Raw genomic sequence first — 124,240 nt, 5'->3', positions numbered from 1 at the left:
TGACTTGAATTATTTTTCAAAATGTAACTTTTTTTTTTTTTGACATTCTGGGAAAAAATCCCAGAATGTGGCCTTTCTTTTTAAATCATTTTGTGACATTCTCACTGAAGAGACTTGCAATTATTTGCCCCAGACTTCTGCTTTCAGACATAGTTAATTATGAAGTTATTACCCTATCTGATAATAATCCAATGCAGAGGCAATAATGTAATATAATACATTATTTTATATATATATTTATAGAATGTATTTTTATATAGTCTTAAAGTTACAACCGGCCCTTTGAGTGCAGCCCTAATGCTGATGTGGCCCGCGATTAAATTGAGTTTGACACCTGTCAATAGATGCTTCATGTTTCCCCTGTTAAGCCCGAGCCTGTTTTCCAGGTCTCAGGCTCGAAAATGACATTCCCAGAACAAATTACCATAACTGCACTTCTAAATGGAGAACATTAATAATATTTTTTCTCAAAGCAATGATAAACCTGTGAGTTGGATGTAGAAGAGTCAGAATCAATATAGATTTATTTTTATTTTAAAGTAAATTCAGATTAAATATAGTAAAAAAAATTAAATTAGTGTGTCCGTCCAAAAAAAACATATTACTTATAGTGAAAACCACCCTTGAAAATGAAGGGATGGAGCTTTAGGAATCCAAACTATAACATAATAAGTACCCTGTATCAAGATTGATGCAAAACAAGTTAAATGTGACCTTTAAAGAGAGATTTAGCACAAAAAACCCCACTTCTGGGGTCATTTGGGTGGATTTGACCTATCTCTGGCCCCCCTTGGTCGATTTTGATGATTGACATCTTTTTTAACCGCTAGAGCCAATGGAATCGAGGGAAAGTTCCACATACACACACGTTACGGAGTGAGAGTGACGCGTAGCAAAACCGGAAGTTGCGCTAACCTCTGGTGGCTACCATTAACAGCTAATATTTATTCTCCGATTTTTGCATAAAAATTGAATTATCAATAATTTTTTCAAAGTGACAGACACATTGGATTAACCTATGGATTAACCTTCAGCCGCGTTTCTTCGCGTTTTAATGCCATTGAACACAACTTTTGATCAGAATAACAGCTAAGGTGAGCATATCTCTGTGTTTTGCTACCTAAAGCTACGTTGTGTCTTTTCTGTATTTGCTTCCCCTGTCACGAGTTCTGATCGCTCAGTGATGATATTTATATTTCTATAATCTGTGGAATCTCAGGATGTTATCTAAGCTTGTTTGTGCAGATCCAATTAGTATATTGATCGGTATAGCTAGAGTTCTGTGCTCTGCGTTAGCATGTTTTCGCTCAGGGCTCATTTAGACCCTACTTGTGAGACTTGTGTTTTTGTTTCGGTAAAAATAGTTTGTATCATCAGTTAGCTGAGTTTCTTGCCGTTAGGAGGGTATGCCACATTCATATTAAGAAGCCCTGAGACACAGTGTCGTGAAAAAACTAAAAAAAGACCCGCTGAAGGGGTCTTTGGGGCTTATTAAAAACATTTGCGTTTCATAAAGCCCACTTCATTGATTAACCATTGCAGATCACATCTCTTCATCATTTGAGTCTTCACTCAGGTCGTTTCAAATTCATCTGACTGATTACAAAACTTCTCCGGCTTTTTAGTCTTAAGGACAGAATCTGCAAATATAATTACTGCTGCAAGAAAAGCAGCCAGAGATAGCGGAGAGAAGCTGTCATCTGCTATTGTTTTCCACTCGGTGTCCTCCAACTGAACTTCGCCGACCGACAGTTTAATTGGTTTCAGGGAATCGGGTGTGAAGAGGAGTCATGACCTTGATCTTTCTCCCTGATAAATGTTATTTTTTAACCAGTTATACATGCAAATATGCAAAGTGTGTGTGTATGTGTGTAAGAGAGTTGAGAGGGAGGTAAACAGATACAGATTGTTTCATTTTATTGTGTGTTTAGTGGCTGATTAGAGGCCTAATTAAATACAGTGTTAGTGAGTTCAGAGGCAAACAGAGGAGACGCTGACCCTGCGACTTCTAATGCACCCCGGGGATCATCTGAACAAAGTGAGTAGATGCAAACAGCCTGATAGAGTACATGCATTCAGAGACTTTGAACAAACAAGCACCATCCGACCTTTATCACTACAGCCTGTCCTTAATTCACTCTTCCCGTTGCATGATACATATTAATAGGAGTACAGGGCGGAAATTAAGCAAAACTAAACATCAACTTATAATGAAGTTGGCTTAAGATCAGGCCTAAAGGGGGGAAAAGCAAAGCATTGCAAAAAAATAATTAGATACGTATATTACCGCAAGTGGAAAAAGTCACAGTGTAACCAAATGTCCAAGACTAACTGTGATTGATGTTGAAACTACAATCTAAAAGCTAAGCCATTTTTTCTTGCAAAACGTCTGCAAATATACTGTATGTTTCTCGTGATTTGTCCATCTAAAATATGCCATTTTAGATTCAAAATGTTCGCAAGACATGTAGCTTGTAAATAAAATGGGTCCAATATTTACTTTGGTGACCATGGTTTATCATAATCGGTGCTTACAGATGCTTTGATTGACCACAAAAGGAAAGGAATCCTTCCAATGAAAAGGTCACTTTGTTAAGCAACTTAAATAGCGACTAAAATAGTCTGCTTTTTAGTTATTCTGTAAACAGTTAGATTGTGGCAATCCTACATGCAATCACTGATATGTCCAAATGTCCTCTTTGATCATCTTTAAATGGTTATGAAAATACCAGTCCCAGGTGTTGTTACCCATTTCACAGTTGCCTGAGGGTGTCTTTGCAGAGTTAAATCGAGAAGAGGATGCAGCAAACAAATATGGCAGAACATATTAACATTATGATATATAGTTATATATCAGTGTAAAGAGGTTTAATTAGAAATATGGAGATGCAACTTTGAGAAAAGTGGTGTTTTAGGGTTATTAAAAAATTAATTTAGGAATTAAGAAGCACAGTGTTTATTACATTGACTTATATCAAATATATGTTTGAACTTAAAACAAATTGTAATCAATGACACAGGATGTTAAAACAACATATTGCAGCTTAATGTTAACAAGTATTTGGTATGACAAAACCAGAAAACATACTTGCGTATGTCAGTGTCATTATGATCTAAACCAAAGGAAGACAATTGTTAAAAATGAAAATTCCTTGCAGTGTCCAAGCCTTTGATTTCCATTTAGCTCTTGTTCCTCCTCGGGCTTGAGAAGGCTATTTTACATGCAAGCCCCCTCTACCCACAACCCCACCTTTTTATTCCCCCAACCCTCTCATCCCCTCTCCACCCCATTTGCGCCAACAATACCCCTCTCACCGCACCGCCCCACTCTCAACAGGCTTCTGTGGAATTTATTCAAATATTTTGACATTTCGCCTCCCCTCACTTCCCGAGCAGAAATGATTTGTGACAGCTGGAGATGGGCTCGGTCGGAGGAGCATCCTCCAACACCCTGCCTTCTTTTTTCTCCTGTCCTAAAGGCTGATTTTGATCTTTCGACTCTTTCCCCCCCCCCCCCCCCCTCTTTTATTCACCGCTGCTCCTCCTGTCAGTTGGTGTAGGCCTTGATAGCTCTTCTCCTAGTTTGTATTTTTTTCATGTGACTCCACAGCGTGATAGACAAACTGGGTGATATTTCTCTATTTGTTGACATTTTGTTTTGGCTGCTTTTTTTTTGTGCCTTTTTGCTCAGTGCCCACCTACTGTCTGATCCCGCGCTGACATCATGTATCGGCAGCACAGAGGGTAATCCTCCTATGAAACCGCTTTCATCCGAATCCTCTGGCGATACGGAGCAACAAAAGATCTCCTTTGGTCGTTGATATGAGAATGGTAATATCATACAGTATGATCACCTGAAATCTGCACAAACCAACTGTTTCAGGGTGTCTTATTTCCACACATGCATTTCAAAAGGAGATAGAACATCAAAATGAGGAAGCGGTGCATGAGGCGACAGCAGTGTGCGGACTACAGCGCAGTGCACTGACAACAAAGACCCCATTTGAATAATGCTGCTCATTAGTTGGGGGACAGGGCCTTTTTCTGTTGGCGCTTGTCCCTGGTCACTTTGCACCGCTGCGATAGACAAACACACACACTCAACGCCAAGGTTGTCATCCATCACCGGACTGAGAGAAAGGTACGAGCTGGCCAAGACAAATGCGTCGTTCTGTTTTTTATTTCCTTCTGCAATGATTAGACATTTTCTCTGGTGGAGGATCACAGCATCCACACAAAGAGAATAAAGTGACGCCAGCTCTCTCTCTGATACTGTACGTGGTGCCATCTGAAAAGAGCTATTGAAGAAAGATCTGAAAATCCAGCTGCTGGAAATCCTTCATCAACTCTGGTATCAGCACACTGAACAATAATGAACCTCCTGGCTCAGCAGACACAAAAGCCTCAGTACAATCCAAACAACATTGTTCTAATATTCCTTTGAGTTAGTCAGATAATCTGTTTAGATCTATTCTGCCATAAGAATGGTTTCAACATTTTTGGGGAATCTACTTTTTGGCTTTCTTGCCGAAAGTTACATAAGAAGATTGATAGCACTGTGTAATCTACCGTGATCTCGACCCTACTGTTCATATTTCTACTCGGGCCGAATATCCTGGCCTTTATGTGTCATATATGTTTTGCGGAAGGTTTGTATAGTTAATATTGTTGAACGATGGTTAACATTGTGAAAAGGTTGTGGTAAAGTTTAGTGAGCGAAACTGCTTTTTAGGGTTTGAATAAGATCATGGTTTGGCTGAAAATAAGTAGTTTTCGTTAAGCTACGGACGTTATTTCACGTGGCGCGCGCAATGTTACTCAGTCAGATGGAGTTTACTGACTTATTGCCTCTGAGGGGAAAGTCCTGTGTTTGTTTGACCAAGGCTTCACCCCACCCACCAGTGGACTCCCATTCTCTTAATACTTTGTATTTAGCTCTGAATCCAATTATTGGTTTATGTTGAAGTTACTACAAAGCTCGATGCATTTCATACAGATGCTACAGGGTGCCTTGTACATTTTAATCACAAATCGACGGCCACTACGCAAGCATTATTATTTGAGACCAGCTTGTAAACCTGTGTTATTTTCAAAACTGAACATTAACAAATACAGGCTTAGCTGTTTAATTCAAAACAGACCTACTAAGTACTAAAGTAAGCACAAGCGCAAGCTGGACAATAACAAAACGTAGCAGCACCAAATGTCCAGCAAAAGAGAGAGGGAGAGCCATTCTGGATCGGGGCTTTTAACCCCGGGTGCACATCGACCAGGTGCTCGCAATCAGTGTTACCTTCAATGACATAAGGAAGCATCGTTAAAGGTAACTACAGGGAGGAGTAAAGCAGGGGTCGTCACACTATTTCTTTAATAAACAAAATAAATGTGTTTTGTCGTTACCCGTTAGACTATCTGAGACTGGGATTTGCAAATAAATACTCGTCATCCAAACTATTTAAAATAATTTTTAAACTTTGTCTTTTGTGAGGATTAAACAACAAACATATTACCTGTTCATTAGGTCAGATAGCTGGTCAGCAAATGTGTTTCTTTTGGACAGAACCAGGTTAGCTGATTCTCTGTTTCCAGTCCTTGTGCTAAGCTAAGCTAACGTCTGCTGGTGGTCTTTTTATACCAATATGGTTTATTTACTTCAAGTGAGCAAATGTCCCAATATTTTGAACTTCTGTTTTAAACGTTGTACCAGTGGGGATGTAAAGGTATACAACCCATATAAGCAACAACTGTCAGTATCAGGAAAATCCTTCTGTAAGAACGTGCATAAGCACATCTCTAAAATAATTGAATTAAACCACAGCTAATTCTTTATGCAAATGGGAATCCTGAAAACGAAATCATTTCATTTAAAAAAAGAATACAAGGACATTGTGACTGTTTGAACAGACCTGAGGAAAATCCAACTGTAGCTCTATAAAAGGAAAGGATCAGTCATCTGCCAAGGACAGCCGGAGCTAATAAGTGTGTAACATGATAGAAAAGAAAATTAGTTCATAGCTGTCATCTTCTTGATGAAGAGGCAATCAGAATCAAAGTGAATCATTCCGTGAGGAGGATTGTGTTTTGGAATTCAAACGGGCAATGCTTCAATATGACAAATCAGCCAGTGTGGTGCATGTTGATTGATTCCATCCATGAAAACCTAATAGATTTAGCCCTCTGTGAGTTTGGCTCTCATTAACCTCGCAGCGTTTTCATATGAGAATGTATTGGAGCCATTTTATCCACCACTCAAAGGCAATTCACTGGGTGATAAATCCTTTGGCTTATCTGGCTGCAGGTGACAGCACAGCAGAGTACGGAAGCTGACTGGGGCACAAACACACCAGAACACACACAACAATGCATGCACACACATATTCACAGCCCACATAAACACGTTCTGCAGCTCACGTTTTCTTGAAGGGGTCGCCATGGTGACCTGTGAGCTGGAAAACCTTGTGATCGCACCGGAACCGAAGACTTGCTCCTCGACCTGAGCGACCAGCCGCAACAGAAAACTCTTCCTCTTGGCTCCCCGACAAAGAAAAGGAAGAAGAAGAGGGGGAAAAAAACTGAATTCAATTACACAGTCGAAACCCACTCCTTGCCCTCCGGGAGTGATATCAGCACCATTTAAAAGTCTGATTACTCACAAAACCAATAACATTTTGACTCCCTGGTAATGGACCAGTAGATTAGAAAATTTAGATTACATTTAACTGCCTGTAGATTCTCATTAAAACGCCACCAACTAGTTAGAAACAATAGGTAATTAAGAGTGTAATGAAGCGCAGTAGCGTTAGCACGCGTTGGTTGCCTGCTACTCTTGTGGGACCCAGCCTTACTTTGCACTTATCCTGCAGCAAAGCCATACGCCGTCTCATTTGGGCAATACGACATATTTAATTAGATTAATGAATTTCGGTGGCGTCTCCACGGGGTTGGCTGTGCTCCTCGTGGTGACAGTGTAACAACAGATTAAATATTAGGGGAGGCCGCGAGCTGCAGGCAGGCCGGCCGGCTGCAGGTTGGTCCCTCGACAGAGGCGCGACAGTTTGGGTGGAACCTGTCTCAAGTTCACTCCTGCTAAATTGTCAAATGCAAATAATCGTGAGCAAATGTGCTGCACGGATAAACATAAACTCGTATTCAAAACTCCAGATTTGATTTAGCAAAGTGAGGCCTATTGAATTAAACATGATTGATTGTAACACGGGGAGAGCACAAACAGAGGCAAGAAAAGCTCAGGGTGATAAATGGGTTAGCGTCAGTGTTTGGCTTTAAGCTAGTCTCTGTGGCTCTGGCCGGACGCAAGTAAATGCTTCCACACAAAGTAAAGACTAAAGGAAACGGTGAATGAGTCCCTCAGGTGGAAACACAATGGTTTGAAATACTTAAATGTTGTGAAATATGGATGGGAAGACATTTTTGATTCACTTCATCTAGTGGGTAATTTCCGTACTGGCGCTAATGTCGTATCTATTGTGCTCTTAAGCGTTGGATTTTATCTTCTTGTGCTTTTAATAGGTATTAATATGCATTGTTTTATACTTACTGATATACTGTTTTATATGTATTAAATTATTACATTTATAAGTAAGAGTTTTTACTATTTTTGTCCTCAAAAAAGTTAAGGCGATCAACCATGTGGATATGGCAACAGAGATGTTAAATGGATTGATGTAAACGCTGGCCATCAGGGTTGTGTAATAGGTCACCATTGTCAGTATGTGTGTCTTTGGATATGTAATGTGTTAATATGTTAATGTTTTGTTTTTTTAAATGTATTGTGCACAATGTAGTAGTAGGTATAACTTTTATCTTCTGCGGCGTGCAGGACGGAGTACCTAATACATTTCCAAACGGGGACCATAAAGGATATTATTTATAAATGATATAATAGTACAAAACAAATAAAGTTTGGAATCTTTAAATCAGATTAGATTACACAGATTAATACAAAAATATTCTTCAAACGACATGAATGATGATTTGATGGTTTTGTTATGTCTGTTACATTGCAACCAGCTAGCTTAAGCTAACAGTTTCTATACAGTGAGTGAGACTACTTAGATAGCTTTCTCTAATAATGAATATTAGGAAACTTTTTGTAGAAATTCTGCTGCGTATTGGAGAAGGAAATATATTACGCTTTCATTTTATTTTTTGTTTAAGCAGTTTTGTGTTTGTGATTTAATATTAGATTAAGATGATAACTGTTCGATTTGACATGAATTTTACATAATAGTTACGTTTGAGCTTTAGAGTTAGCTTTTACTTTAATGTTCGAGTAGTGCAGCTAGAATTCAGCTCTTGCATTGTTTAACGTTAAGCTATGTAATCACATCTACATTTCATATGAAATGTACATTACACTTGTGGTTTATCTACATTTCTGTTCTTGTTTAGCTTGATTTAGAATTGAATAGAACATCATTTGGCTAAACATTGAAACCACACATGACATCTGACGAGCAACATTACTTGAATGTGTGTAGCCTCCTCAACCTAACATGAACCAACTTTCTTTAACTGCCTGCTACTATCTAAAGCTGACGTTCCCGTTCTCCATGTTCTCTTTAAAAACATGATGCATGGACATGGTGTCTTTTGTAGTATCACACTGCCCCCTATAGGGATGGATCCTAACTGCGCTTCCTTGATCCTTAACACAGAGATGTGTATTTCAGTGATATACCCTGCTCAGCTGTTTTCACACGCTCTACATTTTAAACACAGCTACAGTATAAGCTAAAAATGTTTCCTCTTTCCACTGTAAACATTGTGTTTTAATATAACTTTTGCACACGTTTTTTTGTGGCAGATGTTGCACTGCCAATGTGTATACACACAGCCTGAATCACAAGAGGAATATGTCTAGAAAACACACTCTGGCTGATTGATTTACACTTCAAGATTCAAAGAGCTGAATTCAAACACACCTTCTCTCCAAAATGAGTCATAGAGGAGGAGGAGGAGGAGGAGGAGGAGGAGGAGGAGGAAGAAGAGGAAGAGGAGGAGGAAGAGGAAGCGGAGGAGGAAGAGGGAGAAACAGAGCAGATGGCCCAGTGCAGATATTCTAGGAGACTGGGAGCGAGGAGTGTTCTCTGAAGGACGAGGTCTTGTATTGTTTTGGCTGCGAGGGCCGCTCTGTTATAGGCGTACCAGGGGTCCCTGAAGAGCCAGGGTCTTATGGTGTCAGTGTCCCCCCAGCCCTCATCCCCAGCCCCGGCCTATTGTCATTCCTGTTTTTTAATTTCTCAAACGCAATCAAGTGTGACACAAACTGTTTACCTAGCGTGTCTGCCACAACCAGGAAGAGAAAGGATCGGAGGGGGAAAACAGACACACAAGCCAGGATCTCAGCACAAAATAATCCTCCATAATACCAGAGAGTTTAAAGAGGCTTTGCCAATACCTCCCCCCCCCCCCCGACCTGCCCCTCCACGTCTCTTTGCTCTTATGAAAAAGGGACGGGGAGATCAAGAGGAAAAAAGAGGGTGGGGGGGTAACACATCAGAAGAAGGCTGTTAAATTCGCCCCTCAGTCTCGTTTGGGATTGCTAATTATTGTTTTTACAGTACAACAATTGGGGTATTAGGGCATACGCGGCTGGAGATAACATCCAAAAGAAGGCAAGGGGAGAAAGGGGAAGAGGAGCATGGGGGAGAAAGATAATGGGTTTACAGAAGGGGAGCGATGATAGGGTCTGGTACAGGGCGGTGTCTGTCTCTCTGCTACAACACACCACAGTATCAGGAGACTCGCTGTCTCACTCTGTCTCTAAGGGTCTGAAAGTGGAGAGGGAAAGTTTGGAATCTTCAACAATTTATGGATCGACAAAAATCTGAGAAAGTGAGAGAGAACTGAAGTTTTGGGAGACTTCAACTTCTCTTCACACTTTACTAGATTACAAAGAATACATAGGTCCTTCACAACTTACAGATCTCACATGAACACACACATATCCCAAAGGCAGAATCCCAAACATACAGGTCAAAAGGTGAATATACCAACACAATGTAAGTCAAGTTAAGAGCTACAACAAAAGAAGCTAATATTCAGAGGTGGAAGAATGACTCAGATCTTGTTGAAGTACAAGGACAAGAGTGTAGGAATACTCTGTTACTGTAAGTTAAACTCCTGCCATCAAAATGTTACTCAAGTCAAATTACTAAGTATTGGCAAAAAATATACAAAAAATATACAAAAAATATACTTCAAATACCGAAAGTAAAAATACTTATTATGCAGATTGGTCCATTTCAGTTAGGTATATATTATATGTTCTGATTATCATTATTGATCATTTAAGTGGTCTCAAAGCTGGTAAAGGTGCAGCTAATATTAATTACTTTGTATACTGCAGAGTAGCATGTGAATTAGGTATTAAACAAATGTAGTAAAATTAAAAGTACAATATTTACCTCTGAATTGTAGTGGGGTACAAAGTAAAACAAATGAATATATATATCAAATACTCAAGTAAAGTACAAGTCCCTCAAAAATGTACTTTTGCAGTATTTGAGTAAATGTACTTAGGTACTTTATCTTTACACCATTGTCATTATGTGTATAATTATCACATGACTCTTGTGAACCCATACAGATATTTCTCACATAGCTATGTAATGTTTCTCAGTCGAATATTTAACTAATTGAATTGTTTTCTGGGTTTGGCTTTTAAGTAATTTTATGCTAGCTTTTAAGCTTAGAACCTAAAACAGATACAATTAGCAAATAGCTAAAGACAGAAGAAGAAGAAGAGTTAATATCGGACTTACTGACGACAGGAAGCCCAGCTCCAAATGAATGCTAATGTTCTGTATATGCGTTTAAATGGGCAACTGTTTGCTCATGTTAAGTTAAAGCTGGTTACTTCTAAGCGTTAACAATAAACATGTGTTAACTGAATTAAAACTACTTTGTGGACGTAAAAATTACATAGCACGAGGTCAGTGCCATCAGAATAACTTGAGTCTACTTCAATGTACTTCTCCACAGTGGGACATCTGAACACTGACAACACACGTGACAACATTATCATATCACTCCGCCAACCTCAAATATTACTAAAATTATAGCCTGGGTTAGGGATGGGCAATTTGGATGGTGGTGGGGGGGCCACATAAGCGATGTACTGTCCATCAGGGGGCCGCAGATTCACTTGGAACACACACACACACACACACACGGGTGATTCTCTGAATCGGGTGCCCTTTGTGTCCCCCATGCTTACTTCAAAGATTTGATATGAAAGGAAACTACAAAAATATATGTTAAAGCACTGAATTAAAGGAACAGGGTGTTTTGCATTACAATGTAAAACTAAATATATATATTTTGTTTTTGTTTTATAATAATTAGTTGTCTTTGTAGTAGACAACACACATTTTTGCATGTCCTCACTGAGCATAATCACATATTCATTGAATATTAAACAAATAGCAATTGCCAATTATACCAATATTTTGATGCTAATATAATCATATGCTTGTGTACTTTAACTGAGAAAAAAAAAAATCTGAAAAAATACATGAATTATCTATGAAATTGCACTATTGACACACGTCCCCGAGTTTGGTTCAACCCCGTCACACTATACATTTTACCCCCCTATTAAAATAATGGATCAGTCCATGTGACATCTGCATGAGGGAGTGACATCACAGAAGTCTATTGAGGAAAAGGCGGCAAAGAAAGGCAAGTGTCAGTTTCTTCTCTTACCTATATTTCATTTTTTAATGTCAGATTGAGAATGTCAAGCTCAACATTTCAACTCTGTTGTATGAATTACTTATAGTAAACAGTTCTTTAGGAAAAATTAAACAATAGTTGTGCAAAATACTACCATTTTATGATGTCCTTAAATTCCATGTGGTGCTATGTCTTAGCTAAACAAGGTCTCATGGCTACTTTTTGTCAAGAACTTCAACCCCGTCACATTCAACCCTGTCACATTTCTTATTATAACAGGGTTGAACTGTTGTGACGGGGTTGAATGTTTGACATTTCTTATATGACTAAATGGTAATGTCTGTATCATTCTTAATGTTTTTTTAATGTTTAATATTTTCAGACATCACAATGGGAAAAACAGCAGCAGAGAGGCAAAGAGAGTACAGGGCAAGAAGGAATGCAGACCCAGATAGGAGGGAGAATTATCTCAGGAGTGAGCGCAAGAGGTGGAAAATGAATACTGAGGAGGGGAAAAAGAAAACTATCTGTGATCTGAGTGACAGAGCTAAACGACAGAAGCGTAAGATGTGGAGGAAAGCTAAAAGAAGACAGAAAGAAAGGGAAGCTTTCAGCAATATCAACACTCCTCCACAAAGTCCTAATATTCAGCATGCAGTGCAGCCCAGACCTGAGTCCTCAAGGTCAGGGAAATATGTTGTTAGGTGTAGGGGGGTGTGTGTGTGTGTGTGTGTGTGTGTGTGTGTGTGTGTGTGTGTGTGTGTGTGTGTGTGTGTGTGTGTGTGTGTGTGTGTGTGTGTGTGTGTGTGTGTGTGTGTGTGTGTGTGTGTGTGTGTGTGTGTGTGTGTGTGTGTGTGTGTGTGTGTGTGGTCAATGGAAGTGTTTATCATTTTGTTTAAAATATTATAGTTTATCCATGTTAGATGTTTATATGGGCTGGAGTTTTGCTAATTATGTATTGCTTGGTTTTGTTTTAGGCAACGTTTGGAGGGCAAAAAGCAATCCCGTAGATCAAGAAACAAACTGCGCGAAGAAATAGAACAACTCAAACATTCACTGAGAAAGGAGAAACAACTTAAAGAAAAGTACAAAAAGAGGTTCCAGCGATCAGCAACACATAATGAATCTCCAAGATCCAAAGTCCGTGAACTGGTCAAGAATTGTACTGTGAACAGCAGGGTCAGAAGAACGTTACTTCTCCATGAAGCCCTTGTTGCTGACATCAAAAGAAAATACCAAAAGAGCAGAAATGAAAGAGATAAGCAAATCATATCTAAGGTTACTGTGGGAAAGATTGTCAAAAAGTATAGGCTGCAGAGATGGTCAGAACAGGCACTGGGGATTTCAAAAAAACGCAGAAACCTTTTGAACACTAGTAGCCTAAGCAAATTTACCAGAAAGCCTGTGAACAGGTATGCAGATGCATCTATGGAGAACAATGTAAAGACCTTCTTGACAAGAGATGATGTCAGCAGGATAACTACAGGAAGAAAACAAACCATTACAAGAAACAAGGTAAAGATGCAAAAAAGGTTCCTTGTAGACACAATAAGAAACCTCCACAGAAGGTTTCTGGCAGAGAACAATGTGAGGATCTCATACCCTGCATTTTGCCGCCAACGTCCCTTTTGGGTTGTGCACCCGTCCCTGTCTGACCGTGACACGTGCATGTGCAAACTGCACGAGAATCTTAGCTTTCTGGCAGAAAAGCTTAGTCAGTTGAAGTTGATTGAGACCTCAAATCTTGAGGCACTCACTAAAATTGTGTGCTGTGATACTGCTATAAAGGACTGTATGTATGGGGAGTGTGAACACTGCAGAGACAAAACAGTTCCACTCTCAAGTACATATGACAGTGCAGAAAGGGTGTCCTATACTCAGTGGGGGACAGAAGATAAGGCAACAATGAATGACCAGGAGGGGCCAACAGTGAAGATAACTGTTAAACAGATTGTTGAGGGCACCCAGGAGCAACTTGCTGAGCAGTTCCAAACACTCCTGAGCAAGTTCAAGAAGCATTCCTTTAATATTAGGCAGCAGTATGCCTACTACCGTGAGCTAAGGAAGAGCATGGCCACTGATGAATGCCTAATTCACATAGATTTTTCTGAGAACTTTACCTGCAAGTACAGTTCGGAAATCCAAGCAGTGCACTTTGGAGCATCCCACCAGCAGGCAACACTGCATACAGGGGTTCTTTATGTAGGTGGCATCCAAGAACCAATCTGTTTCACCACAATATCCCCATCAAAACACAAAAGCCCAGCAGCTATATGGGAGCATCTAAACCCGGTACTGGATCATGTGCAGGCAACATACCCAGATGTTTCTGTGGTACACTTTTTTAGTGATGGTCCTTGTACCCAGTACAAGCAGAAGGGCAATTTTTTTCTTTTTAGCACTGAGCTGATGAAAAGAGGCCTTAATGCAGGGACTTGGAATTTCTTTGAGGCCAGCCATGGTAAGGGAGCACCAGATGGTGTTGGCGCAGCCTTGAAGAGGAATGCTGACATGCTAATAAGCCATGGGCAGGACATCAAAGATGCACGTGAGCTCTTCGATGCCCTTTTGGAGACCAATACATCCATTAAGTTGTTCTTTGTCAACAGTGAAACAGTTGAACAGGCACTCGAGAGGATGCCATCAAACCTAACAGCAGTGCCAGGAACCATGCGAATCCATCAGCTGGTAACTCTCGCTCCAGGAGAGATAATATCTCGTGATGTCAGCTGTATGTGCTCTACCCAAAAGCAGTTACGCTGTGAATGTTGGAATACACAGCATTTCAGCTTTCTCAAGAAGGTGCCAGTGGCAGTGTCACAGAGGTCAACGCAAATCCAATGGGAAGACACAGAGGTGCTGGGGCAATGGTGTGTGGTCACATACGATAAGGATTTGTATCCAGGAATAATCCTAATCGTGGATGAAACACAAGTTCAAGTCAAATGCATGCATCGTGTCGGACCAAACAGGTTCTTTTGGCCTGTTCGTGAGGATGTGCTGTGGTATGTGTTTGATGACGTGCTCGAGCTCATCCCACCCCCGAAGCCTGTGACATCACGACACATGGAAATTGAGAAAGAAGTGTGGGCCAGGCTTTCTGATTAAAGGATGAAGCAACACTTCACAAACAAATATTCAGAGTTCAACATTATGTACTGAATATTAGTAGCCAAATTAGCAATCAAAATTAGTTACATTTTACCATTATACATTTTATTAGGAATTGTGGTTAATGCTGACCATATGGACTTATTCATTCCATTCATGTTTTTGATGGATTTGTGCTTGATGTTTTTTAAATACTTCATGTTGTATCAAATGTTTTGATAGTTCAGCTGTAATTCAATTGAATTTCCATTTAATTGAATGCATAATCATTAATTGCTCAGCTAAATAAATCCATACCATATAGAAAAATGTGTTGTCCTTTCAACCCTGTTATCATATTCAACCCCGTCATGCTGAGTTCAACCCTGTTATTTAATAGGTTTGTATTAATATTTTAGTGATATGAACTTAATATGAACTTTGAAGTGTTGTATTGTGTTTACAGTGTACAAGATAATCAGACAAAATATGAAACCTAAACAAAATTCTAAGTTGAATGCATATTTTTGATAACATTTGAAGGCCGATGTTGGATAAAGTTCTAATGATCCCCTTTTGCAGCCAAATGGTCTACTAATGGTCTAGAAAAAATGTACTTAACATAGGTGATCCTAAACAAGGGACTTCTGATGATTAAGGTTCAACAATAATTAACTTGAATATCTTTTTGAATCATATTCACACAGACTCCAAGTTGTCTGTGACGGGGTTGAACTCCAAACAACTTTTTGTAAGAAGGAAACTCCTAGTAATTATTGGGATTGTATGCCTGAGGTGGGAAAATGTGTTTTCTCAAAGGTTTAAGTAGTCCTCTACCAGATGTTATGATAAAAAATGCAATATTTTAAGGTATTTTCTTAAAAAATGCGAAGACCCAAAAGGCACCCGATTCAGAGAATCACCCACACACACACACACACACACACACACACACACACACACACACACACACACAAATGCCATGTATTGTATGTAATTTTAACAAATATACTAAGTCTGACATCTTCATTGACATTTCACAATCTTTCAGGGAACATCCTCCCTCATTATTATAAGCTCAATAAACAAATATCAGTTCACAGAAATGTTATTTAATTTTTACAAGTGGCATGTTTGTATTGAACAGGTTATTTAACAGTGGAATAAAAGTATTTTAAACTATTGGAAAGCACGGAAAATGTTTGTGCATTGAGATTAACCATTAAGATGACATAAACATGAAGTCCTGAATAATAATATAATAATAATAATTGTACTTAAGTTAAGTCATGACTGTTTCCATTGCACTTTGTTGAATTTTGTCCATATCCTCCTTACACAGTTTTTTGCCTCAACCATGGTAAAGACGTTTTGCAATATTTGCAAAACTCAGATTTCTTTGGCACAGACGAGGTATGAGATGGGTATCATTCCATTTGCAGGACTTTATTCCTTGAGTCAGAGTGAAGATTTTGAAAGTCAGCTCTGGTTTGAATTGATTGCCAAAGCAAAAACACCAGGTGAGGTCCGTCCTCACCATTAAATTATGTAAGGACTACGGCAACTGCATTTTGGACCAAATAAAGTAGCTGTTGCTGTCGAAGGTAAGCCAGAAAAAACTGCAAATCATATCATAATCAGAGTATGAAATGCTCAGGGAGACCACCCAATAGTGCGCTGTTACATCCTCAAAGCTCCAAAGATTGAGACTGCTAGTATGTAGGCATTATTAAACACATACAGTATAAGCTAACATTATAACATTATTACTTTTGTTCCAGTACAATAAAACACTCACAGGAACACGTACTGCAAGGTTTAGTGTGAGTACTAAAAGGCAGGTGATGCTGTGCTCCATGGGAGAAGATAAAGCCTCATGGAGCCCACACACATCCACATTGGCTTCTATCCTATGAATGAGTAGGCCAGCCAAAGTCATTTGGAAGCTTCCACATGCCAATGAATAAATAAAGCTATAATTAGTAAAGAAAACAGCGCCACCTGTTGGTGTTCCACCTCTGTGAACCCAGACCATTATAGAGTGCTGTGGGAAACACCTGAGCTGGCAAAGGCTGTATGTTAAAGGGTTGGCACGGTGTGTGTGTGTGTGTGTGTGTGTGTGTGTGTGTGTGTGTGTGTGTGTGTGTGTGTGTGTGTGTGTGTGTGTGTGTGTGTGTGTGTGTGTGTGTGTGTGTGTGTGTGTGTGTGTGTGTGTGTGTGTGTGTGTGTGTGTGTGTGTGTGTGTGTGTGTGTGTGTGTGTGTGGAAGTTTTTTCCTGTGGGCCACCCGTGTAACCATGTGTGTTGTATGGCTTCCATTTGTAAAGAGGCTTACCGAGCATATGTGTTGGTATTGTGAGAGTGTGTGTGCTCCTCTGTGTACATGTGTGTGTACTTGAAGAGGTCCAACTGCATGTCCTGGGGCCCACCTGGCAGCCCTGTGCAGATTCTGGGGCCTGAGCAGCTGGCCTGGGGGCTGGTGAGGGTGTTCGGCGGGGGGAGGTCTGACAGGGGTGCGGGGGGTCTTCCATGGCCCCTGTCCCACCAGACCCAGACAGTAGGAGGCAGATGGACAGGCCAACGCTACTGCCAGAGGGGCCACAGGGCCGAGGGAGAGGGCCAGCCAACACCAACTGAGCTCACTCACACACAGACATTGCATTTATAATGTTTTTTAGATACAAACTATATACTTCAGATTTTCTTAATTTCTAAATGTTACACTGAGAGATATTTCGAGAATAGAGAACAGCACAAGAGAAGAACTAGTCCCGGTACTAGAATATGTCGTTGTGTTGTTCCACTAACCGTTAATATTAGTTTTCAAGTTGGAGTAGCAGGTCATTGCTGAGATCTGGAAACACAGCATCATTGCTAAAAAGGAGTTTGACCAGGAAAGAAACACAAGTTGTCGACAAACCACAAGCTTAGCCAAACTTTTTTTGGTAGAGAAAATCAAAGCTTAGAACAAATGATAACCCATACCTGACTTCCTGGTTCAGCTTCGATCGATGGTAGCTGCGGTTGTGTGTGCAGAGAGTTCTTATGCAGTAAGGCGTTGGAGACATTTTTGTAATACTCACACTTCCGTTTTCACTTCCAAACAAAGTAGCTCATTGGTTGGTTGGTTGATTGGTTGGTTCTCGGGTCGCCCTTGGTTGTCTTTTTTGTCTTTATTGTCCTGTTCACGTTCTTTTAACCCTCCTGTCGTGCTGGGGTCAAATCTGACCAATTTACCACCAATCATAAATAATGTGTTTAACATTTGATTGCTTCAATGCTTTATGATATCCTCCTCAGAAGGCATTTGAACAAATAACATTGCTGATCACCTCTTTCACTGACTTTTGAGTAGTCAACTTTCACTGCAGTTCTTCATGTAAACCGTTAGTCTGAGATTACAGTTTAAAAGGGTGTTAAATATAATCTGGTGATTAGTGGTTTTTGTGTTAATGTAAGAGCAGTTAAAACAGACAGGTCAAATTTAACCAGGAACACCAAAGTAACGGGGAGACATAAACACAACGGGAGGGTTAAGCATGCTTCAATGATTTGATGTGTACAATGTTATTATACATTGAAGAAAGATGTACAAATACATCCAAGCATCAAATTAGAATAATCTTTTAACACAACTCAAGCCAAGTCTCACAAGTCCTAAATCATAAACATTGAGTTTTGAGTCGTAAACCAATCATAAGTTACTCTTCGCACAAAACGACTGCCATTTTAAACCCACATGTTGCTCATAAACATAACCATTAAGCCTCTTGTAACCTTCAAACAGTGATTTTAAACATGCAATAGAACACCTTACCCAGAGCAACACCACATGGAGGACGAATGTGATAAGACAGTCACAGTGATTTGACAAGAATATACTAAAAGTGTTTAGGATTGACACAGTTTATTATGAACATGTACCTAGGTGGTGCTGGTGCTGGTGTGGGAGGTAGCCACCGGCTCCGGCAGTCCAGAGAGCCACAGATGCTCCACTGTTTGTGTGTTGACTCTGTAATTTGTTTGCTCTAATTTGTTTTGCAGTGCCAGGGGAGTTCCGGTTTTAATTTGGCTCTGTGTGTTTACCCCTCTTTGTGGATCGCTGATCTGTTAAGCATAGAGAGAGGCAGAGAGACAGTCAGAGTGGAGGGTGGGCTGTTCACAGAGCCAAATTAAAAAAGGAGCAGTGCAGATTGTTTTAAGCTCTGGCAGCCCCTTCAGCCCAAAGGCCTCGCTCGCAGCATGCACCTGCTCCGTCCCCCGGGAGCATGGTTCCTGATCCGTGGCCCTCGCTTCTCCTCCCCGGGCCCCCTAGCCCAACCGCCTCCTCCTCTCCTCCTCTAACTCCTATTTTCCTTGTTTGCTTTATCTCCTCCCCATCGACATCTCTCCTTCCCTTCTGCTGCCTCCTTTCTCCTCACGTCTCCCCTCCAAAGACTCATGGTGCTCCTTCTCTCCTCCCTGATGACTTCACTCACTCCTCAACTCTGGCCTCTTCACCCCTTCTCTCCTCTCCACCAGCTGCTCTTCCTCTTTATCCCTCCTTCTCCTCTTGCTCTTGTTTTGCCTCTTTACCCTGGCTCAAGTTCCTCCTATCCTTCCCTCATTTATTCTCCTGTAACTTTTCTTCATGCTGCTCCTCTCTCCTCCTGTTGTCTCGCCTCCAGCAGCTGGCAGAGTCTTAATCAGCAACCCTCCGCATCTCGATGATTGCAACGTGTTAGTCTGATTGAGAACACACACCCACACACACACACGCACACACACACACACACACACACACACACACACACACACACACACACACACACACACACACACACACACACACACACACACACACACACACACACACACACACACACACACACACACACACACACACACACACACACACACACACACACACATACACACATAAGACACAATATAACACGATCTGTGGGCTATCACGATTATTAAACTACAGTGCAGAGCTCAATAAAGCGGCGTCAAAGCTGACATCAACACATTTTATTAACCGGCCGAGACACATAATAAGAATGCAAATTAAACTCTTGTTTAAAATTGTCACAGCTATTCTTTATTGAAATCCCCCAGTCGCTCCGTCCTTTATGACTGCACAGCCATAGTTTGATCAGTCAGTCAGCTCTACACACAGTATGGTACACTTTGTCACACATACAATATGTACATTACCCCAGCAGTAATGCTATGACATGTTCCAATAACAAGACAGTTACTTTTAATATGGCTTGATTAAAGTGGTCAAACTGTATACGATGACCCAACTATGAGGCGAGTGGAAATCGCAGTCCGGAGGGGTGGGTCGACCCAATGGAAGAAGGTTGTCTCAGGAATGTAAGTATCAAACTCTGGCCTTCTGTCACTAACTCACCTATCTATACCAGGCTTTTCATTTGCAGTTCACCCAAACTGCTAAAATCTATCCCAAGTGGTATGTAGCCATGCAAAGTCTTATTTTGAAATTCACATGAAGAACTTGTTAGCAAACAGTTACATCAGAGCAATATTAGCATTCATTCGAATGTGTGTTTCTTGCCACCTGATGATATTGTATTATATACTTCTTTGCTATTGCTTTTTGCCCTCCGCCGGCTCCTGACGAGTCTCCCTTGTTTGCAGATAAATGATCCATTATGGTCACTAACTAGTCATCAGTAATGTAGGAAGTATTCAGATTTGATTAGTTTAAGTACAAAAACCACACAGAAATACTTCACTCAAAGTAAAAGTCCTCAATTGAAACTGTTACTAGTTAAGAGGGCCCTATTATTCTCATTTGCAGGTTCATATTTTGACGTGTTTCCATGCTTTAATGTTCAAAAAGGTATTTTCATCCTCGGTCTGAAACCAGAGCCCAGTCTGCTCTGATTGGTTAGCTGGCCGACTCAGTTGTGATTGGTCAACCCCTAAGAGATGTCCCGCCCCTAGGCAAATCACATGAAAAAAGCGCGAGAGGGGGGTGTGTGTGGGGGAGATACTCCCTCTGAACTTAGAGAGTTTAGCTTTTGCAGACTATTGACTTGCACACAAACCTATATACCACACACCAGGAAGGGAACGCCCCCCAAAAGCATAATAGGGCCTCTTTAATGTTAGTTCTATTTTATAAAATAATAAATAAATTAAATTGAGAATGAAATCCTCAAATTAGAAGCGCTGCAAGACTAACACAATAAATACAATAGTAATTAATCAACTAAATTGTACAGGCTGCACTTGTAAAAACTGTTGAGGCAGTAATCCTATAGACACATACAGTACATCTTAAAACGTGTAAAAATTAAAACAAAACTATCTGCATAGCATGGATGCTTAAAGTAAGGACGTTTTTCTTTATTTGGGTGAACTGACTCTTTTAAACATTAGTTGCATCTACTCTAACCGCACCACATTCTTTTTACAGCAATCATATTGCCATTACGAGCACTTACTTACAAAAGTAAATTCTTCCCGAGACATTTTGGTCCATTAAATACCCAGTTTTGCTCGTTTTTAGACAAGCAATGTTCCGTTGATTTGGTATTCTGACTGTCTCTGCGCAGACTTTATCACCTGACATTCACACACAGTAAATCTCACATACACAATCATGATCCAGACACCCAGCGTCCTGTACTGCTGATATACACATTTCCCATTCAATTGTCTTACACTGTCCTCTGCCTTCCTCCAGATTGCTCCCATTAAGGTGAAAATACATTTCTACTTGTGCAAAATAAAGTCTCTCTTTGAGAGCAATAGGAAAACAAAGTTTAACAAAAAATATATATATTTGTCACATTGGATCAGATAGAAATAATAAAGTGGCACTGATAATAAATTATATCACAAGAAAAAGCTGCTGCAGACTATATTCCCCCATTTCTTTAGTCTGAAAGAACTAAGGCTGATTTGTAAGTATGCATACATATTTAACCTGCAGGCTGACAAGTTATTATGAATGAAACATTAAAGTTTTGGACTGTAGGAGGAATTCCTGCTATGTTATTGGCAGGGTGGAATGACCTTGTTAAACACAGGCTGACTACTGACTCCATCTAGTGGCGTAATATACCAACTACAGCGTTTTGCTGAAATCAAGAAGATTTTAAAATCAATAATCGGATTTCCTCCAACAACAAAGTGCAAGCAAATAATAACTAAATCGGGAGAAATAAGGATAATACCCATTAAATCAAATAGGCACAAAACTGCTTCTTTTTCATTCTTGTTTCTATTCCATTGGACTACTACTAAGGTTGTGGTTTGATGGAGGTCATGTTTTCTTCCCACATACAGTAGCACAAAGGGAATGACACGAGGATCAATCTAAAGCACGGACTCATCTGTGTTTCCTCTCTCGCACACAGATGGTTAACAGCAGCTGTTCCTGTCAGTCACATGATCGATCTCCACCCGTTTCAGTGGGTTTGTGCGTTAGGACACGTGGCAGTGTGGTGATTAGTTGCATCGTTTCATAGCAAGTGAGGTGCCGCCTGTCATGAATACACCGCTCCTTGGTCGACGCCGCACTTTTCACTCGATGAGACATTTCTTCCGTGTTAACCTTTCGCACCAGCTTCTGCGTCTTAGGATGAGACAAATAAGGCAAGGAGGAACTGCCGCGGGGACAGTTCTGATGTTACAGGGAGGGGCAAAGCATACAGTATTAGTGTTATGGGGTTCAGTTTGTATGCACTACATATTAATACCCAGGGGGTCCATCAGGAAGGTTCATTATTTTGGGTATCAGAGGTTGAGGAGTCATTTCTTCAGCCGTGAGAGTCTGGCAACCTGTCCAGAGTTTTAAAACTAACTATGCATCGTCTCCTGTCAGCCAATCACGACCATCCTCAGGTCAAACCTCAAGGTCGGGAATTAACTCCTCCTTAAGCTGAATGTCATTTTCGGATCCCGTGCCCACGTCCGAGTCAAAGAGTGAGTGGTCAGATTTGGGCGAGCGCGTGTGTGAGTGTCCGCCTGAGTGGCTGCTGGCGTCGCTGTCGTCAAGAGTGTTAGTCCTGGAGAAGAGGCCAAAGTCCAGCAGGCCTGTAGGGGAGCCACTGCTCTCACTCTCTCCTTCAAAATAAAAATCTTCCACCTCCACAAACCACTCGGGCCAGAACCTCCTCCGCATCCGCTCGCAGAACATGGCCAGGTTGATCAACTCTCCTGTAAAGACAAAAGACACAGCAGGTTTACGAGAACAAGCTTTTACAGATACAGCTAAACCATCAGGAGGTATCACTGCATGGTGCTTACTGACATTTTGAGTCTGATAAAGAGGAAGACAATACATCTGGGATACTTCCAGAGACATAATTACGTGCTATCTTTTTATGATAAGTGCTTTCAGAAAGTATGTATCAAAGCAACAGCGAGGAACCCTCATTTGTGACATTACAAGCTCTGATTTTGCTCTCGGAAAAGATAAGAGACCCAAGTGTTCCCTCATCAGTGCAACAATCAAAGCCTATCAGCATCACTGCATTACAGTATAATATCACTGCCATCTACTGGCTGAACATACAAATACATCTATGACAAACCACTTAGGAAATATGCAAGTGACATGTTTATCTTGAAGTCAAGCTTATATACTGCAACACAGGGTAATAGTGAAGCTCAAACTAAAGCAACAATATCTCCAGTTAATATGCAGAGCACTCCACAGATCCACTGACCTTTGATGAGTTGTTCTGGTCGTGTCCCAGGAAGAGTCCACATAGCCTGGGCTAGATGCCCAAACACTGTAGCATCTAATGTGGACATCTTAGAGCCCATGAAGTATTTTTTATCTCCTGTGGGACAGAGACATTTGAAATGATGGAGCATAATAATTAGTAGTGTTTGAAATAAAAGAAACATTGCTTTAAACTTTTTGGATTCAAAATTTAAAAAATATATAAAAAAGTTAAAGGTGTTGATTGGCACCATCCGGTTAAGTAACAAAAAATACATTGTTGTTTTTCTAACAATTTAATTTCCTACTACTAGCTCTTGGAGTAGCAGAAGCTTGATCTTTCAACCATTTATCCATGACTTTTAGCTAACTCAACTATTTTTACTTTAACTAACTCAACCTTTTATCCATGACTTTGAGCTAATTCAACCATTTATCCTTTTAGCTTGCTATTTCTGTTTATCCATTTCTTTTTGGTATTTATATCAATGGTATGCAATACTGTTTAGCTTATAATTTCAACAGTTTACCCATTACTTTTTCGCTAGCCGTTTCTGTTCTGTTGCTGTTCTTTAGCTAGCTAGCAACTGTTGCTCAAGCATTATTTTTTGCTAGCTAACCAGCTTGTTCATCCATTTATTTGAGGTACATATTTCAGTAGGTGACATTATACATGTTTGCTAATTATTTAAAAAGATGATTCTCCCTTAGCTAACTATTAATCCTATCCATTACTTTTAGCTTGCTATTTTAACCTTTCTTCTAGCTAGCTAACTTAAATTAGCTAGGGTGTTACAACACAGTAGGTTAGTAGTAAGTAGCCTAAGCATAAACATTTAAGAAGGTTTTATCTTCATAGTAGTTCCTTCCTAAACACCAATATGCGGATTGTTCATTAAAATATAGCCTACTGTATAGAACTTCCTTTCTTTATATTAGTTGAGCTGCTTAACAATAGTTCTAAGTATGCAAATGTAAAAAGAGGGATATAATTAGGCTAACCCTGGTTGGGCATCACCTTCCAAGACATTAAAAAACACTGAAATATATCATACATTTTGTTAAAATAAACGTGTAAAGAATGTTAACAATACAGAGACAGAACAGTATGGCCAGTTATAGCCTACATATTTGATATTAAGTTTGTGTGGCCTTAGATACGGTTTATGCTAAATCTATTAGCTTCTCCTTCCCTGTTTGTTCAGCGAATACACACTTTAAAATAAACGAATTTCATCATGAAACTGGAAGAGCTACACGTTTGGCAGCAGCAAAACATTTGATCCTCACACTCATGAGTCAGGAAAGCAAAACAGAAGCTAAGTGTACTGATGCTTTCACAGAATAACAAGTGGTCTTCTGTTGAAATGGTAGAAACAGATCGATGTAAATCACTTTTCTTTCAAGCATCTGGCTCTTTGTTTCCATCTGAGCACTGATATCTTATCCCTGTGGCTGACATCCAGAACTTTCCTGTTTTCATTTATCTCTGCTATACCTCACTAAGTAGCCTACAAACACAGGGAAAGACAGAGATGTTCTGTTTAGATAAAGTGAAAATGATATTGGTATTTTGTCTACAAGGAAAGTAAATGCATTATTTCCAGGACATACAGCTCTGTAAACAAATTAAGTTTCTTAAATCTCAATCTCTACATGTATGGCAGCCATTCCCTACAGTATCTGTTTAATTCCAACACAGAGAAATGTAGTCAGTAGTTTACCAAACACATAGGCCTACCTATAAAAAGTAAAACCAGAGAAACTGATCATTTTGCAGTGGTCTCTCTTCCATAGCTGTATATGTTATTTAGTTATTCACATTATAAAATGTGCCTTTTCATTGTATAATATTTCATTGTGCATATATATTTGAAATAACTTGTGAGGGTCCATGAATCATCAATACTAATTCTACATTAGGCCACATTAGACTTAGATAATGATGCGACAATTTTCCTTTGGTCATGATGACTTGGCAATGCAGTAACACATTAGCTCGATATAGATGTTTACTTTACATACAACTTCCTGTGACTAAATTAGCTTTCCACTGTCACTTTTATTTAATTCTGATTACCTGAATGTAACATAACAATCACATAACAACTGTTCTGGAAAGGTTGACAAATTTCACAACAACTATCCAATGGACTGAGTTTCTGAATACATATGACCATCCAGTCCTATTATAAAGAGAACTGTACCAACGGCTACAGATGTGTACTGTACTATCATTCTGTTATCCCAGATTTAAAAAAAACAGCTGCTCTTTTATCAAATTACATAACAGAGTTGGGGTAAGCCCTTCTCATACAGTTGATGACGTAAGGGGTAAAAGCCATAGAGAATGCTAATCAAAACACACGGTCCTCTTCCTACCTAACAGTGTGGCCAGCGTCCTCATGTCCTTCTCCATCAGTGTGTAGACCTCCTCCTTCGAGAAGCGTCCGATGCCATGGCCGTACATCTCCCTGCGCACCATGCTGCCGTTCATGTGGCTCAGCAGCCACTTCAGGGTGTCGCTCAGTGGGCCGGTCATCGACAGAAGCTTCTGCGTTTCATCTACGTTGTCCACCCACTGACAGTAGGCTATCGTCCTGACAGAACACAAAGCACACAACATGGTGTTTACATCACATTGTGAACGGTGTCAGAAAATGGATGAGTCTAGCATCAAACTTCTTTATATCACAGATCATATATATATATAAAACCACCACAGAAATATTTAAAAACAAGAATCTTTTGTTTTTATGGAGATGTGATATGGATGTAGAGAGCAATCCATCCAACATTATTTGTAATAAAGTGGATGAGTTGCTATGTGATTCCTTTCCTCAATTATGCAAAAGAGGAAATTCCATTCTTTACGCCAAACACGTCCTAATAAATTGTGGCTCTGGAAAAAAGGAAGTGACGTATTTAGAGGTTTATCCCATGCCCTACAACCAACAAAGCTTTATGTCTATTGACAATAACCTCGTCCTAATCAATAAAGTACACTACCACTTCCTGTTTATCAGCTATATTGCTCACAGGAAGACAGCATCATACATCCAGCCCTTGAACTGTCAGGCTGCATGTAAGAGAGGAAACGGTGACTGTGAAAGCATCCCAGGAACTCCGTTACAGATTTGAACTGGAAAAACTCAAGCTGCATTGCTTTGTTGAGTCAGTCAGAGTCTGTTTCGCTTGTGTTCAAATAAAAAAAAAAGGAAACAGAAGGAAAATATTTGTCTCACAGCAGCCGACAGACAGATCCAGTCTCTGTGTGCAAACAAGCCCAACTCAAATCCTTAAAATCCCTCTTTAGCTCTGCTTTTCATTAACCACTTCGTCTCATTTGAGACCATTGAAAATGGTAACCTAGGAGACAGTTGTTTTATCTTAATTATACACATAAGCCTGTGAAGTGTATTCACCTACTTAAGTAAGGAAAATATATGTTTACAGTTTCTGCATTACTTTTGCACCATTCTCTTGTACTATGTTATGTCTTTAAGTAAATTGTATGATGTATTTATTGTTGGAGGAGCCTGAGACTTACTTACTACCTTTCCTGTAGTCCACCTTAGTATAAAGGTTTTTTCTTTGCATGTAAATGGTCCACAAAGGCTAAAATCCCTCCAGGGGGAGTTTCTCTCCCACACACTCCCCCCCCCCTGCATGAATTGGACTCCTTTGTTTAGTTCTGTAACATAGTGACATCACTATGTAACACTTGCGCTTCTATTGGCTAGCGCTCCAACACATTGGGTGTTTCTCAATGTCGAGAACGCTTGCTTGGTAGCACATGTCTTCCGAGTCACTTGCTTCAGAAGCGAGGCAAGAATCCTTCCTAGCCTCGGAAAACGAAGAATTGTGGAACAGGCTAACAGGTGTGCGTCATATGGGAGGCCCGCCTTAAAACTGGGCGGTGGTGGCGAAGTCTATAGGGACTTGGCTTGGCAACTGGAAGGTTACCAGTTCAAGTCCCGGCAAGACCAAGTGCTACCGAGGTGTCCCTGAGCAAGGCACCGTTCCCTACACTGCTCCCCGGGCGCTGTTCAAAATGGCTGCCCACTGCTCCTAACACTAGGATGGGTCAAATGCAGAGAAACAATTTCCCCACGGGGATTAATAAAGTATATCAATCAATCAATCAATCAATGGAGTGCGATTTCCACCAAAGATTTTGAAATTGGTCCGTGTGCAAAGCATTGTGGGGATTTTAAGACCGCAGAGTCTACACATGTGCAGCCTCGAAATTTCTCGTTACGAAGTACGCCGGCCTCGGTAGAATTCCAAGTATGCTGGACATTGGAACTGTCCTTCGGCGGGACTCGATGACGTAGTATGCTTGAAATAGTGGCTCTGGAGCAGCCTTCCTCGACATTGAGAAACACCCATTGTATGTGAAAGGCTCAGAGGCGGGACATCATCAGACAGAGGGTGAAAAGAGCTGCTGCAGCAGCAAATAAAGACCTTTTTGAACATTAAAGCATGGAAACATGTCAAAGTAAAGGAACACAATACAAATATGAAACCTGGAAATAAGCATAATAGGGCCCCTTTAAGCTTTTCATTGCCAAAACTACGCTGTAACAAATCATTTGAATGTTGAATCTACTGATAGTGCAAGTGTCTCTGATGTGTGGTACACATGTGTTGTTTTTCCAGCCGAGCTGCCTGTGCGTGTAGACACTAATAAGATTAAGATGCTATATCCTTACACACTCTCCCGTTACTTCGTAGGAAATACAGACTGATCTTCTCTCACAGATCGTCTGCACGCCTGGAAGCTTTATGTTGTTATTCTGCTGGCAGAGGCAGACGCTGCTCTGCAGTCGCCGTGATGCGACTGCAGAGCAGCGTCTGCCTCTGGCCTGCACTCTTCTCCATCACTCTGGTAGACAAGGCGCTCAATGCAAATTGAATTTAAGCATCTGACCTACATTACATCTGGGAGTGGTGACCGTCCAGGGGCCATACATTACTTCCTGTTCCATTATCTGATCTGTTGTCCCAAGAGGATATACAGTCCTTTGTTTCATGATTAGAAAAAAGCCCTTCTTAGCAGATTCAAATATATAATTAAGATGAGGTCAGTCATTTTTGAGGGGGAAGACAATGGAAGCATGACATCATTGTTTTGGCCTTTCTGCACTTTTCATTTCCAGTCAGTATGTTTCCCACTTAAGGTTGTGACTCACAAGTTGAGGATAAAGAGCATTAGTAGTATTCTTACTGTTATAACCATTTTTTCTCAAAGTCATAATCTGATTTTAAAGACAAGATGAATCATTTCACTGACTCATCAAAGTGCATTGCAGTCTTGCATTTTTTAGTGTTCAAATAATAAAAGGCTTGAACAAAGATAATTTATTGAAGTGTTGGGGATAGAAATGGTCCTATTTAATCCTCTGTTGAATTACATGACCATTTTGGCCACTGTAATAGTGGAAGCTGTAAAACTAGTACCTCATAATGTTGTTGATGAACATGTTAGCTAACATTTGCATGTTTATTTAAACATCCAGCAGAAACAACATGAAAATAAGCTGTATATTTGAAATATTTCTACCAATTTAAAGCCCCACCAGAATTCATTGACAAAAAACAGTGATTGTACCTTGCAGAGCTCAGAAGCTGCTGGACTCACACTGCCTCAAACAGAACATTTGTTTGTGTTATTGTGTGACCTCGGTTTTTTTAACTTACCGTTAGAAATACCAACATCACACAATAACACAAACAAACAAACTGATCGAGACAAGGGTAGACCAGCAGCTCCTTTGTTTTGTGAAGTAAAATGACTGTTTTTGTCAATGGAGTCTGGTGCCGTTGAAAAGAGCATAGATAATATCTCGAAAAGGGCTGTCTGACGGGGGTCAAGTGGTGAAAATATTCTAAAAATAGCATACATTTAACTGATATTGACTTTTTTTAGGCAGACTTTTTGCTGCCGATACCTCATATAAGCCCACTTAAAAAAAATCCATACCACCCTTTAGACAGCAAAGGTGGACAGAGTATAAAGCACAGAGGCTGCTTGTTCTTCAGTTTCCTGTTATCTTGTTTTTATAGCAGCATCGATCAGAAGTGCAGGAGGAAAACAGAGTGTGTACTGTATGACCTAACACTCGGTTAGTGCCTCTGGCCAGAAGCTAGCCCTTCAGAGAGCAACCAAGCTGCTAGATTGCCCTTTCCTGACATAAATAATCAATCAATAGGTCTATAAGTGGGTCTAAACATGGGCACACAGGGTGGGCGGAGGAGCAGAGAAAAGAACGAGGAGGCGACACAGAGAGGGAGGATGTATGCATGACCTCTAAAGCTTGGGAGAAAGAAATCGTTGTTTACATCACGCAAAAGTTGCAATGTCACATCTATAGGCTATTTTACACATTAGTGTCACAACCTCAATTCACACTCTGTCCTTACAGTTTACCGCAATATGAAACAGAGGCAAGTGGAACACATGACACCAGATAAAACCGTGAAGATCAGTGTGTGTGTGTGTGTGTGTGTGTGTGTGTGTGTGTGTGTGTGTGTGTGTGTGTGTGTGTGTGTGTGTGTGTGTGTGTGTGTGTGTGTGTGTGTGTGTGTGTGTGTGTGTGTGTGTGTGTGTGGCAAAGATGGATGGAGCTTTTAGGTAATGGAAAACAGAGCCTGTGTGGGGAAGGAGGGGTGGTGAATGATTTCCTAGCAGCAGCTTTTCACCCAGAGGCTCAGGAGTGACTCACCACGGCAGGCATGGCTGACAACACACTGCTGATGTTGAGGTAGAGACAGCTTGAGCTGTAAGGCTGCATGAATAATGACTAAAAAGTAAATAACACTGAATCTAAGCTTTAAATCTCCTTATATGCAATCTGAAGAGCTCCAGTCGTTAGGTTTGGTCACACCATGTTGAAGAGTATTTTCATATTGAAAACTAAAGTTATTTTTTTTTTAACATACTTTTCCTTATTTTTTTATATATTAATTTAGTTGTGTGTTCTTAATTTTTTTAATCCTATTCATTATTATTTACATATATATATGTATGTATGTATATATATGCTATATACAGCATTCCCACTAACTGTTATTCTACGCACGAAAACTTTATTATTATTATTCCGCAAACTTATTTTGGCCCTCTTCTCCTCCCGCATTGAACATCGCAGAAACTCCGTTCAAACATCAAAACGTTCAGCTCGGTCGGGAATCGATGGCTGTTACTTTTCTCATTCATAACAATCATAATTCCAGAGATACATCCCATAATACATCACATTTGAAGTCAATGGAGGAATCTTCAGACTTCAACAAATCTTCATGCGACTTCAATGAAGTAGGCTGTAAGTCCAATGGACACGGTCCAATGGACACGGTCCAATCGTCGCCCAATCTTCAATTGTATATCACCGGTCCATGCCTCAAGAGCTCTACGCCAAATCTGAGATCTCAACATATGCCGTTTCCATGGAAACGTATCCCTCGCCATAAAACATGATGTCGCTATAACTCCTATGAAAATGTTCAAAAAGTGCTCAAACTTCACATGTGTGCTAACAGTCCAGCCGTGAAGACATCTACGGGACAGTTTTGAGATTTCTTCAAATGCCGTTGCCATGGCAACACAATGCTCGCCATGAAACACGGCTTTCTCATAACTTCAGTGAAAATTCTCCAAATGCCTCAAAACTTCACAGGTTTGGTAACGATGCAGCCATCAACGCATCTAAGCGTATTATGGGGTGTCATCAAATGCCGTTGGCATGGCGACAGATCATTCGCCATCAAGTTAGTTCAGAAGTTTGCAGTTCGAATATTCTGCTGCTTTTCCAAGCCTTTTTACTTTCTTTTCTTCTCTCATCACACATTCAAGCCCCCAGTGTTCATGTATCATTTCAATCTAAATGATTCACTTTCTTCTTACACATTACATTTCAGCATAGCAGTTTAGCGTCAGCTTTTCAGCATAAAGCATTCCCACTAGCAATTTCTTCAGGAATTGCATTCTCTAGTTTATTTTTGCTCTTTTGTTTGTCAAACATAACATAGTTTTATTAGGGTTTGCCTCTGTAAAATTGAACACCAATAATTTAAATAATTATTCAAATGAATATATAAAAATAAATATTTTCTATTTATTTAAAAAATAATTGTAATTAAATTAAAAGCCAAACAATTATTTAAATCAATATTCCATTGTTCTTTTTCAGTGAGATATGTGTGGGTGGTTCCTGATACTGCTTAACATTGGGCTTAGGTGTTAAAATATGCATTCGATAACTAATATGTAAATATAAATATACAGGTTCAATTCAGCAAATGCATTAGTTGTGCCTTTAAGTAAAACTGTTGCATCAAATTACCGACATGTCCCCGTATTCCGAATTAGATGTCCCCTTTGAATCATATTTTATTAAACGTTTCCAAACACCCAGTTTTAACTTTAATGGCATAGTCCCCTACCAGTACAGGTGATCCTCCACCATGGTGGTGATAGCTCGGGACACAGCTCTCTCCTCAGGGGTGAGGTTTACGTTGAGGTTAACTCCCAGCATCTCCTCCAGGAAGTCCACGATGAACTCTGAGCCTGACGCCTGCTGGTGGTTGTACTCGATCCACGGCATCTTACCCTGAGGCGACAGCTTCCCATCAAAGTAGTTCTGCAGAGAGACACAGATTCAGATTAGAATATCAAAGATTTGACACAATTAGCTCGTTATTTATGGAAGTCATGAGAGACCAAAGAAAACTTGAAAACACATTATTTTACAATAACAAATGATTATCGTGGGGGAAAGGGTCACGGAGAAAAGTCGTTTGATTAGTTGGCGATCTCTGGGAAATGTCTCCCCCTTTTATAATGTATTCTGCTGAGCCTCACCTGGTAGGGCAGGTCCACCATGCGCAGGTACGTCTCCAGTTTGAGGCAGAAGGGTGAGAGGCTGGGCACGCCGTTCTTTGGCCTGGAGAACTGATGGAGGATGATGGCGTCTTTAGAGTCCAACTCCTGCTCCTTCCTACAGAAGACGAAAACAATACATTTCATATATAAACAGTCTATTTAAGATGATGTTCTCAGTTCAGATTGCAATGCCCACTGTATAAGAACACTTCATATCATTTTTTCTTGTAACCCCTGACATGAAGGTCATTTATCCAGGTCTGTCCAAAAGCATGATTGTTGAAAAAATACTGGCCCGATTTACATAACTAAATCGAAGGGTGAAGCACGGGCAAAAGAACAACCTATAATATTTTGGAGAGAATCCAAATCATGAGGAGCAAACATGAACTTGGAAGTGAACATTGTGAGATAGGACCTTTGTACTGGGAGGCGTGTGGCGCAGTGGGTTGTGCGTTGGTGTTCGGATCAGATGGTCACAGGTTCAAACCTCACTGCAGTCAGCATGTCGTTGTGTCCCTGAGCAAGACACTTCACCACAAATTGTTCCTGTGGGGATTGCCCACAGTACTACTGAGTATGTGAGTCGCTTTGGATAAAAGTGTCTAACAAGTGACATGTACTGCACTGTACTGCACTCGTGAGGTGTTGGAATAGTTGTGAAAATGTGTTTCCAAGCAGTAAAAACATTTCATGGCTCCTTGTTGTCCCAAAAATACTGGACAAACGTAATAAAAAAGCCCTACGACGCATCGTCTTTGAAGTGTCCATGCTGTTCTCACTTTCAACCCAAAGCTCTGCACTCGTGAGGTGTTGGAATAGTTGTGAAAATGTGTTTCCAAGCAGTAAAAACATTTCATGGCTCCTTGTTGTCCCAAAAATACTGGACAAACGTAATAAAAAAGCCCTACGACGCATCGTCTTTGAAGTGTCCATGCTGTTCTCACTTTCAACCCAAAGCTCTGCACTCGTGAGGTGTTGGAATAGTTGTGAAAATGTGTTTCCAAGCAGTAAAAACATTTCATGGCTCCTTGTTGTCCCAAAAATACTGGACAAACGTAATAAAAAAGCCCCACGACGCATCGTCTTTGAAGTGTCCATGCTGTTCTCACTTTCAACCCAAAGCTCTTGACCACAACACGACAGAAGAACGGCTTCCCCACTCAGGAAATGGGACCATCCAAAGACCATGTGAATGCCTCGGTCTATTTAATTTCACATCAACTGAAAAACCGTGTTGTCAAACCAATGAGGCAATACTATTTTAGAATGATTTGATTGACAGCAAGTATAATTCAAAAGCACTTCCCTCAGAAAGCTGTGGTTGATGCTCTGATGGATTTCCCCCCTGGTTCTGTTGTGTTTCCTGCTTTCATTGATTGTTCTTTGCAGGAAAGGCTGATGCTCCAGGGAGGAATACACTATCTGTTTGATATTGTAAACCCTGCTGCTGACTATGTGTAAACACCCAGAGGAACATGAGGAGTGATACAAACTTAAAAGCCAGTGGAAGTATCCTTTGATTCAAATGCTAACTTCTCAGAGCTGTCACTTCTAGATTAGATTACACTGAAATGAACTGTAGTGTATTTGTTCTGAGTACAGGTACCAATGAAATACAGTTTGCAACTTACCAGCCGTGCGTGTAGGTGCGTATAGGGAGGAGAGGAGGAGAGGGTCACCTCTGTAGTTTATTATAGCGTGATGACACAGCAGTAAGTCCCAGAGTCCCCGAGCAACCACCCGTCAACACCTTTCTTTATTTTCAGAGACTGCAGAGGCTTAACTTCATTCACTTTCAAACAGTAGCTTTGAGCAGCAGACCTACATTGTGTTGTCCTGGAGGAACATATATCGAATAAATCCAAAGTGCTCAGCCATTAGGATTTCAGCCAATGCTGCACATGTGTCCCTCAAATTGTCATCTAAATTGTTTCATGCTTATATTAATGTAACCAGACATTAAAGATATTATATTAACAAAAGTTGAGCTCCAAAGATTCACCAGTTAGTTGTTGAATTGAATGTAGGACATTAATTCAATGAATCTCCTACTATATTGATAACCTATTGATCGTGTGAGTGTGAGTCAACATTCTCTTAATCCAGCTCCTTAAATGCAAATATTTTCTGATTTCTGTACTGCTTTATGACAATAAGCTAAATATAATTGAGTTGTTGACAACATATGACATTGTTGTCAACAACTCGACCCACTTGTTGGGTTTTGGGTTCTGACCTTTTATAGTTCTATTTCGTCCCTACTGACCGCCAGAGGCGAAGTGACAGCTCTGAGAAGTTAGCATTTGAATCAAAGGATACTTCCACTGGCACTGGATATGTCCATCGCGCGCATGCGCAGCTCGAGTACCAATAACAACAAAGTCACCTGTGACCCACGTGACACCGGCTATATCAGCCGGTATTGTCAGAGGATCTGTTCCTTTTCATCTTCTCGCTGCGCGAGGGTACCGTGGCTACGTTTTCGTAGCCTACAGCGTTCATGTTTGAACGTTTGATCGGAGGGATTTCTCTGCAAACAGCTGGCCGCGTGAAGCTTCGCGACTGACAGTCGGAGCTACGGGTCGTTAGACGCGTCCTCCAGGAGCTGCGCCGGCTGTGCAGAGCCTCGACAGACAGGTTTGTGTCAGCTTGTTGCTAGTGATGGCTGTGTTTCCACACCCGCTCCCAGCCAAGTTGTCCTGATTACCGTCTTATTGTTTGTGGCTTAGACTTTCTGGTGACGACAGTGTTCCGCTTCCTCTCCCATAAAGTTGCCCTTATGCTCTTTTGAAAGTTCTGCTTGTGGCGTTGTGCCCGAGCTATCATTAGCATTTGAGTCCCAGCTTTGGCTGCGTCCCTCATTCGATTTAGTGATGGAAAGCCAAGAGTGTCATACTTTAAACCCGTTTTTCGTTTAGATGCAGAAAGTAAGGCAAGTACTTTCTATTTTCTAGAAGCTATTATCTGGTCTTAACATTTGTGTTCTGACTTGGTCGCTTGATTGTTAGCAGCTGTCAACACCTTGCTGTTGAGCTTAACTATTAACTCAGGGCAGTGCTCCCGCTCCCTGTAGCATAGGGTTTGATTGCAGTAGCACTAGTTCGTTGTATTACTGCTCCTAGTACTAGACTCCTAGCACTAGGATGATATGCAGAGAACATCTTCACGGCGGGTGCTGTGTGCTCGGCATGTGCGGTTACTACTGTAACCAGACACGGTTCTATGCGGGCTGTTCTCTTTCTTAGAAGCTAATTATCTGGTCTTAACATTGTGTTCTGACTTGGTTGCTTGATTGTTAGCAGCAGCCGCTTGGCTAACACCTTGCATGTACGGTTAAGCTTCATTATTTAACTCAGCCGGTGAGGGCAGTGCTCTCGCTGCTGCTCCCGGTAAACGCATGGTATGGTTGCAGTAGCGCTATATCGTGGTATTTACTGCTCCTAGTACTAGACTCCTAGCACTAGGACGATATGCAGAGAACAATCTTCACTGTGTGTGCTGTGTGCTCTGCATGTATGGCCATTAAGGAGGATTTCATCCTCCCAATATTATATTGTCTAGTGGGCAGCCGTTGGCTGACACTTTTAGGCACCGGCCACAGTTACTATTGTAACTAAGGTTCTAAGCCGTAAGTACTGGCCATAATTACTACTGTAACTACGGTTCCAAGCTGTGTAAGTACTGGCCATAGTTAATACTGTAACTACGGGGTTAAGCCGTAAGTACTGGCCATAGTTACTACTGTAACTACGGTTCCAAGCCGTGCACGTACTGCCATAGGCAATACCGTAACTACGGCTCTATGCCGTGTAAGTACTGGCCATAGTTACTACTAGCAGCAACGCTCTACTCTTTCCATTAAGCAGGTAGCTGGTGAAGGCGTGTTCCCGCACCCGCTCCCGGCTACGCTGCATCTGGCTACCTACAGAATGGTTCATTCATGTAGCGCCTGTAGGGTTTCTCTTGAGCCCGAGGACGGCCACGACCGCTGCCCCTCCTGCCTCGGCCGCTTCTGGCGGTCAGTGGGGACGAAATTCGAGCATCTGAGGGAGGTTCTCACGGTAAACGCCTGCAAACGCCTGCATAAGCTGTAGCTGCATGCCTCGGGTGCTCAGAGTACTCCTCCAGATCAATTCGGCCGTTCCCGGCGACTTGAGGGAGCGATGGCTTTGTGTGCTCCCCCCAATAGAAGGACTAGAAATAGGCTGTCCTCTAAAGTGGATCGGCTAGCTGCCGATAGGGGCATGATGAAGTCGCCTCTTGGCCCTTCAGCCTGGGCCCGGTGTAGGGGCTGCTAACCCCCCCCCCCCCCTCCTTCGGTTGGCGCCCCTCCTTCGGCTGACGCACCTCCTCCGGTTGACGGAGAGTCCTCCGTCGCGTACCAGTCGAGCCAGGGAGCTGTTTAGATCAGCTGCCCTCGGAGGCACTGGAGTGTGCCGCCCAAGCTAGGCAGACCAGGCAGCAGCACTCGGGTCCTCGCAGACCTGTGCCCACTCCCAGCAGGCCCAGGGGCCGCTCTAGCAGCCGCACTCAGCCGCTGGATTACAGGGGTGGTCTGCAGAGGTCTTAGCGGCCCACTCAACCGCCTCCCAATTACTTTCGTGCCCCATGTCGCCCGCCTTCCAGGCGGCCTCGTGCCCCAGAGCCTGACCGGAACCCCCCAAGAGGCTCCAGGGTCCGGGGGGCTGGGCTCTGAAATCCCGGGGGTGGTCGGCGGCTGCTTTCCCAGCAGCAGCTCAGTTTCTGGGCAGTCTGTACTTCCGTCCCTTGGGTGGTTTTCACCTTAACCCAGGGGTACGGACCGCAGCTCCGGCCCCTAGCCTTCGGCTGGGTCTGATTGACAGTCGTCAGCGATCCGGCAGGGGCCCTACCTCTGGGCCAAGAGTTGTCCGTCCTTTTGTCCAAGGACGCAATCAACCCAGTAAGACCCTCTGCTTAGCCAGGGGGTTCTACTCGGCATACTTTCTCGTGAGCAAGAAAGTCGGCGGATTTCGCCCGATCTTGGACCTCAGAGGAATCAACAGATTCCTGAAGGTGCTGCCATTCTATATGCTGACTACTGCATACGCACAGGTGGAGTGGTTCCCAACCGAGGGATGCCTACTTCCACGTGGGCCGGGCAAGAGGGTGCCTTAGTTCCTCCGGCCCTTGGGCAGACTGGCAGCTGCCTTGGCCGCTGGGCCCTTAGGCCCGCTGTCGTTGTGCCCCATGCAGATGTGGCTGAACAGCCTTCACTTGGACGCCAAGTGGCACAGGCACAGTGAAGTCAGGGTGTCGCAGCATTGCTCCACTCTCCGTCACGCTGGAGGGGCAGGGCCTATCTCTGGTAGGCGTGCCCATGGGCGCCATCCCATCCCGCCAGGAGACCATCACCATAGGTGCATGTCTCTCAGGGTGGGGTGCAGTGCGGCAGGGCAGGACCGTTCAGGGTCAGTGGTCTGCCCAGCAGAGTGCGCGCCGGGTCAACGTGCTAGAGCTTCGGGCCGTGCAGCTTGCACTCACGCACTTTCTACCCCAACTGGGGGGCAAGAATGTGCGTGTTCCTTGGGGACAGCATGTACATTGTTGCTTAGACAACAGTCCCTTCTAGATAGTGGACGTTCTCACTCCACTCTGAATTTATGTGGCTGCGATTCTGCCCAACATGTTCGGGTCGACGGCGCCACGGCGGGGTGCCACAGGTCAGTGTCCCTCTTTATGAGAGGGGCTTTACGGCAGCGTCCCCCTTGCACCCCGAGGGCTCCGGCTTGGGACCTGCCCTTGCTGCCGGATGCCCTATCACCTCCTCCCTTCGAGCCCCTGGCCCAGGTGGGGCTTAGGTGGCTGCCCACAAAGGCAGCATTTCTGCTTGCCATAGCCTCAGGGAAGTGAGTCGGGGAGTTGCATGTCCTCTCCATAAACAATACATGCCCGAGGTGGGACTCTCATGCGTTGCCCTTTGGGCAAATGTGGCATTCCCGCCCGGGGTCCTTCCACAAACTCACTTCAATCAGCCTGCCCAGCTGGCACGCTTTGACATTCAGGAGTACGGCACATCGAAGTTGCTGTGCCCGGGGGGTGCCCAAAGGGCGTATATCAAGGCTACTGCCTGTATACGGCAGGAGGAGCAACTCTTGAGTTTGCCCTGGCGGCACTAAAGGAGGTTAGGCCCTCTAACCAGTGGCTTCCCCACTGGGTTGTCGATACCATCTCACAGGCTTACGGGGCCAGTGGCCGCCCCCCTGCCACCAGGCTGAGATGCCACTCTACAAGGAGCATCTCAACATATTGGGCTGCCCTGAGAGGGGTGCCCCTGGAGACCATCTGCGCCGTGGCGTCGTGGGCGTCTTCTGGCACATTCTCCAGTTGTCATCAGGTCAATGTCGCCACTCCCCATTCTTTGGGCGTGGTCCTTTTGCCGAGCTCCGCTGCTTCCAGTGGTGAGCAAGGGCTTGGATTCTTCATGACATTGTTGGTATAAGTCATCCAGTGCTAAAGCACCGCCTCTGGCGGTCAGTAGGGACGAAATAGAACGATAGTTACGGCTGTAACTACGGTTCTATGAGTCCCGGATGACCGCCAGAGTTCCCTGTCACTCAGAATTCTTGTGTGCTCGCGAGAAGATTCGAGGAACAGATCCTCTGACAATACCGGCTGATATAGCCGGTGTCACGTGGGTCACAGGTGACTTTGTTGTTATTGGTACTCGAGCTGCGCATGCGCGCGATGGACATATCCAGTGCTAAAGCACCGCCTCTGGCGGTCATCCGGGACTCATAGACCGTAGTTACAGCCGTAACTATCGATCCCTCTTGCCTGCTGTTTGAACACAAACCATAATAAACTCGTCTGCTGATGTTCTTTGTTTCTCTCTGGCTGTGTTCCCTGTGGTCCCTGGAGCAACTGTGCCAACACGCACGTGGTTGTCACTGTATCCCTGTACTATTATCACCCAGCCAAAAATACATTTGCTAGGTGATGTTTGATCAAAAGGAAATTGTTTGTTTGATATAAAAAGATGATTTGATCAAAGATGAACAACTACACTGATCACGAACACGTTTTCCCTTTTCCTGTTTGTTGCATTTCATGTTTGTGTGTTGGAATTACCATCACGAGACATGAAAAGGGCCTGAGCACAACACGGACATGTATGTGTCTATTACCAATACTTTAACACTTAAATATGACCCGCCAAAGCTTTGTAAGCCGTTGAACATCATTAGGGGGAAAACAAGATTATATATATATATATATATATCATTTCCACCGTGTGGCTTCCTGTTGCTCTCCAGATGTTATGCAGCACAGAGGAAAGGGTAAAAGGAGACTTTACAGACATTAGCATCATTGTGCAGGCAGACAGAGCATGTCCGGTGTGTTTAGCATATCTTTTACCACTGGCCAAAGCTCTTCTTTGTGGGAGTTTTTTTTCTTTTCTTATAACTGTATAAAATAACTCCAATCTTTTATGGGATTTTATTGTATGAAAAATGCAGTCAGTTGCCAGCTTAAAGGTGGGGTATGTAATTTATTTCAGAAACACTTGTTGTATTGCATGGAATGCTCTTAACATCCCGATAGCAATGAATATATTAAATGCTTTGACCATAATCCATAACAAAAATTAATCTCTGGAAGCCGTAGTGCTGTAAAAAGCACCACCAATCATCTGAGCCGGCCCGGCTAAAGTAACTGGATGGCCTACCTGCCTGTCAGCCTTCCATCTGTGCACACACTTATCTCGTGCCCTCATTGGTCATGTGCGCGTTCGTGTGTGTTGGGGGAGGGGCTCTGTAAGGAAGTGGCAGATTTGTCCCGGCTGTGTATTTTCAAATTCTAGCGCACTCGAGCTGGTTTCTCAAAATTAAGTAAAAATCTAATAAAAAACAATAAAACGTGCTTTTCTGATAATTCAGAGGGTTAAACATATTTCTAATATTGAGACTACCATCAGTGAAACGGATTGGAAAACACACTAGAAATGTGACTCAGTATAGCAACACTCTAAACGACAGCCTCTAGAATGACCACAAAGTTCAATCCGTGCCTCTCTGAACTCTAACATGATAAACATCCAACTCAATGCTCCAAAGGCTTTTAAAAGATGAAAGTAAATCCATGGAAACACCAACTAACTGCCCCTTTACTGCTGTGCCCTATTCAACCCATCAAACATAATTACACTCATTGATGCTTTGAATAAAAAACGGATCCTGCAATGCTTACAATTTGTAGGTATTAACATAACAATATGAAACACGTGCCCCTTGATTCGGTTTGTATGGAGCAGATACCTTGACAACGTTATTTCTGACACTGTACAACACGATATATTTTCTCTTTGCTGTTATAACATTGCTTTATGGGAATTTCCATATTTGAGGGAAGGGTTACTAATAATTCTAGAGTTCATGTTGGTAGATAGCTTTACTTGTGATGCTGTGCAATTCTAAAGTGTTATACTTGCAGGTGTCCAAAACTTATATAAAACCGTTTTTAACTCAATCTGAACATTATAACATGTACTGCATTTCATTGAGTTACTTACTAAACTGGTAACTGAACACGTTATTAATACATGTTGCACAAGCTTTACACACAGTGCTGAAACTGATCAAAGTATTCAAAGTCGCTGTCTGCTGACACAAGGTGCTGAAACCATTCCAATCCACTCTACTATCACGCCTCATTCTAATCTTTTATTTGAATAGGGACAATGCACATTAATGAACACTTAAGACACATAATGCTTCAAGTGTAAACATGCCGGATTTTTAGCTTTGAGCTCATTTCCATCCGTAGTCCCTGACATACAACTATAAGAACATGACATTTATAAACATAGCACAAATAAATACATGATATGCAAAATGAGCAAGAGAGCAGCATATACAAGTATTTATGACATGGCAGTACAATGTAGCAGCAACGACAATAAAGTGCAAGAGATAATACAAAAGCTACATAAAGTGCAAGAGGAGATCTTCCAAGAGCTACATAAAGTGCAAGAGAAGATACTCCTGTGTTAGTGCATTTAGCGGTGATTACACGTCTGTGAGAGTGAAAGCAGAGACACAACCAGGCCACTGTGACAGACAGGATGTACTTACTCCCAAAGTAATCCCCCCATTGACAGGCAAGCATTCCCTGCACTATGAAAGGAGATAATCACTTTCTCCATCCCTCATATCATTATTATAAGGATGTAGGACCGGTGTTTGAAACAAATGTTTGCGTAAATCTCACGCAGAGTTCACGCTCAGGTGCTCGTGGCACATGAGCCGACGCGTGACTCATTTTTTATTTATTTGATTTGGTCTCTCTCCATCTAGTGTCGTGTCCTTGGGAGGAGGAAACAGGTCTGAAACCTCAGCAACCACCGCGAGATCTGCAGACTTGGCATCCTATGGAAGGATTCCCATAATATCCACTCAGAGTATAGGCCTATATCTAAACCCATTCCAATGACACCGATAAGTCACTGTGAGCAGGTTAAATAAAAGGAAGTGATGGCGGTGCTTACCTGATGGCGAGCAGCTCATGCAGTAGGTAGGCTGCAGCAGCCAACAGGGCCCCCCCGGTGATGTACAGGGTCTTCTTCCACCAGGAGTCCGACCCCAGAACCGACATAATGCCCCCGTAGTCCTGTAAAGGGAAGGCGATGATACAGCCATATAAAGACTGCTGCTGCTCGAAGCCGCACAGCCCGAGCGGCAGGCTGTGATTCCGCCCGAGTTCAACCACACACGGCCGGGAAGAGGCGAAGCCAGCAGCCCAGTACATCCTCCCCTCCCTCGGTTAGAGCCACCCCGCTTCCTCCCCGCTGTGGTCCCCGTTAGGCTTCATCCAAACGCCCGGCGGGTTTTCTACGGCATGGCGGCTGTGTGGTTAATATTTATCCGGAATATTAGGAGTAAACATATCGGTGTGCCCTCCCCTAGGTTAATGATCAGCACCCAGTTCGCTTTCCCTTGCAGGTTTGGGAGAACATTGTCAAGCTATGAGGTAATACAACACCTTGACTTCCGGTTACATCTTTCAAAAATAAACACTGCTGAACTACTGAAACTTCCTCCTTCACTTTTACAGAGATATTCTCTGGTGTAAGGACTGCGACTTATTATTGTTTTCAATTAATTTGCAATTGACTTGACTTGAATATTGAAGACTTGTTTTTTTTTTATCATTTAAGTGTTAATATGTTAAAAGCTGGTGTTCAACCAGTAAATGCTGTAGGCCTATATTCATCCTAAATACATCATCCTTTTTCAACAGCGTACATGTTTATATCATTATATTATATAAACTTGACATGCTCGATCATTCTGCAGGACTCTCAAACAGCTTTGTTTTATTTCAGCATTAAAGCTCATCCTTGACCATAGTAGTCATAGTAGTCATTTTGACGTAAATGAAAGAGATCTGATGAAAGTATTAGAAAGAGCTAATATGTGTAAGTGAAGCTAGACTACTTTTTAAGATAACATCAACGTAGCAACTAGCAAATGTCAACAAATTAGGATTAAACAGCCAGGGGCTTGTGGCCTGAGAAAAATAATTGCTGTGTAATATCCTAACACCTTTATTTTTTAGGTGAACTCTGGCAACATCCGGTGTTAGCATGCTAAACTCTGGCAGCTCGACGCAGCCGGCCTATTGTCTGCTCCGGAGGAGAGACACCGCGCCCTGACGAGCCCTGCGTCCCAGTGAAAGTGAAACCAGTGGCTACGGTGGCTACCCAGAGGAACACAGCGCTGGCCAGCACTTATGACAAGTAAATTATATTTGTATAATAAATTAAACTGTGTATGCGACAGCCTACTCAATTGACAATTAGTTTATTCACCATCAAAATATCGGCTGTTGATAGTTTGTTTACCTTTGAGGATAAAAACCGGCACAAAAAAAAACACTATACATGCACATATAGCCTATAGGTGAAACAATATCCATTCGTTACGTTTAATGTTAATGTAGTCTATTAAACAGCATTCGCATTTTCAAAAAGCATACACAACAACTGTAAAATACTTTTAATCGGAATTATATCAAAAATAAAAGTATACTCACTCTTGAATAACTTCGGAAGTGTAGGAAGATATTCATCTTGACGGAGAAATCCACCTGACGTTCTTTGAATCTGTTTGTGAAGCATTCCGAGAGGTGTTGGGGAAACACTTCCAGAAAAGACGATTTAGTAAAATATCCTGTAGGAGCTTACAACAGCTTAGGTGACAAAAGAACACCCTGGTGCCAAATGAAATCCCGTCTGCTCCCAGTCAACAGGTGACAGTGTGTCTAGGTCGAAACGGAATGAACTACCGTTGTGTATTAATGAATGGTGGTGCACTTTAAAACCTGTTTAAAACCCTCACTGCAGCCATGGCTACTGCAAGTTAGGTGCGCACTCCCGCGGATTCAGGGAGCGCGCATTAGAGCAGGAGAGTGTGTTATTGTAAACAGATGAATAGTGTGGGAACAAGAGTACACTGCAGGCACTAGCGGGGATGGAGGTACTCAGTTTACTTAGTTAAAGTACTAATACAACGTAATGTAAAAGGCGTTCATTAAAAATAAATACATCAAATTATCTAAGGTAATCAGTATAATGTACAATGTGACTGTGGTAGCATTATATGTCATACGATTACAATTGCCAACTGCATTCATGTACAAGCAGGATTATACTGTTGTACTTGGTGGAGGTGTGTCATATTAAATAAGTATTATCTTCATTATGTATTCATCTGATTATTTCTCTTATAATTCTCTAATCCTTTACAATGTTTTTTTTTCTTCTTCCATCAACAATCCAAACCTCAAAATTCTTCAAATAATTTGAAGAAACACCGGATAAAAAAAGATTATTGTTGTCTTTCTTTCAAACTCTTCTAGCTTTTTGTAATTTGCATGTTAATTATATACAAATCAATGCAGTAGCTTTTCGTGAAACATTTAATATCTCCTACACAGTCAAATAACACAAGTAACCATTCTTGAAAAAGACAACATCAACCTCACAGTCCGTTGGGTTTAGAAATCTCATCTTTGCACGCACTTTAAGAACACCATGCTAGCATGACTTACTCTCTGCTTCAGGCTTGATTTGACTTATGTAATACTTCCACATGAGACCCTTTATAATCCCACAGGATGCGATTGTCCTGTCCTCGTGTGTGGACACATGCTTTAGCATTGAAACAATTATTTCCAGTGTGCAGCAAAAACTAACAGGAAATCATATTTATTGTTAGCGGACAGAAACATATTAATTTGAATTAATACATTTTCCCTGCTGTACAGTATACTCAAATAATAAGTATAAACTCTGTTGAAAGCCACAATCAAAGGATGCACAATGGCCTTGAACAGCACATAAAACACTGTTTAAAGCGAAGCAAAGGCGGATGTTGCCATGTTATTTTGAGTGCAGCTACATCTCTAATTCAACCTCAAGGCTGTTTGTCCCTTTCCTTTAATAACCGCTGTCTCATTTGCTGCTTCACAGCTGGCCACAGGGTAGTTAGGACTTCACACAAACGTGAGTCTATTTTCTGATTGTTGTGTGTCTCAGCTGTGTGTGTCTGCGGTGCTCTCCTGCGCCTGCTCTGTGTGGGGGTCTTCTCTGGCTTTGACAGCGTGGAGGGCGTAGTTGATGGCCGTGCTGTTGGTCCAGCTCCAGGCTCCTGATACGGGGTTGTACAGCATCCCCTGGACAGACTGCACTGAGAAACCATCTGAGAGAGGATGGAAGGATGGGGGGGTGTTAGAGAGAGCCTGACAGCAGCACAAAGACATACGTTGCTTTTCTTTTTTCGCCCATTATATAACTCTGGCCTGGCAACCACATGTGATGTATCTGATATTAGTGGCTGGTTATGACATAAGCCTACAAACAGAAGCAAACTACTTTCTGATTGGGTCGTTTACAGCAGTGGTTCCCAACCTGGGGGGCGCAAACCCCTGGTTTACAGGATGGATTTTATTCTTACTGGTTATTAGCACTTCCCAATCTTTAGTTTATGGTTTAAAGAGGACTGTTAGAGCCAGTATTTTGTCTTTGATAAGAAAGGCCACCTCATTTTCACGTCTGTAGTCAACAGACTATAAAAGACTACAATTCCCACGGCGCCTCCTCTAAAGTGACAGTGATGGGCAACCTGCTAGAAAGACGCCGTTGAGGAACAGTTTTTAAATGTTAAACTACCCTTTAAGTTATTAAGTTATGTGCGCCTTATCAAAAAGAAAGAATACCCAAGTTGTTTGTTATTTTATTTGAGTTTTGCTTATTTGTTTTGAATATTGTAAAGGCCTCTTTTCTTTGTTGCACATGTCAAAATGTGTTTTATTTTTGAGCAAACGCATCGCTTAATACCATCCAAACCATCTGAGGCCAAGCAACTCTTCTAACTGGAAGTAATATCAAAGGAAGAAAACGAGTTAAAACATGTCTGTTTAAGGCGTCTAGTGGCTTGATAGATAAACAAACAAGGAAGGAAGCCACGACAAGGACACTACTTTAACCTGTGTGTGCTCTTATTTATGGAAATATGCAAACGGAGGGTCTTACTGGACTCCAGGAGGCGCTCCAGATCCACGGGGCTGATGAACTTCTCCCAGTCGTGCGTGCCGCTGGGAACGATGCGCAGCAGCTGCTCGGCGGCGACAATAGCCAGCGCGTAGGACAGGTTGGTTTTATTCAGAGTGGTGATGAAGAGGGAGCCGCCTGGCTGCACACACAGAGAGGAACTGTCTTAGTTTCAAAAGTATAAAATATGTACAGCTCTTATTGATGAAACTGCTTAAGAAAACATGTTTTACAATGACGTCACACCCTTACAAGTACTATGGACACAAGTTAGGTCCTACTTTGGTCCTTAAGGGTATTTATAGAATGGATTAGATACACAGAGTCCAGAAAGCAGCAGTGCCCAACCTCAAGGCTCAACTATCTCAAGATTAACTATTTCAACAGAAGGTGGGGTGGGGGGGAGAGTGGAAGAGGTAGAAAATAATGGTTCTTAATTAATAATTTTTCGTAAACAGGAAATGAATCCAAACAATACAAGAACTCGTGCTAAAGCATCCCAGCACAGGTGCCCTGAAGCAAGTTGGATGTGAATGTTTTTTAAAATAACAGAAGTGAAAGAGAGAAGAGAAAAGAGAGTTTTGGATTGCATCATTCTGGAAATATTCAAGGAGGATGGTAATTACCTATGGGAAGTCAAATAGAAATATGGTGGATATTTGTTCAGACTGTATGTAGTACCATAAGATAAGCAGACATTCTCTTGTATATTTTTGCAAGATACATTTATTACTTTCTTAATACATACAATGTGAAATGTGCAATGTGGGGAGTTATCTGCTGATTGATTAGCTAATGGGGGAAATAACTGATTAGCTGATAATCTGGGCTTCATGCAAATTAAGAGTTTAAAGAGGATTATATTGTAAAAAAAAATGTGTATAACATGCATGAATTAGTAGTAGTCATGTTCCTCAATTTCAATCCAATAGGACGCTATCTATCAATCACGTGACGTTGTGAGTGCTCTGCTGAATGCAATACATGATTACAGTTTAATTACATTTGATAAAAACTCATGCCATGACCAAATGTTGCTTTTTATAACTGTATTAACCTCAAAATAAGTTCACTATTGTTTGTCATTATTTTTATTGCAAACTTCCTTGAAAATTAACCCAAAATTAACTGACCCTTTTCAACTCTAGTCCATTCCCGTCTCAACTGAATACAGAGGCCTCTAGTGAACATTAGGCTTTTTTCCTCGGCAGTCCACTGATGACAATCATCTGCTCTCTCAGTAATATCTTTTTTTTCTCGGTATTGAAGTTGAGTTTTCACTCTCGTCAGGGTTCAGTGCGGCACAGACTCATAAAAACACATGCTCACCTATTCCCAGAGAAACACAACAGATGCAAACACAACAAACAGATCACCATATGCACGTCAGCACACGCTCGGGTGAACACACAGACACACACTGTAGTGCTGCAGAAATATCTGACATGAGCTAACAGCTGGGGGGTAACACACACACACACACACACACACACACACACACACACACACACACACACACACACACACACACACACACACACACACACACACACACACACACACACACACACACACACACACACACACACACACACACGGGCTGGGACACACCTTCAGCACGTGACCACAGCAGGAGGCGAATGTTTCCAGGTCGGCCAGATGTTCCACCACCTCGGAGGCCACCACAGCGTCGTAGCGCCCCCCCCCATGCTCCTCATCCTCTGATAGGTCCTCCAGGGTGCAGGCGCGGTAGCTGACCCGCTGACGGAGGTCCGGGTCGAAGGCCATGTGCACCTGGGCCGTACCAATGCTGTCCCCCACCGGGTCGATACCCAGCACGTCGGCTCCCAGCCGGCCCAGAGGCTGGTGGGGGGGGGGGGAGGAGAGAGTCAGACAGGGTCCACTGTAGGTCAGTGGTTTGAGGACTACCATCGGCAATATGATTTCTTAGTTAACCAGTAGTGTTCAGTTAATGTAGTCTTTATGATATATTATGATTTCTTTGGCTGCACAAAATACTTGTTACAGGGAGAGAGAATATTATGAGTAACATCATGGTAGATTCTGCAACATATAAAATATACTATAAAACTGTAAGAATGAGCCTTTGAAATATATATATACGAAATACTTTATTGTCCCCGTAAGGAAATTTGTTCTGGACTCCATCCTGCAGTTCCGCATACATGTACATATACAAACATAGTAAACATTAAAATACATACACATATCATCAGTCATACACCGTTTGAACAAACACAATACACAGACGCACATACTGACAATGGCGACCTATTGCACAACCCTCATGGCCAACATTTAAAAAGTACATTTCATTCCATGTGAATGTTAAGAAGCTTAATGGACATGGTAGGAATGAGTGCTTATAGCGGTTCAGCCTGCTCTTGGGAACCCTGAATCTTCTACCAGAAGGTAGGAGCTGGAATTCTGGGTGGAGTATGTGGGTGGGATCATCAGACACCCTTTTTTGTGCCTGTCTAATAATGGACTGCTCATATATGTTTTGGAGAGATGGGTGTTTTTAAACCCCACCATCATTTTCATAGCAGTCTGTACCAGGCGAGCGATCCGTGACTTTGACTGCACTGTCAAGTTACCGTACCAGGCTACAGTGATACCATACCTAATGATGCTCTCCAACACTGCATGATACAACAGTAACATGAACTTCTGCTCGACTCCGTAAGCCCGGAGTCTACGCAGAAAGCACAATCGCTGTTGAGGTCTAGAGCACTAGGGAACATCACTTAAGAGCAGGTAATTAAACAACTACAGTGGTGTAATATAAACTACAGCGCCATCTGGTGGCCTGTGAGGTGAGCTGCAGGCCCAGGGGCCGATCTCCATCCTCCCTCAGCTGATCCCTTCTGATGGGAAGAGCTGCAGTGACAAGACTCCTGGAGACACAGCTGCCATCCTCACAGACACTTTCAGGGCTTCTCAGTGCGTGTTTCTACGTCTGAATATGACAGCCTGTGTGACAGAGCCACAGAAGAACAGGACCTGAATTTGTCATCTCAAATCACACCACACAGCTGGTATGTCCTCCGTTATAATAGAGACAGAAGCTGCCGCAGCTAGCAGCTCTAACAAACAGATAAACAACAATAAATGACCGCCTGTCCGCTCCACCACACTGAGACCAGCCACATCACCAGAGGAGGAGGATCAGGCTGACGTCTAGAGGTTTCTTAGGCACTGGTATGTGAAAGGACTGGAAGTATAAAGCAACGAAAGCAGAATATCTTTCAAGAATTTAAGGTGACGTGAAGGCAGCAATTTAAACTATTGGGAATAGACACAGAGAAAGCTAAAATAGTTTGTCCACATGTCCAATTTGCACTCGCTTTGCGTCTTTCTCACAAAAGAGTGACACCCTTACCTCGGTGAGCAGGCCCCCTCCACAGCCCACATCCAGAATCCTGAGTCCTGCCAGTGGCTTCCCAGGATGCCCCAGTCTGTGCTCATTCAGCAGATTATCCCTGAAAAAGGTAAATGGAAGGTGGGTTGAATTAAATAAAACTACAACCGCCTTACTCGTGTTACTGTTCAACATACACCCGCCACGTTACGATCAGATGTTAGAGTTTGTAATGTAAAAACCGAGGGAAGATGAACGCGTACTGAGGGGAGACACAAACGATGAATAAGGTACAAATATTAACTGATAACACTTCCCCAGTTGATTACTCACATTATAGTTATTTTTAGTATCTAAAGTACTATGAAGGTTATATTTCAATGTAAGTTAGGCATTATCTTATTTAATGCATGCCAATTGCATACATATTAAGCACACAAACAATACATCTCAGCATTGGATGAGGCAAGGTTAAAAATTGTTGTTTCTATTTGTTGCCATAATAGCTTTAAAATGTCTATTTTTGGCAACCCTTGTATCACACAATGCACCATTTTTTTTAAATTAACAGTATTTTTGTCTTTATAAGTGAATTTATTCGATTTTTCCCTTGACCTTGTTGGAGCAGCCTGGGACTAGCTATTGTTAAACATTCAGCAGGCATACAAATATAGTTTTTGCCTGATGTGTCTCTCCCTTGAACATTTGTAGTCATAAGTAGGTATGTGAGAATGACACATGTTGGATTACACCATCCACTGTCACAACCATCTGAATGTCAGTGTCTGCCAGCTAACATCAACAATGATCCTGTGGCTACAGATTCCCCCTCCTCCTCCCTGCTCCCTCCTCCCTCACACTGTCTGACTGCTGCGGCCCTGGGCAGCAGACATGCAGAACAGGCTGAGATGTGGGTATGCATTGTGCTCATTAAAGCTCTGCTGGGGTGCAGGAGCAGTGAAGGAAGGAGGATTATCTGTTGGCTGACATCCACCTAAAGCAGCTCCTTCTGTAACCCCCACCTAAAGCAGCTCCTTCTGTCACCCCACCTAAACCAGCTCCTTCTGTCACCCCACCTAAAGCAGCTCCTTCTGTCACCCCACCTAAAGCAGCTCCTTCTGTCACCCCACCTAAAGCAGCTCCTTCTGTAACCCCACCTAAAGCAGCTCCTTCTGTCACCCCACCTAAACCAGCTCCTTCTGTCACCCCACCTAAAGCAGCTCCTTCTGTCACCCCACCTAAAGCAGCTCCTTCTGTCACCCCACCTAAAGCAGCTCCTTCTGTCACCCCACCTAAAGCAGCTCCTTCTGTCACCCCACCTAAAGCAGCTCCTTCTGTCACCCCACCTAAAGCAGCTCCTTCTGTCACCCCACCTAAAGCAGCTCCTTCTGTCACCCCACCTAAAGCAGCTCCTTCTGTCACCCCACCTAAAGCAGCTCCTTCTGTAACCCCACCTAAAGCAGCTCCTTCTGTCACCCCACCTAAACCAGCTCCTTCTGTCACCCCACCTAAAGCAGCTCCTTCCGTAACCCCCACCAAAAGCAGCTCCTTCTGTAACCCCACCTAAAGCAGCTCCTTCTGTCACCCCACCTAAAGCAGCTCCTTCTGTCACCCCACCTAAAGCAGCTCCTTCCGTAACCCCCACCAAAAGCAGCTCCTTCTGTCACCCCACCTAAACCAGCTCCTTCTGTCACCCCACCTAAAGCAGCTCCTTCTGTCACCCCACCTAAACCAGCTCCTTCTGTCACCCCACCTAAAGCAGCTCCTTCTGTCACCCCACCTAAAGCAGCTCCTTCTGTCACCCCACCTAAAGCAGCTCCTTCTGTCACCCCACCTAAAGCAGCTCCTTCCGTAACCCCCACCTAAAGCAGCTCCTTCTGTCACCCCACCTAAACCAGCTCCTTCTGTCACCCCACCTAAAGCAGCTCCTTCTGTCACCCCATCTAAAGCAGCTCCTTCTGTCACCCCACCTAAAGCAGCTCCTTCTGTCACCCCACCTAAAGCAGCTCCTTCTGTCACCCCACCTAAAGCAGCTCCTTCTGTCACCCACCTAAAGCAGCTCCTTCTGTCACCCCACCTAAAGCAGCTCCTTCTGTCACCCCACCTAAACCAGCTCCTTCTGTCACCCCACCTAAACCAGCTCCTTCTGTCACCCCACCTAAAGCAGCTCCTTCTGTCACCCCACCTAAAGCAGCTCCTTCTGTCACCCCACCTAAACCAGCTCCTTCTGTCACCCCACCTAAAGCAGCTCCTTCTGTCACCCCACCTAAACCAGCTCCTTCTGTCACCCCACCTAAAGCAGCTCCTTCTGTAACCCCACCTAAAGCAGCTCCTTCTGTCACCCCACCTAAACCAGCTCCTTCTGTCACCCCACCTAAACCAGCTCCTTCTGTAACCCCACCTAAAGCAGCTCCTTCTGTAACCCCACCTAAAGCAGCTCCTTCTGTAACCCCACCTAAAGCAGCTCCTTCTGTCACCCCACCTAAAGCAGCTCCTTCTGTCACCCCACCTAAAGCAGCTCCTTCTGTCACCCCACCTAAAGCAGCTCCTTCTGTAACCCCACCTAAAGCAGCTCCTTCTGTCACCCCACCTAAAGCAGCTCCTTCTGTCACCCCACCTAAAGCAGCTCCTTCTGTCACCCCACCTAAAGCAGCTCCTTCTGTCACCCCACCTAAAGCAGCTCCTTCTGTCACCCCACCTAAAGCAGCTCCTTCTGTCACCCCATCTAAACCAGCTCCTTCTGTAACCCCACCTAAAGCAGCTCCTTCTGTCACCCCACCTAAACCAGCTCCTTCTGTCACCCCACCTAAACCAGCTCCTTCTGTCACCCCACCTAAAGCAGCTCCTTCTGTCACCCCACCTAAAGCAGCTCCTTCTGTCACCCCACCTAAAGCAGCTCCTTCTGTCACCCCACCTAAAGCAGCTCCTTCTGTCACCCCACCTAAAGCAGCTCCTTCTGTAACCCCACCTAAAGCAGCTCCTTCTGTAACCCCACCTAAAGCAGCTCCTTCTGTCACCCCACCTAAAGCAGCTCCTTCTGTAACCCCACCTAAACCAGCTCCTTCTGTCACCCCACCTAAAGCAGCTCCTTCTGTAACCCCACCTAAAGCAGCTCCTTCTGTAACCCCACCTAAAGCAGCTCCTTCTGTCACCCCACCTAAAGCAGCTCCTTCTGTAACCCCACCTAAAGCAGCTCCTTCTGTCACCCCACCTAAAGCAGCTCCTTCTGTCACCCCACCTAAAGCAGCTCCTTCTGTAACCCCACCTAAACCAGCTCCTTCTGTCACCCCACCTAAAGCAGCTCCTTCTGTCACCCCACCTAAAGCAGCTCCTTCTGTCACCCCACCTAAAGCAGCTCCTTCTGTCACCCCACCTAAAGCAGCTCCTTCTGTCACCCCACCTAAAGCAGCTCCTTCTGTAACCCCACCAAAAGCAGCTCCTTCTGTCACCCCACCTAAAGCAGCTCCTTCTGTCACCCCACCTAAACCAGCTCCTTCTGTCACCCCACCTAAAGCAGCTCCTTCTGTCACCCCACCTAAAGCAGCTCCTTCTGTCACCCCACCTAAAGCAGCTCCTTCTGTCACCCCACCTAAACCAGCTCCTTCTGTCACCCCACCTAAACCAGCTCCTTCTGTCACCCCACCTAAAGCAGCTCCTTCTGTCACCCCACCAAAAGCAGCTCCTTCCGTCACCCCACCTAAACCAGCTCCTTCCGTCACCCCACCTAAACCAGCTCCTTCCGTCACCCCACCTAAACCAGCTCCTTCCGTAACCCCCAAGACGGAGGCAGAAGCTACTTAACCCCAGAGTGCCAAACCAGCTCCACATGATGAGCTATTACTTGCATACAAACTATAATGCTAGAGATTTAAAAAAAGCTTTTTAGAATATTTATAGGTATATTATATAAAAGCACTGCCACAATTCAATATATAATTAGGGATAATAATATGACTGCCTTGCTGCACATTATCCCACAGCCACATACTAAATAAACTAACGTCTTGACATTCATTAAATTGACATATTAATTGAAATGATTGTATTGACTTATAAATAATCGTATTGCTTCCACTAAGAAAATAAAACCCCGTTCCATGGCGTACCAACAGCTGGAATTCAAAGGGAATTTAAAATGAAGGCAGCTCTGAATGATGTTTTCTGTGACTGTCCAAGTCCCAACAAGTCCTTAAAAACTAGAGTGTTCCCGTTAATGTTTACTTCCTGTCTGTCTGCTTCTGTTGATTTATCTGACGTCCAGCGATCCGTCATTAAACCTCTTTTCCTTTCTCTCTCTCTTGATCATCCTTAGCAACGGTCATTATAGTCCTTGACAGCGGACTGTACTACAGTCATATAAAACTCTGAAATGTCCGAATTAACCAATCAGAATCAAGTATTCAACTAAGTCATGTCATATTAGGGTTAGGTGATATAGTGGTGAATAAAAACACTGGTTGATTCTGAAAAAAAACTAAAAAACCGGGAGGATTATTGCAATTGTGTCTTTTATTAATGTGGTATTACTGTATGGACTCCAGACTCTATTATCTATCTATGTATTTGTATCTATAGTACCACAGTAAGAGAGTCAGAGTGTAAAAGGTGCAGCAGCAACGGTCTCATTTAGACACACCCTGAGGGCAAATCAGCCTCACTCAGACATACAGTGGCCCTGGATCTGTCACACTGTCAACACACACACACATCACCATCATCTCCTCCACCAACAGGACCACAGAAAAGGGGGGATGGGTAAAATACTGATTATCTTGTGGGGGCCCCTACAGCAGATCTTATCAATCAAAACAGACACAGCAGCACCAAAACAACCCTGATGTAGAGTTGGGGGAGCTGAAACGCTATTTGTTGAAAATGTGCTGATGTGTGCAGGAATCCTGTCACTTCCAATTCATGTTACTTCAATGTATGTGTTTTTGCTCTCAAATACCACAAGGCTGAATCTGCCCCAGGTTATGTTTTGTCACAGTTGCTTGATGCCTCTCAATCTCGTGAGACATCTTGAAAATATGACTATTGGCATGCATATCATGTTGAAACACTCACCGTATAAAAGGCACCCTCAGGTCATTCATGGCGTGAAGAGCAGCAAACTCCCCCCGCTCATCCCACCACTTGCTGGCCAGTGACTGGAACCTCCTCACCTCGTCGGGGTCCACCGTGCTGTGGGAGGCCGAGCGGGCGCTGTGCAGGGGGAGATGGAGAAGATTACATTAAGACTGCAAATAACTAAACATGAGCGTTACTACAGGGGACACAGTACTGAAAATGAGGCGTTGGGACCTTGGATTTGGAAAAAATCAATATATATTATTTTCTTTCACTAGCACTCGGTTCAATATTTTAGTTCTGATCAAAATGAATACAAGTATATTTTCTTCAGAATTTTAACCCCTACAAAATGTCAATTGACAAACAGATAATGTTATTATTTTTTGTATGCTAAATTATATTGTGCTAAATGTTGTTTTGGGAACTGTCAATGATTACCAACAATGGTATTATTTATACATTTTTGATATAAGTTTCGAATTTTTAAGAAAAAGTCAAACTAGTTTTTTTGTATTGGACAACACAAATGCCCCAGTCCCACAAGGCTTTCAAAATACTAAATATCAATATAATTAAACTTAAACGACAAAACCTTCATTCACTTTCAAACTATGAACCATTTAAATGTGAGCTGTAAACTAAATGCTTAGGGGGTCAATGATAGCAACATAATTAATAATCCAGCAGCAAAAAAATAGCATGTATTTGCCTCAAACCTTAGTAAACACATAATATTATGTTGAATGGATTCAAACACTGTGGTTTTAATTGAGCCTTTTTAGTTTTTTATCCTCTGAATATTTTGGAAACAAAGTTTGTTGTGGTCTTATTACAATGGAGCTGAGGTTGCACTTCCAAATCTTGGACTAAAACATCCTTGCTAAAATGTGTGGCATATCATGCATATTGGAATTATTTGTGAAATTACAAGTCGATTAGACAACTTGAAGAATAATGTGGAAATGACTGATTTAAGCTTCTCAGGTGTAAGCAGTCTCACTTTTATATGACTGAATATTACTTATGCTTTGGTCTGTTGGTTGGATAACACAAACCCTCTGAGGTCAGCTTGTGGTCCAAGCTAAATAAATGGGGATTCTGTAGAATGTTCTGGCATGTAACATAAGAAACGATTAATCGAAAATGTAAATCCCCCAGTTAATGGTTAATAAAAGCAACTGTTGGTTAACACCATTGTTCTTGTTGCCCAGTACATATCCAAGCCTTTAAACACATTTAGTTGAGTTATAGCAACTCTTTGAGTAAATAAAATAACTGCACTTTTTGACCTTTATTTCCTTTGGGAGCTTTAACCAATTTACCCTTGGTACAGTTTAACACATATCCCCTGGCTGCAACTGTGACATGTTAAGGTACGCTAACAATAACCAAGTGGCTCTTGTACTGATTAATGTGATGTTGGTGTTGCAGCCTACCTCATGTGACAGGGCACGGTGTGGTGCTGGCTCTCCAGAGAGGCGCTCCTCCTCAGCCACAGAGTCCGCTGTCTACACACCGCCGTCCAGCTGAACCCGCTCCGTCCTCCCGCTCTCTGGGCCTGGACCACCCCACACACAGCGGCGGTGTTCCGGCTGTACAGCCCGAACATGAGGCGACCGAACTTATTCGCGTACATGCTGTCAAAACACACGTTCACAGCTAGCTTCTGAATATTTGTTGACTGCACTTGAGTTGACCGACTGTGCGCATGTCTTTTCTCCCCGGGCAGAAACAACACACACTTTAGTTCCTACTGGTCAGACAATGAAATATTACCGACTGGAAACAAATAGACTGTCACTTGTTGCGTTTGTAATTTATTTCAGTAATTGGTGGCTATTTTAATGTAAGGGTTCTTTCATAACCAACGAATTTCATAAAAGCCACCTTCATGTTATCATTGCTGCTCCTCTAGCTTTATGTTAGCTTAGCCTTTTAGCATACTCTCAGTTTGAGGCACTGACCTAGGACTTGCAGCTTTATGGCAGCACCTGCAACGCAGCACCATTTTAGAAGAGACCCGTTCAACGGTACTGACGTGTGCTTGGTGATCCCTACTGACATTCACAAGAGTGGTTCAGAACCATGTACTGCGCCAACTCGAGTAATAACCATATTTAACTCAAAGGAAGTCCTACTAGGTGACTGACTTATGTGTTTTTGTGTTAAATTACAAATTAAACACTTCAACAAGGGATAGTAGTTCCAAGTGGATCATTTCCAATAAAATAAACCACTTGCCAGCATATAGTGGACCTACCCTGGCCTGTATGTGGAGACAGTTACTGAGCAATGTATGTGTTTTCAAAGGGTGGGGGATGTGTGGGAGGGTGTTATAAGTAGCACAAAGAAAAGACAGCAAGACAAGACAAGGAACAAACAGTTTTATTGGACATATTACAATAATGTTTTGAGGAAAAAAGTTAATCCTGTTACGGTTTTTAAAATTATACAACTTTAGCTTTTTAGTGTCCACAGAGTCTTATTAAGCTTTGCATAATGATACAAGTGAAAACTCCTACCATTCAAAAAGTTTGAAGTTGTTCTTCAGTCACTTAAAAAATAACAACATATTTACAAAGATGAAAGACGTGTGTATGAGAGGGGGGTTCACCTACACAATTGCCTCTATAATGAGACAAGCCTGTTCAACTCATGGAATTTAAAATGGTAAAGTGCACAGATCAGGAGGGTTAACCGTGCTCCTCAGCGTCTGCTACGACGGGAGGGGGAAGTTGACCTGAAAGAGAGCGTGGACACAACATTAATACTGCACCAATCACACGTACCCACGCAGACTACAACATATAAACATGCACAGATGCCCCCACCCATCAGACATTCTGTACCCTCCAGAAAAACTAATGTTCTGCAGACTTTAGAGAAGCAAATATACCCTGCAGTGCAAGGCAACAAATGGTTTCATATCTTAACAAGTTGCTACAAAAAGATGAAGCTGGCTTTAGGATGTTGAGACATCATGTGACTTGTTAGAAATTCAGAAATAACAAATGTGATGATAGATAACACACAGATGAAGCATTACAAACTTTATTGCAGACTTTACAATGTTAAGCAGATTTGACTGCAGTTGACAGTACATTTTCATAACATCAGTCAACAATTTTCCTTTTCAAAGTTATTGCAAAAATACTAATTCAAAATGACTGTAGAATTCACAATGAGACATACAATGAAAAACATACAGTAAGAAAGAAAGGGAATAAAAAGAATACTACCTTGATCGCGACTTAGACTTGTGTTTGCGGCTTGCCTTCTTACCAGACTTGTGAGACTTTTCCGTCGACCTTGAGCGACTACGTTTAGATTTTTTAGATTTCTTTTCCTTGCTAACTTCAGGGGTGAGGGACCTACTTGAGTCGGAGTCTGAGCGTTTCTTGCTAGCTTTAACGGAGCCCTTCTTGCTGGATTTGCTCTCCTGCCGGGAGTGCTTTTCACTCTGAGAGTCCGTGCACGAGTCGCTCTCCTTCCTTTTCTTAGATTTGCCATTCTCCTCTGTAACTGCAGAGCTTCCTTTCTCCTTTTCCTTCTCCTTCTCCTTGGCCTTAGGCTTTTCTTTCTTTTTGTCTGACTCCTTCTCCTTTTTTTTCTTGTCCTTCTCGTGGCTATGACTCCTTTCCCTCTTTCTCTCCCTGTCTTTGCTGGAGGCCTTCTGCTTGTGTTTGTTGCTACGGCTGCTGTCTCTGCCATCCTGACTCCTTTTCCTCTCCTTCTCCCTTTCCTTCTCCCTCTCTCTGCTGCGGCTGTCTCTGGCCCTGGCTCTGGCCCGCTCTCTGGATCTGGATCTACTCCTGCGGCTCTTGCGCTCCCTGGACTCGCTGCGATCTTTCTTGTGTCGGCCTGATCTCTCTGCGCTGCTCCTCCTCCTCCTCTCCCTGGCCTTCTCGCTGCGATGCCGGTGGGAGCTGCGGCTACGCCTGCGAGCCTTGTGGGAGGATGAGCGGCTGCGCCTCCTCTTCCTGCGTGGGGAGGAGGATCGTGATGAACTACGGGACGATGCCGAGGAGGAATAAGACGAGGAGGAGGAAGAGTGGCGGCTGCTGTGGCTGGAGGTGGAGCGGGAGCTGCTGCTGTGACCGTTGGCCGGTGAACTGCTGCCGCCTCGCCCTGACCGCTCCGTCCCTCTGCCCCCCGGCTTGCTCTCGCTACCCTCCTTCTCACTACGGGACCTACGCCTTTCTACCAAGGGCTCCGCCTTTGTCTCTTTCATTTCCTGTTTGTGCGTATTCTCTGGCTGGCCCTCATCATATTCCCCCTTTTCTCTGCTCAACCTCTCCTTCGCCATCTCTTCTGTGAAAACAAACAAAAACGCAGGTTAAAAATAAACTAAGAAACATCATGTCATGTAAAAAAAGAAAACTAGACACAAACTGCACAGTTTTACAATAATTATGATTGCATTCTTCAAGATGAGTTTGATAGAGCACTAACTTTTACGACTCATTTTTTGCAAAGAATACATTTTAGCAACTTCAAATAATCGATTAGTTCCTTTGTCTTTAGATGACTATTTAGTGAAAATGAATGAATCCAATTATATTTATATAGCACATGTGTCTCCGGGGGCTTTGCAGTGTGCACAGTATACGACTCTTTGTCCTTAGACCCTCGCAGCGTACAAGGAAAAACTACCAAGAAAGGTTTTCTTTCCTGTAGTCTGACATATAGGTTTTTGTGCATGTAAATGGTGTGCAAAGGCCTTCCTGAAATTCCTATGCAAACCTGCAAAGACACAAACATGTCTTACCCCGTGCAAGCAGAGCGTCCTGCGCCTGTTTGTCCTGCAGCTGCTGCGCCTCCCGCTCCTTGCGGCGGAAGGCGTCCTGCTTCTCTCGGATGCGGTGGCGCAGCTCTTCGTCATCTGTGTCGGAGGATTCGGACCCTCGAACGCTGCGCTCGTCCTCATCCTCACTCTCGTCTGAACCGTAGTCACCGAGCCCACCTGCCACAACAGAGCCCCCGGGTGGTTGAGTGTTGGTATGGACGAAGATTTATTCTCAAAAGTAGGTTTCACTATAAAGCCCTTAATCCCAACCCAAGGTCCCCAATGGAAGGCACTTAATCCTTAAGAACAGTATATTACACACTGATTAACCCCTTCAAAACAAATGTAAACATATATCCCTTAAAGAAAAGCTGCATAAGAATACGTTCTGATGAAGAGCATGCTTCTCATCACAACGTTTTCACTTCGATCAATCTTTAGAAGTGTATTTTGGGTGTTATGGTCTAAGTTTCTCCTGTTTTCCTTCTAAAACCCCGCCATTTAATTAATATATATTCTCCATCCCGCCCCCCGGTGACAGAAAAAGGGATACTCACTGAGACCAGTCAGAGAAGCCAATGCACTTGACTGTGCCAGCTGTTTTGCAGGAGCTTTGATTCACATCAACAACAGGAACAACATGTTAAAACACAGAGCCATTTTCTCAAGAGAGTCGCTAGAGAAGAGGGGGGGTCACAGATAACTATTCACAAGAGCTGCCATTGGTGAAAAAGAGAGAACAGAAATGACAAAAATAAAAAATAAATAAAATGGAGAAAAGAGAGAGGGTTAACAAACACAATTCTGTCACACAATCCAAGTCAAATAGTCGCACAAGTGGGAAGAACCAATCTGTACTAATGCAGTCACGTCAGTGGAGGAAGTGTCTTGCATCTAAAACGTGGATGCTGGTCAGATTCAATGCTCAGACATCATTCACTCGTATCAGAGTCTTTCAGCAGGACCTTTAATACCGTGAACCAGAAATACTGCTTGTGAAAAGCTCTGTGCTCTGCTTCTGATGCATTAGCAGAGAATGGTTGGATTTCAGACGTACTCCAAAGTTTGCCGCTCAACCGCCCTACTTTACAGGGCCTTACTGAGTGCACGAGATTATTATGCACATATTGGATTCTCTTCAGATTTGAACAACAAATGTCTTGGTGACACATATAGATTAAGTAAAAGTGGAAAAAACAAGAGCAGACCTCGAGTGGCTTTGCGGTGCGTCTCTCTGGCCACATGCTGGATCTCCTCGTTGGTGACCTCGAGAAGGATCTCTGTCAGAAGGGTTTTTGTGATAAACATCTAAGAAGAAAAAGAAAATCCATTATTTGTATATCAATCTCTTTGAAGAATAGGCAACTACAACGGTTGAGATGCAGAATAAGATCAAACTGACCAGCTGGAACTCCTTTTCCTCCTCCGTCATTTCAGGTTCGCTGTCCTCTGCAGCAGGTGACGGGCTTCGACCAGAAAATTCTTTTTTGATGGAGGGCTTTTCTTCATCGTTATAATTCCCCTCATCGTCGCTGTCCTGATGGACACAGGAGCAAGGGACTATGTTTAACAACGTGCATAAGTTGTGATGCAAATGATACTTTTGCCAGAAAAACAAAGTGTCAAGTGATTTTCAAAAGGAAATCATTTTTATGTCAATGGCAGAAATGTGTTTCTTACAAATTTGCTCTTGCGGGGCACTCGTGGCCCGTCGCCTCCTTCCTCGACCTCGCGCTCTTTGGCGTCGTCTTTTGTCATTTTAGCGCGCTCCTTCTCCATCTGTTCTCGCTCGATCTTCTTCTGCTTCTCCCTGTCCATCTTCTCCAGGCCCTCTCGGATCCAGGCAGGTAGCGTGCGCCTCTTTACCGCATCTGAAGGTGACATGAAGGTCAAAATGAGTCCTCCACATACTGCAATGTTAAGATTCAGAAACCAACACATCTTTGCAACATCATACAGATTCCTTTTTACCGCGCCGACAGTTTCCTGATCTGAACCGTGATATATTAACACTACAGTTACAGCCATGTGTTCGAAAAACATTTAATCAAGTAGTTTTCACTTGTAATTAAAAATGTTTAGAATGTGGGATTACTACTCAAGTGTTTTGACTTACTACTACTTGACTACTGTCAGTTGTGTAGTTCACATTCATTAGTGCAAAGAGGTATGGGATGGCCATTACGACAAAATATCTAAACTATAGTTCATTTGTAGCCGTGCATAATAAAATGTTAAAAAAGTACTTGCGTAACTAAGTGCGAGTACAATGAACTACTTGTAATTAAATTAAGAGCATTCTTTTTTGTTACAAAAAAACAAAGCAGACCTGAGGTTTACACACAAACTGCACCTCAGGCAGTCTTCTAGCTGATCATCTTAATGTGATGGCTGGCTATTCTTAAAGGGAATCACACTCACCTAATGTTGCTGCGACCTCCTGTTTGACAGGAAGCTGGATGGGGGATCTGGGGCGCTCCCTGAAGCCGGGGGGTCTGACATCTCGTCTGTTCTGAGGAGGACCCTGCCAGTATGGGGAGTGGAAGTTTGTGGGTGCGGGGGCGAAGGATGAGGCGGCGCCATGCTGTGGAGAGACCGCACAAATAGAAAATTAAAAAGGAAGTTCAAAGTACAATAGGTCCTCTCTTATCTACTGAGTGTTGTTTTTTTATTCCCCAGATAAGGTTAGCTGACATTCATCCATCACTACTGACTGGGCTAAAATGTCTGTTTAGTTCAAAATGTAAAATAAAAAGCAGCTTATAAACAATACCAAACCATGCTGGATCCTCAACAAGCCAACACTTTCCTCTGCACCGCATCAAGAAAGCAATGACTGATACACCTAGATGCTGGGACCCGGCTCTGTTTCTATGGATTTGCTCCTTCTTGTGTTACTTGGTTGTCACACTAAAACCCAAACGCTTCAACAGTTCCTACTGTAGCATCTGCATACCTGATAATCAAACTGGTTCATGGCCATGGGGGCCATGGCGTAGCTGTCGGGCTGTGCCCCATACCCATGGCTGTTCTGGGGGTAAACCCCGTGGTGGGCCTCAGAGTTGAACTCCACGCTGTCCTGGCTGTTGCTGTCCTCGCTGGGGTTCACCACATCCATCGGCCCTGAGCCAGGGGGGATCCAGGCCTGTTCAGGGGGCGGAGGAGGAGGGGGCTGGCCATGCATTGCCCATTCTGGTAATGACAACAGAAGTAATAAACAAAAGCCAAAGCAACACGGACATATATGTGTAACAATAAAAACACAACTCTGGACATTTTCCTCGACGTCTGAACAAGAGGGACTTGGTATCCAGCTGTCTATCTAGTCATATACATGAGGGGTCACGAATAGTCACAAATCACCTTATTCTCTTTCGCCTTATAAATAACAGTAAGCTGTTCTTGACCAGCACAGAAAATATGTAAAAATAGAAACTTGCTATGAGGCATTTGACAATGTTAAAGTTTCATCATGATTATCCTGGATAGAATAATTCAATATTAGTCAGAGTATCATAAAAAAACAAGCTTAAAATGGCACTGACAAACTGAAATGAATGTATCTTCCATTGTGGAAGATCCATTGTGTTGACTCAATATTTGTGTATGTGTATTTTCTAGGCAACACAAATTTTCGTGGAACAAAAAAGTATTCTTACATAAACCAATCATACACCACAAGGTTCCCCAGCATTAATGCAACATTTTGCATCTGTTCTTTCTTGCATGATAAATGTTGTATTTTTTCTTAGTTAAAACAAGGCTGGCTCGACCACAACAACCTCAATAATGGGAATACAACAAAGTGTTTTGATCATAATCAACCAAAAAGTCCTATATCTTTCCGTATCATCCCTACTTGATACCATTCATGGGGTTACAATTGTACCTGGCTGCCACATTCTGCCAAATGCCGGGTCGCCAGGGAAGGCCCCATGGTTTCCCGGCCCAACCGGTTCAAGGCCTGGGATGTCCTGGCCATTGGGCAGAATGTTGGGCTGCTCTGGTCCTGTCGTCTCCTTCTGTGCTATCCATGCTTGTGCCAGGGCAGCCCAGTCCACTTGACCTGCACACAGACAGAAGGTATTACTGGTCTATTGTGCAAAGAAGCCCTGCAGAGGCTCAGATCTTCTGCAGAAAAATATTCTCATGGTGCATTTGCATCGCTCACTCACCTGGATCTTGCGTGTGCTGGAAAGATTGCATCCACTGCTGCTGGCTCAGGGGCCACTGCGGCCAGGGTTGTCCTCCCTGGTCCCACATCACTCTCTTCTGAATGTACACCTGAAATGCACAGGCCAGCTAGTTACATTTTAATTTGCGCCATCACTTCTGCTGACATGACTAGAGCTGCTGCAGTTTGTGCGCAGTAACACTACACTGCGTTTACTGGCCAGAAAGAGCGAGTGTTAGCTATAAGATGAAAGCTAACGTTACATGTAGCTAAGCAACTAGCTGTATTTAGCAACATGGGTTAGCTGCAAGTCATTTGTGCTGTTTAGAGTTGGAAACCCTCGCTATGCAGCATGGGATAACTCCGTGTCAACACTGACGCATGATACTGAAATAAACTTGGGCCAGTGAAATCCCAAACTCTGAAGGTGCCTGTGGAGCTAAATGCAAGCTTACGTGAGCTAAGCTAATCACGAAAGCTAAATAATACTAGCACTATTATTATACCGTGTGAACAAATGTGCTTTAAAATATAAATAGATAACACACTGGAGGGAAAGTACGAAGTAAACCTATATGAGCGCTTTGCTTAGAGTAACATAATCCCCACCTTTTCCAGACAGTTTCTCTCCAGCGCTACGGTTCAGAGTCAAAATGGCTGCACCAGTGAACTACTCAGCTCGGAGGAAGGAAGTGTGGAACGTGAGGCTCCGCTGCTGCCTTCATAGGCGGTTAGGAATATGACAATATAAAATCTATTTACATAGATCGCCCCCAATAACACAGCGCATCTAATGGATGTATTGCCTTCACCCATTTTTAGCCGGTCTTGGTTTATTTTATGGGGCAATTTTGTTCTTGACCAACGACTTAAATTAGATTTGTGGTTGTGATTCGTGGTGTTTTTTCAGTAAGAATTACTGCCTTAAAGGCATCGAGGGGCCGCGAGACATTCAGATGCCGATTAGGTTATGACGGCAGACCACAGACACGCGCACAAAATAGTGAATGTATGCAATTTAAATGAACCAGATTTTCTTTGGACAAAGACTTAAATTCAACGTACACTAACAACTGTATTTTATTTATTTCCATTGTAACATTTAATATGTCACACCTTTAACAATTATGTAAAGCAGGGGTGGGGAAACTTTTTCCTCTCAAGGGCCATTTCAATGTTTTCAACATCCTCCGAGGGCCGTACAAATTATTGACCTCTGCTTAAAAATACTAAAATCACTGCCCATTCATTTGGCCTTTCTTTCATGCTGTGCAAAGAAAAAGCAACCTCTTAATCCAGATATCTCACCATGACTCTTGCATGCATGCACGTGCACGGTTGTGGCATGACCAGCAAAACAGAAATATATGGACACATGATGTGTGCAAATGTATTTAGACTTCTATCCATGTGAACATGATGGGGAGGACCTAACCTCATCTAGGGGGGTCCCATGCTCGCCCGGGAAGATTTATTTTTTAAATATTGAAGTTAAAAGCATCAATCTGGTGCACTTTGAGAGCAAAATTAAGAGATCTATGGATAATTCTCTCAACATCCATATAAAACAGAACTGTATAGCCTACAGATTTAATTTTTCTTTATAGATATTTTACAAATCACTCCCCTTTTTTTATAACTGTAATGATCATATAAAGATGTGCCTTTACCTCACTGGTTGTAGAAAAAGCTTCTTATTCGTTAGCATAGCTAGCTAACCAGATGCTAATAACAACAACACAGTTATTGACTGGATGATCAGTATGACAGATGAACAGATCACCACTGGGCTCTCAACTAAAGACACAGCCACGCAAAAACTGCGGCATGTGTATGGCTCCTTATGGGTACTGCAATTTGTGAAGTCCCGGCCCAATGGTTCTTAGTAACATACCGTTAGTTCTATAATGTTTCCTTAAAGAGCCTGTGACAGCATCCCAACAACTGTTGTGCAATGAAATATTGGGCTAATAATCTCGAACCGTCAGTTTAAAAAAGAAAAAGCGATACCGTTCCGTTAAATATTAATAATTGCGAACATCGCGGGGAAATTCCATCGACTCATTTTGAAGTTTTGGGGGAAGCCGGAAGTGACGTCAATGCGGGAACGCTTCGAGAGCCAAACACGGACAAAGTGTGTTGTCATGCGTAGAAATTGTGAATTACTGAGATTAGGCACGTTAATAACGTTTTAATGAAGTTGACTACAGTATATTCATATTTGTCAGTGCTTTCATGTCAATTCGGCGAACATAAACATAGATGATCGTGGTGAAGATGATGATTACATTAGGATTAAAAATCGGGAGTGAGAGCTGCTGAATTTCCTCCCGTCGGATGTGATATAAAAACAAATCGATTATTTTTGTAGTTGTAAACTCAAGTGGATGAAACTACATTTATTAGTGCTTTCATGTCAATTCGGCGACATATGATACATTAAATGATCGTGAGGATGATGATTAAAAATCGTTTGTTTGAGCCGGGTACCGAAGTGGGCCGGTCGGATAAGTAACTAGCACATCCCCCATAGGCGGCGCGTGAGGCTCAGGTTTGAGAAGGCTAAATAACTTCTTTTACCTGACGCTGCCCGCCTCCGGCGTCTATAGAAAAGAGATCAACTCAGTGTGCGGAGTTTAAATCTCTCAAGTCATATTACAGGATAAAGGAAATACAGTTTAAACTGCCGTATGCAGAGAAGACGCCGACGTGTCGCACTTATCATTCATATCACACTGATATGATGATATCACATCATCAATCAGATCATCGATCATATATCACAATATATCATATATTTCCTGATCTGAGTCAGCTTCTCCAGCCTCACCTGGCCGTGCAACACTCACAGTGTCACAGACTGTATGCAGAAGTATTATTTTAAGCAACACATTATGTTGACGAAACACTCGAGACAAATGTAATTAAAGTCAGATCCACTCGTGTCTTAGACGTGAACGCGCTCTCAACTGGAGAGAGAAACCCTGGCTTGATTTACCGAGTTGATAACCAGCGTCGTAGGACCGCTTAGCGAGATCTCGTTTGTTAGTTTGTTGTTGTTAGTTTGTTTGTTACTCAAACATATCCAGGGTCTGTTGAACTGGCTTCGTAGTACAGGGCACAGGTGGCTAGCAGCGCTAAGGTCAAAGACACAGACATTATACATTATATTTGTATTTTACCAGGATGCAGTGACACAACTATTTACATATTTACATTTACTATCTACAGCACCCACCGCCCCTGACATCCCCCACTCCCCCGGTTGACAATTTACTAGCGGTACCGAAGTGGGCCGGTCGAGAGTTCCGGGATGATTGTTAGTCCCATTCCACCACTGGCTACATGACCATATGATCGCCCATATTGACGCACCTCATTCCTAAACTTCTAACAGATACAACATAAACCGATCCTTCAGCCTCATGAGCTCTCAGACACGTTCAAAATTAAACTGTCATCGCTGTCTGAGTTTGCTACTGTGTGCGCCATCGTGCGTTTACATGCAGATGCTGGGATCCTGAACCGTGCAGCTGGAGCGCTGTGCCCGCAATGACGTCACCCATCATTTGGCGGGACTTGAAGAATCCGCGAGAAGATCCAGAAAATTGTCAACATTGAAGGGCAGATTAATGGTTATCAAAGTACAAATATCCCAAATCAGTTCAGTAACGGTTTTCAAGGGGACAATATGTACTCAAATTAATGGGTTTGGATGATGGGGGAAAACCGTGTCACAGGCTCTTTAAAGGATTTAGGAAATGAAAGATTGTTGTATTTTGGTTTGGTCCATTTGTCATTTTCATTTAACTTGGTTAAAGTCTATGCTACCGAGCTTACTTTTAAGTACAATATCAGTAGTGTAAAGTACTGATACTCCATGTACTTTTTACAAGTTGTAGGCCTACTGGTAATTTAATCACAAAACTACAGTAGCCTATATTTCAACCAGTGATGGAATGTAACTAATGTATTCAAGTACGGTACTTAATTACACAAACACATTTCAGTCACTTGTACGTTATCTGAGTATTTCAAGTTAATGCATCTTTATACTTCAACTCCACTTAATCTCAGAGGTAGATGTACTTGTACAGCTTTAGTCACTTTACAGATTAGTTTTACATCCCATTGCGGTCTATAGTGAAAACCAAAAATCTCTATTTTGATTTTAATGTTTTTAACTGAAGGATGAATTATTAAAATGAAAAGCTGGCCTGTTTTTCTGAGAAACTCAAAGAATTGAATTTTCAGAGAAACTTTTAACAGGACAGAAACAAAGTAACACACATGATGATTTTGTAGTGTTTTGCATTGCTGCAGACGTAACTATACAACATTACATAAAGGAGTTACAATTAGCACAACCTTGGACAGTAAAATGCAGTATACGCTAATCCAGTAGTAATAATAATCCAAAAACATCATTACTAGGATATATACACCGACAGGGAACATTATACTGCACAATTAAAACATGTACATTTGCTGATTGATAATACATACTTTCACCTAAGTAAGGCTTTGAATGCAGTTCTTGCAGTGTTTTTATAGTATTTATACTTTAACTTCAGGAAATGATTTACATACTTCCTCCACCATTGGATTTTAGCACAGGGCCTCCAAAAACCATTTAAAAAACAGAGACCACCTGGACACCCTTATTTATTTGTATATTCTCTTTAATTCATATGGTGAATAATACTCAGGTAAACTTAATTTATTAATCATCAAAAAGGAATTTCCCTGCAGCTAACTAAGGGTCAAATTCTGGTTAATCTAGCCATTTGCTGCAATTCTAAAAGCCAAACATATGTCTTAATCAGTACAGGGCAGCATTTATTAAGCATGTGTTGGGTACATTCTAAAGTATTGCAGCAAAATACAGCCACAAATTAAACCCTGTTAGCTGAAGTGCTTGATGTCCGGTTGCTCAGCAGCTCTGAATGGTTGCCACCACTTTCCTAAAAACCTGAAATGATTGAACACATCTTCTGTTGTAGGAGAGGGCTGTGTGCAGGTGTTGGTCAGTGCTCTGTCTTGTGCCGTGTTGGTGTTAATATGGCGCCGATGTGTGTGCACTGTGAGGAGCAGAGCCTCAGGCTGGTGAGGCCGTTTGCATGAGGGAAATGTGTTGATGCATGGTATGTGTGTGTGTGTGTGTGTGTGATATGGTGACAACCGAGGTGAGACTGACAGTGACGATGGTGTGCATGGTGAGATCAGCACAATGTAACCCTGCTGCTGGTAGATAGGTGCAGTAATGAGCAATCCAGCATTGCTTTGTACACAGGGGGAGGGTGCCTTTCATTAAGTGAGATTAAATCACATCAGCAGCATGTCCCCGAGCCAAAAGCCATCTCGCCCGCCCTTCCTCCCTTGTGCTATAAAAATAGACAAATGCATTTCAGAAAAGATTTGCTCTTTTTGTTGGTGGCGGCTTGACAACCTGTTTAAACGTAGCGCCTCAGATGTCACAGCGTGTGGGAACAACAGGACGTGGAGGGCGATGTTTTTGGACGTTGCCCTTTTTCCTGATTCCACACCCACCTCCTCTTCACCAGCTCGCGACATGTTCTGAAGCAGTGCTGCTTTGCACCCGTCATGCCCGATCACCAGCGAGGATGGGTTGAATATGGCACCGCTGGATCCAGGGCGACAGCCCACAGCGGTGGTGGTGGTGGACAACATCTCGCTTCGAGTAACAAGAAAATGACATCAAGTCCAAAACAGAAACAGCAAAACCGTCCCCCCTTCTCAACACAGATAGAAACATGAGAATATCCAGTTCATAAATTAGATTTATTTTGATACAGTATGTCGTTATACTCATTCCAAATGTCTCATAATTGAAATTGAATGGAAACAAAACTTTGCCTCGAGGAAAAACCCTGCACGCCTAAAGCACCATGATTCTGTATTGTATGAACAACTACATATACCTCCTTATTGTTTTTGCTTACAGTTATACTGTACATAAATATCCCTCTTTGCGTTTCACGGTACATATGTTCGTCTTCTCACCATGCATGAGTTTCTTTAACCTGAAGCACAGGCACTGAGTTCTAGTTTTTCAAAATAAAAGAATGGGAAACTGATGAACAACCCTTTCCATTTCCTATAATTCCATAGAAAAAGATAAGCAGCTCATTTGACAGACATTTCAGGAATACATTCATTTAGAACATTTACCAATGCACATTACAGCAACGATGTTTCTTTTTATAGATAAGTCTTAAGATTGTGTTTTAACTTTTTTTGAATGTTTTTTTTTTTAAGGATAGTCACTGCTTCTTTGTTGATCCTAATAGGTTTGTGAGTGCGCCTACACAGTAGAAGTACCGTACAATGAAGGCACACAAGTTGCTCGGTTGGTCTGACAAACATTGAGTACGTTTTCTTTTTGTGCAACACTCAAGGACCACACCGGCGGCCCTGGATTAACTGACGTTAAAGAAAGCGTATGAAGTCCTCGTGTGTTCGGTTCTTCTGCTCCAACTCCGTCGCAAAACTTGTCTTTGGCAAATGTAATCTACTGATAGTCTTACATTTTTACATTCTGATGTAAAAAAAATAACAATCCTTTAAAATGAGGCTGTAAAATAACTTGTGCTGTTCTTAAAAAGGTGCTATGTGTAACATTTTAAACCACTATGTTGATGTAAACTTGTATAATCTTGTTATCATTATCAGCTAATATGATAAGTAGCCGTTTTGGTGCTGTATTATTAGGTTCATTAGGTTTAAGTTTCTTATATGTTCGCATTTATTTCACATTAACTCTGTCACAAATGATATAGCTTCCTGTCCTCATACTTCAGTCTCTGTAATATAAAGAAAAAAATGTCTGAACAAATGTTTTCTCTTGGCATTTCTCACATTTCTGCCAGAAACAATCAAGAAGACATCTGAATAATTCTGTACTGGGCCATGGTAAAAAAAAATTATAGAATTACCAGAATAAAATCACAAATGTATGATAAAAAAAGGAGATTGTCTGGGTTTAAATTCAGAAATCCACACCGCAAAAAAAACCGTATGATAAATTGTGTTTTTTTGTCAAGAATTGACATCACTTAAATTGCTAGGTTGGACCAACCTCATCACACCACAGACGCAGCTTGCCGTGTATTATGCCTGCAGAAGATGACTTAATCAAATAATAGGATTTAGTCATAAGTTTTACATTTTAATCTAAAGAAATATTCAGGTTATTTTCTAGTACATTTGTGAGCTTTTACCTAGTGCTGGGTCATATAAGGTTTCATACCGAATACTGTGAACTTTATACCATATGATATTTTCATATACCGCAATACCATTGAAAAAGTGGCGAAGGGCGCTCGAGCGGTGCGGCAGTGAAACAAGTCCCCGTTATTCTGAACCTAAGTTTGAAGGTCAATCATAAGATAAGGATTTCAAATGTGCACTGCCGTTTCAGAGAAGGGGGGATATATTTACATTTCCAAACAGTGCTTGTGTTGTTAGTTGTTGTGGTACGCATAGTTTGCACAATAAAATGGTTTACATTTTGCAGCTGTTTCCTGCATTCTGATTCCTTCACAACGTAAGACTCATGATCAATTGTTTTTTTTGGGGGGCCAAAACGTATAAATGTAAATACATTTCCAATCATTCAAACATATAAATAAATACTGTAAAACCGTTATAATTTGGAAGAAAACTGTGAATTTTTGTCATACCGCCCAGCCCTACTTTTACCACTCAGAGAATATTCATGTGTTTTCGTTGTAATTTCACGACATGAATCTCAGAGAATATCTAAGTTATTTTAACATAAATTCGGGATAAATCTGAGCAATGCAATAAAAGATATTTGTTTCTGTATGATGATTCTTTGAAACATGCCCATCTTCTTCTTGATGGTTGTTTGGCAATTACACCAGTTATAATGCTAATTCTCATTTACCATAGTAATGGTTAAGGAAATGATACACATAGCACCTAAAACCTACTGTACATTCTCCTGTCTCTTACTCACTCATTCACTCATCACACACACTTACCATCCATCAGTCAGAGCTGATGCGGTTTGGCATTCGATCATTCTGCTTATTTCCTGTTTGTGACATGTAAAAAACCCTCCTTTTTGCAGTGAGTATCTCCGGCACGAGATTGTGACAGAAATAGACGATACACTTAGAACAGCTCAGGCTCAGTCATACTCTTTTTCTCTGACCTTTCTTTAAAGGGTAAGAAACATGAATGAAAATAAGAAAATAATCACTTTAACATAATGTTTATCTTTTATATATGTAAGATATTAAGAGGTGTGATTTCAATTGAGACAGTCGTTCCTCAACCAAGATGAGTAAGTGTAAAGTCCCTTTTTCTTTCGTCCAGCTTCTCACAGACACAGTATGAGGAGTTTTACAGGCGTGTACCAAAAACAAAAGGAGATCTAGGGAAAAATACTTTTTAGGGAGTTACATTACAGGAGTTCCTCGTAGAAGAGCAGGTATGCCTGAGAGTTGAGTACCCTTGACTCTGGTACCGTCTGAACGGTGGTATCGCTGATGTACACCCACTGGCCCTGGAAGCTGCTGCCGGCATCCCTCGCACCTGAAACACACACACACACACACACACACACACACACACACACACACACACACACACACACACACACACACACACACACACACACACACACACACACACACACACACACACACACACACACACACACACACACACACACACACACACACACACACACACACACACACACACACACACACACACACACACACACACACACACACACACACACACACACACACACACACACACACACTGTCAAAACACAGGGCACTCCTTTGAGACATTTGTTTGCTATGTGGGGCTGATTTAAAAAGGGCCATATGCTGCTTTTTTGGGTTTACGCTTTCCTGTAGTGTGTTATAAAGGTTTTTGTGCATGTAAATGGTTTGCAAAGGCTAAAATCTCAAAGTTCCACGACATAGTGACATCAGTTGGTAACACTCACGCTTCTATGAAAAAACATATGCGTATGAGAAAAATAAAGAGCTTTTTGAACATTAAATCATGTAAACATGTCTCAGTAGAGTCACTAAATAAATATATGAACCTGAACATGAGCTTAACAGGGCACCTTTAAACTATCCATATCTCAGGTCGTCTACTTCATGTTCTTCAAAGAGTCATTCACTTGTTATGCTCCATATAACTGGATACAAAACTCCAAGAAAACTGAAAATCCGTTGCAGCCCCATTTTTAGAGATTTGGGTATGGAGGAAAAGAGAGAGGGTTGTGTTTTCTGACACTTGGTGAGTTCCCTGACACACCGGGGACACATATTCATGTGTAAAAGACGTACAAAAGTGCATTTTTCATGATAGGTCCCCTTTAAATAACACTATCCAACAAAAAAAGAAAGACATCCATACTAGCATGAAACATTTTAGGCTTCTCAATGACGCAAGTTATACGCAACCGTCACAGCTAAATGGTGAAGCTGTTGTAGAATTCAATTACTTACACTGACTGCTGTTTGCTGGCACAAACAAAATCAGTACACCAACTCAAAGACCTTGACAATCCTGAATTGAGTCAGATGGGTGCTGTAAACTGTCTGCATGGGTGTGCATCTTTATTTTTGCTTTGTTCGAAATGTGTTTTCTGCCGAGTCGTCTTGCACAACCATTCACTTAAGCAGCTCAACTCCTCGTGTGTCACCCCAGCTTTAGTGACTAGCGGTGGGCGATAAGAATATATATATCGTCGAGACGATATTAGGTCTCCACGATATGCCTTTTCAGAGATATCATATCTATCGTGATAGTGCACCAGGGTAGGATTTTCACGGCGGCCATGACGGCCGGTCTGGCCGTGAAGCCCCGAAAATAATTGTACGTCCTACGGCCACCATGGCCTGCGTGCCCCTGATACTGTTAAAATCTCGAAGTTGCTTTAAAAGCGTCAGAACAGTGGTTTCTGAACTGCGTTATGCTGCGTTCACAACGGACGCAATGCGAATATTCCCACCCTAACCGCTGGAGTTTCACCGCAGCTGTCAGCTGTGTTACTCGTCACTCAAACAGGACGCCCTGGTGAGGGGGTGGGGCTTATATCCATGTAAATACTGTGGTGGAAACCAACTACGACAAAATGAACCTATTTTACCGTGATTTAATTGTAATACACGTTTCAAAATGATGCCGAAGTAACTAAATACTGACAACGGTTAGTTAAGTCTAGTCAGGATTCAGACAGTATTGCACTTCATTTATTGTCTTGGTTGATTATGTTGGCTTATATTTTATTTTATCAATAAGGTATTTATATTGTTTTTCCCTTTTGAAACAGATGTTCAGTTATGTTAAAGTCTTTGATTGCACTTCAAGTCTAAAGTTTACATTTTAATTGTTTGGCACTGACTTTTCCTCATTGGTGTTTTATGTTTTACTTAGTTATGTTTTACTCTCCTTTTCATGTGTATTGATGTTACATTACTGCTAGTGCTACCTAAAACAGAAAGTGCATTTTTATACTGAGAAACTGTGCCTTGAATATTTTATATTATTTAGCAAGAGAGTGCACTTTACTTGGTGAAGAAACCAGTGTTAACATTTGTTGTAGGGTTGTTGTTGGAGGGTGTTGAGATCTTCATAGTATGTTGAATACTTAAAACGAAAGTTAGTTATATTCAAATATAATCAATTATATTCTTGTTAGGGCTGTCAAGTTAACGTGTTAATAACGCGCTAACGCAAAAAAAAATTAACGCCACTAATTATTTTAACGCGATTAACGCATGTGTATTTTTTTTCCTCGGCCGCCCCGCAGTTTGAGAGCGCATCGAGTTTAAAATACCATCTACAAGCTGATGCTGACAGCCCCGCTCCTGCCGCCCGCTTGTGGCAGACCACACTTCCACGCTCACCGGCAGGCACAGACTGGCTATTGGGAGGACCGGGAGGGTGTGTGTATGTGTGGCCCGAGCGAGAGAGAGACCTTACATGCATTGTTGTTGTTAGCATCTGGTGCTAGCTAGCTGCGCTAACGGATATAAGGAGCTGTTTAAATGAAAACAGAGGAGCGACATTTCGCCACAACTGCGCCGAGCACTTGACTTTATGCAGGAAGCCAGACAGTGGGTCATTGTAGGAGAAGTCAGCACACTCAGCACGGATAGTGCGCAACATGATTGCAGCGTCCAGGCAGCTCCCGTTCGAGCATATGCCTTGAGTTGCACATAGCACACACACACACACACACACACACACACACACACACACACACACACACACACACACACACACACACACACACACACACACACACACACACACACACACACACACACACACCCACACACACACACACACACACACACACACACACACACACACACACACACACACACACACACACACACACACACACACACACACACACACACACACACATACACACACACACACACACACACACACACACACACACACACACACACACACACACACACACACAATTTGTATTGTATTGTATTTATTGTATGAGAGAGGTTCCAGGTTGAATTGAAGCGAATATTTGTAATGTTCAGAGGTTGTTGTGTTTAATATTCATGAGAAGGGGTTTGCTATCCTGGCTCCAAAATGGTGGAATGAGCTCCGCATTGACATCAGGACAGCAGAAAGCTTGCACACCTTCCGGCGCAGACTGAAAACTCATCTCTTTCGACTCCACTTCGAGCGATAGAATTACTAACAAAGAACTGCTAACAGAGCACTTTTATACTAATAAAGGACTGGCTTATCTAAAGCCAGTTGAGTAGCACTTGAAATGCTTGGCTCTATGAAACCTGATGTACTTATATGATTCTGTTTTCTTCAAGGTTGTGTCTTCCTGGTCGAATGTACTTATTGTAAGTCGCTTTGGATAAAAGCGTCAGCTAAATGCAATGTAATGAGAATATTTGTCATTGTTCAAATGATAATAAACATTAGCATAAAGCATATTTGTCCACTCATATGTTGAGTATTAAAAACTTGAAAAATATTCCTCTAAGGTACATGTAGAACAGATAAAAAATGTGCGATTAATTTGCGATTAATCGCGATTAACTATTTTAATCGACTGACAGCCTTAATTCTTGTATAACCCACAATGAAAATGCTTCATATTTTAGGTTTTTCTATAGTTACAGTGTAAACAAAACCAAGTGGTTTGTTAAGTTGAGTGTAAGACCTATAATGATTTATGGGTGTCAGTGATAAGAGAGTAGGCGGTTTCTTCCCTGTCCTCTCACAGCAGTACACAGGGAGGGGGGCTCCGGACTTAAGGAGAAATGCATTGAGGCCTCAAAAAGGTGGTTATGTCATAGCCATAGAATATGTCTGGTCATGTCCTTTTTTACACAAACATGGGAAGGTGTGTCTTATGCCATAGCCAATAGAATATGTCCAGTCCTGTACATCAGTGGCCATGCCCAGTTTGTTTCATTGGTTTGGTATGGAGGAGGTGTTTTTGGGGTTTCTATCCTGTTTTTTGATCATAAAGAGACTGGCTTTTTGGAGAGAGCGAGAGAGAGAGGGGGGTTCCCCTGGTATACTCTCTCCCGGTAGGCTCTGGCCCTCAGAGCTGGGTTAATAGCTCTCGGTAAAGGTTCTCTCAAACTTGGTAAATATCTCTTGATTTTCTTCGTTGAAAGCTGAGTGAATTACTTTGTGAATGAGTGGAATGAATTGAGATGTGTATGTGAGTATTAGTAACCGCCACCTGTGAGGACCTTCCTCCGAATTCATGCGGATAGGAATGGGTTTTTGAATGTTATTCCCGCCATCTGTGTCGGAAAACGTATATGAATATTAGTACCCGCCACCTGTGAGGACCTTCCTCCGAATTCATGCGGATAGGAATGGGTTTTTGAATGTTATTTCCGCCGTCTGTGTCGGAAAAAAGGTATGAAATTGATGTGAATTGATTCGGTGTAAAGGAAAGTTTGAATGTGCTTTATATTATCACCGGTCATTTATGAGGAAATGCCTCTAAATTCTATCGGGAGATTTAGAAATCACAACTGAATTGGGCAGTTGAAATTACAATTTTGGTAATAAATGTAAGACTGTGAATTCAAGTTTCATATTTGAACATGATCACAGCATCATTTTGTTTAGTATGATTATAATGTTGTAAAGAGAGAAGGTAAAAACCCTGTATTAATTTGGACCTATTTTTCTTCAAATAAACTGATCCCACCTTTTGGACTGGGACAACTTAAAATACATCTGTGCTCTCCTCTCCTGCTTCAAAGGTAAGACTGCACCCTGCCACACTCACACTTAGGTAGGAACACACCTCATTTACTGATATCAAAATCCTTCGGGATCGCTTAAACAGATTTAAGAGAGTTGTCTGAATTGAAACAGCAGTTAATTGAACCTGGTTCTTCGGGGAGTTAATAGAGGTGAGATCTTGCTGACGTTGGTGGATCTGAGTCAAGCAGTAAACTTACATAGACTCAATAACTTCGGTCAGGTCAATTAGTAGGTCAGAGTAATTTCCCGGAATAAATTATCAGGACCTCACCGACTAACAATATACATGATTCTGAAACGGGCCATTGTGCTTAACAAATACTTGTACTTTTGATACTTAAAGTATATTTTGATGCCAAAACCAACCTTAAACTGATATCATTATAAAACTGAGATGACTCGATCTTGCGTTTTTCATTAAAAAACGCACTAGGAGAAGTTTATTCTAGCCAGTTGTTGTTTATCAGTTGAGAAAGTTGCATTAGTTAACTGTGTGTATCATCACCAACTCATGGGTGCAATCACAGTCTAGCTTTACATGAACTTGTTCGCAGCAAAGACTTCCGTGAGTTTGAGAACTTCCTTTCAGCACTAAACTGTGAATCATGACACAAACAACATGAATTATATAGAACACAAAAGCCTCTGTTCATCCTGGACGTTGTACATCTTTGGTGGCATGGAGTGAGACCTTTGCTGCACAATACAACAGAGCGTAAACACACACAGAACATAGATCAAAAGTCTTGAAGGAGCTCAAACGAGATAATCCCTGACCTGACAGGTTCCTGTAGTGCGCTTCCATTTTCCTCTGGGGAGCGCGCACCTTTACATAAGCAGTGTAGTGGCCCCCCCGCATTGATCCACTATGTTCCACAATCCCGTACAAACTGTAGAGGACACGCTCACCGGCTGCCAGGCTCTAGGGAAAACGAAAAAGGAAGGTTAGCAAAAATGGGAAAGAGAGCTAAAAAAATAAGGGAATACACAGAGGGCTCCAGGGACAGTACCAACCAAGGACATTGAAAACAAACTGAAATAAATTAATTTCTAGTACACAGAATATTTCTTACTTTGCAGGAGGCCGAGCAGAATGGAGCCAGGTCCAGGATCAGGGGGAAATCGACATGGCGGTTCACTTTTCGTAAGTTCATTCCTGCCTTCAAGTAAAAAAAGAGAACCACACACCGTCACAAAGACACACACTGAGTTCTGCATACAATACAACATGTCGCACCTGCTCCGTTAAATGGAAGGCAAGAAAAGGCAGTGTGTGTCTCACCTGATGGAAGCGTTTCAGATGTAATGTGATGACAGGAGGCAGCGAGGATATGAGTATTTGCTTCCTAGCACTGGTGTAAATCTTCTCCATCTTCTTGTCTAAAGGCAACAAAAGAATACATTGAAATGAAAACAAGAAATTACGATTCATTCATAGTAACGCATGAATCTTTGAGAAAAAAGGATTGAGTCAGTGATAAAGAGAGAGAGTGAAATATAGAAAGTGTCAATTACCAAAAAAAAGTAAGATTCTTAAGTGTTCCTCATTTTGAAAATAGGGAGACTGATGTTTGCAAACACCAATATGGAACTGATTTCAGAAAAAGGGGCCTCAGGTTTAACTGCTACTCTGCTTCACACTCTCACAGTCTGTTCGTTTTGAGGATTTGTATTGTCATGTTTTGTTTTGTTTTAGAAGAATCCAATTTAAGATCATTTGTCAATATTGCAGTCTAATTAAATAAAAAGACAGTAATACAAAAAAGGAATTAAACCGCACAATATGATTTATTCGCAGGTAGGCTACTTGGTTGCTCAAAGCTCTTTGTGGTAGTAGTTTGATCGTTGGTCTTACCGGCGGAGCTGCTCTTGCGCAGCTGTTTGTGTCTGCGTTCGGTGCAGTTCTCACACAGCAGCTTGTTGTTGCCCATCAGCAGCTCCACGGAGGTGAACTGGTGGAGGCAGGACTGGATGGAGCACTCCTTGGAGCTGGGTGTGTAACTTTGGGAAAGCGCCTGGAACGCCCCTTGGTGGTGCTGATGGTGGAGGTTAGAGGCCTCATCTGGAGAGCAGTGTGTGGGGGGGGAGCAGTCCCCGGAGGTGAAGCCGAGGTTGACTTTGGACACGGCAGTAACTAGCTGCTCCACAGCGCTGCCATGCTTCGTTGTGGATGAAGGCGAGGGGGAGGTGGAGGAGGCGGGCGTAGGGGATGGAGTGAGGGTGGAGGTGGACGACGGGGTGGTCATGTGTCCGTGGCTGTGGCTGGAGGAGATGCGCGGGGCCCACTCGCTCTCTGAGGCCTCGCTGTCAGCGTCATTGCTGCTGTCCTGAGGACCAGATTCTCTCTCACTGCCGTCTGATAGGCTGCCGGCGGCGGCCATCTTGCAAACAGAGATCCCGCGGGCGGATCCAGCAGCTATGCCCTCCTCCTCCGGCCGATCCAAACTGCAGCTTGCTCCCTTCTCTTCCACAGAACTTGAAGACCTCCTGCTCTGCTGCTTCTAGAGAAAAGAAGAAGGACAAATACATTAGTCCACTTCAGAGCTGCAGTATCAATTGTACATGTTAGTGTTGAGGGTAAAAGGATCTTGTTTCATATCCAATAAGAGTTGCTCCCCCTACCTGTGCACCCAGCTTCTTGGTGTTTCTGTTGACAGAGTGCGCTGCAGACTGAATCTGGTCACTGTGCGTCATCTGGGCCTCCTGCTCCCGGACAACCTTTCCTAGCCTACTGGGGTTGGATGGTTTTGACATCTGATGGCGAAAAATTATGAATCATTAGTTTTAAGGGGACCATAAACAATATTGCATAGCCTTTTCTTATAAAAAAAAAACATGAGAACATGCAATACGTAAAATTAATCTCATCATCTGTCAAAAAGCGGTATTTTCTTACTCATTAAATGGATAGTTTAGATTGTTTGGCTTGAAGTTAAATTAGGTACTTATCTAAAAACCTACAATAGATGGCAATTGGAAATACCCAATTTTTGAAAAGCCAGCAGCAAAACCACCTTTAAAAATTCAGTTTAAGTGTACACTATATTTAGAATATTTTCACCAGTTTATCCCTTTCAGAAAGCTTTCCAATCGTGGTAGTAAACCAAGAATTCCTGTGATATGTGAGGTAAAATAAGTGTATTTGTCAATGGAGTCTGGTGGCTTAAAAGAGAAAATAGATGACGGCTTTAGAAAAAAAAAAGGATAAACTTCATGTCTCCTTAGAAATTCTTCGTGCTTGCCTTTCCGATTATCAGACGGCAGTCAAAGCAGCCAAAACAGAGTATATTTCTCTGTTAATCTCCAAAAACAGCCATAAACTTCAAGTTCTTTTTAATGTCCTTAATTCGATCATTAATCCTTGTGATGCTTCTCCAATTGTGCCATCAACTACTCTCTGCGATACATTTCTTAAATGTGTTGCTCTAAGGCTAGCCTATACTAGTGTTACCCCAGATCCTGCTCCCTTTCTGTGCCCTGCTGTCCTCGACCATTTTGAGGCTGTATCCCTCTCTTCTCTCTCAGATGTAGTCAAGCACTTGCGGCCGACAAACTGCACCTTAGACAGCATTCCCTCTCGCTTCCTTAGAGATGTTTTTGAATCAGTTGGAGCAAGTGTTTTATTGCTTGTAAACACCTCTCTTAGCTCAGGATGTGTCCCAGCTGCCTTCAAACATGCCGTGGTTAAGCCACTACTTAAAAAGAAAAATCTCGATCCCTCCATTCTCGCAAATTTCAGGCCCATCTCCCAGCTACCCTTTTTATCTAAAGCCCTGGAGCGAGTATTCTACGCCCAGCTGCAGTCATTTTTAACCACGCATGGCATACATGAAAAATGTCAGTCTGGCTTTAAACCTATGCATAGCACTGAAACAGCCCTTTTAAGAGTTTTTAATGATCTGCTCTTAGCCGCCGACTCAGGCAGCCCAGCTGTCTTGGTGCTGTTAGATTTAACTGCTGCCTTTGACACTGTGGATCATAGTATCCTGTTGTCACGGCTTGAACAGTCCGCAGGCATTACAGGCTCTGCCCTTGCATGGTTCAGGTCTTATTTGACGGACCGTAGCTTCTGCAGTTAGGTGCCTTCTCCTCTGCCAAAGCCCCTCTTACCTGTGGGGTTCCCCAAGGCTCGATTCTGGGCCCCATCCTTTTTATATTGTACATACTGCCCCTAGGTTCAATTCTCACAAAACATAATATCCCCTTCCATTGTTACGGTGATGATGTACAGATTTATCTGCCTCTCAATCAAAATGCCAACTCACTACAGCAGTTGAAGGACTGCTTAATAGAGATTAAATCCTGGCTGAGCCAAAACTTCCTCACCCTCAATGAGAGCAAGACCGAGGTTATCTTTTTTGGACCCCAACCAACAGTCTCCCCGGTTGATATTCTGGGCTCCCTCAATACAAATATCCTCCCCTCTGTTATGAACCTTGGAGTGACCTTCAACAGCGCCTTTAAATTTGATAAGCAGGTTAGCACTGTAGTCAAGACCTGCTTTTTCAAAATACGACTATTGGCTAAGACCAAGTCGTTTTTATCTTTTAAAGACCTAGAAAGGGTTATTAACGCCTTTGGTACCTCGAGACTGGATTACTGCAATGCTCTGTATGTGGGTATGGACCAGGCCTCAATTGGACGCCTCCAGCTAGTTCAGAATGCAGCTGCACGTCTTCTCACTGGCCATAGAAAGCGTGACCATATCACCCCAATTCTGGCTTCATTGCACTGGCTTCCAGTTCGGTTAAGAATAGATTTTAAACTCCTTTTATTTGTTTTTAAAGCCCTAAATGGGCTGGCTCCTGCCTATATAGCCGAATTCCTCCATCACTACACCCCAGGCAGAGCCTTAAGGTCGGCTGATCAGCTGTTGTTGATAGTGCCTAAGACCAGGCTTAATACCCGAAGGCATCGAGCTTTTGCAGCGGCTGGCCCTAGGCTCTGGAATACTTCTTTTTTCCCTTTAGACCCTTGCGGTTTATTCTTAAAAGCCCTTACCCTTACCCACCCCCCATTTTCCCTCTGCTGGTCTATGGCCTTGTAGAGGGTAACGGGGTACAGAGTCGCTTAGATAAGCGGGGGAGTGCATCTGACGAAGAGATAGGTTGTTGTGCTCCCTATCTCTGTTTCTTATCCTATATTTAATAGAACTGCTCAGGTCTTGATAGATTGAGTGGGGAAGTTCATGAGATCTTTCTAGAGGGTTATCAAGAATAACTTTTATCCAATGACCTTTTCCCTCTCTGTCTGTGTCTGTGTATTCTCTTGTTCCGATTAACCCAGCCAAATCTTTTTTCTTGTTTTGTATCTATATCTACGCCGGGATCCGGAGTCGAGGCTGATCCTCTTGCTGTAGTCCTGTGTCTTGGATCTTCTATCCTGAGTTCTGGATTAAGTCGTGGACTTCGGGTCGTGGCTGTACCTGTCTCTGCGGTCCTGCCTTGGGTTTCGTCATGCTGCTTCCCTGATGGCTTCCACAGGATTGTAGCTGACATCCTCGTGGATTCATCTTCTTATTACAGACACATGCATTTCCTAACATTCGGTCTATATGCTGTAAAATGTATTATCTCTTCGATTTACACACAGCATCTATTGCACGTCTGTCCGTCCTGGGAGAGGGATCCCTCCTCTGTTGCTCTCCCTGAGGTTTCTCACATTTTTCCCCCTTAAACTGTGGGTTTTCTCTGGAAGTTTTTCCTTGTACGATGTGAGGGTCTAAGGACAGAGGGTGTCGTCTTTCTCAAACTGATATTTTGAACAATCTGTGCCGTTGTATTTGCTGTAAAGTGTCTCTACTGTAGGCTAATTTTATTATATGTACAGCACTTTGGCTCGACCAAAAATCTTTATAAATGTGCTATATAAATAAAACTTGATTTGATTTGAGTTAGGTCCTTGTCTTAAGGGCTTTTTTTTCGCAAGGTAAAGTGATTAAAATATTTGAATTATAGCACACACAATGTTTTGGTGGCTTACATCTTTTGATCCTTCCCTCCTCTAAAGCTGTACATTTCTTTACTCCTTCATCTATAACTTCTAAAAACTGGGCACGTGCTGCCAATTATCAATGTTATTGACCATGGATAAGTACCTCATTCCACCCCACTTAAAAAAATCCGAACTATCCCTTTAAGTCCTTTAATGTCAATTGCACATAATTTCTCATGAACAATTGTAGCAGCTCACCCTCTCCTCTATGATGGGTAGAGATATGTCTATGAAAGCCTCCTTCACTGTGGAGATCTGAAACAGAAATCACATGTTAGTCCCTGCCAGGATTTATATATAGCACCATTTTGGAACCAATCTAAATGATAGTCGGGTTTTTAACAGCAAACCTCTGCTGCTTTTAGAGAAGAGTGATTGTTTTTTTGGTTGCTTTTTCCTCTCCAGCTCCACACCTGGTGCTCTGTTCCTTCAAGGATGTTCGTTAAGTTTTCAACGCGGTGTTTGCTTTGTTTAAAACTCGGAGCTCCCAAATATGATTCGAAACACCAAACAGTTGGTGTTCAAGCTGGTTCTTGAGGGGCTTTTCTTGTTTTGTTTTTCCTGTTGACTAGCCGGGGCCAGCGTGCACCCCTCGCAGTCGGCAGTCAAACCCTCCCCTACTAATTAATTACCAGTAACCCCCCTCACCCCCCTCCCATAAAGTAACAGCGTGCACTGTCCCACACAGAATGGGCCAAGGGGAGGGGGGAGTTGGAGAGGGTTTGCTGGTAGATGGGTGCAGGGGTGGAAACTAAAACGAAGACGGGGCGAAGAAGGACAGTCCATGCCCTGAGAGAGAAATACCTACCGTCTCAGCTAATTGGTGATAATTGACTGGGGCCAAATTAGCATATTTAGATCTCTGATACTAATGGCCAATAAACACAAACACTTAGGGCCTCTAAATGTTGGTGACACCCTCTGTGAATACTACCAGTCTCCCTATCTTGCACACTCACGCAAGACGGTGTGTAAATATTTGACTGTACTCAAAAATGTAAAATGTGCCTTTTCAAACGCTCGCCAAGTTTAGATCAATTGCTGTTAGTTAAATAAAAAAATTCATGTTGTCCAGTGTTTAAATAAACAACATTGATACAATTAATTTGATCTTAATTTAAAAAGTGTGTTATTGTTTAATATTTGCGGTAATTACAAAATGATTTTCAATAATCTCGGCTAAAATGCCACTGTATCTGTAAATGTGCTTGGCTGTATAGATGAGTTTCTGAGTGAATGAATAGAGGAGGCCGTACCCCCCCTCCCTCTTTACTGCCTTGATTGGATTGGGAGACTGGCTGATGAGTGTGTGTGTGTGTGTGTGTGTGTGTGTGTGTGTGTGTGTGTGTGTGTGTGTGTGTGTGTGTGTGTGTGTGTGTGTGTGTGTGTGTGTGTGTGTGTGTGTGTGTGTGTGTGTGTGTGTGTGTGTGTGTGTGTGTGTGTGTGTGTGTGTGTGTGTGTGTGGGGGGGGGGGGCTGTGGGTAACCCTCAAGCACAATGGGACGGCCCTGGAGCTCATTCAGCAGCTGTGGGTTTCCCAAGATCACACAATGATGCCGGTCGTGCCACTTGCAAGTCCCCTAAGTGGCACAACTGTCGGCGTTCACAAGTTTGAATGGGAAGCAAGGGAGCCCGGCCCGCAGCCCCTCCTGGGTCTGGGGGCTGACCACTAAAACACACCGGCCAACTTCTCCTCCTTGGTTCACATAGCCACTAGGCCTGCTCAGCCCTGCACAAGGGCTACTGTGGGCTCTTCTAATTGCCCTGTGAAGGGTTTTCGGGGGGAGGGTGGTTCACTGTACTTGCCAAAAACATGGCACCATAAGGTTAAAACACAAAAACTGGCGAACCATGCAAAAACAAGATTCCGGGTTATGTGAAAGCTTCACAAACACACAGCTGCACGTCTTACACACTGGAGTACAATGGCTTTCAAAACAAACAGAGTGGTTAGATTGTTTTTTGAAGTGGCCCCATTATGCTAATTTTGAGGTTCAGATTTGTATTTTGTGCCTTTACTGAGACATGTTTCCATACTTTAATGTTCAAAAAGGTCTGTATTGTACTACCTGTGCTGCAGCACCTCTTTTCCCTAACCCTGCTCTGATTTGTTGGCCAGCTCTTTTGTGATTGGTCAACCGCTTACAGATTTCCTGTCCCTTAGCCTACATTTAAATGTGTAAATACCTTGAGCTTTGTTATAACCTGATTTAGAAAGTACATAAGGTGTCCTCACTTAGCACATTTCCTTCTTTCAAAATGCATTGGTTAAGATACCTCAAATACCTTGAGTACTGTGAGTACTTTGTACAGATTTGAAGCACCTTTCTGGAACAAAAAGTGAAACTTTAACATTACAAAAGATCCCAGCCTAATATATTATGTACTTGAAATACCCTGTGAGCTAGGCTTTTGACAGTTATTACACATGGATGTGATGATATATGTAAGCTCACTTTAGTTTCCTCTACTCGTATGGAGTCCAGGAGGTAGTGCAGAAGCTCCTGGCTGTCCTGTTGTTGGTAGCCCTTGAAGCGCGGAGCCCTAGAAAAAACACACAAAAAAACATGGATGTAAATCAAGAACAATAGGACATAGAAAATTGAGAGTAGAACCGCAAAAGGAAGCAGCATATAGTGGAAAAAAGGCTTCCTTTCAGAGCCCAACAAAAACATTCTTCTTCCAGAGATTCAAACCTGCTCCTTCTGCTTAGCATTCTGGGATTTCTAACAGGTTTATACCAGCCGGGAATGAGGTCTCTTCACCAGCATGAAGAGGGCATAATTAAGCACACCGAGGATAAAATAAACATGAAATATTGATATAATTTCAATTATATACTGAGGATAATATCATGTAAATAATCTAGTGCCTTTTAAAAATAATTGTAAATAATTGTATAATGAATAGCCAATTCAGAAAACCTTTTTTACATTGGGTTATCCCTGAGGAATACAAAGAGCCATTACAAGGTTAAAGTACTCCAGAGAGAACAAAGACAATATTTATAACTATAATACAAAATAAATGACACCTTCACCATGCTGGCAGTCAATGCATCGCCTTGGCTTTTTGATTAGAATGGTATTGCCATTTTGTTAATTGGCTAAGCATCCTGGACATTAATGCACAGCGGTTAGAGGGGAGGCTCTCCTTGGCTCCGTCCCCTGGCCGTCCGCACTGAAGCAGATGTGAGGACAGATGTCCGGGGCAGATGGGCAGCCGGGGCTGCAGCCACGGCAACCTGTTGGGGCCGAGCCCGCCACATAACCACAGAACAGGTTGGTCCGACAGGCACAAGACAGCAAGAGGTTTAAGTCAAATGTTTAAAGATAGTGTATGTAAGTAGGAGAAACCAGCTCAAGTGCGCTAGAATTTGAAAATACACGACCGGAGAAAATCTGCCACTTCCTTACAGAGCCCCTCCTCCAACACACATGAACGCGCACACGACCAATGAGGGCACGAGATAAGTTTGTGCCCAGATGGAAGGCTGACAGGCAGGTAGGCCATCCAGTTACTTTAGCCGGGCCGGCTCAGATGATTGGTCGTACTTTTTACAGTACTACGGCTTCCACAGATGACTTTTTTTTATGGATGTTTTGTCAAAGCACTTAAGATATTCATTGCTATCTCGATGTTAAGAGTATTCCATGGAATATAACAACAAGTGTATCTCGAGCCGGTTTCTCAAACTTACCTTTAAGATGTTTGGGTGGTGGGTTAACCCCTTTAATAGTACTGTGGAGATATTTTACTGGTACTTAATGGACTACACCAGAGGCCCTTAGGACTTTATGGTATAGTATTAACGTTTCTCCTGACGTTTTAAAGAGTTAAAACATATTTTTTGTATTTTGGTTTGACAATGCATATTTTATAGTAATGATTTACAATCGAAGAAAGTGGTAATATTCTAAGGCTGCATAATTAAAAGAAATGGTATCACATTTGCAATTTGACTAGTGCATTATTAAAATTGTGGGAAGCCCCACATCTGTTAAAGGCTAGATATGTGTTGAATTACCATTTTGAATGAAGTATTGTGGAGCTGCAGAGATATCCCTGTATACAAACAGTATTATAGAGATTAAACTAAACAAGCTGGTTTGGTACAGATCCTCTTATTAAAAAAATTAAAATGTAGAATTATGATTAATAAAAGATATCAATAACTCATAACTCAATTTGTTATTTTTTCCAATTGTTGCAGCCCTATAACATTCTGATAAAAATGTATGAAAATAACACACTGAAATCATTACAGCCATGTGTGTTTGTTTCATCATCATCGAAGCATTGTGTTTTACAGCCATTCATTAATGCCATTCACAGTTCTACTGAGAAGAAGAATTCAGTTGAAATGAATAATCCCTCTAAAACATGCTGACATGTGGCCCTAGAACGGATGTCCGTGGGAGTGATGGCCAACCACCTGCCCTCAACACAGGTCATAACCAGGAGGTCTAGAGGAGCCTAAAGCCACCCCCTCCTCTACATACAGTCACGCTATCTCTTATGCCCTATTCCGTGCAGACACATGGGCAAGGGTGGTTGGAGGGTATTGAGGTTGGTACAAAGCACATGTCATTTATTTGCCGGCTTTAAAACTGAACAGCATGTGAAGGAATGTTTCCCTCTGGTTCCGCTGACTAGTCTCCCAAGAGAGAGACACACTGAGAGGCAATTAAAGCAAAACAGAGAAGGAAATGAGTGAGACAGAAAAAGAGTCTGAGACAGAAATGTAGAAAAAAAAAAAAATGAAAAGGTTGGTTGGGATCAGTGGGAATGATGAGGTCTGGAAGCTCATCCCAGTGGAGAGAAGCAGAAGGGCCCTGTAGCGCTGCTCTCAATCTGGCCAATGCAAACAGCTGCGGTGCTAACACAATTAATAGCCGGATGAGTTAGTACCAGACACAAGGCCACACAAGCTACCCCAACACACACACACACACACACACACACACACACACACACACACACACACACACACACACACACACACACACACACACACACACACACACACACACACACACACACACACACACACACACACACACACACACACACACACACACACACACACACACACACACACACACACACACACACACACACACACACACACACACACACACACACACACACACACACAGTGTATGAGCAACACAATGCACCCTCACACAGCTCACGTATTAAAATGATCAAATATTTACTCACACAGCCATAAAAAAAAAAACTGACTCATTGATGTACATACCAATTCCTATAGAGACTATAACAACAATTCCTTTTGCAATATACTCCTTAGCTATTTAAAATAGTTATGACTTTAGAAATTGTTGAGTCACTAACCTTTTATAACGCTGGTCGTGTTTATTTTTTTACAATGGATTTTTCATTTTTCTATTTTATTTTATTCCCTTAACATGTGCTAGCCTCTTTATTTAATTCATGTCAGCTAAACCAATTTATTGTCCCTTTTACTATAACACGGTAAATTTACTGATTCTAATGTAGATGTTTGTAAAAAATGTGTGACATCAAAACATATAGAAGCGCACAAAACAAAAATCTTTACACATTCCTTCCAATATTTGATATTTACGAACAATACAAGTTTTTGGGTAAGAATCAAGCTTATATTATATGTTTGCTTGATGCCTAGGTGAAAATCTATAAAACGCTATTTCTTCTATGTGTGAGTGGATGCTGTTTAGATTTTTACATCACTTTATAATTAAGTAAACACCTTATCAAATCACTTGGGGTAGGTAAGTTTAAGAAACCGGCTCGAGATACACTTTTTGTTATATTCCATGGAATGCTCTTAACATCCCGATAGCAATGAATAGCTTAAGTGCTTTGACAACAAATCCATAAAAAAATGTCATCTGTGGAAGCCGTAATACTGTAAAAAGCACGACCAATCATCTGAGCCGGCCCGGCTAAAGTAACTGGATGGCCTACCTGCCTGTCAGCCTTATCTCGTGCCCTCATTGGTCATGTGCGCGTTCGTGTGTGTTGGGGGAGGTGCTCTGTAAGGAAGTGGCAGATTTTTTCCGGTTGTGTAATTTCAAATTCTCGCGCACTCAAGCTGGTTTCTCCAAAATGACCTACCCCACCTTTAAGCTACACTGTGCAACAAATATATATCTTATGATATTGTATTTTATATTTGAGGGGATTTATGTGATAAGCCTCTTGGTTCTGCCTGCATATTTTTACTGTACTGCTGTAAATATGCTTCCTCTCCTCAAACTTATGGACACATATGTGCCACCTTTGCCTCTGTCTCGCTCTGATAACAATTTAAGGTTTCGAAAATTCAGAAAAATCCTTACCAGCCTTGGAAATGATTCACTGTCAGCTTCTTTGTAAACAATGTATTTCTCAACTTGTGCTCACATGCACCGACTTTTTCTGTTTTGTATAAAGGCAATCAACATCCTCCTATTTTTAGATTCTGTAACAGTCATCGGTAGACCAGAGTGGAGGGATTCTCATCATCCGATTGTGAAGTTAGAATCCCAGGAATGTGCTTCTCGGCTCGTACACAAACAAATATTTGTATTACTTTTTGGACCATCTGTGAATATCTTCCTCTTTTTTCCCATCCTGAAAGGGGTGTACCTCCTGATCAGACCAGTATGCCAGCCCTGCCTCTTTGTTTGTGTCCTGCAAGAATGTAGATGTGTGTGTGTGTGTGTGTGTGTGTGTGTGTGTGTGTGTGTGTGTGTGTGTGTGTGTGTGTGTGTGTGTGTGTGTGTGTGTGTGTGTGTGTGTGTGTGTGTGTGTGTGTGTGTGTGTGTGTGTGTGTGTGTGTGTGTGTGTCCTGGATGCCAGAGCAATAGATGGAATCTATTGTGCTATTTCTATCAGGGATTCATCAGGACTTCTTATACAGGATTATGAACAACATTGTGGGCTGGAATACTTTTCTTTTCTACAAGAAAGTGTCCAGTGGCCGTGCTGAAAATGGAATCAGTCCTTGAAAGATGCAGGTGTAGATGAATGCCTGGGTGTGGACTTTTTCTCCAGTTTATACATTAGATATGCATAGAGATAGCATCTTGGTAAATAGCAGCAGTAGTCAGGCTGTATGAAAACCGCTGTCCCTGACCTGAGACTCCAGGTGCCCAAGAGGAAGTAGATAAATATTAAATCAAATGTTACTTCTCCCAGTTTTTCACCACTGATAAGCCTAGTCGCAGCCTGCCCTGGGTACAAGCTGGGACCCTCTCTGGCACCAGATACAGTGTGTGGTGCTGACCGTCAAACCCATGGAGCTTGGCACTGCTCCGAGCCCAGACCAGAGCCCTTTCCCTTGGCAGGAGGAACAGGCAGGCTGTTGGGTACTCAGCTGGTTGAGGTCAAATGGGAACACAAGTGTAGAATCCACTCACTGTATATATGAGGTGGAAACACATAAACACGAACCGGGGCTCAATAGGGCTCCAGCGTTGCACATAAACACTCAAACTCGCCCTCTTATCGGAGCCGAAAATCCGTATTAACTTGCCTGTCAACACTGAGAAGGACAGAGAAAGAGAAATGAGAAAGCGCTCTCTGCCCCCACAGGGCCAAGGGCAGACCCACACCTCTCAGAATGACAAGAGCTTGCGGTGAAGACGATGATGGCTATATTCACAGAGTGTAGCCGTTACAGAGGTCAGAAGTGGAGACATGTGTTCCTTGTCAACAGGAGTCGTTCTTGACTTTTTCCTTTTCAGCTCAAAGCAGAGATCAAGCATGCTTTGTGGATGTTTAACAAAATAGCATATACGTGAATTAGGCCTAGAAAGTGCAATATTTCTTCCAAGAAAATCAGAAACAGGAGCTAAAATCTTGATGGACATCATTCGATTACATATAACTTTCCCTTGAAACTGTTAAAAGAGGCAAGATTACAAAGTATCACAAGTGATAATAACTGTTTGAGAATCCTTTAGTCTTAAACAATGTGCTTTCGCATCGCTGCTACAGTAACACTGCTTCACAGGCTGATGGAAACAAAACAGAAAAATGAAACTTTTGACCTAAAAGTCATAGTTTAGATAGTCACTCTTTTAAGACATTAACCATGTCCCTCAGAACAAAGCCAGCACTTTTGAATTATTGGTAAAGATGCCAAGAGAATTTGCATACCCAATATAACTAGACACTAGCAGCTACTGTGAAGGTATTAACATTAAGGTAAATAAATTAGGTTACGGTGCGTGTGATTCTCTTTTAAAGATAAAGATTTTAAAGAATAAAGATTATTCATGCAGGCCTTTATTAAAGCTCACTTGTGGTACCATATGGGTATTGGGTGCTGAAGCTTAAGGTCATATCCCTCTATTGAAATGCATGTCAGTGGAATGGATTAGCCCTACTTGAAATTAGACGCGTATGAATGCATAAAGGTGTGTGCAGCGCTTGCTGTATGAATGCACAATTGCCTGCATGTGTGTTGCAGGCTGAGATGGTACCAGGTGAGGTGGCAGCACACACACACACACACACACACACACACACACACACACACACACATAGAGGCCTATCTGATGAAAGCTAGGTACCAGAATAACTGTCAAAGCCGCACCAGAGATGCACCCAGTCATCCAATGTCAAATGTCCTGGTCACCCACCTGCACTACTAAACAGTGCAACCCCCCCTCTACTCATAGACACACACATAAATAAATGCAAAGGGTGGACCCAACCAGCAGTGTACCATGCTCACACAGGAACCCAGCCAACCAGACATCCACACTGTTCATAAAAGAGAACAAACCCAGTGTTCAGTTGACAAATGTGGGGCTTCCTCCGCCCGCCACACCGCCTGTTCGACCTCGCTCTGGATCAAACATGACACCGGTGGCACAGCAGTGTGGCAAGTAGCAGAAAGAGCCACAAATAGGAAGCTGCTGCTACACATTTAACAAGGTACTGTGCCTGCAGTGTATTCTGTGTGTTGAGCACTGAAAGGCATTCAGCAGGGACAGGTGCTACCTGGGTCTGGCTGGTTAAAGTGGTCAGTGAGGGGATGAAAGCAGGTGAAAGCAGGTGAAAGCTGCGGCTCCGCTGTTGTACTGCTGTGATGATGGAGAACTGCAGTACAGTAATCATGGCTAAGTTTGCACACCTTACTGACCCTGAGGTGGAATATTTGCATACAGAGTGTAGAGATAGCATTTCGTAGTGGGGGAATTTATGGTGGTTGAAAGGAAGGGAAGCGGCTTACTTCTGGCAGAGCTGGTTGAAGAGGATCTTGGGATTGACCGGGCCTTTCCCTGGGTCCTTCATGCTCTGGAGGAAGACAAACATGGCCGCCGTCAGGGGCTCTGGGCTGGGCAGCATTACTGTCAACGGACCCTGGAAAGCAACAGACAGAATACAATTTAGAAATTAATTTCCACATTTAAATTTCATTTAATGTATCAGTTTTATTTTAAGCATGTGCTGAACTCTTTTTTACATTTAAAGGTTATATGTATGTACGTCTATAGGACATTTTCATGACGTCGTCACATTAAAATAATTAAGAAGAAAATGTGTTATTGAGGTTATGAAAATGTATTTATGGCGCTGTTAGATTGCTTCAAGACTGCCTCGTTAAAAAGGTGTGTTCCTCCCTATGTGTGTAGCAAGCAGAAGAGCCAACATGTTTTTAACCACTGGGAAAATGTTAGTTTAGCAAGGCTAAATATAAAAGGTTGCTAAATGTTGTCGATTCTGGAATAATAATAATTAATTTTAATTTGTGACATTTGGTCTTTACTATGCTCTGGGATAATCACATTTGTTTGGATCACACAAGTCCGAAACAATCCTATGCAGCCACCCCTTTAATCTAATTCTACACATATTATAATACTACTGGAATTTCAATATAAGTGAATGTTGATTGAGAATTTGTTGATAATCAACATTATAAATAAAGCATTGAGCAATTCGGTACGGACTTAGTTTATATACTTAAGAAATATGCCCTGTATAAAATAAGGAACAAAATGAAATCTAAATATGTTTGTGTTTGTTTTAGTAATGCTAAATACTACAGGGAACATTGAGTTACACAGAAGCTTCATTAGAATGATCATTTCAAAAGTAATTTGCATGTGCTCAATCTATAGATAGTTTCTATGGCTTAGAAAATAGAAAAGACAGCAAAGCAGAATGTACCACATTGGTTTCACCAGTGGGGCTGATCCTCAGTTTGAAGCCTTTCTCCTTCACTTCCTGGATGAGGTCGATTAGCATGTGTGTCTGAGACAGGTTCTGCGAGGAAAACACATTTTATTACTAACATTTTTACAAATCCACCCCGTTAGTAATGCCATTCGGTGTAGGTAAGATCAACAGATTTCAAGGGGCTGAATACTGCTCATACAATCAGCAACAAATTGATCATAAAAAAACTATGAAATTATGAATCCCTCAAATATATTAAACTGTATACACACAGCTTGTGGCAATTCAATGTGGTCATTTGAAATGAACCTTGTGAAATGTTATCTCCATTGTGGTAGGGTTTAGGAAACTTGTGGTAAATTCATTATTCTGAAAGAGCCTTTCAAATGAATCCATGATCCCTGAGTTTGAAATTAACAGAATATCCTTGGTGAGGAGAGGAGCCTGAAGCAGCCATTGTCCCTTCATGTTAGAAAACATATTTTCCTCTCCCCTTTTCAAAAGATAGTTCTTGTCACATCCTGGCAATGAAGACAGTTGCTATGGAAAACGCACAATGGGGCCCGGCATTGTGAATACACACACAGCTCATCCTCAGGCAATTATGTGTTTTCACCCAAAAAAGATTGCAATTTTCAAGGAGACAATACAAACAGACAGAGAGAGGGAGAGAAAAGGCATGTAAAGCGCGCTCACTCCTATGTCAATCAACAACGAAGGCCCCGAGGGTGATTAACAAAATGGTGGAAAAAACAGCTTCATTGTTAGGCGGTATGTTGGTTTGCAGTCACCATGACATGACCAGAGAAAGGCTGGGGCGCTCTATAGTTGCGTTGTATGGTGAACATGCTCTGCACCAACTGAGTACCACTCGTGTTCCGGAGGTAAACTCCACACTGCATTGGATATACTTCAGAATGACCTCAAGGCCTGTTTACACATGGTCAGTAAGACTGTCCTTTAGTTTACTAAAGGCCGGGCTTCTTGGCAGCAGCACTTGAGGATTGTGTTCGCATTATAAAAAGGCATACATATTCATTTTGTCATGTTCAAATGGAAATCCCTGAGACTCATTAAGCTCTCAAAGGGTCTCTTGAGATAAAGCACGGATATGCAAGCAGGTTGTGTGCATTTAGAAATCCATCTTAAGACCATGCTTCAGATTTAAAATGATACTTTGATCACACCTACTTCTGTTATTTTGACTGACTAAATAGTGTAATATAACGGCAATGAATTTAAAAAAGGCATGGTGCTTTGTTTCTGCTCTAACAGTTTATAGACACACATAAGGCTGAGACAGATATAAGAGTAAATAGACAGATGTATGAGTATATAGACACTTATAGGTACCAGGGTTTCCGCTAGGATTTTTCCTCGCCGGTCAAATGTCCGGGCAGAATTTATTTTACCGGACTAATTTGAAACTTACCGGTCATATTTCAATAATAATAAGAGTTGTGTAGCAGAGTTTCCGTTAGCAGGTAATTACCGGACTATGAGCAGATATGCTTCAGTTTAAAACTCAGTTCACGGGGCTCATTTTTATATTTCTTCAGTTTATAATCGTAACAGATCGAAAAATTCAGATTCATTTTTCAATAAATGATTCCACAAACAACAAACAACATAATTATTACATTCAAACAAACTACTTGTAGCAGATAACGTAGATTATTCAAAAGTTTACATTACATTTGAATAATAACACGGGAGAAACGGATCCTCTCTTTTCCCCTCTCTCTCTCCTGACAGCCCGTCAGTTTCTCATGCAGCTCCTGCAGCCCGCTAAACAGAGGGCGGGGCTTCAGGTGCTTATGCAGAGCTGCGTGTCTCGGTCAGACTCAGCAGCTGATCTGATCTCTCTCTCTCGTCCGGTTACACTTCACTCGCGCTTATGTCCATATCGATCAGATCCAGCTCTCCTGATCGGCCTTCATAGAGAGCACCGATCAAACTATTAAGAGTGAATATCGGCCGATAATGACCGGCGGCCGATCGATCGGAGCCTCCCTAATTATTACCAGACATGTTGACCGGCAGGTTTTGAATATACCGGTTTTGAATAAATTGTACCAGCTAAAAACCGGTAATTACCGGCTAACGGAAACCCTGATAGGTACATAACATAGTTATGTTTAAACTAACTCATGGTACGGCACTACAATTCATTCAATAAATAAAAATAGAAATATGGACAAGTGCAATGTTCAAACTGCAGGAAGCACAATATTTGTTAAAGGCTAATTATGTCTTATGTGCCAAAGATATTCCGGCCTACAAATCATCTCTCCCTCATTTTCTACATACTTGTCCAAACATATTAGTATGGTAAAGATCATATTAAAATCTCTGAACAATCTTAATTTAAAAAAAGTTAGAGATAATGAGAATAACGATTGAGAAAATGATTATTCTCTTTAATAGTGTGAATCATATTGCAATTAAAATATCAGTTAAATTCATGGCAACAAGTTATTTTTTCGAAATGGCACAGCCCTAAATCAGAGCCATACTAACCTGCATGACAGCGTTGAAGAAGCAGGTGTTCCCGAGGTTGGTTATGCCTTTGACGGGGACCAAGGTGCTGTTGGTGGCAGGACTCTTGCCTTTGGCCGAGTCGGCATAATCTGATGGATCCTCTTGCAGCTTGATGACTTTGGGTGATGCTCCTGAACAAATTATAAAACATTAAGTGATGCAGAGTAGCAGCAACTCAAAAACGATTGGGGAAATTGTTCAAGAGATGATCAGTGCCAGCTTTTTTGTTTCTTTTCAAACTTTCATTCATTTTTCTTTTCGTGTGAAGCATTTATGTCTTCATAAAAAAAAGGTTTGTTAGGTTATTGTGATCACATAAATCTAATCAAATTATACAGGCGTGTGCCGGTTTTTCCCACAGTGAAATGTTGTACCTGAAATCCTACAATTCCATTCCAGTTCCATTTAAAAAAACATGTTGGAAATGTTTGGACCACAGGGGCCAAATCCCCCCAATCCGCAGCCATCACTGAAATCTAATTCTACAAATAAGATAATAATAATAATAATAATAATAATAATAATAATAATAATGAATGAATGAATGAAAACGTTATTACAGACTCAGGGTCCAGATAAAAGACAAGACATTACATAGATTATAATAATAATATAAGTGTAACCTAATCTTTATTTGTTCCTGTGCAGAACTCGATTGTTGATTTAGAATGTGAACATTATGAATGAAGTTTCAAACCATCCTGTACAGCCGTAATGGGCAGTCTTTGAAATTGACCAAATAATCTGCTTCTAAACCCTGATTTAGCTTTTACCTTGAGGTTATTTAGGCTAGATAAATCTTGGCAGCGACGCTTTAAGATAGAGCTGAGGTGGTGGCAGAGATGGCAAGTTGTTTGAGATTGAGGGTAAAAGTCTGCATCCTTTAAATTGAGATGTCAGGATACAGGAAAACTATTGGGCTTAGCCTTGAAGCGAGACTGGGCTGGGAGCAGGGTGCTGCGCCGGCAGCTGGAAGGAAAGCTGGGTCATTTGGGAAAGCAGATGACAGCTGTAGAAGTTTCCGCTGGTTAGTGTGGAAAGGGTGGGGGCTGGGGTTAGAGAGATGGCTCTCCAGAGCCAGCTGTTACTCCTGATCACCAATGAAAACCTAACCTTAAACACAAACTGAGACACAGATGGTCCGAATCTGACAGTGACGTGCAGAGTAGGTAGTGGAGCCGTGCAAGCTGAGGCATGCCAGCAGATAACAAAAAAAGCCAACACCATGACTCAATATCAATAACACTGTTTCTGATACATCTTCGTAGCAACAGATTTCAACTAGTAAGGAATCCTGGAAAATGGAGGTTAAAGGAGAAGAGGATTAAGCCCTCATGCACAACATTGTGTTGATCTAAACAATGTGGCCAAAATAATAACTTGTCAGCATGTTTAAAAGAAGGTTTAAAGCCACAGTTTGGGGGCTAACAGCAACACTTTGCTTTAACAATCTGTTCCACACTTCAACGGATGATGGATATTTCCTATTTTCTTAAATCTTTAAATGAGTAACGCAGTGTATGTCTAGGGCTAAAATTGTGAACTGTAAAAAGGGAAGAAGTGTATGTACTAGGGATGGGAACGATAAATCGAATATTCGAAATTATTCTGGTATTCGAATATGAGTTATGAATATTTTTTTTGTTTTTTGGGAGGGGTGCCTAAGTTGATTACATATGATCAAATGGAATAATTAAATGTATACAACAGTGCCATAGCTAAGTGTGTTAGGTCTAAAGGTGTGCTGCCCTCCCTACTCACAGATCACGCAGACTCAATCCTCATCGTATGCCCACATTCCAGCTGAGAGGGTCTTCTCTACAGCTGGCCTGGTTGTGAATCGTCTCCGCACCCGCCTCTCCCCTGAGTAGACATGCTCATATTCTTAAACAAGAATGAGTATTGAATAGCTGCATTCTGTGCATAGGCCCTGTTACAGGTTGTTGATCTCTGTTGTGATAGGGTTACGTTACCCTGACCCGTTATGTTGTTCGCGTATGATCCCTCTTTCATTTAAAAACCAAGTTATGTTTTAAGCATGAAAGCTATAGCTGTAAGCTGTTCAAACTGTGATCACCAGTTCAATACATTTGACAAATTCAACTTGGTTTCTATACTTATTTGAACATGTATTTATTTATTTTTCAAAATGAAAATAAAAGTATTTTTGTATAAAGTATATTGTATTTTTCATTGTTGGAGGAGCCATTGCCAACAACCAAACTGTAGCCATTGTGCACATGACAATAAAGCCTTTGAATCCTTTGAACAGAGTTGAAACAATGTCTCTTTTTAAAGCAGGCTTTTCAGAATATGGAGGATTTAAAGAGTTTAGGTATGGTTACATTAATTTAAAGACTATTGTGTTTTTTGAAATCTTCAATAAATCATAACTAGACTCCTAGACTCCGTGCTTTCTCAGTCAAATTGGTAGTTGCGGTTTGAAGAGGGGGGGAATGTCTGTGTGAGAACACTATAACACTATGTTGAGAAAGAATGAAGAAAAGGAGGCGGTGCTAATGGGTTTAAAGTAAAGGGAGGAATATGAGTGAAGCAATGAATGGAAGATACCTTAGGAGGTGCTAATTGAGACGGAGATGTGTTCACTCAATGTGATATTGGAAAAGTTTGGCCCTTCCAAAAAGAAAATCCCAGGCGCCCAGCTTCATGCAAATTATCATTGGCTTTAGGATGAATAAATGACAAGATCAGTATAACATGGTCCTTCTGGTCTGTATGGCAAAACATAACGTAACTTGTATATATGTATAAAGTCAAAAAGTGACAACATGTTGAAATGTGTGATGAGCCAACTAAAATACCTGCATTGTTTCTAACAAGTATGTTTAAAATCAAGAATTAACTCCCAGAGATGATCACTTTTCATTGTGGAAAAGGTGGGGAAAAGGGTTGTTCTATCCCATTATGCAATAAAGAGAAAATTAGTTAGAATTCCTGAACCTTTCCTGCAGAATTTCCACCATTTTACACCATTCCTGCAGCCTCCATGATTTAAAAAGATAGAAACTGCTGTATACTACAATCACAAGTATACACTATATAATCAGAGACACATGGATGGCTTAAAAGTGTACCTAGTTATTCATATTTGATTGATATTGTCTTGGTAGGAATGTCCTTTCATTTTTTTTGGGGAATTATTGTGAGCAGTTAAATATATCTGTCATTTACTGGTTGTGAAAATAAATAATGAGATTTTAGCCCTTTAAATGCAAATCTTGTGTTTCTTTACATATTTTCAAACATTTCCAGAGCGCATTATACAGTTAAAAGAATTTGTTCTACTTTTCCTGAGCTGAAAATCAACTAACTATCAAACTGTACTGCATACGTTGGAGCATCTTTGAATACACCAACATGAGGAGGATGCACAAGCTGCTCCATCGCAAATGGAGCCACATGACATGATAAACGAATATTCAAATGCTTCTTAACTATGTTACAGGACATTACAAGCAAAAAACAAAACAGATATTTGGTGTTGTTCAGAATATGGATACGGTTCTATCATTTTCTTACAATTTCCTTTACTGCAAGGAGATGATGAAGAAATGTTAGTATCTGATAATGGCAGTATCTTATGGTCTTACAAGCTGTAGAGGAAACAACTAAATGCTGGTAAACACAAAAAAGAATTCGGTCCACGAGCACTTCACCCATGTAAGCTAGTCAAGAGAGCAGGCCGGCAGCGAGGTCAGTGTCCTGAACCTGCTTCTGTCTAAACTAAGGAAATTCAATTGAACCGTCGTCAACCATCATAATCATCCTAATAACCTGCACCTTTACTCCTGCTGTTATTCTCCTCAACATTCAATGGCCTTGCCCTTGAACATTTTCAATTCATAGAACCACTCCTTGTGTAACAGATTTTTGGGAAAAAAAGCTATTCAACCTGCAAGCGGTGATAACTCCACTGCTGGCCGCTACCCGGCGAAGCATTTTCCCTCTTCAAGGCCAAGGACATTAGCGGAATGTGAACTGGGGGCTTTTCACTCGTGGCCTGGCAATTTGCATGTTATTCTCCATCAAATTCAACTCAAAAGGAACGAGGGGAAAAGGGCAGCTTTTCTTGTGAAACAGCTTTGAGACGGAAAGAAAAAAGCAGCTACTTGAACACACACACACACGCGCACACACACACGCGCACACACACACATTCAGGTCTGCAGCAGTATTATATTTCTCTTGGCTGCACCAACTGTGTTGCTTTGAATTTACATTGCCTTAACTGAAACATTTTCAATAAGTCTTGTTGTTTTGTGACTACGAAGGGCGAGGTTCAGCTTGTAGGGACGACATCCTTTTGTGGCGCTCCACCCAGAGGTGCTAAAAGCATCTGGCCCTCTTTCCTAACAACATCTGGAGGCCTATTTCCATCTTCAATATGCAGCCATAAGGGAGCCCCCATATGTCATATCACACAATGCATGGAACACAAGTGGTGATGGGGGCAAAGAGTGCAGCACTGATCAGGAAAACATTCTGGAATGGTGTAAGACAGATGTCTCGTGTTTACAGCTGAACAGCTGAGCAAAAAATAAGTAATGGAGAGAATGAACAAGTCTGTAAATGTGTGTCTACTTGTGGTGAGATGATCGGCACAATCAACAGATTTAATTCAACCTGAGTGTAAGAGCTGTTACTTGTGACGAAGCAGAGGAATGAGGAAACTAACTGGGCGGAATGAGGATGCCGATGGACACACTCTGCATCTGGGACCGTCACCCAAGGTAAACAATGTTCAGGGAGCCATCTGGTTAAGACTGGGGAGAGGGAAGGGGGGCAGAATGAGGCAGTGGGTGGAGGGAAGGGTTGCAACGAGCACAAGCATATGGAAAAGCAGATTTTTCCTCTCCCTGCAGCAGTCAGTGAAGGCAAATGTCAGCATGCGCTGCGTCCACGCTTGACTGTGCTGCGCTCGGCACCACCACCTGGCCCTCCTTGCTCAGCCACCGAGTATAGGCAGCAGTGACACTGTGGACCCTCTCCCCAGGGTGGGGGAAAGCATCACAGGGCTCAGGATTGTCCACATGCACGCATATACACCAACACCTCCTGCACTCCCTGCTCTTTTTCACACAAGAGATACAAAAAAAAGTGGGCCTTGTTTTATTTGACAGGGAACAGCAGGAGAGTACTTGCAGAAGAAACAAGAATAAGTTGAAACCTGGTACATGGTTGGACCAAATGTAGTCAATGTGCTGCGTTGTTTCTCGAATAGTAAGTCAAAGTGCCTCTTGTCAACGCCTTGATATTAAAGAAGTAGCATATATGATATGACTAAGCTATATTTGAGTCAAAAAGTTAAAGTATTAATGTTACGAATGCAACAATAAAATCATATTTTTTCCAATAATGTGTTAATGTGTGATTACTTATCAAAACTGTGATGGACCTTTTTCGAAAACTGTGGGTTTTCAAGAGGTATTATCATTATGAAATGGTACTGCTGATACTTCCACCAGCAGGAATGGCTTAAATGCCAGGTAGTCAAAATAAAGTTCTGTCTGTCGTGACATTTAGTACTTTAATTACAATGGTGACTATCGATCAAGCCATGTGAAGTAGCCGGTATCTGTTCCATCTGCAGTATGTATCTAGAGATGATGCCAACTTCAGACTACAATCACGCACAGCAGATCCGCTGCTTGTAAGATTTTTCGGGTTTATAGCTTAAATAGTTTCTATCCGAAGTCCCAGACAACAATAAGCTCCCCTCTAAGAAAAACTCTGAACAGGATTCCCAATCTGTAATTTGTCACGACGGGTTTAGCCCTGTGATTAAAGAGGCAGTCAAAGCCTATATACCCCCCACCTATAATAATGTGTTCTTCTTTCTGATCCCACCTTGTGCCAAAGTTTGCCAAAGGTGTGCCAAGGGAGTCTGGCTTTGATATTCCAAAACATGCGTTTAAAAGGCTTTCGACGCACTTGGCACCTGACTTCTATCTGTCTGTGCCGCTGGGATCACGAAAATAGAGCCTGTTGTGACATCTTGTGCACACGGATCAGCAACTAACAGATGATTTGTGTAGGTATTGGTAAAGGATAAAAACAAACACAAACACAAAGACTGACAGCTGCTGATTCTGAGGACAGGCTGTATGAACATCTGGAACATGTGGCATCATCGATAACCTGATAACTCACACAGTAAACTGCCTTCACATAATACGTTAAACACTCTTTGCTCAACGCCTGGCGACTTTTCGAGTGATATGCGACGCCAAGGATAGCGTTTCTGCCTAGTCAGTTGGCACAACAGCAAAGTCGGCTTAAATTCAAACATTCTAACATTTCAGAAGTAACTAGAGGAAACACTGTTACGCCTAATTTATATGAAATAGCGATTGGGGGAAAAAAGCACTGACAACCAATGGTGTGTTTTCAGTGAAAAACAAATCTTTCAAAAAGCACAGTTTTCTGTTGCACATGTGTTGGGATTGTTTGGACATTTTGTCAAGCATCCAAGCTCATTGAACAAAGAAGCTTTAACAAAAACATATCTTTTCAGGTTTCTTTTACAGCAATGTGTGCTGCTCTACTAAAATTACTCAATGCCATTTTTTAAGTTTCGCAGCCACTTTACCAAAAACAAAGCGCCTGTAAAAATATTTTTTTTATATTTTGAGAGGCCTTTTCACAGCCTTTCTAATCTGGTGCGCAGTTGGACGTAAGGCCGTCATAGAGTATGGCCATTGGGCTTCATGCCTCCATGTTCACTCACAGTGCACTAGTGTGGAGGTTTAAGGCCAGCTCCCTTCATGCAGAGCAGGCAGTCAAGAAGAAGGCCAGGCAACACCAAATGTCTTATTAATTCGCTAATTTGTTGTGACTGCAGGGCATAAAAAAGCCTGTTTCTTTGCCATCTGAGGCCAAGAGAACCCAGTGCTGTGTTACTTACAGACACACAAACAGAGCTTTTGCTACCCACTATCTGGCCTACTTTCATGTGCGGTGGTGGGAATAAAGACAGTATCACCCTTGATTACCTCCATGAAAGCACCACCAGGGGACAAGCATCTTGCTGGCTACTGACTCGGCAGAGCTTAACTGACAGCGAGCTGAGAAGATCAACAACCAGAGGCAGCGGACCAGGTGAATAAAGGTATAGGAATCAAAGAACATGAGAACAGAATACGTCATTAACTCCAGGCAAGGTATGTAAGAGGACAAGTCAATAGAGATATTAATCTTGTAAAAAAGGTATATGTAGTATCTCTGATAAAAAAGACCTCATGTAAAAAAACTAATGTTTGGTTTATATTCAAAAACATTTATACTTTCAGTCATTACATCAAAAGATGCAACACTCATTTATCATTTTTACTTTGATGCATAGATGTACTGCGGAGAAGAAGACATTTAAACTATTAATATATTTGTCTCCAGAGTACATTTCTGAAGTAAATATGGCCACCATCCGCATTACTAAAAACTAGTGGGCTGAAAAATGGTCAAATAAGCAAATGCATATAAATCTTGATATCATTGTTTCCCCCCCATCAACTAGATCAGGGTTCTGCAACCTTTTTGACCAAAAGAGCCATTTTGCTCCTTTTTCCAAAACATTTTTTTGTCTGGAGCCGCAAAACATATTTCATAGTTTGTTGTTGTTATATCAGACAAAAACTACAGTTTTTTTGCATTTATTATGCTATTTATTACATGATATAAAACTGTTAACCTCTAATAAGAAACAAAGAAATCTTATAAGGAGAATTAAAAATAATACACAGGCCTACTTTAAAATAAATTAAACACAGCACTTGGGGAGTCCTCTGCACATTTGAAGGAAAAAAAAATATTATTAAAATGGGCCCACTTTGAAATAAATAAAACATATAGCTGCACCCTAAAAAGAGTTAAAGGTAGGGTAGGTAAGAATGGAGAAACCAGCTCGAGTGCGCTAGAATTTGAAAATACACAACCGGAAAAAATATGCCTCTTCCTTCAGACTTTCTTACAGAGTCCCTCCTCCAACACACACGGACGCGCACATGACCAATGAGGGCACGAGATAAGATTGTGCGGAAGGCTGACAGGCAGGTAGGCCATCCAGTTACTTTAGCCGGGCCGGCTCAGATGATTGGTCGTGCTTTTTACAGCGCTACGGCTTCCAGAGATTACTTTGTGTATGTATTTATTGTCAAAGCATTTAATATATTCATTGCTATCGGGACGTTAAGAGCATTCCATGGAATATAACAAAAAGTGTTTTCTGAAATAAATTACATACCCCATTGAATTATGACTGAAGATCGTCAGCTGTCTTCCTCTCCCGTGTTGTTCCTCGATACGTAAAGGCTTTGACAACTTCTTTCTACATATCAAACATACTGTACCGGTAAGCCAGCATAGTTTGCTGTGAAAGCAGATAACTCTGTCCACTGTAAGGAAATATTTGTATGTATTCATGCAAACTGTGAAGAAGCTTGAAAATGATTTGTGTAGAAAACTGGGCTGGTTTTGGGCCTGCTAACATGTGGTTTTTTGAGGACACAGGAAGAGGGGGAAGGTCAGGAGTTAACATACAGTCATCCCTGATGTGGGGTGTTGATGATAATTTGGGCAGCCAATCACTGGTCTGGAAGGGAGGCGCAGATAACTCCTCCTTGGGTCAGCGAGGGATATAGACAGAAACCCCGCTGTGTTCGGCCTCTCTCTCCTCGTGCTGCTGGGACTGGAGGTCTGGCGGCCTATGGGCAGGAGCCAGGAGTAGGCCAAACTCCTGACATTACACATGATACGATATGGTTGTGTATGGTAATGTATTTGATTGTATTGCATTGTATATTACCATTAAAGTGGATTATTGTTAAACGGTTACTTGTATGTTCTGGGTTTCCTTCCTGTAAGATAATGGCTTGTGTAGGGACGCGAGGAGATTTGGAAATGCGGCCTAATTAACATTTAAATCTCCTAACAAATGGTGATCTCGACGCCGAATAAACATGAGCTGTGGAAGGATTCAGACGACCACACTGGGTCGGGAACAAGCCCTTTTAGACGCCTCGGACAATAGCAGGGCCCTGTGGGATTGTCTGTAGGCGTTTCAGAGTGTTTTTGAAGTTTGAATGGAGTATACAATGCATATTTTTTACCATGTTAGGAAAGTTATATATAACACGTGAACGTTGATCGCCAGGTATAGAGAGTCCTGCGTAACAAGAAATAAAAGCAGTTTGCGTGGATCTCAGGTATTTTAGTCCTGAAGTGGCGTAGGAGCGGTGCAGTTCGTGGGATGTGGGTGTAAGTCTTACACGACGGAACCTGGATGATCGATATTTCAGATCGATCCGCCGTTTATAACTGGGGGTAAATAAGAGTCCAAGACCAAATAAGCGAAAGTGTGAGCGGACTTTTATCTGTTAAATCCTTGGGAGAGAGCGCTAACGTCACCTACATTGTGACGAGACCGGCTCCCGTTTCCCTTGTCTGTAAAAATTAATTTGAAAGGCTGACGTAAACATAACGTTGATCGCAAGGTAGGCAGAGAGTCCTGCGTGACGACATATGTAGCACGTTATCAAGCCGGACAAACTGTACGGGGAATAAATCTGTGTGATTTTTACCTGAATAACCTGTATGAGCATTGTCTGTGGATATCAGACATTGAGTCAGAAGAGTGAAGCTCATTTGTGCTCTGCTGCTGCCATCTAGTGGCTGAAAGGGGGGGAAGCACGTTAATTAAGTCAGATAAATAAAAGCGAAGTCAATATATTGCGTATATTTAAAGAAATGAGCTGTCTGTAGGTTGTCATTGTTGATTAGTAAAGACCTTGTTTTATGTTGGTAAATGTAATGGTACAAAAGACAGGGGTACTTATGCCCGCTTCGGTTTTCAATGTCCGCCATCACGTTAAAACAGAGGATTGGTGGCATTTTCAGTTCATTGCTTGCTTCCACACGCCTTCCCCCTCCTTGTCTCTTTCACGACTATAGTTAATGCATTAGAACGATTGTCAACTTGCCGTGTTTCTAGGAATCGGACTCGCTGTTCCGGAACGGCCTTTCAAAATAAAAGCCAAAGGCCGCTGTTCGCCAGAGAGGCCTTCACAATAAAACAGTAATTAGCTTAACAATATATTTAACTTATATTGCGTCTTTAAATATTGATTTTAATTCATTACAGATCTAACCTGCTTGTAACACAACTTTGATCAAAAATAATAGGATAAGCAAGTGGTTAAAGGGGGTTTCCTGTCTGGCTCATTTGATTTAGAACTGAAGTAAGGGAGAATAGTGTTTTATGAGTCATTCCTCATGGTTTCTGAAGATAAATCATCAGTTTGTCTGGACTTTGATATAGAGATAGGATCATGGTGGAGAAGGAAGACTTTTTTTTTTGGTTTCAAATTAAAGAAGAGTTTAAGGATGAAGTAAGCAGGACTTCAACTGGCCAAAAGACATTTTAAAGTTTAATATTCTTGGTTAGCAAACAAGACATCTGATTATTATGTCACACATGATAATCTTGCTATAGAAACTAGCTTAAAATATTGGAGAAAATATGTAGATGTTCTTTCGTGGTGTGTGGAATATGTGATGCTGGAAACATGTACGTTTTTCAATGTATAGGAGAAAATGGTTTCCTGAAAGAGTTATGTTGGGTAAATATGTAGCAATGGATGAAACAATTTTTAGAGTGAGTTTTTGTAATATCATTTGTAGACATCAATTAGGTTGTTTAGATGGCATTTAACAATTAAGACAGATAGTATGATTACAAAGAGTCAGAGTGGAAAGGGTTGGATTTATTTAACCTCAGTGTGCTAGATTTTTTATAGGTAATGCGTCCCGAGACCTGGACTCCCCTCTGAGTTAGAAAAGGCTACGATCCCGACCCTCCAAGCAGACAAAAGACCTAACCCAACAGGAAACTCCTCCTTCTCCGTCGAACAGACAGAGAACCAGAGCTGAAACGACAACAACAAGACTGCAGCCAGAACTATCTCCACCTGTGGCATCCAGAACCAAACAGCATGCTGACGGGCAGAAATCTACGCTCATCGGTCCCTCAGACGGGACCATGAAGTTCCAAGCTGAGCACAAGAGCAAAGTGTGGGAGATGAGAGCAGAATCCGCCCTCCATAAAAACAGCAGGGAGACTGTAAAGGAGGGGATAAAATGCAAAGCAGTGCAAGATGGGGCATGCAGATGTAACTGGGCCAATGGCTGACAGCGGATGAAGTTACAGCTGATGGACTGAAGAGAACACAGAATCAGAGGAGTTGGCATGGTCGATTAGAAGTGAGGAGGCCGGGGTCACGGCTTGAGAAAACCAGAGGAGGAGAAAAGGAAAACGGGAATGAGTGAGTTTACACATAAACACACTTATTCACAAAACGCACATTTAAAGCATAAATACGTAAAGACAGAAAGATTTATTAAATTAAAAGTAGCAGTAAACTATTAGAGTAAAATGAGAACACACTGAGGGTTAAAGGGGGCCACATGACAAAGTACAACCATATTCTTCAATCTTTTCATCAGGTTAACAAGATATTCTTTGACATTTTTATTCACGTGTGAATAAAGTAGTGGGATAGTTTTAGGAACCACTCTATAAGACAAATCTTTATCTGTATGGATAATGTTAAAGGGAGAGCTGGTGCCAAGCCAGATATAGTATTCCAATCTAAATAATTGATTTCACCATTGTAGCATAGTTATTACCATAGGAAATATGAAATGACTTCTGTTTTTAAATCCTTGATAAAGGAGGGAGGAATGGTTGCATGTTCGGACATCCAGGGTTCCACACACTGCTAAAGAGTTTAACATTGGTTTTTAGGTGGACCAGAATTGATGACATGTGGTTGTTATACCATTGTTATCGTGAACAAAACATAAATAAGGACATAGTATCTGCTTGAAGATGAATGGATTTCATATCCTAGAGGGGATTAGTTATTGTGAAGACTCCACAAGGTATCTACTAATGTATTGTAAAGAACTTGAATTGACTTGATAAATAAGTGAAGATAAGAAGATGTATGGACCATAAATTAGTCAAGTGGTAAATAAAAATAGCGGAAAAGAGGGGAACTATTAAAGGGAAGTGGAAAATCAGTCTAATACACACTGATGAAAAAAGGGGGGGGGGCATGAAGGAAGTATGCACTGGATTTTTATTCGTGTGTGAATTTGGTAGTGTTTTAAATTTGTTACAGTATTGATCAGTTCAAAGGGAGAGTTTTAGTAACAGCTCTATAAGATCAGATAAATATTTATTTATATAGGTCATGTTGAAGGGAAAGCTGGTTCTAAACAAAATATAGTATTTCAATTTTAGGTACTGGTTTCATGTTCAGACACCCAGAGTTCCACGCACTGTGAAAGAGGGTAACATTGTTCTTTAAGTGCACCAGAATTGAAGATAAATTGATAGAATGAGTTATGGAATAAATAGCAGAGCTTTACAGATCCTAGTAATGTTTTGACACAAGATAGTGATGTACACATGTTTCTGAAATAGATCTATTAGTCATTTTAATACTAATTAGGTGTAAATGAACTGCAGTAGTAGTACAATAAGGGAGTGACATTTTTTGGCTAACACTTTTCAGGGAATTTGGGAAAACAGAGATATCTTGAACATTATAGTTGTAATTGTGAATTAATAAATGATGGCGCTCCATATATACAGATTTCTATAGACGGAGGATGCTGGCCTGTGCTGGAACATCTCTGCAGAGCACGACACATGGCCAAAAAGACTGAGACCAACGAACCTTTGACCCTGACAGACAGGGTAACTTGGGAAGGCACTGTCAATGACTGACTCTGAGGTGTACCTGACCAAACCTGACCAAAACCTGACTTTACAACCTGACAGTGTGAGTGTGAGTGTGTGTATGTCTGCACCTGATCAGTGCAACTGCATGATTTAAAACGATGACTAATCAAGCATGTTTTGGACTAACACATTATTTTTGTGTGATAATAATGTGTGAAATGAGAGGTTTCCTAACATTGCACAAAAGGGGAAACCGTTTCTAACCTTCATGATGTTTCACTCCCACAGGAGGTGGCGGTTTGAAGAATGTGAAACTCAAACTATGAAATTTGGAATTCTGTTTCTTTTAGGACTGAATGATGGAGAGAAACACTCTCAAGTGTTTACTGGGGAAAATGTTTGGTATTGTCTTATAATCCATCACCACCTGAAGGTTTTCTTCCCATACAGGTTTTTGTTTACACATGAGAGAATGTGTAAAAAAGGGTAAACTTTACAATGTACATTTTTCATTTAGGGACTGAAAGGAACCTGCTGCCCAACTCCATTGTTCAATCTGACCATTGATTGACAGTTTTAGAATTGACCTGCTCCATATTTGGGGATAAGAGGCTGTTTGGTGAATGTTGACATGTCTCTAGAATTGATTGAGTTATAGCAGGTAACACAGGTAGAGAATCAGTGGCCAAGGGGCTACCAGAGAGATGTAAGTCCAGAATGAAATACTGGAGAGGCTGACCGGTGAGTAATGTGTCAACTAATGTTTCAACAGGTATTAAAGTAACGGAGGTTTGAAATGTAGAAAGAACATATTTACAGTTAAGCTAAAACATAGTAATGTAATGAGACACAATGTAATTTGGACAACATCATGTAACTAGTCTGGTAAAGAAGTAAAAGCCATAGACTTTATTGTTTAGGTCATTATGGGGATATACATTTCATCTACATTTAAAAAGACATTTGATGACAATTGGTGGGAATTCTGTATTCATTTTTTCAGTGGGATAATATCTAAGCACTGACGGGTAGAAGCAGTATCACCAGGAAGCCATTCACTTTGTTAGTATTGTGATTTTGGTTGTTTTTGAATCCATAAGATTAGTGTGTTTCTTTACCAGAAACATTAGCAGTTCAAATCATATTTTTAGATTTTTAATGGGATCTCAGGGATTTCATTTAAAAATAAATACAGATGCTTGTCAGAAATTCAGAGCTATTGAAATATGTTATTTAGTTTACCTAAAGATGTTGGGGTTCTTATTTAGTGGGCACAGTCCAAGATTCTGAAGCAGCACAATTAATTTAGAAAACCTGTGCACACACGTCTGTTGTTTTAAGACACCCCACCAACAGGCTCCAAGTTGCCACGCACTGGTGGGTTAAACAGCCGAGGGCTCCAGAGCCCGGAGCGTAGGCTTGAGGGATTTGTATCAGATTTCTCCACACAGGTTGCTGACGCCGAAAGAGGGACCCGAGACGCAGGAGGCTGACTGTCAACCCCAGGCTCTCCGGCCCCGACCGAGTGACCCAGAGGACATCCCAGGCCGTCCGCCTACAAGGAAAGGGGGACAACTGGTACCACTGTGCGGAGCCAGTGTGCGGCGGGGGAAAACACCTGCGAGGACCCTAGACGACATCAGGACAGATCTGGCTCTCGTCATGGAGGTCGACTCGGATGCTGTCATCAGCGGATTGGAGGAGAAGGACCTCGAGGACATCCATCATCCATCCAGCAGTCGTCCCGGGAGGCATCATCATCGGACCGGAGAAGGAAGATCGGGAGGACATCTATTCAGCATCGACTCGGAAGCCGCCGTCAGCGGATCAGAGGGGACAAAGACACGGCAAGCCAGGATGGCACAGGGGACTCCACTCTCCGCTGAAACAGGAGTGTGTGTTAAGTGCAACAAGACGGTGTATGGAGCCAGCCAGGCCTGCCAAGCTATGGGCAGCCTCTACCATGACAGCTGCTTCACCTGCAGCGCCTGTAGTCGAAGGCTGAGAGGGAAGGCGTTCTACTATGACGCAGGAAGGGTTTTCTGTGAAGAGGACTTTCTGTACTCTGGGTTCCAGCAGTCTGCAGACAAGTGCAACGCAGGTGGACATCTAATCATGGACATGCAGGCTGGCAGGCCCTAGGGAAGTCTTACCGCCCCGGTTGCTTCCGCTGCGTCATCTGCAACGAGAGCCTGGACGGAGTGCCCTTCACTGTGGACACTGAGAATAAAAAGTATGGAGACTCAGCAGACAAGGATGCAGTTTTTTGCAAGTGCCTTGTATAAATTGCACTCTCTTTTTTAAGAGTGCAAAAGAGGGAATTGTAAGGAAATATTTGTATGTATTCATGCAAACTGTGAAGAAGCTTGAAAATGATTTGTGTAGAAAACTGGGCTGGTTTTGGGCCTGCTAACATGTGGTTTTTTGAGGACACAGGAAGAGGGGGAAGGTCAGGAGTTAACATACAGTCATCCCTGATGTGGGGTGTTGATGATAATTTGGGCAGCCAATCACTGGTCTGGAAGGGAGGCGCAGATAACTCCTCCTTGGGTCAGCGAGGGATATAGATAGAAACCCCGCTGTGTTCGGCCTCTCTCTCCTCGTGCTGCTGGGACTGGAGGTCTGGCGACCTATGGGCAGGAGCCAGGAGTAGGCCAAACTCCTGACATTACACATGATACGATATGGTTGTGTATGGTAATGTATTTGATTGTATTGCATTGTATATTACCATTAAAGTGGATTATTGTTAAACGGTTACTTGTATGTTCTGGGTTTCCTTCCTGTAAGATAATGGCTTGTGTAGGGACGCGAGGAGATTTGGAAATGCGGCCTAATTAACATTTAAATCTCCTAACACCACGCAGAATTAAATCCTGTGTTCCTCCGGTACTTTTCTTTGATTTATCCATAGTTCGCTCATCGAGCCGGGGGTCAGGTTATTCACCTCCAAGAAAAGGCGCTCGCGCGGGACCGTAGCAGGATGTGACGCATATTTTAGTTGACCTAATTAAAACCGTTTTGTTTTTTATTTATGTGTCACGGTATCACCTTAAAATACAAGATACGAAACATTTTCAACCATGCAACAAAATATAAATAGTCCTACAAATACTTTTATTTTCTTCTTATTTTTGTCTAAGCTCAAGGGAGCCAGAGCAGAGGGCTCAGGGCCGCATGCGGCTTAAAGGGCCGCGGGTTGCCGACCCCTGAACTAGATGATGCATTATTTATCTGTAGTTGTGATACTTATTATAAGTATCATAACTACATGCTATAGTTATTTTTATTAAACAATCATAAATCAGGTAACTATTATTAATAATAAGGAATCCTTTATGGAGCTATATCAGGGTCATAAGTTATTATGACCAGTGTTGGGTGTAACGGAGTTACAGTAATATATTACTTTTTGCTGTAACGAAGTAATGTAACGCATTACTAATGAAATGTGGGTAATATATTACCCGTTACAATGCTCAGTAACGCAGTTACAACACATTTCAACCCGAAATTAAATGGTGTTTAGTTTTTTAAGAATGTACTAACATAGCGAGACATTATATTACATTATTACATTGCATTTAGCTGACGCTTTTATCCAAAGCGACTTACAATAAGTACATTCGACCAGGAAGACACAACCTTGAAGAAAACAGAATCATATAAGTACATCAGGTTTCATAGAGCCAAGCATTTCAAGTGCTACTCAACTGGCTATAGATAAGCCAGTCCTTTATTAGATATAAGTGCTCTGTTAGCAGTTCTTTGTTAGTAATTCTATCGCTCGAAGTGGAGTCGAAAGAGATGAGTTTTCAGTCTGCGCCGGAAGGTGTGATCCATTCGCAGCATGGTACACAAGTACCAGTGTCTTGAAGTTAATTCTAGCAGTTACCGGAAGCCATCGGAGACATTCCGACACCAGAGACTAATTGTGCGGGTAGATTAGTAAACCTGGTGTTTACCCTTCAGGCTTTGCGTCGGGATCTTCGGGACAGTTGAAAGTTATGCACCCTCTATTCAAAAAAGAGAACGGAGCGAAAAATACAAACAACAAATTGTGTCAGGTGCGCGTGACCTGCTCCGCTGCGCGTGCATCATTTCCAAAGTGCTTCCACAGCAGTGACACACATCTGTGGATAATCATTTATACGACAATGGTTAAAGCAACCATCACTAAACGCCAGCAACACTGCATCTACTGCAGACAGAAGCAACAGGTCAGATGGGGACATCACGTGACCCTCTGTTGTGGACACTAGCTTACTCCCGCCTGACTGGCCGCCCTCGCCCCCGGAGCAGCAGTGTTCGTCGCCCCAAACTACGCCGCCCCTCTGCGGCCCGCAGGTGCCAGGATACCACGGCAAAACAGAGCCTGCCCAGGTATATCTAAACAAGTACCCGCCTGTACAGTGGGGTAAGGCGGTCATCTTTCAGCTCGTGGTATACACATAGACAATGGCTAGAATATTCATGTAAAATAGAGCCATATTCTGCCATGCCTAGAAATGTTGGGTCAAACATAATGCATACAGTAGCACAGATGCCTTCACCACGAATGGCTACAAAAAGATCTCATATCCCAAGCTTATCAACGAGCTAATGTTGCAGCTGAAATGTTCTCCAGGGCACAAAGTCAACCTCACACGATGATGATGTACCAGTTTTCAAGCACAGTAAATATTCTCTTCCCAGAGTATATGATGGGACCAAAGTGATTATTTAATACATGGTTTTAATAATACTTTTGCTTTTCAATGTTCAAACCATGAGCTGGTTCAAATAATATTTGCCTTGATTTACAATATGTTCTCATTTCTTTTATCAGTACAGCTTTGAAGCTGTTGTGCTTTTCTTTGCCACAGTCCACTTTGGACTACATGAGATATTTCAGGATTGCACTTTTAACTCACTTGAAATGTTCTCACTTGCTTGGTTTCAAAACATAACAAAGGCCATAATCTGTTCATTGGGACCATCAATGCTGTTTGTCATTGCTGTTGCCGGCCACTATTGCTCATGTAAACCTGCTACTGCTGCGCCCCCTGTAACCTCAGAGGCACCCTGAGTCATGTTGTTCTGGAACCGGGCCTGCACACGGCCATACTAAACACACTACAGAGCCCATTCCGTGTCCTGTTAGTGTTTACTTCCTGTCTGCCTTCTTCTGGTGATTTATCTGACGTCCAGCGCTCCGTCTTTTAACCTCTTTTCCTTTCTCTCTCTTGATCCTCCTTAGCAACCTTCATTATAGTCCTTGACAGTGGTCTGTACTGTATTAACAACGTGTCACATGTTAAGAATTTACAATCAGAATCGAGTATTCAACTAACCCGTGTAATACAAGTTGTTAGTAGCCTGAAGGGCCTACACAGTTGTTATGCTATACCACATCGCCCTTCACTGGATGTATAATGAGCTGCACTAAACTACATTTGAGCATTTAAAATACCTAGCCATTCTTTTAAGGTTATTTTGGTGAAAGTAACTAAAAAGTAACTAAAAAGTAGTGTAACTCATTACATTTCAGAGACAGTAATATTGTAATGTAACTTATTACTTTCAAAAGACACTAATAAGTAATATATTACATTTTGGAAGTAACTTGCCCAACACTGATTATGACCCTGTGATACACACTGGTTAACACTTCACTTTTAAAATAGACATACAGCACTGCCTAACAGTCAAGATTTACATAACAGAATGTTTTAGCTGTGAAATTAATGATACAGTACCAATAACAATCGCTACCATAAAACACCGAATTGAGTTCAATGACAAAAAGTCTTTGGTGCCTATCAGAACCAACATTTTAATTTGCTCCACAAAGCCTCCCCAGCTGTCTGCGTAACAAGCTGGATCCTAGCTCCCTGAGGTCAACTCGCTTTTTACTGGGACTCTGGCACTTGAGCTGAAAGCCTTGATGGTGAGGGAGCACAGTTAATCGACTTTCTTTCTACCCTGAGCTGTTGTTGTACAAAATTATTATAGATTCTTAAAAAAAAAGATCCTTGCCGGGGCTCTTTTGTGCGTACAACAGCGGCAGCTACCGAAAACATGGCCTTCATACTGAAATGCAATTTCACAAGCTCCTCGACAGACAACGACCGCCTTTTTTGCCGCAACAATGGCCGCCCGCTTCCATACCAATTTGGCCGACCGGTGTGGAACAATAGGGCGGCAGCAGAGGTGACAGGTAATTTAAAAGGGTCAAAGGGGAAGCTGTAGGAAGCGACTGTCCAGCTCGATTCCCACCATCGTGGATCACAGGTAGCAGGACAGATATACTAACATAGAAAACCCTTCTTTGTAGGTTAGGCTTTAAAATACAACATATTGTAATAAAGAAACAGCATAATTCAGAGCAGAATTATTAGTAATGCGTGAATTTAACTTGAATGAATATGTTTGATATTCAATTTATTGTACTTTGAGGTCCTGTCCTTAAAACGCTGCTCTGTGCTTTGGTGTAGCCTCTAAAAACACAACATACTCAAAGAATGTGCAAATTCCTCAGGTTTGCAATGTACTTCACAAATAAAAGATTCTGTTTCAGGAACAGCATGTGCTCTCTGTTGCGAAGAACACATTATTTCATTAAAATTCACCTTGTTCTGACTCTTTCTGAAACATAAAACCGTTTGTAGAAGCTACCAAAAAAAAGGTGTAAAACAGATCGAAAGAAAAAATGTATTTGCTTGAGTTGAATGATGTTTTCCACAGTCTGTGTGTGTCCGCTGAGAGTTAGTGCGCTCCAGCTGTTAGGATCCAGTCGAACTGACTTGTTGAGGACCCTGGCTCCCACTAGTGCAGCACACAGGCCCAGAGGTGGTGAGACACAGAGCGGCACGGCGGAGGAGGCGAGGGACGGAAACAGATAGTGATGGAAAGACAAAAGAACGTCAGAGCAGTGGCTGCTGAACCCCGCGCAGCTGCTCTTGTTCTTCAGGGAACCCAGCCGGGAAGCATCGCTCAGGCGCCTTAATTCCGCTAATGTGTGCAGTGATGCAGTGTGCAGGGTGGGGGTGGATTGCTGTGGCATTAATCCCACAAACTCTAAATATGTGGCTGAGAGACTGATTGGGGACCAGCCTCACTGGCCACTGGGCTGAGCTGAGGCGGTCAGTGGGACTGAGAGTGGCGATGCCCACCACCCTGATCAGCTACAGCCTGTTAGGAGGCCTCTCAACATGCCAGTACAACGTAAGGGAAGAGCAGGGAGGCAGGAACAGAAGGTGTGGGAGTGTGTAAGTATGGAAAGGGGTCGAGGGGCGGGGGTAGAATATCTATATGGTTGACTGACCTGGCAAGGATGGCTCAGGTGGCCTGAGTGAAGTGAGAGGACATAATCTAATAGTAGGCAGACAGGCTGTCAAATATGAATATGAATGCAACCTGCTGCAACACAACTCAAATACTTTTTTAAGTGAATTTCTTCACTTGATCTCACTGTGAACAAGTACAGAATATGAAATGTATTTCAAATGTTTTTCTTTTTACTTTTTTTATGACAGTTACTCAGTTCCCTTATGGCCAAGATGCTAACATGGTGGACAAAACTACAACTAGGAACTCACAATTATATTTGATCATATTCCTATTGTAATTTTCTTCCATTCATCTTTCATTTTATTTCACATATATTGTACATATTTAGTATATTTGTCCTACTTTTATTTGCACATTTCTTTTAGTCTATATTTAGTTTCTTGTTTTTCGTAGTTATTATAATTTAATTTCCTATTGCTAGGTTTATGTTATGCATCATGGCACCAAAGCAAATTTCATTTAGGTGAAAGCCGAAGCAATAAACCGCGTTCTGTTGCCCATGTTATACCCATAAGAAGGCATTAAAGAAAAACTGCAAGTCCTCAGCATAAAGAGAAGTATCCATTCATAAGAAATAACACCCCTATTACCGGGGGTTCACACTGCAATATTCCCTCATAACACACATGTTAGCTGCCTCTATACTGAGAATGACAGGTAAGATCCAAGGATTCAGATGACCACTACCACCAGGGGGAGCATGTGTACTGCAGTCAGATGGGTGGATCACTGACAGTAAAACATTTGAAACTATATGACCAGTTATTTCCATTCCTTTCATTCATATTCCATTCATAGTCAGCTAGACAGTCATTGTGCTCTGGTGCACAGGCACTGCAGACACATATTATACAAAATGATGTACCATTATCTCAATAATCTCAACATGAGTACCGGTACAGGTTGTCCGTGTCAGAGGCCACTCGTTTTCTACTTTGACTGACAAGGTTGTTTAAATTAAAAACACTTTTGATTACATCCCTGAAGAGAAGATGCATTATCTGTAACCAAAGCTTTCATCAGTAAAGGGCTAGACCTCCAGGATTTTGCCGTGTTGAGGAACACATTACCTGATGTAGCCTTGACGGAGTGCTTTTGTAAAAAGTCCAGCGTCTGAGCCAAAGCCTTCTTGTTGCAGTGAGTGGAGAGCTCCTCATTACATTCATAACACCTGACACAATGAGACAAACAGGAATTTAAGTATCTAAGGTTTCTGTAAAATATAATATGGTAAATGATATATAGGTCTGGAAATATGTATAGAAAACACAATGCCATTTTCTTTTAATGTAAAGCCAAAGATGGAGGCATCTTGACGTGTGTCATAGCAAGGTTACACACATTGGCCGTGTGTATAGGCTTGTTTTTTTATAAAGTTGACAATAAATGCAGTTTGAGGTTTCTCACCAGGCCTTCCACGTGCTCAGGCTGATGGTGATGCAGTGAGACTCCGGATTGAAAGCTTGGTGGTGCTTTTCAGAGTGCTGGACCCCAGACTGGTTACAGCCCTGTAAGAAAGAACATTTTACTTTGTTTAAAGATAAAAATCTTTGTTAACAAGTTTATCATATATTCTCAGACAAAATAAGAAAACTACTTCCATTAAGGTTCATGTACAGCATGCAATTTAAAAAAAAAAGGCAGCACTAGGGACATTTGGCACATTTCACACGTTGCAAAACAATTTAATCTTTGTCCACAGGGATCATTTAAAAATGTGCATTGAGCTGTCAACAACGGAGCAGACATACTTGTGTTTGCACGCGCTACTGCAACAGTCTGGTTCAACAAGCACATTTTGTCGTCCTGTCATAATGGACTTAATATTTATTACTTTAAAGCCTTAATCTGGAGATACCAATGACGCACCAATGTCATTGTGCAGCCCGAGTTTGCACTGATTACTATTGAAAAATACAATTACAAATATTTGTTACCTGGAAGCCACACTTTAAGCACACAAGGATGTCATGGGATGCTGCTGGCTCTTCATCGATCATGGTCCTCTCCTTTAGGCACTCAGAGCACACCACCCACACGTTGGAGAGCACCGACTTCTTCACTGAGCTCAGGTCCACTGCTTTACTCACATGCTGGCATGTCAACCCTGGTTTAAAACAAAATATGCTGTAATGACACATTTACCCTTTCAAATGTAGCTTTAAAAAAAACTTTTAGGAAAATGGTACAATTCTCAGTGATTATGTTTTGAAAGGGGGACGATGTGCACAGCACCTACAATGAATAACATGTGATGGGACATCCCCACAAAATCAGAAAGACAAGTACCTTAATTAAATCCATTGTAAGGTACACATGCCATTATGGGTATTTATACAGATTGTTGTCCTGCTGGTTTTTTTTAAACGATTGCAGTTTAGTTGAAACCAATGCTGTGTTTAAATACTCTAATTAGTAGAGGGCAGGGGATTAATATACTTGGTAAATGTTTTAATAAACTTGGTGAACATTTTTACAAAAGTAAATATACAGCCCCAATGTCAACAGTCTGGTGCACTGTGCTGTTTCAGTGACTTACCGCTGACTTCATCTGATGACTCCTCATCTCGAGGTTTCCTCGGTTTATTAGTCCGCTTAGTCATATCGGCGGCTTTCAAAGAGAAGGGGTCCTTTAGCCGCATCTGAATAAAAAAATGAATGGGCAAACATAGGTGTTGCTTTACGTAAACAAACTATCTTAACATGTGTTTCAACAAAAGTACTTGAATGTAGCAACACTTGCACAAGGCTATAACTACCATGATAATTGTACTTATTGGAGCACACAATATATTCAAAGCTAGCTAGAAGGCAATCAAAAATACATGTACATTAACATGATTATGGTTGCCTTTTGCACTTGGCACAGTAGATCTAAAATGAATCAGTGGTTGCAAGCCAACCTAATGTGTTGTTTTGAGGGTGTTTACTTGGCACCTGATTAAATCTGATCTCTTTTAATGCATAGTCCTGACTTTTAAGAAACTCAATTTCAAAATGTATAAAATGTCAATGTAACCAATTACTTTCTTAGCTCTATCTCCTAATGACATCAACAGATATTTCTATTTTCCTTGTTGATTAACTGCTGACATGTTTAGTTCATGCTGGTTTTAGGGGTTTTACACCCTCGGTTTGACTGGTTAAACACTTCAGGTGGAGTGGATGACTTTGCCTGATAAGAATATGCCACTGTTTGGACCTTATAATTATATAGTAGGTAATAAGTCTAAGATAGATATCCAAAAAAATCGTCCTCAAATGTTAGGGTCTGTTTAAAACTGTTTATACACTGTCATTCCTAAATACATTGTAGCACCCCAAAGCACCCTTCAAAAATCACTTATCCCTAGCCACATTACTATTTCAAAACCATTGTTTACTAAAGCCAAAACAACTAAATATGCAACTGTCCAAATAGTTCATAGTACGTCACTAAGAATAAATATAGCTAGCCAAATAAAATATGATACCATGTTAAGAGATAACAAACGTTACATAGTAGTGTCTGGTTATGAAGCCCCAAGCAGTCTCGATAGTCCAATTGAGATTAGCATGAGAGGACCTACATTGAAACAATAAATAACTTCCCCACAGTTGTATTTGGTAAAGCTGTATGAACTCACCTCTTAATATTAGCTCCTATGTTGACTGTGTTAGCTAACCTGAAGCCAACAGTGAGATGTCAACTCTTCCTGGCTAGCAAACAGGCTAGCTACATTAGCTTGTCAGAATAAATACAACATTAACACGTGTGTTTTATCCAACAATAAACGGAGATGTTAAGACATGTCAGTGCAAACTACAGAGCACCGATAATAACAGCATAATTTTCTTAATAATTGTTCGTGTTGGCCTTTGACTCTCTAAAACTGTGTAAGCTTTCGGTTGCATCAACTGGCAGTCCTAGTCAACATGTGACGCACTACGGCAACTCAGCTTGGCCTAATGCTGCATTCACGTTCAATGGGAAATGTCTTAGAAAAAGGCAAAGCGTACCAGTTTCTGAGGCATTCAGGAGCCTTTCCAACGTTTTAAAACCATGGAACTATGGGGATTGGTTTGTTCGTATGTTCTATTTAAAGACACCGGTTTTGGTGTCCTTATGTGTCGTACTATAAGTGCAAACTGAATTATTATGTCATGTATTTCTGTTTATTTTATGTGAAATTAGTGGTATCTTCAAAACTCATTGTTAAATTAGTGTTCAGAAAAAAAGCCATGCATGCCCCTAAAACCGGCATAGGCTATGCAATGATGGAAGTATCATGATAACTCTTGATATTAAATAAATTGACCTATGTGGAGAGAGCTCTGCCGGATTTCATAAGACCATATGCATTATTTAATATATTATCTCTTCGATCAAACTTTGGTGCAAAAGTGATTGCCCCTTAGAGAACATAGCACTGACGTGTGTTGGTAATGGTTTGACTTTTGATATATTAGGTACAATAACTTTGATAAGTGCAGTTTATGAGAGGCCAGAGCCGTTTACTCTGGGAGAGGGTATTTTAGACCTTGAAGGGATCCGTATCCGTACTTCTGCGCATGCGCATGTCCTTGTTGGCAGGGTGAGCCGTTAGAATTGTAGTAGCTGTAGCTCGCTGTGTAATTGCGAAATTAGGGTTTTATGTTGACGAAGTGTTAATATAAAGTGTAAACCAGGGTGTAACTGTTCACTCATGGCTCTCAGAAGGTGTTGGAGGTTTGCAGCAGTTGTTCCGAGGCTGTTATGGAACAGTACCGTCCTGCCTGGAGGACGAAGCTCTGTGTCCAACCTTGTCAACAACACTCACCACGATTGCAAACGTGAGCTTTACATTATATTATTATTATTATTATTATTACTACATTAACGGTGTACAATTTCCAAACAAGTTCTCCCGTATCTAGGCTACACTCCATTTAAATGTCAGCTGGTTGGCTCGTGACTCACTATAATGTTATGAAAATGTTCATGCTGTCTGTTTTGCTCAATGGTGCAATGTTATGAAGTACATTTACTCATACTATTCCAAAGTTCATTTTGGAGGTACTTGCATTTAACTGAGCCTTTTTCTACTTTAAACGTATTACTCAACTACGTTTTTGAAGTTAGTTACTAAACAGATGCAGTCATTATTTACAAAACATAAATCAATTATTAAACATTGCAATATAATGTAAGGTTAATATATGGAGGAGCAATATAGATAAAAGGAGGCGTGTGGCGCAGTGGATAGATACTTGGTGTGGATCACAGGTTCAAACCCCACTGCAGTCAGCATGTCGTTGGGCAAGACACTTCACCCCAAATTGTTCCTGTGGGGATTGTCCTCAGTATTGAGTATGTAAGTCGCTTTGGATAAAAGCGTATAACAAGTAACATGTAATGTAATTAAAATTAGCTTTACCATCAATGAGGAACACATTTTTGCATCATAATCCAGTAGTTTAATATATAAGATTATGAAATTGGCTATTGCCTATAATGAGTACTTTTAGTTTTGGTAATTTAAGTACATATTTTGATATCAACACTTTTGTACTTGTAGGACTTTGAAGCAGGACTTTTACTTGTAAGAGTATTTTCAAAAGTTGATATTGCCTCTTTCACTAAAGTGCTTCTTCCACCTCTGGTTTTGCTTTCAGACACAGAGTTGCTGCTCCGCGGGTTCAGTTCAGCGCCACCGAGCACAGATGTGAGTTATGAGCAGCTGAAGCAGCTCCTGTCTTGCAGGAAGGCTGTGGTAATAGATGTGAGGGAGCCATGGGAGCTCAGGGAGTATGGCTCCATCCCCGGGTCAATTAACGTCCCCCGTGAGTGTTACACTTCCTAAAATAATCAGAAAATGTGTGTTAGGTTGGCATGAATATAACGTCAGATCCAATCCCTACTCCTCCAGGTGGCTTCCCCACACTTCAAAATGCAGTGATAGCTCATAATCTGTGTGCATAAATAGATGCACTTTATGCTGGCAAGTAGTTAAAGTAGTTGGTATATGATTATTCTAAGACCCACATCCAAGCACAAATTATAACAATAACAGCCCTGTCTATAAAATGGACTTTTATTAATCCCTCGTGGGGAAATTGTTTCTCTGCATTTGACCCATCCTAGTGTTAGAAGCTAACACTAGCCATGCTGCCATTTTGAACGGCGCCCGGGGAGCAGTGTGGGGAACGGTGCCTTGCTCAGGGACACCTCGGTAGCACTTGGTCTTGCCGGGACTTGAACTGGTGACCTTCCAGTTGCCAAGCCAAGTCCCTATCGACTTCGATAAGTATTATGGAGTGTGCACTGTTACTTTGCGAGTTCACCTTGTCGTTGAGCAAGGCACATGTATAGTAGCTTTCCACTCCTCCTAATACATGGGTGGGTTACATACAGACTCTACATTTCAGTGTGCAGTGCTGTGTACTCCCCCTTGGGAGTCCCATCCCCTACAGTAGGTTGAGAACCACTGTGTTACTGGTATGTTATCAGGGGTCATTAAAAATGTCCTAAATCATCACACAAAACATTTATACATCAGCACGCACACCCAGGGCTCTGTTGTAGCTGCTTGGTTTCCTCAGTCTCAGTTTATAATAGCAGGCCCTTAATTAAGGAAACATAATATGGAAAGACAATACTACATTCCCAGTTTAGAAGTCTACTTAAAAACGTTCCTAATGGTTGACATTCTGATTTGACTCACAATTGTTCCCAGACCCATTAAGTTTGGTTTTACCTAATAACATATATTTAAAGTACTACTTCTAATACTACATTTGTATGTACTGGTTTGATTTTGCAGTGGCACAGGTGGGGAATGCCCTCCAGCTGGATGCAGAAGAGTTCAATGAAAAGTACGGAGGTGAAATGCCCCAGCAGACGGATAACATCGTGTTCACCTGTCTGGCAGGGATCAGGAGCAAAAACGCCCTAGACACAGCCACCTCCCTGGGATACAAAGAGTGAGACATGTTTCCCTGCCATAAAGATAATGACTTCTCACCTCATCGTTTAATTAATAAATTACCAAAGTATTCTAGTCATGTACAACGAATAAGGTTTATTGTTTCTTGTTAAAACAATTTGTTTATCACAGGCAAAGGCTAGTGTACCAGTCAAATGTTATGGCTAAGTTCATATCTGACATTTCATAGTGAGCCAGTGATAAGTCTCACCAACGTGAGGTTACTGACCTGTGCGTGAGGACAACCCATCATGCAATGCTCTTTTCATAGAGTGCCAGTGTCTGACTGTAAAGAAGGGGAAAAAGGGTAATTAGCTCAAAATGCTACCAATATATGCCTTTTTAAATGCAGCATAATACAATGTTGATCCAGAAAAAGTAAAACTAGTGCAGTTTTATTTTTGAGTCACCTGTGTTTATGCAACATTTCATTCACTTTCTTCCCTTTTCTCTCCCTTTCAGTGTTCATAATTACCTGGGTGGATGGCAAGACTGGTCGAAAAATGAGCAGCAGGACTGATCTGAGGATAAAGAAAAAGAAATATATTTAAAGCCTTTACTCAAGATCTGACTGGCAAGTGAGAGTGCGTAACGAGGAGGGATTTTAAAAGGTTCCTTATTTTTTAAGTTGTTCTTAAGAGCCAGTTCTAAAAAGAACATCTTGTCTGTGAATCCCAAAGACTGAAATAGGAGGGCCCAGAACACTTCTCTGCTGCTGATTGTATTAAAAAATACTGCAATGTCACTTGAAGTTACTTGTACATTAATTAATGTATCTTTTAAAACTGATAACAACTTTTAAATAGACACATATATCACCATTGATTGTTGTAAACCATACTACAATCATGAATATACGATGAATAGAGATTTTGTTTCCAGACTATGCAAATGACTACTCCACTGTGTATGATTGTAAAATACAATGAAGCCATCCATGTCATAATACAGATAGTTCAGCATTTCGGATCATGTGTTTTAAATATTAAATATTTTGTTTGTCATAGATGCATCTGCAGTTGTTGCCAAACTCATTCAATAAATACTATTATAATTTTTGATTAACACTGATATTCGGAGTGTGTTTTGTATTTTTTTTTTTACAATTTATAAATGGAGGAAGAAGTTATTTTTAGGGGGCTTTTCCCTTTTCTGTAGTGTGTTACATGGATTTGTGTGCATGTAAATGGTCTGCCAAGGCTAACATCACAAAGTTCTCTCCAGTGGGAGTTTCTCTCCCACAAACTCCCCCCATGCCTGAAACGCCTCCATTGGACTCCTTTGTTTACTCCACCAACATAGTGACATCACTACGCAACACTGGCGCTCCTATTGGCTCGCGCTCCAACACATTGTAAGTGATATGATTAGAGGCCGGACATTTCACACACATTGAGCTGCTGACCAATCGCAACAGAGCCGACCAGCTAACCAATCGGAGCAGACTGGGCTCTGGTTTCAGACAGAGGGTGAAAAGAGGTGCTGCAGCACAGACAGTATGAGGAAAATAAAGAGCTTCTTGAACATTAAAGTATGTAAACATGTCACAGTAGAGACAACAAATACAAATATGAACCTAAAAATGTGCATAATAGGGCCCCTTTAAGTACAAGTAGCAATACGAATGTGTAAAAATACTATAAGTCTTGCATTCAGTATCTAACTTCATTCCATTTGTATAGTACAGAAATAGTACTGAAAACATACTTCAGGGGCAAAAAGTATAGTACTCATTCTACATAATAGCCCATTCCAGAATCATATACATTATATATTCCTGGATTACAGTTCTTGATCCATGAATGTGTTTATCATTTCATTATTGCAGC

The 124,240-nt window shown here is 41.9% G+C and overlaps 5 protein-coding genes across 7 annotated transcripts; 1 reads left to right on the top strand and 4 right to left on the bottom strand.

Moving 5' to 3' along the window:
• Window positions 1–19,784: 19,784 nt before the first annotated feature.
• On the bottom strand, window positions 19,785–43,764 carry faxcb (failed axon connections homolog, metaxin like GST domain containing b). 2 transcript variants are annotated; one of them, XM_034103093.2, is made up of 7 exons: window positions 43,418–43,764; window positions 41,871–41,992; window positions 32,342–32,477; window positions 31,924–32,120; window positions 25,858–26,075; window positions 23,477–23,593; window positions 19,785–22,964 (listed from the first exon to the last, which is right to left on the bottom strand). In XM_034103093.2, exons 1-7 carry the CDS (start codon window positions 43,451–43,453, stop codon window positions 22,651–22,653), a joined length of 1,140 nt encoding a protein of 379 aa, XP_033958984.1. In that variant the 5' UTR covers window positions 43,454–43,764; the 3' UTR covers window positions 19,785–22,650. The 2 variants fall into 2 exon arrangements, with proteins under 2 accessions (XP_033958984.1, XP_033958983.1); XM_034103092.2 differs by lacking the exon at window positions 43,418–43,764 and having other exon boundaries at window positions 41,871–42,330.
• Window positions 43,765–44,284: 520 nt separating this feature from the next.
• coq3 (coenzyme Q3 methyltransferase) lies at window positions 44,285–56,138 on the bottom strand. Its single transcript, XM_034103500.2, has 6 exons — window positions 55,827–56,138; window positions 54,385–54,522; window positions 49,339–49,438; window positions 47,547–47,798; window positions 45,918–46,077; window positions 44,285–45,084 (listed from the first exon to the last, which is right to left on the bottom strand). Exons 1-6 carry the CDS (start codon window positions 56,024–56,026, stop codon window positions 44,918–44,920), a joined length of 1,017 nt encoding a protein of 338 aa, XP_033959391.1. The 5' UTR covers window positions 56,027–56,138; the 3' UTR covers window positions 44,285–44,917.
• A 621-nt stretch (window positions 56,139–56,759) lies between these two features.
• pnisr (PNN-interacting serine/arginine-rich protein) lies at window positions 56,760–64,057 on the bottom strand. Of its 2 annotated transcripts, XM_034101998.1 has the most exons (12): window positions 63,960–64,057; window positions 63,352–63,460; window positions 63,066–63,242; window positions 62,133–62,368; window positions 61,598–61,760; window positions 60,857–61,047; window positions 60,579–60,713; window positions 60,385–60,484; window positions 59,734–59,787; window positions 59,159–59,353; window positions 57,630–58,701; window positions 56,760–57,130 (listed from the first exon to the last, which is right to left on the bottom strand). In XM_034101998.1, the coding sequence occupies exons 2-12, from the start codon at window positions 63,437–63,439 to the stop codon at window positions 57,097–57,099; spliced, it is 2,445 nt and encodes an 814-aa protein (XP_033957889.1). In that variant the 5' UTR covers window positions 63,440–63,460; window positions 63,960–64,057; the 3' UTR covers window positions 56,760–57,096. The 2 variants fall into 2 exon arrangements, with proteins under 2 accessions (XP_033957889.1, XP_033957890.1); XM_034101999.2 differs by lacking the exons at window positions 56,760–57,130; window positions 57,630–58,701; window positions 59,159–59,353; ... (1 more) ...; window positions 60,385–60,484; window positions 60,579–60,713 and having other exon boundaries at window positions 60,959–61,047; window positions 62,197–62,368.
• Window positions 64,058–69,133: 5,076 nt separating this feature from the next.
• usp45 (ubiquitin specific peptidase 45) lies at window positions 69,134–119,393 on the bottom strand. The gene is made up of 16 exons (XM_034101964.2): window positions 119,094–119,393; window positions 118,007–118,109; window positions 117,405–117,574; window positions 116,875–116,975; window positions 116,538–116,638; window positions 95,352–95,503; window positions 92,823–92,918; window positions 91,882–92,012; window positions 85,106–85,193; window positions 82,848–82,904; window positions 79,278–79,409; window positions 78,511–79,156; window positions 77,938–78,035; window positions 77,729–77,815; window positions 77,433–77,577; window positions 69,134–71,933 (listed from the first exon to the last, which is right to left on the bottom strand). The coding sequence occupies exons 2-16, from the start codon at window positions 118,107–118,109 to the stop codon at window positions 71,803–71,805; spliced, it is 2,238 nt and encodes a 745-aa protein (XP_033957855.1). The 5' UTR covers window positions 119,094–119,393; the 3' UTR covers window positions 69,134–71,802.
• Window positions 119,394–120,003: 610 nt separating this feature from the next.
• tstd3 (thiosulfate sulfurtransferase like domain containing 3) lies at window positions 120,004–123,482 on the top strand. The gene is made up of 4 exons (XM_034102453.2): window positions 120,004–120,279; window positions 121,102–121,269; window positions 122,250–122,409; window positions 122,874–123,482. The coding sequence occupies exons 1-4, from the start codon at window positions 120,153–120,155 to the stop codon at window positions 122,929–122,931; spliced, it is 513 nt and encodes a 170-aa protein (XP_033958344.1). The 5' UTR covers window positions 120,004–120,152; the 3' UTR covers window positions 122,932–123,482.
• The last annotated feature ends 758 nt before the right edge of the window (window positions 123,483–124,240 follow it).

This window comes from Pseudochaenichthys georgianus, chromosome 16 (assembly GCF_902827115.2).
Source record: "Pseudochaenichthys georgianus chromosome 16, fPseGeo1.2, whole genome shotgun sequence".
NCBI classification, from domain to species: Eukaryota; Metazoa; Chordata; class Actinopteri; order Perciformes; family Channichthyidae; genus Pseudochaenichthys; species Pseudochaenichthys georgianus.
The sequence above is the reverse complement of the archived record's forward strand: the minus strand, read 5'-3'. Positions and strand labels throughout refer to the sequence as shown.

Excerpts from the sequence above, each read along its gene's own strand:
- tstd3 (XM_034102453.2), top strand. The coding sequence starts at position 120,153 with ATGGCTCTCAGAAGGTGTTGGAGGTTTGCAGCAGTTGTTCCGAGGCTG. Across the intron at positions 120,280-121,101 it reads CACTCACCACGATTGCAAAC|ACACAGAGTTGCTGCTCCGC; the intron begins GTGAGCTTTACA and ends TTTTGCTTTCAG. Across the intron at positions 121,270-122,249 it reads CGGGTCAATTAACGTCCCCC|TGGCACAGGTGGGGAATGCC; the intron begins GTGAGTGTTACA and ends TTGATTTTGCAG.
- coq3 (XM_034103500.2), bottom strand. The coding sequence starts at position 56,026 with ATGTACGCGAATAAGTTCGGTCGCCTCATGTTCGGGCTGTACAGCCGG. Across the intron at positions 49,439-54,384 it reads CTGAGGGTGCCTTTTATACG|GGATAATCTGCTGAATGAGC; the intron begins GTGAGTGTTTCA and ends TACCTTTTTCAG. Across the intron at positions 45,085-45,917 it reads GGAGCGCCTCCTGGAGTCCA|ATGGTTTCTCAGTGCAGTCT; the intron begins GTAAGACCCTCC and ends ATCCTCTCTCAG.
- faxcb (XM_034103092.2), bottom strand. The coding sequence starts at position 42,130 with ATGTACTGGGCTGCTGGCTTCGCCTCTTCCCGGCCGTGTGTGGTTGAA. Across the intron at positions 23,594-25,857 it reads GACGCTGGCCACACTGTTAG|GAGATAAAAAATACTTCATG; the intron begins GTAGGAAGAGGA and ends TCTGTCCCACAG. Across the intron at positions 22,965-23,476 it reads ACCAGAACAACTCATCAAAG|GAGAGTTGATCAACCTGGCC; the intron begins GTCAGTGGATCT and ends TTGTCTTTACAG.
- pnisr (XM_034101998.1), bottom strand. The coding sequence starts at position 63,439 with ATGTGGGACCAGGGAGGACAACCCTGGCCGCAGTGGCCCCTGAGCCAG. Across the intron at positions 62,369-63,065 it reads TGGCAGAATGTGGCAGCCAG|AATGGGCAATGCATGGCCAG; the intron begins GTACAATTGTAA and ends TGTCATTACCAG. Across the intron at positions 59,354-59,733 it reads GGCTTCTCTGACTGGTCTCA|GTGGGCTCGGTGACTACGGT; the intron begins GTGAGTATCCCT and ends CTGTTGTGGCAG.
- usp45 (XM_034101964.2), bottom strand. The coding sequence starts at position 118,109 with ATGCGGCTAAAGGACCCCTTCTCTTTGAAAGCCGCCGATATGACTAAG. Across the intron at positions 92,013-92,822 it reads CCACTGGTGAAACCAATGTG|GGTCCGTTGACAGTAATGCT; the intron begins GTACATTCTGCT and ends GTTGCTTTCCAG. Across the intron at positions 71,934-77,432 it reads GCACTACAGGAACCTGTCAG|GTGCGAGGGATGCCGGCAGC; the intron begins GTCAGGGATTAT and ends TGTGTGTTTCAG.